Source organism: Lycorma delicatula, chromosome 10 (assembly GCF_047948215.1).
Source record: "Lycorma delicatula isolate Av1 chromosome 10, ASM4794821v1, whole genome shotgun sequence".
Lineage (NCBI taxonomy): Eukaryota > Metazoa > Arthropoda > Insecta > Hemiptera > Fulgoridae > Lycorma > Lycorma delicatula.
In genome coordinates, this window is record NC_134464.1 from 28,336,966 (window position 1) to 28,481,144 (window position 144,179).

The following is a 144,179-nucleotide window of genomic DNA, read 5'->3' on the forward strand; positions in this document are numbered from 1 at the left end:
AATTAACAACACTTAAGAAAAGGAAACCACTTCCTAACCCTTCAAAACAAGTTTTTAAAACTAAGGGAAGCAGTAAATCGGACTTATACAAACACTTAGAAAACAAAAAGAAACTTTATAAAAAATACTTAAGAAACAACCTTAAAGTATTTCATAAATAAAAGCAAGGCAACGATTTAAAAAAAAATTAAAGAAGAAACTAAAAGCCAAAGGAGGAAAGTAAAAAAATTTAAAAAAGTTGACACTACTATAAAATAAGGAAAAAGGTATTTAAATTAACATAATATAAATAAAAGAAAAGTAGTGGTGGGGCCCCTCCACACCACCACACTTACCAGTGGATAAGTGTGGTGGGGTGGAGGGCCCCCATCACTAAAATTATCATATGTTTTTAATTTTATATTTATTTACATTTTGTAAATAAAGAACTTTTCTTCAAATTAAATAAAAAAACAAAAACAAAGCAAAAGCCTTAAATAAGGAAAAGGCCTACGTAGATAATTAATATATCAAAGTCTAGTAAACAAGATACAAAACTAATCGAAAAAGGTTTAATCACTTAATTAGCAACATTTAAGAAAGAGAAGAAAGTTCTTTACCGTTCAGATCAAGGTTTTAAATTCAACAGATAAGAAAACGGATTTACAAATAGTAAATAAATATTTAAAGAACCAAAAAGAATTTATGAAAAGAGAACTAAGAAACATAATATAAGTAACAGAAAAGTAAAACAGAAATGATAGAACCATAACGATAGCGGAGGGGTGGAATTAAGCGAGATGGAGTCTTGGGCCCCTATGCCAAAAATTCCAGACCTTAATTAAATATTCAAAAAAAAATAATAACTAATGAAATTGAATCATTTTTTGAACTGGTATTGAAAATATTTTACCTTTTAATCAAACTTTTAATATGATTAAATTTTGTACAACATTTATTAGTAAGTAATTTTATAATTTAGTCGATTTGCGTTTAAAAACCAAGATAATAAAAAAAAGAAAAATATTTTTAAATGTTTATAGAAATTTGGTTTAGTTTGTCATTACAAAGTTTAAAATTAAATTACTATAATTAAAATCCTTTAACATAGAAATAGATTTTAATAAATCTTTATACAGTTATTTTTTTAAATAAAATTTGTAAAAAGTAGTCAACATTGGGATGATAAATTATTCATCTTAGTTTTATAAAATATTTGATATGGGCACCACATATCTTCCTTGTGCGCCTATTAAATTACATATACACATCTTTTAAAAATGAAAAGTATATAAAATTTTGTTTCATTATTAACTTATTTTTTTTTTTTTGAATTATTATTCATCGTAAAACAATTTTTTTTACAATCAGAGGTTAATAATCATTAATAAATCTATATATTTAAATTAAAAAACAGAGAAAGGAGATTCCTTCCTTTTGTAAAATCTAAATATTTCATTAATTAAATTTTTATTTGGCTATAAGTCTGGAACAATGAAAATAAGTACCACTTACAATATATCGTTGAAAAGCTCTCAATAAAGGCTTATTACTACAGTTAAGAAAAAGTCCAAAATCCAAATTGTTGGGGATTTTTGGCCTTTTCTGGACACTTTTGGTTTAATCAATTGCAATCAAAAAGGGAAGTGCACAACTAGATGTTGCACAACAGTTCTAAATCCAAAATTTCAACATCCTACGGCTAATCGTTTTTGAGTTATACGATATACATAAAACGTACTTACATACATACATACATACTCAGGCATGTGACAACCTCGTCCAGGAGGGGTGGGACGTTCGACGTCTCATCGCCGATGATTGGACGGGAACTCCTTGCGGCGCCAGTAGGAGGGTAAGTAAGACCGAAGTTCCGGTAAAGGGATCCGTTCGCGGGTCCCCTCATTAGAGGCATGGTACAAGAAGACCGAGTCCCAGCTACGTGGGTAGAGGAGACCTTGGAAATGGCATAGACGGGTTACTGTCCAGGTGGTTTGAGGCAGTGGCACCTCCCGGTAAGCATAAACTTTGTTTATGCTTAAGTGTGGGTCCGGATCTGTTGGGGGGGGGGGGGAGCGGAGCAATTAAAGAAGAAAATAAAATAACCGAAAATAGAACAAAAATAATTATGTTATCTACAACAAACCGGATCATCATAACTGTTCATTAACAGATCAAGCTTTCTAGCTTCCTAACGTTCTCACTGTTGTCGAGTAAATTCAAAGCTAGATGATTAACAGGGGTCTCCAAGTTGGACACACACCTCGAACTAAACGATCAACTTCTTGTCGAAAGTATGGAATGCCTATAATCGTAGATCTCAGTATTCCTCGCGAAACACTGCGCTTGGTAAATATGTTTTATAAATACAATTTTATATTGAAAAATAAATTTAATAGGAATTATGTGGATAACAAATTATTGTTTTCGCTAGTTTCGCTGAACTAAATTTATTACAAAAATTTGAAATTTGATAAGATAATTTTCATTTATAAGATATCAATAATCAATATCATGATATTTAAAGAAAAATTTATGTAGGAGTAGGGAGATGCAGAAGTAGTAATTGTGTCATACATTAATAAAACTATCTGAAAACGAATGTTTTTATTACCTGTTGATTAAATCTTCATTGTAAGCCAGCGTTTCTCAACCTGGGGTTGCGAGCCCAGTGGGGGTAGCAACCCCCGATGATATAAAAGGGGATCGCGAAATTAGTTTATAACTTTACAAGTAAACTATAATGAAATCATTTTATGAGAAAAACAATCGTTTCTTGTAAACGTCTAATTTATAATTTACACATGTAAAGAAAATTAATTAACGAGATGGTTGCGTTTGTTTTTCATTTAAAAGTTTTTCCATACGTTAAAAACATTCAAAAGCAAATTGTTTTCAAGTGATAAAAGACGATTCCTGTAGTATTTAGCCCAATCAGAGCCCAAAACAGAGGTAAGAAGTAGCAAAAGGGATTAACATTTTCAATGCTTCAAGTTTGGATCTTACAAGGGGAAGGCACAACATTTCGAATCAGACTTCATCTCCTTTTTTTTAACTTCTTTTTTTAAATTTAAATATATTGATTTATTAATAATTTATTAACCTCTGATTGTAAAAAAAATTACATAATTAAATTTTCATATTGTTAAATTTCCATATTCATTTTAACGAGCAAGCCAAACGTATCTAAAACTTCAGATGTGAATTGTAGTTGTAACGTTTTATCGGTAGATATTTCGATGAGATGGTCGTTATATGTCATTTTCTTTCAAAAAATTCCAAGGATTTGCTTTTATGATCCGAATGATTAATTTCCAAGTTTTGAATTAATTTTGTCGGCTTCATGATTTCATCAAAGAGGACTTAAAAGCAAACAACGCACTGTGGCTTTTCATCCAATGAGGTAAAACCATAATATAAATAATTATCATTGTACAAATTTGTCTTTTTACCGGTCAATTCACTGGGCGTAAATGGCTCAATTTTTTTACAAATTTATCCATTTTGCATAAGAATCTAATTGAAAAATAAAAAATAAATACATTTACACCATTTGACCGCACACTAATAATCCGAAACCTCAATTATTATTATCAATGAAATTAGAATTTTACGCTTAAATAAAGGCACCAGATGCACGCTTTGCTTCGAGAATAAATTCACATACTGTAATCCCTTACTCTCTTTTTTACTACTGAGAGCACGACGTGTTGAAATATATCATATACATGTTCGAATCATGGGCAATCATGTCCAATCATGGGCAATTTACAAATTGCCCATGATTGTAATCTTCGTATAGTACAAATGTACATACCCGTCGCTATCAACGCAGCTAAATAGTTTTAACTAGATTCATTAGGTTGAGGAGTCGCGAAATATTCAGTGTATATATTTTTTTTACTTTTTGGGGTTGTGGAGCTATACAGATTGAGAATCTTTGTTGTACGCAATATCCGGGGATTTTTTTCTTCGAAAATCCACCCCAATTACGTTATAAATTAATAGTTAATCTTTCACTTTTCCTTCTAGATAGCGTTGTAGCAGAGCTATAGATTTAGAAGAGAAACTATTGTAATCGGTTCATTTTGGGCATATACGGTTTTCACCGGATCTCAACGTTTTGGCATTTAAGGAACCTAAAAGAACCAAAAAAACCAAAAAATGTTCGTGTGTGTGTTCTGTGTTGGCCTCTAAAACACTTTATATTTTTATAACTACTGGACCGATTTTAATTAAAATTTGTTAGATTACTTCTATATATGGAGCATTGATGCTATTAAATTACTGAAAGGTCAACTTAACTTAAAAAAAGATCAGGTATTAACTTAAAAGGTCAAGGGAGTGAGGTTGTACAACAAAGTCATCCTCATTATCTCGAGATTTTACCTAATTAAGGTCATATTTTTCTTAATCACTTTGTTAAAAATTAAAAAATAACAATATTTGCAAAAAAAAAGTTTTTCAAAATCGCATACCATCCCAAAAAATGCTGTTTAGTTGTCTGTTATGTTGTGGCGTCACAGGTGAGCAGTAGAATTAAATTAATGAATAATATTTAAAGTGTAAAAAAGTAACTCGGTTTGGCTGCGTCTCGAACTCGATCACACGGTTAACTCGGTACCTGGTGCGTTAAGCTTAGCAGCTACACTAGTCTGCCCTGTCAGTGAAATTTTCTACGTAAGTTGTGAAAGTACATTAATTTAATTAGTGCCAACCGTCGCTGCTAGTACCGCCACATCCGCGAGAATTAAATACGGTATGCGCGCGCGTTTTAGTTAAAATCATTGAATAAAATATACGAATAAATTTTATATTTAAATAAAATTATAAATATTTTTAATTGAGTTGTGTGTGTAACCGGGCATCAAAAACAACCCATAGTTGTAGGATTTTACCGGAACTTGGCTTTAGCCGTGACGGGAAAGTCCTACAACTGTGTTGTCAGCTTTTTTTTATTGTTTGTTTTATGTCAATTAAATTTTCAATATAAGTAATACGCCTGAATTTGTTTTTCAAAAACCACCCCATTTCCGTTACAAGGCTACTAATTATTATTTTTTTTTTAATGTTTTAGGGATGGTTAAATATTTTGATCAATATTTAAAAAAAAGACGTGAATGAATTCAAATTGTTGTTTATAAACTGGAACTTTGATTTAAAAAATAAAGAATAGTGATTTTTTAAATTACTTTTATTTATAGTTACATCAACAATTAAATTCATTAGCGACATCAGTGCCTTATTATTAGTGACTTATCAGTGGGTACTGGTAAATGTGTAGTCTAGTACAAACTCAGGTCGACTACTCCTGAGACGTTTGGTTAATTTAAACAAACCACCAAAAGAACACCGGTATTCAGGATGTAGTATTGTAATCCGAATAAAAGTAGCTACCTTTATTAGGATTTGAACCTGAGAACAACGAATTCGAAATCAACTGATTTAGAACAATGTCTTTACCTCTAGACCAATCCGGTCGGTAGATTAAATTTAATAAGCGGGGAAAATTATGCAACTTGATATAACGTTTTTGTTTTTTTGTTTTATCCATGAAAAAAAATAATATTCTCATTTACAGTTTCTATTTAAAAAATTAATATATACAGCTTACCTCACGTTTTACGATTTTTTTTTAATGATTTTTTTACATTTAAGGATTAAAATTTGAAAACTTCTCTAAGAAAATATTAAAATTTTTTTACATTAATTCAAAATATTATTCATGAATATTTAAGAATATATATATATATATATATATATATATATATATGTATTTATACTCCCACTATATGAATTTTTTCATTTAATTAATTTATTATGATTGAATTTTTTGTGATTTATGATTGAATATTCAAGCTTTTTAACTCTAAACAAAAATATTTTTTCCTATCAATTATGGAAAATATATGAATATCTTTATGTCTTCTTCAGTAGCTAAATTAACGTTGAAATGTATTTATAAATATAATATAAACAGGCACACACGTACACATAAAAAAAGTTTTTGTAAATATGCATAACCGCATTAATGTTGTATGTATTACAATGTTATTTATGCAAATTGTATTTTATGTATGATGATATACTGCAACATTTAGTGTATTTCACAACACACAACGTACTGTACCAAACCGATGGTGGAAGATAACGTCTATTAAAATTGCATAATTAATATAGGAAATTGTTGAATTGTATTTTTTTATTATTGTAAGTTTAACTCGGTAATAAATATAGTATATATTGTATATAATTCATTAGCATAGCATAGTGAGGAATAATAATAATAAAAATAAAAATAATAATTATTATTAGTATTATAATCATGTATAACCGTTAGGTTGTGAACATTTAGTTTTTTGTATAAAAAGGCATAACCTTCCGATGTTTCACTCAGTCAGTTACTAGGTTTCAGACACGCAGCTAAATAATAATATTGCAGTCAAGTAAACAAGTGAATTACCGTATTACTAAGTGATTAGTACATTGCTTTCCCTCGCTTCTCTGCACTCACACTTTTATTCAAATCAAGATGTACTCTGTAAGTATAAACACACCTTAATCTTTTAAAGATTAAATAAAAATAATTTTTTTGAAATTTTATTTTAATAAAAAGGGCTGAATGGAAAACAGTAAATATTCAGGTTGTATTTTTTTTTTTTTTTTTTTTTTTTTTTTAGAAAAGGTGTCACAGCAGTATTATTTAATTTTGTATTGAAATTATATCTTCTATTTTTTTCTAATTTTATTTTAAAAGCTAAATAAATAGTTTTAAATAATTCTAAAAAAAAATTACCTACAGGGATGAAAGAATTATCCCTTATTATAGGTGTAATAAAATGAAATTTCTTTTAAGTAAAACATATAAGGGAATAAATATTTTTAAAGAGTCTCTTATAATTAATTCATTACAGGAAGCTTTTAGGTATATTATATAAAATTTTCAATAAATAAAAAATTGTTATGCATGTTTTGGGTTGGAGAATAAAATCAACCAGTTATAAATTAAATCGAGCAAAAAGATCTTTCTCTATTATTCACCATGAAGGTCGTTAATTTTAATATATGAATTATTAAGTCATATTTTATTTATAAATAATTTTATTTAGAAAAAAAACCAACCCTACAGTTTACTATATATGTATATATATAAGGATTCCATATAATTCAAGTTTTTTTTCAAATTCTTAAATATGTTTTAAGTTATTCAACTTTTTTAAATAAGTTTGTTGGACTACATGACACATACTCAATAAAATAAAATTATAAATTGATAAGTCCAGGAAAATCAATTTTTTTTATTATTTTTATTTTTATAAATATATATATATATATATATATATATTTAAAAAAATAGTTAAGTTTTATTATTTATTAACAAAAATTCAACAGCTGCTCTAAATGCTTACTGAAATATAATATATTTATATATAAATAGTATATAATAAATATTATAAATATAATATTGTAACAAGAAAATGCTCGAAAAAAAAAACTAAATCTCAAAATCTAGATAACAATTTCATTTGTTAAATAATTTTTATAGGTATTGATAAAAAAATAAAATATTTAAAAATAAATTTAAATCAAATAAAAAATTAATAATGAGATAATAAAAATACATATTATTAAAAAATTAACAATATTTGTTAACTAAACAAACGTTAGCTTTTTCTTAAATATCGATTAATGATAATTGTTTAACAAACGAAATCACCATCTAAGTTTAGATTTTAAGTAAACATTTTTGTAAAAAGTTTTTGTGTGTTTTCTTGTACTACAATTTATTTCTGATGATCAAATTGGTCTATTAGGGGAAAACTAATTTGATAGCATTTATAATTAATGTTATTAAGACAAAACGTTACTTTTATTACTATTATCCTTTTATTTTTTAAATGAATGTAATCAAAATGGGAAGTTGGAAAAAAATATTTTTAAATAAATTAAATTTTGCAAAAAAAAATGTATTTTTATAAATTATTCTTTAAGTTGTTAAAATGCATCAATAAATTGAATTTTTTATAGACAACAATATATATGTAAAAGGAATTTTACTATGAAATTTATCGTACACCATAAAATATAATTAAATTTTTTGTAAAAATTTTTCTGTATTCCAATTTATTTTTAATAATTTATAAGAGAAAACAAATTTTATATACATTTAAAAATAAACGCTACAGGAACTAAAATCTTTTTTTTATTAAAGATTTGCAGATATGGTTCGATATTTAGCACCTAATAGTGACGTTTAATTCGATTTTTTATTATTAAAATTTCAATTAATAAAGAGGTAATTTATTATTGAGAAAAATGAGATAATTTATACTATTATCTATATACGTTTTGAACTGATATGATACTGTCTAACTCGATCTAAAAATGGAAAGATTAATTGGTAAAATGTAACTGGACTTTCAGTCCGTTGGAAAGATCTAAAATTGTAGTACTGAAATTATAAGTTTAGATAAAATACAAATATTTATATACATAAGCATAAAAAATGCTAATTATGCTGTTTTTGTAAAGAGTAATAAAATATTTAACACATTAGGAATATGTAAATGTGTAAATTTGACTTGTCATCGACTACTTAAGAAAACAAAGCACCAATTTTAAAGAGTATCAAAATTCACTATCAGGCTTACTACGAAATGCGAGGAGTGAAGTGGTTTTCTATTGTCTTCTCCATTGAGCTAAATATACTGTTATATATCGACATGCCAAACCAAATACTATTCACATTCTCACTCTACTACATGGAATGGTTTTAAAATAACATATTATTCTCAGAAAAAGCAGTTATGATTAATGCCGCTTGATTTACTGAGATATACATAGTGTAAAGTAACAGATTAATATACATCTTTCAGTATGAAATAATTGTTTATGAACGTATAGTATAAACAATTAAATATAATAATCTTTATACGCTTAATTATAATCTTTGTAAATAAATAATTTATTTCTATTTAACAATAGTTAATTTTTATTTTGACAGGTAATATTTGCTGCGTTAATCCTTGGAGTCTCAGTAGTTGTTATTGAGGCAGCCCCTCAGGCACCGGCTGGTGACTATGCACGTTCACAAGTGGTATCTGAGTATAACGAAGTCAGTCCTGATGGAGGCTACAAATACGGGTATAAAAACTTAAATATAAATTGTTTTTCTTATCAATGAATCAAACTAATTGTTACTTTTACTTTTTTTATAGTTACTTAAAACATTTATACATGTATATACGGTTTATTAATTTTTATAAATTTTATATAATTTGGCTAATAAGGTAATCAGTAGCCTATTATTTTTAATTATTAGAGGGGAAAGGAACTGAACAATTTTTTATAGTTATTGATCTTTAGTGGATTTAGGCTTTAAATCGCAACTTAAAAACTATGAGCTGATTAGTTATATTTATTTATACGGATTTATAAAATTATTAAAAATATAAATTAATTAAAAATGAATAATATTTGGGATTGTTGATGGTTCCAAATATTACGTAAACAAAGATAATGGGGTTTTAGTCTTTATTTTTTTATATATATATATATATATATATATATATATATATATATATATATATTATATGTTGAATTTTTTATTTATTGATAATCCTGCATTTTTGAGTTTTAATTTGTTTTATTCATATTAATCGATCAGTATAATTGTAAACTTCAAAACATTCTAAAAGCCTATAAATATATATATTTTTTTAATAAAAATATTTTATTCTAAACGTTTAACGTTACTCTCATAATTCATCAATAAGCGGGAAAAATATTAGCATTAATAATCGTTAGCTTTTAAAATAATGTTTTATAAATGTAGTTCAAAATTAATTTATTCTCATCAATAATATTTAACAGTTAATGATGTTGGTAATGAATCAATTTTTGAAAGGTTGGAATTTTAAATCGGAAATTTAGTTGTACAAACTTACGTTGTACAACTAAATTTCCGATAAATGTGAATCATAAATGTGAATCATGTGACAAAATCATGGTAAAAATTGTTTTCTTTTTTTTTAATTTATATTTTTCTATATATTTTTTTAGTATGAAAATTAACAGGAATATTCATAATTTCTATTATCAGACAGGTTCCTAAAACTATATAAAAATAATAAACACTCTTATTTGATTATATAATTAATAACCAGTGTGAAGGGCCTTCCGATATTTTTTGAATTTTTCTACTAGGTTGGAATTTATGTAGCCACAACAAGCTTTTAATTAAATAATTATGCAACATTATAGAATTCATATATTCTCACTAAATTTATTCATATTAGAACATTTAATTAATTACATAATATTGTAAATGTATTTCTACCTTTTAAATAACAAAAATTAAAAAAAACAAAGTAAATGTAAAACGTTAATTTTATTAAAAAAAAAGGACAAATATAATTAAAAATTAAACAATAATTTAACGAAATTATTATTTTTATTATTATTATTAAACTTTGTACGACGCTTACCTTGAAATATTCCTTTACTAAAATGAGTGCTTATACTTTATTTTATTTTATTACGAAAAAATTTTAATTTTTTTTTTCTACTTTGCACGTAGTATTTTTGATTTTAAGACTGAAAATTATCATTCATATTAATGGCATCCTCATTTTCATAATTTCATTTTATTTTTTCTACTCCTAATGTGTACGTTACAATTCTCTTTAATTTGCGAACAATGAGCAACCCTATGGCCAAACGAGATGTGGATGGTTCATTTAACCATTCCTAAGATATATTTCAATGAACCCTAAAGTATACCAGTATCCATTGCCTAGTATTCAAATCCGTGTAAAATCAGTAAAAAATAACTTCCTTTTACTAGGATTTGAATCTCAGAACCTTCTACTTCGAAAATCAGGTATTAAAAACCTTTAAAAACTTTATAAAAAATCTTTACCGTTAGCGGGTTGGTCTAGATCAACCCGCTGGCTTTATATAAAAATTTATTAATTTTTTTAAACGTATCAGTTTTTGATTTGTAATTACTCTTTTTTATTCAATTGGTTCGTACAAATCTGATAATATGAAATAATATCTTTTACATCATAGGAAAATTAATATTTTCCTTGATCCTTCAAGCTAAATCACGAAATATTTAATTTGGTTAATTTTAGAATAGAACACCTAATCGTTTCTGATGATGTATATCGTAGTACAAAAAATATATACTAATTTTATATGATACAACTACAAGATAACAAGCAAAAAAAATCACAATTCGTTTGAAAATAATATTTATTTGATTAATATAATATTTATCTTTTTCAAAAATAAGAGTTGTTTGAGATAAGTGTAGAAACAGTTGTAGGTGATAATATCTCTTGTTAATACCTTTCATCCGGAAGGTTCAGCGTTTGAACACTATTTAAATCCGGTATTTTTTATACGTTACAAAGATCATATTTCATATAAGCAACTCAAACTGGATGACAACCGGTTCCTATTTGATAAATTAAATTGGTTAAAATATTTATTGTTTTTAAATGCTCGAATTATTGGGAGCGGATTTATTTTTTTTTTTAATATCAGATGAATTAATTACAAGTTAAGATTTAATCAAATTTGTTTTTTCAGATGGTATATAAGCATGAATATCATTAATTAATATACGTGTATATATATATATATAATATAAAAATTATATCATGAAAGTTTCCAATTGCCATATTATCTTATATTGAAGATTAATGTTATTATCCAGTATAAGTTGAACGATCGGTTAAATTAAAGAGTCTTTTAAAAATATAATCTTGTAATACCAAAGTCAACTGAAAAGATGGTAGTCAGTACACAGTACTAATATTTCAAAAGGCTATTTTTTGCGAAAAAGGGTTTTTTAATCCATTTATCCTTGATTTTATAAAAGTATTCATCAATAAAATATTAAAAAAATCTTAAATTTTTTAACAAAGTAAACGTTTTTGACGGATTTCTTGTTTATTTAAAGAGAGAAAGACTAATTAATAGCTCCGAATTTTTTTTTTTTATTTTGTAGTTTTAAAAAAATTATTTTATGTAAAAACTACCATATTACTTCTTATGTTACTTCACATTGCCCACCGGGGCTGATCTAGTAGTTAACTTGTCGTCGCAAATCAGACGTTTAACGACTGATTTTCGAAGCCGAAATTTCTGAAGTTCAAATCCTATTAAAAATTAGTTACTTTAATACGCCGGCCTCCATAGCGCAAATGGTAGCGTCTCGGCCTTTCATCCGGAGATCCCGGGTTCGAATCTCAGTTGGGCATGGCATTTTTACACACGCTACGAATCATTGATCTCATTTTCTGAAGCAATATTTTAACGGTAACATGAAAAAAAAGTTACTTTTATACGGATTTGAATACTAGATAGTGAATACTGATGTAATTTGGTGGTTGGGGTTCAAATAACCATAGGAATTGTCGGCCTAAGTCTGTATCACATTTTTACATGTCATCCTCATCTCATTAAGTTAGGGGGAGGAGTTGCTTTATTATTCGATAGATTAACGGATTACAACGTGCACGTAATGAAAAAAAATACAGAAATATAGCAACCACAAAACGTTTATTCTTTCCTTTTTTTTTGTCTTCAGTCATTTGACTGGTTTGATGCAGCTCTCCAAGATTACCTATCTAGTGCTAGTCGTTTCATTTCAGTATACCCTCTACATCCTACATCCCTAACAATTTGTTTTACATATTCCAAACGTGGCCTGCGTACACAATTTTTTCCTTCTACCTGTCCTTCTAATATTAAAGCGACTATTACAGGATGCCTTAGTATGTGGCCTATAAGTCTGTCTTTTCTTTTAACTATATTTTTCCAAATGCTTCTTTCTTCATCTATTTGTCGCAATACCTCTTCATTTGTCACTTTATCCACCCATCTGATTTTTAACATTCTCCTATAGCACCACATTTCAAAAGCTTCCAATCTTTTCTTATAATCTTTCCTTTTATATTTATTAATTTCAGTTTTTTTTTTTATTGGGAAAAGAAAATGTTTCTCATACATAGGAAAAATATTTTAAAAATTAGGGAAATAAAAATTTGTAATATTCATATCATTATTTTAATGTTTAAATTTACTATCGCATGTTTCAAGTTTCTCGCGTAAGTTTAGCCAGTAATATTAAATAAGCATTACATATATTTACTCAGAAGATAGACGAGATTTTAATTGATATACTATGCTTCTATGAGGAAAGGTAACTAATTATAGATCCTACCTAATAACTCTTTGTCGAGTACAATTTACTTAATAATGCTCTCAAGGCTTTTTATTTTACTTCTCTCTAATAACAGAGAATTTGTAGCAGCGTTATAATTGATGACCACACACGTATGAGCTTATACGTTGTATTTATAAGAATTTTATTTCTTCTATTGATCTCTTAATGAAAGAAAAATTATAAAGAATATCGAATTCATTGTGTTGTTTTGATTAGATTTTTCTATATAAATAATAAAGGAAATATGTTAATGTTCAACTCATTAATTTTTCATTAAAATTACCCTAAGATATTATTAATGGTTTTAATAAAATAATTTTACATTTTTTACTAATTCAAAGTTAATAAGTGTCGTAATAAAAAATAAAAATAAATGGTTGATAAAAAAAGCTATTTTATAACTAGTATAGTTACTGTAATAAATTTTGTGGTTATTTCGACGACGCGACTGCTGTTATTATTCAAAATTTGTAGAAGAAAAAAATATTAAAATAATTTTATAAATTATATTATGATATTACGTCATACAAACTGAGGATTCTTAATAGTCACTGAAATAAATAATTATAATTTGATATTATGTTAAGTGAAATTTAAAGGAAACTAATCCTGATTAAATTATTATTAACAAAAAAAAAAAATGCTGTCAAATTATATTAAATAAATAGTGTTTTCAAAATTACTTTAACATTTTAATGATGTGAGGGATAAATCGTTAATATTTTTATTTTGCACAATATAATTATCAGTTATAGCACTGAACTGTCAGTTAATTATTTACACATGGAAGTAGTGTTGAATTAACAAAATTTTACTTTATTTTAAGTGCAGGAATCATCAAAAACATCCTTACATAAGACTTTTGTAGATAAATTTGTAGAAAACGTTTATTCTCAATTAAATTATTATAATTATATTTTATTTACAAAGATATATAATTTACAGAAACTTTATTTATTAAATAAAAAATTTTTTTTTTTTTAATTTAAGGAAGGCGGAGGTAGATTTCATCGATGTTACGTAAGGGATAAAAAATATTTTCCCCTTAAAATTAAGAAAAACTTTAAATTTACTTAATACGATAATGGTTGCATGAAAAATGGTTTACCGTACGGGTTGTCATGTCAAAAATTGTTTCAGACAAAATTTTAGGTAATGTTTAGAGGATTAACGACCACCTTAAACCGATTCGATACTGTGCCTATTAAGGGGAGTATGATTTTTTCCTCGAAACCCCGTTTATTTCACCCCCTTGGCTAATGGTTGGTGATATCAAAAAACTTAGATAAGTTTCAGGCCCTTATCCAAAGAATAGTAGGAACTTTAAACGAATTCGATATTTTACTTTAAAAGAAAGAGCGATTTTTTTCGAAAAAGACCCCCCATTTCCACCCCATGGTTTGATTTTGTTCATTAACAAACTCCACCTTGATATTGGATCGTTATATTTTATGTATCAATTTGAAAGTGACTAGTGCAAAATTACAACAGTTGTCGTGTCCATAAGAAAGTGAAATATATATATAAATGTATATATAAACTTTTAAACTGACGGTGGTTTTGGGGGTCTGGGGGATGTAAAACGTGAAGATATGTCATAATTTTCCGCAAGTCGAATCATGGTACCCATTACAATAGATAAGCTTTCTTATGAAATCTACTTAATTGAATCAGAATGATTTGTAAATAATCGAATTCATCGAAAAATTCTAATTAAAAAAGTATTTAAAATGTATAAATAGCAAAAAATACTTTAAAAATCAATTATTTTAATTCGTTTTTTATATATAAAAAGTGAATACTGTACCAGGGATGTATAAAAAACACTGAATTTTTTAAAATCTTTTTTAGCTACCAGAGCTAAAAAAATGAAATAAAAAGTCTTGTAGATTATTTGAATTTTGATTCAAAAGTCTGAAAAGAACAATTAGGGACATTTTAATAAAAAATATATATATATATATATATATATATATATATATTACATTATAACTTTATTTACATTAACTTAAACATTATAAAAATGTAGTACAGCCAGAAGTCACCTACGGAAGCGAGACCCTTTTCAAAATCACTCAAAAATACCGAATTGGAAAAAATTCTGAAAATAGAGAGGAGAATTGTCAGAACGTGTATCAATAAAAAACACCAAAAAGAAGGCCAATGGTGGATTGTGCCAAATGAGGTGGTGCATCGAAAAATAGAGCCTGTTACTGATACTATGCGGAAAAAAAGAATCTCTTTCTTTGGTCATCTCATAAGGACACCGGAAACAAGACTGTCAAGAAATATCATTGAAAACCTCTGGTTCCAAAAGCTAGAAGTAGGATGGATCAAAGAAATTAGAGAAGATATGAAAGAATTAAGAATTTCCCTGACTGACCTACAGAATAAAACTGTAAAAATTACAAAGCTAAAAGACAAAAGCATTAGATTTAAACAAAAGACCGACAAACGACAAAGTACAACGAAGAGGGTGTTTACGGATGAAGAAAAGAAAGCAAGATCTGAACGGATGAAGAAATACTGGGCAGCTCGGAAGAGTAAAATAACACGCTTTTCTCAGAAAAGATCCAATAAAATTGACTTAAGTGGTCCCATGTTGGCCGTAAAAGCATAATAATAAAATAATAATAATAATAAATATATATATATATATATATATATATATATATATATCATATTTTTAAGCCTGATTCTTTTTCATAGTGATTTGTTAAAAATTATAAAAAAAGACATTAAACAATAAACTAATAGTTTTTTGTTTGAGGTAAACAAAAGAAGGTTTTTACTTATGACTATCGAAGGTAAACAATTATGTTTTATATTAAAAAAAAAAAATATGTATTTAGTGACACTTCTTTTTCTACTTTACATTTTCCTATTTTAATAAATAGGAATGATAAATGAATAAACAAAACGTAAATTTTCCACATTTTCAATTATTGTTTAAGAATTATTGGAAAAGATTAATTTATAAATTATCTTATATTTAATAATAGATAATAAATTATTGGTGAATTATTGTAAACGGTAAAGAGTAGAAAATCTTAAAATATTTTTTTTTTGGGGAGTAAATATTTCTGTTTTTTTTTCTTTTAGGTAGATTTCATAAAAATGCTACCTATTGTAATGGGTACCATGATTAGACTTCCGGAAAACTTCCACATGTCTTCGCGTGTCACATCCCCCAGACCCCAAAACCACAAACAGTTCAGAAGTTTATATTTACATTTATATATATATATTTCACTTTTTTGTGGACACGATAACTACCGTAATTTTGCGCCAATCACTTTCAAATTGTTCCTTAAAAATAACTCGTACCAAAATCTTGGTCGAGTTTGTTAACGGTCAAAATCGGACCATGGGGGTGGAAATGGGAAGGCTTTTTCGAAAAAAAATATCGTTATAACTTTCTTATTAAGTAAATTATCGAATTCGTTTAAAGTTCCTACCATTCTTTGAATAAAGGACTAAAACTTATATAAGGAAAATTTTTTGATATCATCAGCCATTGGCCCAGAGGGTTGAAAAAATGAGATTTCAAAGAAAAAAAAAATCATACCTCCCTTAATAGGCACAGTATCGAATCGGTTTAAGGTGGTTGTTAGTCCTCTAAAATTGCATGAAACTTTTTTCTGAAACAAGTTTTGATATGACCAACCCGTACGGCAAGGGATTACCAAAATATTGCTGGAAATGTAAGAAGATGGGGCTTGTATGCTAAACATGCAACCGTTGTCGTACTGAGTAAATTTGAAGTTTTTCTTAACTTTAAGGTGAAAATCTTTTTTATTCCCTACTTATCACCGGTGAAATCTACCTCCGTCTTCCGGCGAGTCGAAAGGGATTTTTTAAATTATATGTTTAAACTAAATATTTCATAAGAGATTATGAGAGAGACTTCTCAAGGAATCTAGCATGAGAGGAGGAGCAATCTGAAATCCAAACTTTTCGCATACATAATTTACGAACAGCTCCCAGTTGAATTAGGATAATACATTTTAGTTATTTTTTTTACCTGTTATGAAAGAGAGTGTATCAACAGCTACGGAGGTTGGCTAGTTAATTTTGGTTTGTTTTTTATGAAAGCAAAAAATAAATATATAATTTCAGTATGGTTTATTTGGATGTAAACATTATAAAATTTGTCGCTGTTATTCATAACAACGTTCGAACGGTTTGAGTATCATGTTATTTGTTAATTTAAGGAAGGAAAGTTAAAATATCAAGGGAAAATGGGATTTGAAAATTTCTAATGTCATTAATATTTATTGATCTCCAAATTATCAGAACAGCTTTTGAAAATTAATATTTTGAATATTTTATTAACACTATTTCTTTTAAGCGAAGGGGCTTATGGAACAAATGAACTTAGAAGTAGAGGGGTTCTATATCATTTAAATACATCCATCCTGACTCCTTAAGGGAAGACATCTTGTGACGACCTAGGTCGCCACATCACTCCCTCCGTTCCTAGACCTGATGACTTTATCGGAGGTCATCTTCTAGACTCTCAATACCTGATTGCATATTTCAGTCATCAGTACGGCCTCTATCAGGATGGCACCAATGCAAATGCCTCGAAAGACATTTCGATCGGTGTTGAAACCCTTCAACTACCAAAAAATATTTTTTTAAATCACCTAAATCGAATCAAAAAACTGATAGACAATAAAAATTTACAAAATATTAATCTCATACCCTCAAAAATTGTTTACTACATCACAATTTTGAATAACCATACCAAAGCACCCAAAATTACCTATAAATCAACCCACGAACATACCAAACAACAACCGGCATAATTGTTGAATACGCCTACTCTGGCGAAAGCACTCAAACGGGTCCTTAACCACTTAGGTTACTACTCTACACTAAACACCCTTTGCATTCCTTTCGAGCGACATAAACCTTAAAAATCTTTCAAAAATGCCCCATTCATCTCTAACTTTTCAGTTAGCCTGCAGATCCAGACTCGAACCTATATCTTCAAGCTCCCTGACAACCTCTACACGTCAGACCACCTCTCTTAAATACAATATTTTTTTTTCTTTAAGGTATTACACGTTTTAATAAGATTGGATCAGTTATAAGGATATATAAATTTTCTCCCATGCTGTCAAAACACTTTGGTGTGGTAAAAATATTGCACTCTGATCGTGCCAAATTTCTTTCTAAATAAAAAGAACCACCAGAATTAGAGTGATCAACATTAAACAATTTTCTTATAAATATGTTGTATTATTACTTATTATTTCTAATGTTTATTATTTTCTTTTTACTTTTCATATTTTAATAAAAAGGATATTAACGGGTTAATAAAGAATAAACCAAAATTTCTTCATTGTTTAAGCTTATTTTATCCTTAATAACATTATATTACATGGAAAAAAATAAAGTTTTAAAGAATGAAGAAAATTTTCATATTATTTCCCCTTCCTTTCAAATTATTCTGGATATAAAAAAATCCTAGAAATAGTTTTAATTAATCTTCAGGTATCTGAAGTGACACAATACATTATTAAAAAAAAACCATTTCAAAAATGTTTTTTAATTATTTAAAGAAAATCGATCATTCAACTAATTTAAAAAAAAAAACCTCCACAACCCAATAACAAAAAATAAATAACGGGGTATCTTCCCCGTTTTTTCATAATTAAAAACCTGCCCATTTGTTAGTGTAGTAGTTAAAATTGGTTGTTAGTAACTTGAGATATTAGATTCCTGATTATTAATGTAAGTATAAGTATTCTTTGTAAAAAAAAAAAAAAAAATTTTGAACAAAATATGTACGTAATTGGATTGTTGGTTATCCTTAATACTTACGTAAATCATTATAATATAAAATAAGGGGTCTTTCAAATTGAGCGCAAAAATTGACAGATTATGGTGGTGAAATTGATTTTTTTCTTTTTTAATTTTTCAAGCATTTTTTCCAGTAGTTTATGAAAAATTATTATGGAACGCTACACGCCTTAACAATGTTTACAAATCATAAAAAATTATTATCGAAATATGAAATCTGTTACAATTACTTATCGTGCACTTCGCGATATTTATGATGAACATATTCGGCCAAACAATATCATAATTCACCGTTTGGATAAAAAATTCGAAAAAAGTTTCCCCTACTTGATATTAAAACAATTCACAAAAGAAATTCAAGGAGTCAAAAAAATATTGTGCTGTAAATGTAAGTATTATTAAAATCGAAATTTATCAATTTCATATCGTTACAAGAATTTACTTAGACGGTTTGCTGATTGGATTCTAGATTTTCTCGAAGTGGAACCAAATTCTTTAAAAAAATCATTTTTTTCAGATGAGGCACAATTTTTGGCTTGATGGCTTTGTAAATAAGCAAAATTGCCGTATTTTTGATGATTCCAATACACGAATGATTCAACAGAAACCATTACATCGTAAAAAAATCCCTATTTAGTCTGAATTATAGCCTGGTGGTATCAGTGGGAACTTTTCTCAAAATTTTCTGTTGTTACAGTAAATGGTGAACGCTATCAATATATGATTCTTAATTCTTTGTTTGTAAATTTGAAAAATTTAGATTTGTATGAGATATGGTTTCATCAGTATTCTACCACATGCCACCCAGCTGCTAAAACAGCTGGGTGGCATGTGTGTGCTGGGTGGTTATTAGTTGTTACGTCAAAAGTTTTGTGGTCCGATAATTTCACGAAATGATATTGTCAATTGGCCACCAAAATTGTGTAATTTGATTCCCTTAGACTTTTTTCTCTGGGTTATGTTAAGACACAAGTTTATAATAATAAATCACTAACAGTTGGTGACTTAAAAGCAAATATTCGAAGCGTTATTAGTGGAATTGAAGCTGATTTGTGCGAAAGAGTCTCGCAAAATGTTTTTGATAGACTTAGCTATATCAAGCAAACTCGCGGGGCCATATATATGAATGATATTGTTTTTGGAACATAATGTAATGTTAAAAGCCTGAAAAATAAACGTTGGTAGACATTACTACATACCGTTTGTTTTACTGCAATTTTACTTTTTGCGCTAAAAATGAAAGGACGCTTCAGAATCATAGTATAAAAGTAGTATTTGAATTATGTAAAATTTCAAAAAGGTGATATTGGTGTTAAAAATAAATATTTCACATACGAAATGAATGCAGTTAATGTATGTAAATTACACGGATCTTAAAAATAAACATCAATGCTAATCAATTAACCAACAAAAGGCTAAAATTAAAAAAAAATTATTATGATCCTTAATAGGAAATTACATCTTCATTTAATTTGTTTAACCTTTTAATTTCATGTATAATTGAAATGGAGGGGTAAATTGCGACATGTAAACTCTGACCCTAAGTCAAAGTTTTATACATACATATATATATAATATACATATATACAGATATATGTAAATATATATAAAAAATCCTTCATCTTTAGCCCTTTGACCTGTTATAAGGTTAAGGTCAAGATAAGAAAAAAAAACTTGAGAATTCGTGCGCGATTATAAATAATTAAGAGAGTGTTTGTAATTGATTTGTTTTCAAATAAAAACAAATATAAAAAAAAAATAATGTAATTTAATATAAGCTTAATCAAACATGTTTTTATGCAACAAAATTATGAAATTCTATTCGAATTTACTTTTACTATCACCGATATTAGAAAATATCTATATTCATTATTTAATTATTTTCAATTTGAACAAAATAATTTTATATTTCTAAAAAAAAAAAATCTTTGTTATTGAATTTAAGTTTAATAAATTAGCTTCATAAGTACATTTTTAAGCTGACTTCAGTGGCGAAGTGATATAACATTTTAGGCATTTATTAGGAGAATTTGTATTCAAATGGCAGTCAGGATTGAAATTTTTTAATAGGATTTATCTTTTATGATTTTTTACCGTAAAATTAATCTAATGGTAAAATCACATTTACCTTATTTGCTAAATTCAATATCTAAAAACAAGAAAATTCATTTTAAGAGTGGGAAAAATTGGGGACGGTATTTTTTTCTCAATAAATTGTTTTTTTTTTAATTAATCTTTCAGTGTCATTTATAGCAGAAATATTTCCCTAAAAAGAAAATTAAAGAAAAAGTATCTTCATTTGATTCATTTTTAATTTAAATTTGCTTCACACACCTATTTGAAAGATTCAAAACAATTTGGTAGCATCTCGGCTTTTCATCCGCGGGTTCAAATCCCGGTCAGGCCTAGCATTTTTCATACGTTACAAAGTTCCATTTCCAGAAGCGTCTGTAATGAATAAAAAGCAAAAAAATAAATAAATAAACACGGTATACGGATTTTCCATTTTCCTATTATTTTTTCATGAAGAATAATCTTATTTAGAAAAAAGTTATATTCGTTTTGATAAACTAAATAATAAAATAAATACAAAAATTAAGATTATTCATTATTACAACTAGAATTGGCAGATATTTGATAAAATAATTCTTTTACACTGATCAATTATTATTACTTGTACAATTTTGTAGAAAAAATTCCTGTCGTTTGTGCTAACCGATGCAAAAACATTCCTCGATACCGACCTCTCTGTATTCAGTTGTTGGATTCAAATTAATAACCAATATCTGCCTTTTTTATTCACAATTGTAGCAAATTAAAGCTACAGTTATTGAATGAGAAATGAAAGCGTAGTCCATAGGCCTCGAATCTATAAAGGTGTATTTTATATCTGGAGTTTACATGAATTAATAAAAACCGAAAATTTGTATGAAATATTAAATTAAATCCTAATTTAAAAATATCACTTCATCCAAGTAATGATAATGGTATTTATTTTTAATAATTATACATATTTTTTAAATTCAGCTTATCAAACGAAAATAAAAGTTTTTATAATTAAAAAAAAAAACTGATAATTAAAAATTGCTTATCTTTACCGAAATCGTATAAAGTAGTAAAACATATGAATTCACTTTCATAAATAAATAAATTATGCATCTGGGAAGTTATTGTCTTTTATTATTTCACAAAATTACGTATGACTTCGACCTGCTATATAAAAAAAAGCTGTTACAAAAATATTTAATGAATTTAGGGTAAACAAGGAAAAATAAATAAAAAAAATAATTTTAAATAATTAAATAAAGAACAACAAAACAGTTTATTACAAAACGAAACAAAAAAAAGTAATTACTTTCGTAATTAGAGAATTACATAAGTGATTATGCAAAGCGAAAAATTGTCTGACAATTCTGTAACAAAAATAAAATTCCATATACTAAGATAATACATCATCATAAAAATAAAAACAAGAATTTAAGTACAATTAATATGTAATCAGCGAGTGCCTTTAAACATCATTACGTTCAGAAAAAATAATGAATAATTATTTATATATCTCTTACATATCTATATATCTATATAGATATAGATATAGATATGGCTATATATAGATATCTATACATCTCTTACCTTGGGTGTTTTACTTAGAACTTATTAATAATACAGGTTATGAAAGACTCGTTAATAATTTTATTTGACCACGAGAAAAAGAAAATGATGAAAATTAGAATTCTTTGAAAGTAAGGATGCATGATTTATATTTGTTTGGCTGAAATATGAATCTAGAAAGAAAATCTTTAATCCTAACTATTCAAACTTAATAATATATACACACTTTTACCGTTATTAATAATCGAAAATACTTCAGTAACAAAAATTTATAGAAAATACATATTTTTAAATACAAAGTCAAAACAACCCTCAACAACTTTAAAACCGTTCTAGATAGAATACTGTAACTTTCAGGGTAAGGTATTGGTCAACTACTTTACCTTTTAACGAGAAATAGAATTTCAACCCCTTCTTGAGGGGCGGCCCAGAGGTTATAAGTCAAATATTTTAAATGGTAATACCCTGAAAGTGACAGTATTCTATCTTTTTTTTTTTTTTGTGTATATTTGTTCTTCTGCTTCTGGGTCGGCTCAACAACCAAGTATTACTTAGCCTAGGGGAGTCTCCTTGCGACTGTAATGAGCCTCCCCAGCTGGGGAAGTGGATTACTATTATAAGAGAGAATACATCTTTCTTATTATAAAATTTTAAGAAGAATTCTTAAAAGAGGAAAATTACAAAAACTCGAAACCTAATTGATCTTCTGGGGCGGCAATGGCTTAAAACGCTCAAAAATCAAGTCACACTTAATCATCATTAAGTGTGACTTAACCCAAAACCTTACCCAAAATGTTTCCTGAACTCTGAGTCGAGATACAAGCGAACATTACTTCTCTCTACATTATAATACGGCAGAAAAATGTATATATAATATATATATATATATATATATATATATTATAACAAAACGTTTATATATTATATATATATATATAATTACGTAAGAGTTACGATTATCTTTAATTTTTTTTTTTAAATAGTACTCATTGTCAGTTTAGCAGATTTATAGTTCTTGTAGGGATTTGTGATACGAAGAATGGAAAATTCGTAATTCTTCTAAGAAGGACAGATCTTCGGGTTTAAATGATATAATTGCTTTGAAAATTATATATAAATTAAATAAAAATTTATGAATAAAATAATATTACATCCATAACGAACGATTACCAGAGAAAAACTACAAAACATATTTTAAGATAAAAAATGTTTTGCCTAAAAGAGAATTGTTCAATAATAAAAATTAAGTTTACTAAAAAAGTTTAAAACTGTACTAGTTTGTTGCTGTTTTTGTAATATTAAAATTTAATAGAAATTTAAAAAAAATCTAAACCTCATATTTATTCTGCTCAAGTTTTATGAGATGTAAACCAATATAATGTAGATTATGTTTTTTGAAAAAATTGAATTTCTATGTTTTTAAAATGTTATTTTATTAAATACACACACACGCGCACGCATACACACACATAAATATAACTATAATTAGTTATATAACTTTAAAAATATAAGTACAAATCGTATAATTCAAAAATCTCATTTCGCACGCTGAAAGGCGAATGGAGATTTCACCGGTGCTAAGTAGGGGATAAAAAAGATTTCCACCTTAAAGTTAAGAAAAACTTCAAGTATTAAGTAAATTGAAGTTATTTACGTATTAAGTGTTTATTATTCGTGTTTTTTTAAACACGCAACCAATTTACTTAATCCGAAAAAAAAAATTTCACGTTTTTCGAATATGGCAAGCCCCATCTTCTTAAAATTCTAGCAAAATTTTGGTCATCCCTTGCCGTAAGGGTTGGTCATATCAAAAATTGTTTTAGACAAAAGTTTTAGGTAATGTTTAGAGGACTAAAGACCACTTTACACCGATTCGATACTGTGCCTATTAAGAAAAATATGATTTTTTTATCTTCGAAATCCCATTTTTTCCACCCCGTGAGCTAATGGGGTTATCAAAAAACTTTACGTAATTTACGTAAGTTTTAGGCCCTTATCCGATAAACAGTATGAACTTTAAACGAATTAATATTTTATTTAATAAGAAAGTTATACCGATTTATTGTTCTTTTTTCGGAAAAACCCTCCCATTTCTATCCCCATGGTCCGATTTTGCTCATTAACGAACTCGATCGAGATTTTGGGTCGTTATATTTTATATATGAATTTGAAAGTGATTGGCGCAAAATTACTGCAGTTATTGTGTCCACAAGAAAGTGAAATATATATATATATATATTTATAAATTTTTGAACTGACGGTGGTTTTAGTGTCTGGGGGATGTAAAATGCAAAGATATGTCGAAATTTTCAGGGAGTCGAACCATGGTACCATTACAATAGGTAGCTTTCTTATGAAATCTACCTAAAAAGATTTGATTCGGGAAGAAACTTCAATTTTTTATAAGTATAATTTTTCTTTTTAATAAATTTGATCAATTCTTGTTAAAAAACATATTATTTTTTTTAATAATTAAATGTAAAAAATACTTTTATTAATTTTACTATACTTTTATTTATTTCTATTTTTTATTTATTTTTTGTTACAGTTTTGAAACAGACTTAGGAATAAAAAAAGATGAAGTTGGTACATTGAAAGCTGTACCAGGTGAAGGTAATGCTCCTGCTGAACCAGCAATTGTAGCGCAGGGTTCATATTCTTATAGAGGAGCAGACGGTAAACTGTACAAAGTAGAATATACAGCTGACGAAAATGGATTTAACCCAAAATTTACCTCATCACGATAGTAATTTTCAATTTAAAAACAATTATCATTATTATCCATGACACATTATTTGATGTGATTACCACCTTAAACCGCAAAATATATATAATGCTAAATTATTAACAATTATATTTTTTGTTACGTATACATGTCTTGTATTAAAATATAAAAAAATAATAAAAAAAGAAACGTAAATATATTTTGTATGTACTTTAAAGAAAATAATTTTTTTATTTATTTTACTTTAAAACCTCTTCCTCTGACTTTGAAAAACAACTTAAGTATGGTTAATTAAAGTAATTGGTTTAATAATAATTGGTTTTCCTTTTCAGTTTTAAAATATTTGCTATCTGTTGTCAAATAAAAGCTATAGAAAAGAGATGTAGACCATTTAAAATGAAGCAAAGTTCATTCTTAAAAAGTGGTACAGTCATCCTAAAGAATAAAAATCTGAGTGAACACCACATGATTTCCTTGTACGCCTATTGAATTACACATTTTTAGAAGTACGTAAAATTTTGTTTCACTATTAACTTCTGATTATTTTTCATATTTTTTTTTTTATTGTTATTGAATTTATTGTATTTTTTTTTACAATTAGAGGTTAATAAATATTAGTAAATCGATGTATTTAAATTTAAAAAAAAACACAGTTTAAAAAAAAAGGAAATTAAGTCAGATTTGAAACCGATGTGCCTTCTCTATGTAGGATTTAAATATTTCGTTAATAAAAATTTCATTTGGCTAAAAATGTGGAACCAGTGAAAATAAGTACCACATACAATCCATTTTGGATTTGACCCTTTTTTTTGGGATTTTGACATTTTTTAGAAACTATTGGTCCAGTCGACTGCAGTCAAAAGGGGAGATGCACTTCTAGATGTTACAACAGTCCTAAATCCAAAATTTCAACATTCTACGGCTAATCGTTTTTGAATTATGCGAGATACATACGAAAATACGTAATACGTACATACGCACAGACGTCACGCCGAAACTAGTCAAAATGAAATCAGGGATGAGCAAAATGGTTGATATGGTTTCCATAAAAAAAATCAGGTATAATTTCCATAAAAAAAAGAGAAAAAAGGAAATTAAGTCGGATTAAAACTGACTTGCCGATGGTAAGACGAAAGATCTTGAGTTTATGTCAATGTGCTTATAGGTGGATTACATTAATTGTTAATATTATTTATTTAACTTATCAGCAGTACCATAATCTAGAAATTAATGGATATTTCCACTGAAATCTGAAAAACGAAATTTTTCGCGATTACAATATTTCCTTGTACTTTGCCTTTAATGGTAATAATTATGGGATCAATATATTTAAGAAGCCGGCCAGAGTTGCGCAACTTTCCCGGCGATGCTGGGAAAACTATACTATACTAGGGCTTCGTCCTCGGCATACTGTTTTTTAGGATTAATTTTATAACATAATTTTTCTTTTATACTCGCTGATTTTTTTTGCAAAAAAATATTTTAATCGATTATTATAACTCCGCTAAAGGAATACTTATTTTTTTAATGATACTACTAATTTTTTGTGTGATTAAGATCTAGCTGTTTGGGTTACCTGTTTCAAAAACTTTTTATGATTAACCGTTATCTAGATATTTAATTATTCCTAAGTATAGATTTACCCCACCGCATCTAATTCAATTGATTTCAGCATAAAATCTCCTACATTTTTTACATATTTGAATAATTTTATAATTATATTTTTACGGTACATGAAAAATCTGATGTGGACACCACATAACTTCCTTGTACGTCTATTAAATTACGTATATACATTTTTTTTTTTTTTTTTTACATGAAAAGTACATAAAATTTTATTTCATAAATAACTCTTGATTTTTTTTTATTGTTATTACTGAATTATTATTTTTCAAATTTTTTTACAGAGGTTAATTATTAATAAATCAATGTATTTAAATAGGAAAAAATGTTAAAAAAAAGGAGATGAAATCGGATTCGAACCGATGTGCCATTCATTCCCTTGTAAGATCCAAATATTTCATTAATTAAAATTTTATTTGGCTATAATTCTAGAACCAATGAAAATAAGTATCTCTTCTGATATATCGTTGAAAACCTCTCAGTGAGGGCTTATTACTGCAGTTGTCCAAAATCCAATTGTTTTGGATTTTGGGCTTGTTTTGGACGCTTTTGATAAAGTCGATTGCAATCAAAAGGAGAGGTGTCCAACTAGATGTTACAACAGTCCTAAATCCAAAATTCCAACATCCTATAAGTAATCAGTTTTGAGTTATGCGAGATACGTACAGACATCATGTCGAAACTAGTCAAAATGGATATTTTCGTTGAAATTTGAAAACCCAAATTTTTCATGATCACAATACTTCCTTTACTTCGTACAATGAAGTAAAAAAGTAAAACAATTTTTTCCCTTCATTCTTTTAACTTTGAATCTGTTGAGACAGTACACGAAATAAAACTATATAAACTTCCTATGTAGAAAATTATTTTACTCTGAGTAAAATTTTTAGATAGGGATTAATTGTGACAAGGGTTGGGATCTCCCCCATTCTTTGGCCAATTATAGCCAAAATCGAGTGATATCAATGATTTATATTCAGAAGTCATACAAACTTTCATAAAAATTGGTTCATCCAGCCTACAGATATCAATAAAAAAAAATAACTGATAAAAAAGCAACAAAAAAATTAGCCTGTCATTAGCAATAAATTTAAGAAATATTAAATTATGTGAAAAGATCTACTTACACAATCAATAAAATTGTGAGATACAGAACCATAAAATTGTGATCAAAATGAAGTAGCATAATTTCCCATGTATAAGAGTCACATCGTACCAAATTTCATCCAAATCCGGTCCATACAATCTGGAAATATCAAGAAAAAAGCAGGCCAATATACTTATATACGAATTTTTTTCTCAATTTTGCAATAGTAAAAGTGTATATTTTTGGTAAGAAGGAGATGAAGAATTATCAACATCTACAAAAACCCCTCATGCAAAATAGCATACTTTCCCTTATATCGTAGTATACTTATGTATATAGCGAGAAATAAATCTCGTCCGACGTTTTATAAAACTTTTCTCTCCTCTCCTTAATTATCTTTTGAATTAATAACAGATTATGTTTTAATTATGGCAAGCATCAGTTAAAAAATGTTATTAAAAAAATATGTTTCACTAATTTTTTTTTTAATGCTTTTATTTACAGTCGCATCAACAATTATAGTTAATAACAATTATTATTTTATATAATAAATGATAATTTATTATATAAAATAACAAAAATCATACATAAATACATAAATCACAATAAATACAAAATAAGACACATAAATCAGACAAAAATCACTAAATCGTATTCTTCATTCCACTGTAGGAGAGGACCGCAACAGACGTTTTACACCTTCGTTCTGCTTTAATAGATTTTTCATATCTGAACCCAGGTCTAAGTTTTGTCAGATGGTTCAAAAGATTGGGCAATCAAAGAGCCACTAAATTAATTAGTTTTCACTAATTAATTAAGATTAACTAAATCAATTAATTAATTTTAGCAATTAAAAACCGAATTTATAATCAAGCTTAAGTGTATGTCATTAAAAAAAGGAATAATTATTGAAAAATAAATAATTAATGAAATCTTCTTTTTTTTCTCTTTTTTTTCTCCTCTACTCCCCTGGGCCAGACTGACTTGATGGTATTACGCCACCCAGGGGAGTATCCGTTACTCTAATTAGCCCTCCCCACCTACCGGCATGGCAGGTCGGGCTAACCGGTGGCTCTTTTGAGGTTTCTTTCATTTTTGTCCTTTATGGCACCAAACCATACCTCAATGCCGTGGTGTGGCCCATGGATAATTAATGAAATCTATATAAATAAAAGACAATCTTCATTTTATGTGTGCCCTAATAACTTCAAAAACTACTTAACCATTTCGCTGAAAATTTCACAGTTTTTTATTATTATTTTTCCCGGGGTGTTTACATGTTATTAGTTCCATATGTTAAGTCCATTTAAAAGAGATAGATTGAACATTTAAAAACACAGAATATTCAGCGAAATCGGTTAAGTAGTTTTTGAGTTATTAGGGCACACACAAAATGCAGATTGACTTTTATTTATGTAGATTATTATTCTCATAAGCATGAGTAAAATGAACATAGTGAAGTCTAATGGGAGAGCCCTCTGGCTAAACGGGGAGCGAAACGAGCCATGACCGGCTAAATATCTAATATACCTGACCGAGACGGGAAACGTAACTAACCATATAATGCGGGTGAAGCAGTGATGGGGATGCTAATAATAAATAAATAAATAATGAGTATTAAATAAAAGATTAAATATATATGATTATTAATGAAAACTTTTGTCTCGGCCTTTCATCTGGAGGCCCTGTATTCGAGTCCCAGTCAGGCATGCCATTTTTCATACGCTAAAAATTTCTATATTCATATTTCTACGTACGAACATTCTTATAATCTTCTGCGGTGAATTAATTCATCAGTCAAAAAAAAAATTGTATTTGATTTAATGAAAAAAAAAAAAAAATAGATGTATGCAACCTGAATTACATCCGGTACAAGGTATTTATTACGGCCGGGAATCGTCAGGTAAAATTCTAAAAAAATATTTCGTAGAAACTTGTTTGAGACTTAATTTTTACCTTGAAACTTTTTACTAAGATTCATTCACTGCTTGAAAATGATAAAAACCTATCCGTGCAATATTAACGATGGAAAAACCGTTTGAAATTTCAAAAAAAGTTGAATTCAACTCTACTTGTTTAATATCTTGAAAGTTTTGATAAATTAAAAAAAAAAAAAAATACAACACATGATAATTTCCTTGTACGCCAGTTAAATTAAATTTACACATTTTTTTAAAATTAAAAATACGTAAAATTTTATTTCATTAATAACTTTGATATTTTTTTTTGTTGTTATTATTGAATTATTATTTATGGTAAAAATTTTTTTTACAGAGGTTAATAATTATTAATAAATCAATATATTTAAATTAAAAAAAAAAAAGTGAAAAAAAGGAGATAAAATCGGATTTGAACCGATGTGCCATCCCCTTATAAGATCCAAATATTTCATTAATTAAAATTTTATTTGGCTGTAACTCTGGAATCAATGAAAATAAGTACAACTTATGATATATCATTTAAAACCTCTCGATGATGGCTTATTACGGCAATTAAAAAAAAAAAATCCATTTTTTTTTTGTTTTGGGGTTTTTTTAGACACTTTTGGTTCTGTCTGTTGCAATCAAAATGGGAGGTGCACAACTAGATGTTACAGCAGTCCTAAATCCAAAATTTTAACATCCTACGACTAATCGTTTTTGAGTTATGCGAGACACATACCCACATTCATACGTACGTACAAACGTCAAGCCGAAACTAGTCATTTTCATAGCTTTTCAACGATATATCAAAGTAGTTCTTATTTTAATTGCTTCCAGAGGTATAGCCAAATAAATTTTTTATTAATGAAATATTTGGATCTTACAAGAGGAAGACACATCGGTTTAAATCCGACTTCATCTCCTTTTTTTAACGTTTTTTCCAATTTAAATATATTGATTTATTAATAATTATTAACCTCTGATTGTAAAAAAAAAATTACAATAAATAATTCAATAATAACAATAAAAATAAATATATATTAAAAAATTTCTGAAGTTATTAATGAAATAAAATTTTATGTAATTCTTATTTTAAAAAAATGTGTTTATGTAATTTAATAGGCGTACAAGGAATTCATGTGGTGTACACATTAGGTTTTTTGTAAGCACTACTCACTGAAAAATCCGAAGTTTCAAGTTATTTTTAAAGATTATTTATTTTCCTTTGGCACTAGCCAAAGGATAGTTATTATGAAAGAGAAATTTAGTGTTTTTATAGTGAAATTTTGTCAATTTAGGTTAAATTTGAAATTTTGTTCATATTTAGAAGTGGATGGGCTCACGATTGCCAAACCTCCGCTGAGACTTGAAGAATATTTTGTTAGAAGATGGTAAAAAAATTTCAGGAAAGGCATTGAACTGACAGGTAAACCTTTTTTTTCCTGCTTAGTCTCCGCGAATTACCGTTCAGGCAATACATCAGTGGATGAATGGGGATGACATGTATGAGTGTAAATTAAGTGTAGTCTTGCACAGTCTGAGGTCGACCATTCCTGAGTTATGTGGTTAATTGAAACCCAACCACCAAAAAACACCGGTATTCAAATCCGTATAAAGTAACTGCCTTTACTAGGACTTGAACGTTGGAAATCTCAACTTCCAAATCTTCTGATTTGGGAAGACGCGTTCACCACTAGACTGTATGACATACTGGGACAGTATGTCATATGGTACTGACACTAGGTGTGTTTGACAGATAAAACTATCAATTAAAATCAGGGCTATTATGGTTTTGCTATAAAAAAATATAGATAGTATAAAAGACATGAAGTCTGCAGTTTGGGCTATTTATTTTCATAAAATCACGAGAGAAATTTTATTTTGTATAAGGGATGAAAACCCTTCACATAGACTTTATCCATGTGAATTGTTTTGATCAGCTATGTTGTATTTACGTGGCTTTAAATATAACCTAGCTAAAATAAATAGAAAACAATATTCACATCACCTACCGATTGCTACAATAATAAAACCAATCTTTCAAAGTCTTGCTGACATTAATCTTCTAATAAAATGTTTGCATAGCCTCACAAAGAACCCCGCAATGAATCTTAAAACAATTCTGTCTGGTCCAGAGTACCAAAATATGTTTTTGTATGGTTGAAACCTTTAAATCGTGTGCTTATGATGCTGTTCTAACACACAGTGATTATATTATCAAATAAAAAGTGCTAATAATGAAGCAAAAATAGTTTATTAACATGGAACTGAGAAAAACAGAAAAAGTACTTCACTATAATTTAAGGATGATGAGGAAGAAGACCCAGACAATCCAGAATATGGTGCTAGGATACATTGACCTGCAGTAAATGATGTTTTTAATCGTTTTCTGAAAATGGCATCTTTTTTTAAGCAGAAGACCCGTTTGAAGCGAAACACTCTTCAAACTAAGATCCAACATTTCCTACTCAGCAGAGATGCAAAGAATAGAAAGAAGAATTCTAAGAATATGAATAAATAAAAGACGACTTACTGATAGGAGAGAATGGAGACTCATACCAAACCAAGAGGTACATAAAGACGTAGAACCATCTCTATACTACTTTAGAAAGAAAAGAATCTCCTTCTTTGGATACATAATAAGAACAGAACCGAACAGGCTCGTCAAGAAACTGGTCGAGAAATACTGGAAAATGTTCAAAAGACCGACCTGGACAACCGAAATTAAACAAGATATGCAAGAACTAGAAATCACAATAGAAGATTTACGAAAGAAAACTGACAAAATAAAAATATTAAAAGAAGCAAACTTCAGATTTAAAATTAAAGAAAAGAAAACAACAACGAGGGTTTGTTCAGAAGAACTCAAAAGTGCAAGATCTGACAGAATGAAGAAATATATTGGGAAGCCATCAAGAAGAAAAAGAAAAAGAATAGACGAACCAGAGTTGACTAAAGGGAACCAATATGACCACAAAATCCTCAAAAAAAGTCCCGTTATATCAAAGGAAAATGAGATTTTTACGGCGTGTTAGTGTACGCAAGACACAGCTACTGAATTTTTTTAAAACCTAATGATCTGCGCGAGTGGTAGCGGCTCGGCCTTTCATCCGGAGGTCGCAAATTCGAATCCCGGTCAGACATGGCATTTTCACACACGCTACAAATCATTATTCAACTCATTCTCTGAAGCAATATCTAACGTTGGTTCCGGAGGTTAAAAGAAGAAATAAAGACCTAATGATCTGTATTTTCTAAGGTACATAACTTCTTGGGCAAAAAAATTAGTTTCAAAAATAGGAAAATTGAATAAAAATTCCGTGACCGAATAGAATTCGTCTCGACATTTCGTGCAGAGGTTCCGGGTTCGAATCCCGGTCATGCATGACATCTTTTATACCGTACCAATTTTCACGCTAATGACTGTAGCTGTTGATGTCCGCTCTTTCATAACAAAAAATAATTAAAAAACAATTTTATAATAATATTCTTTATATTTAAAATATGTTACATAATAATAATAATAATAATAATAATACTAATAATAATTTATTATTATTATTTTATATTTTAAAAATATTTTATATAATATTTTTAACAATTTTTGTAACATCTTTTTATTTTCATAAGGTGTAAGTTGCAATCTGTTCTACTAGTAAAAATAAGCAATCTCCCCATGGCCCAATGAGATGAGGATGATGTGTATGACATGTAAATGAGATGTAGTCTTTCGCAGACTGAAGCCGACCATTCCTGAGACGTGTGGTTAATTGAACCCCAACCATCAAACCATATTGTATGTATTGTACAAATAAACAAAGCCAAGCACTACACCATACTGTATGTATTGTGCTGAACAGGACTAGGTGGAGTACACCCTCTTAAAATGTGAGGAATGGATTGAACAACGTATCCTGGCTGGTATTGCAAATCTGGAGCTGGAGGATGTAGTCCCGTATATGCTGACGTCGCAGAGTAACTGGAAGAAAGTGAAGGAATACTCGAGGGAAGTACTTCGATGCAAAGATACGGAAGGTAGAAGAAGAGGGTTTTAGTATAGGGTTGGGTGGACAGCCCCAATCGGGAGAGCCGGCATGCCGAGTGTGCCGGTTCCGATGATCGATTGAGGACTCCAAGGGAGACTAGGTTAGGAGATACAAACGAAAAGACCCAATACCGTGGGGGGGGGGATCCAATAATGGAGTATTCTCATTAGAGTGGGCAATAAAGAATTAAAAGATCCAACCGGGGAACGGACCTACCATGCCGGTAGGTAGGGAGGCCCCTTAGAGTAAAGGACACTCCCCTGGGCAGATAAAAAAAAACCACCGAAGTACTGTAGTAAGTAGTAAGTACTGTACTGTAGTAAGTACAGTAGTAAGTAGTACTGGTATCCAGTATCTACTATTCAAATCCGTATAAAATCAACTAGCTTTAACTAGGATTGAAACTTAAGACCTTCGACTTCGAAAATCAGCTGTAAAACAACTGATTTGGAACGACGAGTTAACCACAAGACCAGCTCGGTGGGTTTATAATAATTAATAATTTAAAGATTGTGGATGTCATAAATATGGAAAACTTGTAGTGGCGCCCGAATAATAGAGAAGCACCATTTTTATTCTTTTCATTTGTATTTAGATAAATATATCGAAAACTATTGATTTATCTATCTATCCTTATTTAGATATATTGATTTAATAGAAAATAAAAATAAGTAATTATAAATGAATTAAGGTAAAAAAATAATAATGGTAATATTATTAAAGAAGAGTGGTAGCGTCTCAGCCTTTCATATGGAGGTCCAGGATTCGAATCCCGGCAGGCATGTCATTTTTCATACACATCCCAACCCCGTAGGGGGAAGACACCCACCTTGGGAGATTACTGGTCGCCACACCACCTCCTCCGTTTCGAGCCCTGAGGGGCTTTACCGGAGGTCGTCTTTAGACCCTGTAACTGATCTCACAGTCATCAGCCAAGCTACCGATGTAAATGCCTCGGAAGACATTTGCATCAGTAAAATACATATTATACTTCGCCTTGATATAGGCCTCAAACGGACATCTTCACATCCAACCTAACATGATTCCCTCAAACTAACTAACCGAAAACAGCCCCAGATCGAATCACAAACAATACCAATATAACCGTGGCACGATACCAATGTGCCTACTTCCAACCAATCCAATGTCTAAGCCGGAATCCTAGCCACCCAGGATCCTACCACGATCGAGTACCTCGATTAAACTCCCTCTGCAGACCTACACACCGCAAGGGCGCGAAGAAAACCAGCCACTATAGACCACTCCTCACGGATCATCCAGTTAATGCGGTGATCCAGAAAGGAATTCATTCTCTCAAGTTTCCTAACAGGTTGTGAACTTCGACCTCGTACACAACAAACTTTTTTCATGCACAACTTTTTATACACAACAAAATTCCATTTTCACACCCCACATAAAAGCTTGCAGCTTATGTGGCGATATCATAAAGCAAAAAGAAAAAAAGTCAACTTTGACAAAAGAAAGCCGTACTAAACGAAAACAATAGTAATACTAATAAGATCAAAGTTTCTTTTTTAGTTTTCGATCTTTTTAAAATTGTCGCCAAATTATGATAAATTAATTGATTTTTAAAAGTTTAACTTCCAAAAATCAATGAATTTACTTTTAACTGATACAGATTTAAAAAAATGTAAGCTTTATTTTACAAATAATTAAAAGAAATGAAAATTACAGGTGTACAAACAAAAGAAGGTAGCATGAATATGTAAAATACATTATTAAAGATAAAATTTATATATTCATTAGTATCAGATTTTTTTTTCTATTATTATTACTTTTTATAAATAAAATGTCTAATATTTAATTCTAAATATTGTATGCGTCAATAAAATTATGTAAAAAAAAAAAATTCTAACTCATAAATAGTATTCTTTATTAACTAACTATTATTCAAGTAATATTTTATTACTTGTATGATAATATAATAGTATACATTATAAAAAATAATTTCTATTATTTTATGATTTTTTTTGTAATTTTTTTACTATTAAGACATCGATGATAAAAAATATATTTATTTAATTACTTTCTAACGGTTAAAATAATATACTTGAATACGCAACATTATTTTGCATAAAAAGGCTTAAACACTTACTGATTAGTCAGTCTGTAATCGAACTGCAAATCAAGAGTATATTATCACTATATGTTAGTGAATTAGACTCAGGAGTAGTAAGTTATTTCAGTTTAAATACTCTTTGAACGATTTAAATCATCATGTATTATGTAAGTATTTTAATTTTTAAAAACGATTTTAATTAAATTCTTTTTTTTCTTATAAAATATTTGTCGTGTACTCTAGGCTAATTTAGTTGTACAGAATTTTAACGGATGCTAGTAATTTTCTATGGATTTTACGATATTGTAATTATACGTAAATTCAAAATACAGGAAGAACTGTGATTGATTTTTAAAAAAACAATCAATATTAATTAACTTTATTCTTTATCTGTTTCAAAATATAATGATTATAAAGAAAATGGGTAAATTTGTTTAAACATCGAGTTTTCTAGAAACGCTATTATTTCGAAACAAAATTTAATCTTACTGTTGACTCCAAAGTCTTTTTTAAAAAAAGAAGAAAATCAAACTTGGCCCTGATCTAATAAATCTAAATATTAAATCTAACATTTTGTCGTCCATCCAAGAAGATATAATCCAACATTTCAATGAGACCTATTTTTATACGTTTAGGTAGTACTTTGACGTCAAGGGTCAGAGAATATCAGGAAATTTTTAGATAAATCCTACGCTTGCATTTTAGGATTTGTATGATCCTGATGTACATTTTACTTAATAATGTACCCGTATTTTGAAGGAATGCTGTAAAAAAATATTAGTTGAGAAATAATGCAAGTTTTTTATACATATTTTTTTGGAAATAAAAATTTAATTCTTTATTATAATTGGGATTAAAATATTGTTAGAGCCTTATAAATTATATTGTCCAAAAATTTATTCTTTATTTATTAGACGACTCTTTTCGTCATCTGTATTAGTTTCAGAATAATATCTGTGTTAGTCTCTACATTACTTTTCATAAGTATCTTTACATCTTGTAATGTGGTTTTGACTTGTAAGACAAATCTTGCTTTTATAAATATAAAACTAATGACTTCTGTACTCGATATTTTATCTATTAAATAAAATAAATAAATAATAACAGTCGTCTTCATTGAGCAGAAACAAATATTAGAAAACAGTCTTAATAAGTAAAAGGTTCTAAAAATTATAAATACCTTAAGCTAGAACTGCGATTTCATCGGATTGTACCACCAACCAACCATTATCATCTGCTATCGAGGAGGGAGCAAATTTGAATTTACTAACACGAAACTACCATACACTATATCCCTGCTATTATATTAGACTCTTTTAAATACAATAGTGTTATACGAAAAAAAGTAAACATTAAATTTTGAATAACAATTAACGGAAAAAAATTCAAGTTGAAATACTATTAAAGTAGACTAAAGTACTAAAATGGACAAACTTAAAATTTAAAAAGAAAATTATTAATGAGTGTATTGAGAATAAACCATACCCTTATCACTAATATGACTATTATTTATTCCCCTTATCACTAATATTGTCAAATTTTAAATTACAAAGATTACACTCAAGGCCAATGGCCGTCAGAAATGTAACATTACTGACAAAAAATGAAAAAAATAATAACAAAAGCATATATCTATCTATACTATAATGACATAACTTAATTAAATGAAATATTGTAATTCCTTAATTTTCCTAGCTTTAACTGGAAACATAGTCAAAATACAAATTCATCATAAATTGCTCACAAAAGAAAAAATCTGATGTGTATACCACATGACTTCCTTGTACGTCTATTAAATTACATATTTACACATTTTTGCTGCACTTTATTTAAACTTATTTCATTTGAAAGTGAGATACGATCGTCCAATTCTTTAATAAAAGTGGACGATTACACAATTGATAAAATATTAGATTTTATTAACATCAAATATTTATACAATTATTAATTCGATAATCTTACCTGAAATATTAAGGTCCCTTTATTACACTTTAAATAAAAGTTACTTTTATATCTATTTAATACTAAATTTTTAAATTCTTATGATGTAACCATCAACAAAATGAAAAAAAACGAAACAGAAGAAGGTTATTAAATTTTATAACGTTATTTAATAAGTAGACTGAAACAAATGCATAAATATTTCACCAAATCTGATGTGGACACCATATGACTTCCTTGTACGCCTATTAAATTACATATACACATTTTTAAAAGTACAGAAAATTTTACTTTACTAATAACTTCTGATTTTATATATATATATATATATATATATATATATATATATTTTAATTATTGTTATATTGAATAATTATTTATTGTAATTTTTTTTACAATCAGAGATAAATAATTATTAATAAATCAATATATTTAAATTTAAAAAAAAAGGAAATGAAGACGCATTTGAACCGATGTGCCTTCCCCTTATAAGATCCACACATTTAATAATTAAAATTTTATTTGGCTATAACTCTGAAACCAATAAAAATAAGTATCACTTATGATACATCGTTGAAAAGCTCTCAATGAGAAGGTTGATTACTACAGTTAAAAAAAGTCCAAAATCCAAATTTTCTTGGATTTTGAGCTTTTTTGGACACTTTTGATCCAATCGATTGCAATCTAAAGGAGAGGTACGCAACTAGATGTTACAACAGTCCTAAATCCAAAATTTCAACATTCAATGGCTACTCATTTTTGAGTTATACGAGATACATACGTACGTACGTATAAACATCACGCCGAAATTAGTAAAAATGAATACAGGGATGGTCAAAATGTATATTTTCGTTGAAATCTGAAAACCGAAATTTTTCGTGATCGCAATACTTCTTTTACTTTGTACAAGGAAGTAAAAAGGAATTTTAAACAAACCGGAATAAAACATAATTTCTATACAGTTATAAAAATTATTAAAATACGTATCACGTGCATATTTAATCCTTGATTAAAGGAATATTACATGAAAAACCAGCTAAAAAAAATAATAAGCCGATTTATTGCAAGACAATGAAATCATACTTTATATCATAAATTTTTTAATGTCATAATTAATTTTAATAAGATCTTTGATTTTATTGCAGAGAAACAAATTAATTGGTAATAAATTAAGAATAATATAATTCAATAAATTTAGAATAAAAAACTACTAAAACTATTATTAACTTAGATATTAATATTTTTTAGAGGCCAGGAAAAAAAACTAACATTAAACTTAAAATGTAATAACATTAAATTAACATTTAATTTTAATGTTAATATTTAAAATTTTTAAAAACATTTTGCTGATAATAATCTATGCTTCAGGTCTATCCAGCAGTAAATCGGTAAACATATTTTAGCCACATTACTAAACAAAATCCCCCTACAATAAGAAAATTGATTTATAACAACACCCTTTTTATGAATCGAAAATATGATAGAGCTTTTAAAATTAGTTGGTACACATCCTCAAAAATTCGATTATAAAGTTTAAAAAATTTTTTTTAAAAAATTGTCCGGTTTATATTTGAAAATTTCGTACAATAGCTTATCATCGCCGGCGACTTTAGCGTATTTAACTTTTAGCGAATATCTTAACCTATGCTATTCAACACAAATTACTCATTTTGATATACCCTCCACCAATAAGATTCAATGAATATTATTCTTTCAAAGGTTTGGATTCAGTAGTTGCCTAAAATATTTGATCATTATTATAAAAAAATCTGTTCTCACGTAAAAGTTTTTCTTCTTAAAATGGGAAAACTCTTCCAGAAACCCTTGGAATCTTTAATGATCTTGAATAAACTTTTCCAACAGTTCTTTCGCTTATTTTCACATAGATGTTATTATTTTTTTTTTTGTCTTCAGTCATTTGACTGGTTTGATGCAGCTCTCCAAGATTCCCTATCTAGTGCTAGTCGTTTCATTTCAGTATGCCCTCTACATCCTACATCCCTAACAATTTGTTTTACATATTCCAAACGTGGCCTGCCTACACAATTTTTCCCTTCTACCTGTCCTTCCGATAATAAAGCGACTATTCCAGGATGCCTTAGTATGTGGCCTATAAGTCTGTCTCTTCTTTTAACTGTATTTTTCCAAATGCTTCTTTCTTCATCTATTTGCCGCAATACATCTTCATTTGTCACGTTATCCTCCCATCTGATTTTTAACATTCTCCTATAGCACCACATTTCAAAAGCTTCTAATCTTTTCTTCTCAGATACTCGGATTGTCCAAGTTTCACTTCCATATAAAGCGACACTCCAAACATACACATTCAAAAATCTTTTCATGACATTTAAATTAATTTTTGATGTAAACAAATTATATTTCTTACTGAAGGCTCGTTTAGCTTGTGCTATTCGGCATTTTATATCGCTCCTGCTTCATCCATCTTTAGTAATTCTACTTCCCAAATAACAAAATTCTTCTAGCTCCATAATCTTTTCTCCTCCTATTTTCACATTCAGTGGTCCATCTTTGTTATTTCTACTACATTTCAATACTTTTGTTTTGTTCTTGTTTATTTTCACGCGATAGTTCTTGCGTAGGACTTCATCTATGCCGTTCATTGTTTCTTCTAAATCCTTTTTATTCTCGGCTAGAATTACTATATCATCAGCAAATCGTAGCATGTTTATCTTTTCACCTTGTACTGTTACTCCGAATCTAAATTGTTCTTTAACATCATTAACTGCTAGTTCCATGTAAAGATTAAAAAGTAACGGAGATAGGGAACATCCTTGTCGGACTCCCTTTCTTGATGTTATTTTTAGTGAAACCAATTTAAAACATAATTTTTTTCTATTCAGCATTCATATTAAGCCATTTCTGCCGTGTGGATTACTCTTACTTTCTAAAGAAAAATTTTAAGCTATATAAATTAAATATTTAAAACTTTCTTCCAAATCATTATTCGAAATTATATCCTCTTATACCTCGTGTTATATAATACGTTTAACAGTTTTTGTAATCATTTAACCAAATCTATGTGAAATTTTTTTGATCATTGTACATGCAAATTATGAATTAATTATACAAGATGCGTATCGCTCTTTGAAGCCTAATAATATTTAAATTAAAATAGGTAATTGAAAAAGTAATTTCTCTATAGATGAACTAAGTTCCATTTTGGAAATTTAAATCTGTAATTCAGTGAAAAAACTATTAAATAATAAAAACAATTACAAAAATTTTAAAAAAACATGACTGCCAAAAAATATAAATAAATAAATTGAATTAAAAAACGGCAATAAATCAAACTAAAAAAAAGAAACAAGGTATGGAAATAAAGGACTGTAAACATCGTTATGCGGTATTTAATTAAATAAAATAATGGGTGACCAATTAACTTTCAGATAATTTTAATTTGTTTAAGCATACTTTTCGTGTTGTAGAAATAGCAGGCATTTAAGATTGTCTAATGTTTTAAGTTTTCACCAGATCTTACATCGATAAGAAAATTTTGTCCTTCAACGGAAATATTTAAATGTAGTCGGGGGGGGGGGGGCTCTTTAATATAAGACAATTATTATTCAGAGCCCATTGACCGCTAATTTTTAAAAATATATATATATATTTCATGTTGCAGAAATAACAGGCATTTAAGATTGTCTAATGGTTAAGTTCTCACCAGGTCTTACATCGATAAGAAAATTTTGTCCTTCAACAAAAATATTTAAATACAATCAGAAAGCTCTTTAACATAATATAATAACCTTTCAGAGCCCCTCGACTGTTGATTGATCACCCATTATTTTACTTAATTAAATACTCCTTAACGATGTGTTTTTTTTTTTTTGACCTTCGGATCCACTGTTAGGCATTCTTCAGAGTATGAGATGAATGATTTGTAATGTTTCTGAAAATGCCATGCCTGACCGGGATTCGAACCCGGGACCTCCGGATGAAAGGCCGAGACACTACCACTCGCGCCACGGAGGCTGGCACGCTTAACGATGTTCTTTTTCCCATTCCCTGTTCTCTTTTGTTTAGTTCGATTTATTGTCGATTTTTTAGTTCAATTATTTTATTTTTTTAATTTTTTGGCAGTTGTGTTTCTTAATTTTTATAACTTTTTACATCCTTGCACGAAGTAAAGGAAGTATTGTGTTCACGAAAAATTTCGGTTTTCAGATTTCAACAGAAATATCCATTTTGACCATCCCTGAATCCATTTTGACTGGTTTCGGCGTGACATCTGTACGTATGAACGTATGTATCTCGCATAATACAAAAAACGATTAGCTGCATGATGTTGAAATTTTGGATTTAGGACTGTTGTAATATCTAATTGTTCACCTCCCCTTTTGATTGCAATCGACTGAACCAAAAGTGTCCAAAAAAGCCCAAAACCAAAAAAAAATGGATTTTGGACTTTTATTAACTGCAGTAATAAGCCCTCACTAAGGGCTTTTCAACGCTATATCGTAAGTGGTACTTATTTTCATTGGTTCCAGAGTTATAGCCAAATTAAATTTTAACTAATGAAATATTTGAATCTTATAAGGGGAAGGCAAGTCGGTTCGAATCAGATTTCATTGTCTTTTTTTTAACTTTTTTTTTTAATTTAAATGTATTCATTTATTAATAATTATTAACTCGTGATTGTAAAAAACTTTTACAATAAATAATTATTCAATAATAACAATAAAAAAAATATATATGTAATAAAATCCGAAGTTATTAGTGAAATAAAATTTTATGCACTTTTAAAAGTGTGTGCATGTAATTTAATAGGCGTTATTACGTATGTCTGTATGTAATAGATTTGTAATTACGCGTATTTAATATTAATTGAAAATTATGATTTAGAATCGTATTATTTCTGGAGTTTCTGTTTAATTTTATAGACATTAAAGTTAACTACAAGCAACTGAACAATAACAACATATACACTGAAGCATACATGCCCGATTTGTAATAAATTGCAAAAAATTCTTATCTTTTAATTCATTACTCCTCTGATATTGTCGGACAACATTCTCCCTAAGTCGAAGTTGATCATCATTTCGTTTATTTGTTTTTTGTTGCCAATCATTTAATTGCTCTTTGGTTGATATAATTCTTCTGATCTTAATTTGTGTACACGTTCTCTAGTTTTCAAATTCTCTCTCTTTATATTCATCATCCTCTCTTAATCTTTTTATTCTTTCTTTAGTTTTAACATTTTCTTCCTCTTCATATTCATTTTCTTGTCGTTTTTTTGAGATATATTTTTTCATTTTATCTTTCTTTTTTCCTGTATGATTGTTTCTTTCTCATTTTTGATAATTCACCAAATAATCTAATAATAAAATTGAATATTTTACACCGTTAGGTCGAAATTAGCATTTGTAACCAGTATACAGGAGTTCATTAAACGGAATAGTTTAATTACGTGTATTATTAAATTTTATTTATACGACACACCAGACATCTGAAACATTTGTTAATCAGAAACTCACGAAGATACGAATAATACTGATCTAGTATAAGGAGTAATAAAGGGACTTTTACTCTATCGTAATATTTTATGTAAGATTGTTGAATCAATAATTGTATAAAAATTTGATATTAATAAAAACTAATATTTCAGCAATTGTGTAACTGTCCACTTTATTAAACAATTGGAGAAGGATGGTATCTCACTTTCAAATGAAATAAGTTTGAATGAAATTCAGCAAAAAATGTGTATACGTAATTTAATAGGCGTACAAGGAAGTAATGTGGTGCCCACATCAGATTTTTTTTATTATTTTTATAATAATATTCATTCGATTGAATCATTAAGTTCAAACCCAGCAAACACAGTGTTCAAGGATCACAGTTCACAGTTCATTAAAGCTTCTGTTTCAACCGGCAAATCTCCACTATTACACGTTTTTTTTTTGTCTTCAGTCATTTAACTGGTTTGATGCAGCTCTACAAGATTCCCTATCAAGTGCTAGTCGTTTCATTTCGGAAACAATTTTTTTACATGTATATATATATATATATATATATATATATATATATATACATATTTATATGGCGTTCGACAGTCCCGGAAACGTAAAGATTCCAACGCGGGATAATATATCTAAATCGGTTTGGCCGTTGAGCTGCTTCGGTGGAACAAACATAAATACATCCTAAATACATTACATACCTTTTCGGCCAGTCGTGTAATAAAATGGATATAATAATTACATAACAACTAAATTATAGGTAAACACAGTAAATAAAAAAACTTAACTTAGATGAAAGTCTTTAAAGTAAATAAAACTTATACAACAAATTCGTGAAAAAAATTAATTGCTAATATTAAATAATTGCTAATATTAAATAATAAGAAAATATAATTAAATGAACGAATTAATTAATTACCACAAAGAAAATCTATTCATGAATTTTAATTAACAATGATGAGATTAGAGAATTATTAAATATTACTTAATACATACTTTTCTTGCAATATTTAATCAAACTAGTTGCGTGTTTTTAAAGGTATTTTATTTTTAATTAAATTAAAATAATAAACCTTTTAAAAATGTAATTTTAATATTTTATAAAGAAATTTTTATTTAAGTCGTACAAATAGTGATGATATAATAATAATGCAGTAATTAAAATTATTATTTGTGTTTCGTGACTTTGCATAAAATTAATTTGTTAGTTTCATTGACCATATATTCAAACATGTAAGTATTTTTATGAGTTATGTTATCATTTGTTCATATATAAATATTTTATTTTCATTTCTACCTTTATTTTATGAATTTCAACACGACAATTATCTTGGTTGGCATAACACGAATATTATATTTTCGCAACGAAAATTTGTTTAGGCTAAAACTTTTGAAATTAGTTTTTTTTTTAATATTTTTATTTATAGTCGCATCAACAATTATAGTCATTAGCGACTTAAATGTAACTACATGATAGTAAATAATAAACAATAAATAACAAAAACCAAAAACAAGATACAATAAACACAACTTAAATTACACAAACTAAGCAAAACCGCTAAATTACGTTCTTCATCCCATTATCATAGAGAAACCACAGCAGTCTTTTTATGAATTCCTTCCGGTGTAGTAATCACTTCACATCTGAACCCAGGTCTAATTTTTGTTGAATAGATCCGAACATTAACCCACCGGGTTGGTCAAGTGGTGAACACGTCTCCCAAATCAGCTGATTTGGAAATCGAGAGTTCCAGCGTTCTAGTCCTAGTAAAGGCAGTTACTTTTATACGGATTTGAATACTAGATCGTGGATACCGGTGTTCTTTGGTGGTTGGGTTTCAATTAACCACACATCTCAGGAATGGTCGAACTGAGACTGTACAAGACTATACTTCATTTACACTCATACGCATCATCCTCTGAAGTAATATCTGAACGGTAATTCCAGGATGCTAAACAAGAAAAGAAAAGAAAGATTCAAAGAGTTGCCCACTCTTTGAATCTTTCTATGAACAAGTGATGTACGGACCAGTTTATATTTCACGCCTCATAGTTCTGCTGAGGAGAGTCAAATAGGTGGGCGTGGGTACACTAATGGTCCAATCCTCAGCCGGGTTAGGATGAATGTATATTACGTAACAGAAAATTGAACCTAATAAATTAAATAAATACTTTACAAATGTTGAAAAAAATATGCAAATGCGATATTAAAAATACAAATAACTTTAATCTGCCTCTTTCGTTACTTCCATCCTCTAATAAATAACCTGTTTCTTAAACCGGAAAATATTACTGAAATATGAAATGTAATAAAAAATTAAAAAAATAACTTGTCTGGAATCGGTAGTTTTAATGCTTCTTGCTTAAAAAAAAATAAGTAACTATTAGTACATAGCAAAACCACTTGAACATATAATAAATAGATGTTTTATTGAAGGATATTTCCCTATCAAATTTAAAAAAAGTCTTACGGACTTTTTTTGTTACGGTCAACTATAGAACACAATTAATATTCCTTATTCCAGCGTTTTCTCTTCTATAATATTCTAATTCTCAAAACTTTTTTCTATGATTCTTTTCCATCTATTTTTTTATTTCTTTTTTCTTTTCTCTTTTTCTTTCTTTGCGTTTTCCAGAATTCAAATTAACTTTTTCCTAAATAAGTCAATCATCAACGGAAATATATTCTTTTACAAGTTTTTTTTCTGTTTTCATGAACCAATTTGGTTTATTATTTTCTGCAGTAAAAGTAAAAAGAAAACTTGTAAAATTAATCCATTATTATTCATTCGGAAAATGAATCCATAAAATCTAATCTTTGCTTATTAATACTTTATAAAATATTTTTTTGTTTTTTGTAAATTTCATCATTAGATTTTAGTAATTGAATCCCATTTTGATTTTTGGGTGAAGTATTTTTTCTTTTTTTCATAATATTTTATGATTGTTTCCCTTTATGTAAATATTCAGATGTACACAAATTTAATTATTTTCCTTAAAAATTTCTTAACCCATCGGGCTGGTCTAGTGGTTAACTCGTCGACGTAAATCAGTGGTTTAACAGCTGATTTTCGAAGTCGAAAGTTTGAGGTTCAAATTCTAGTAAAAATTAGTTTCTTTAATATGGATCTCAGCACTAGGCAGTAGATATCGGGGAAATTTGGTGGTTGAGGTTCAATTAAGTACTCGTCTCAGAAATGGTTGACTTGAGTCTGTACAAGACTCCCTTTTTCTGTTTAGACTCCAGAACTACATTAAGATATTACTTCGGAGGTTGATACGTATCAACCTCCGAAGTATATGGCCCCGGTATTGGGAAATGCAATAAATATACAGAGAAATAAAACTAAACTAAAAAGTGTTCATAGACTCGCTCTGCTTAGGGTGGCTGCAGGCTACAGAACAGTGTCGTATGATGCGTTGTGTATAATAACAGAAGTTCCCCCTATAGATTTGCAAATTAGTGAGAGGACATTAAGAGCCACGGGACTTCCCAGAGCTGAGACCATAGAGCTAATACAGCAAGAGTGGCAGAGTGCGTGGGCGCACTCAAGAGTTGGGGATTGGACGAGAAGGCTAATCCCCAACATAAATACATGGGTTGGCAAGAGACTGGGTGACGTGAACTTCTACAGCACGCAACTATTGACAGGCCATGGTTGTTTTGGTCAATATTTATTCAGAATTGGGAAGAGGGCCACCCAACAATGCGTTTATTGTCAGGAGATCGACAATGTAGAACACACCATCTTCGCATGTCCCAGATGGGCTGATAATAGACGGGACATTTTAATTAATAGACTGACCCCTGACAATTTAATTAATTGGATGGTGTATAGTCAGGAAAATTGGGACTGGTTCAAGAAGTTCGTGGGGGAAATTCTCCGTATTAAATTCAAGACGAAGACAGAAGACGGGGGTCGTAGTTAAAGTAGGGAAGGGAGGATAGTCCCTCCGTGGAGGGCCCGCATGCTGAGGTGTGCGGGTTCCTGAGAAGGGAGGGAACTCCTGGGGAAAACTCCTCCTGGGGAAAACTTCCTCCTGGGGAGGGAACTCCTGTGGGGTAAAGTTAAGACCGAGTCCCGGCCGGCGGTGTCGGCCCTGTGGGTGCCTTGGTGCTTAGTGGGGTCGGTGCCGCCGGTTTGAGGCATGGAAAAAGATAAAGACCGAGACCCGGTTCCCTGCCGAGCGGCTGAGGGACGGCGTTGCCGGACCTTAGCCATGAGGTGGGGAATTGGAGGCATGGCCAATGGAAAATAAAAGATCCGAGACCGGTGAGGCTAACCTGCTGTGCCGGACGTGCTGCCGGTTGGTGGGGGACGCCTCCTTTGAGTATATGGACACTCTCCCCGACTGCGTATACTTAAATGGATATCCGGTCGGGGCGAGAAGGAGAAAAAAAAAAAAAAAGGTTGATATGCATGAATGTAAATGAAGTGTAGTCTTGTACAGTCTCAGGTCGACCATTCCTGAGATGTGTGATTAATTGAAACCCAACCACCAAAGAATATCGGTATTTAGGATCTAGTATTCAAATCCGTATAAAAGCAACTGGCATTCCAAAGATTGGAACCTTAGTACTGTCGACTTCAAAATCAGCGGATTTGTGATGACGAGTTCACCACTAGACCAACCCAGTGGGTTGAATCTTTACAAGACCACACTTCATTTATATGTCATACATATCATCCTCATCTCATTGGGCAGTGGGATTTGCTTTTTATTCATTGGTTGAACAGATTGCAACATAAACAGAAAAAAATAAATATCTGTTCACTTTCTTTTACATTTATTTTGTTGATCATTGTCAAAAATTCTGTAGCGTACAAACTTCTAGATGAATCATCGTATTCATTTGAATACAGATACAAATGCAAATCCAAAGTGAAGGCATCGAATGGCTTCATTTTGCATTTACGATACATTTTTTGTTGTCCATCTTTCGTGTTATATGATTAGCCAATTCTATTTTGTTAGCCCGATTTCTTAGAACTATTTTTTCATGGCCATTCCATTGTGCACTTTTTCGAAGTATATAAACTGCTTTACTTCTTTTTATTTTTCCATACCTGGTTTTTAAAAAACTAGGGGCATTCTTAATACTTGTCATACGTTATGTTATTTCGAAAGATATTATTAGACCTGCTGTTTCTTATAATATGAGCTTTTGTTATGTTGATATTTTGGAATTTTCTGACAAGATAACCGAATCATTTTCGAAGACAAATCATGCGGCGTCTTCCTATGCTAATTTTAAAAGGAATACTATTTTCTCTTCAAATTTATTTTTTTCACTTTGTTTCTAATACAAATATTTATTTATATGGATTTTTATTTTCATATATTGATTTCAGATGTTCATCTTGTAATAAAGAAAAACAATTTGAGGATAAATGTTTCAGATACAATTTATATTATATTGAAAGTAAAAGAGAACGGTAGTATTAATTTTCGATCTGGAGAACGCTTAGTGAGGGATTTTTTTTATTAAGTTGATAATTTTAAAGTAGAGAATACCAAAAGCACGCATCCTCATTAAAATACTATTAATAAAACGTATTTTGTTGTTATTAAATAATAATTATTATTATATTTTCTGCTAAGAACAATATGATTTCTATGTTGAGTATTGTTTACGTTTCTTAGCTTCTTTCTTTTATTATATTTGACGCGTTTCGGAATAATTCCATTGTCAAAACTTATTGTACTAGTACTTTTAATTTTTTTTTTAATCTGTATATAACGTTTAGTCAACGCTCCCCCTTTATTTGATGTCATGCCTTATCTGTCCTTCTTCTTGTTTATTTCTAATTAATAGTTATATTTATTTATTAATTTTATTTACCTATTTCCTCTTTTTAGTAAATGGAGGTTCTTGAAAAGGACATTTGCTTAATTGTTGATCTGCTCATTTATGATCGCTTTATTTTTACTTTTTAATTGAAGATTTATAAATTTTCTAAAATGTTCTTCATTCTTCTTCCTTCAATACAATTGTGAATTAGTTTCAATAATTCTTTTATTTTCATTGGGGTACATCGTTTTATTAAATCTTGTTTTTTTTTTATTTTTAAAAGATCTTATGTGTTCGCTGTATCTTAATTTTAATGTTCTTCCTGTTTGTCCAGTGCATGTTGCATTGGATTTACATTTTATTTTGTATATACATTGTTATTATCTTTTTTTTTTACATTACTACTAAAAGTCTTTTTTAGTATATTATTTGTATTTATAACCATTTTTGTATTTACTAAGGAATTGTTTAATTAGGTAAATATATTTTTCTGTACGTGCTGATTTACTCATTTAAAGGTTTCTTTATCATTTGTTGTTTTAATTTTTTTTATTTCTATTTTTCTTCATTTTTCTGATCATTTCTTTTTTTTATACCAATTATTTTTTGCTGTATGAAAATTAGTGTTTAACTCTTTTTTATATGCTGGATTTCTTTAATAGTAATTTATATAGTCTTTCCATCATTTATCTAAAAGCTGGTAATTTATGCTCCATTGGGTGATTCAAATCGTATGCTTGATGTTACTATATAGTTCCTTTTCTGTTTATTTCAAAATCTAAATTAGTATTATTTCCTTTTATTGTTAGGTCTAAAAAATTAATAGTTTCATCTCTTTCTTTTTCCATCATATATTAAATGTTTGGTGAAATTTGTTCGTTTCTTCGAGAAACTTTTTTTCATTATTATTTATTCCTTTTTTAATTACTAATAGTGTCATCCATGTTCCTAATATATTCTAAGTAACTGTACTGTGATATAAAAGTACCAGTACAATAAATTTTGACTTTTTTTTTTTGTCTTCAGTCATTTGACTGGTTTGATGCAGCTCTCCAAGATTTCCTATCTAGTGCTAGTCGTTTCATTTCAGTATACGCTCTACATCCTACATCCCTAACAATTTGTTTTACATATTCCAAACGTGGCCTGCCTACACAAATTTTCCCTTCTACCTGTCCTTCCAATATTAAAGCGACTATTCCAAGATGCCTTAGTATGTGGCCTATAAGTCTGTCTCTTCTTAAATTTTGACAATGGAGCTAATCTGAAACGCGTCAACATATAATAAAAGAATGAAGCTTAGAAAGGTAAATAGTACTCAACATAGAAAATGTAGTTTATTTAATAACAATATGGATTAGGTGCATACAGATACATATATACATATACATATACATTTTTACATATATATATTTTTTGAATCCTTATATCTCTGTATTTTCTGAAAAAAAAAAACTTAAAAGTAAAAACTGAATTTGATTTCCTTTCTTAAAAACATCCAATTGTAATATAAAATACGGAAATAATATTACCTGCAAAGGGAGTTCCTGACTACAGATATGAATAATTTATATTTAAAGAGAAAAATAATGATGCACAAGAAAAGTAAAATCTCTTATAAATAATTCTAATAAAATATAAAACTTTTTGTAAATAAAAAGGAAAATATAATTTGTTCTTATAAGTAATAAATAAACAAATAAAAATCTTATAGAGAGTGTAAATATAACTTCCAAACGCATAGGATAATTTTCATGAATTACATAAAGTGACAATTTATGAATACAGGTAACCAACACTAAATCTATAAATAAAATGCCAGAAATAACATCCAGAATAAATCATTTTTCAAAATTTAATGTTAGATCAAAATACTAATTTTGAAAATTGACACTGTTTATTTGAATTATAATCATTAATTCTGATTACATTCTCAATTAACTTTATTATCAACTTAGGTATTAATTAGTTTTTTTTAGAAATTTAAAAAGTAAATAATTACTTATCAAATATTTATAATTACATAAATTACATAATTATTAAAGTATTTACAAAATTGTCTCGAAAACATTACAAGACATGATTCATTGGTCCATAATTTTAATGAGTTTTCTTAAAATTAAAATGACTGTAATCAAATTGAATCAGAACGAAAATTAATAACTTTGTAGACGTGCATATAAAATCTCTTCTGAGACATTTGTTCGAAATGTTTTAAAAGTAAAATTAGGCAGACGTAAACTGTAAGTTGATTCATAAACACCAAAAAACATTTGAAGGGCACAGGGGAAAAAGGATGAATGTCCAGCCGGGTCGTTTTTGAGAAAATGCAATTTTAAGTTCAACTAAAAATATCTCATTTAATATTTATTATCCGTTATTGCTTCAAGAACATTATTTTATGGAACCTAACAGAGTAGTATATCAATAGATGTACACAAAATTTAACATAATCAAAAGGGATACAAAAAATTTTAACTTTATACAAAATTTTCACGTTAAAAAAGATGAACATTCTTTCCTAGTTCGTATTATCTTCAAGAACTGTGAATTATTTAATTATGATAATTTCTTGCTATTTTAAATATTTTATCAATTTTTACAGAAAAATTATTTTTTGAAATAAACACTAAAAATACTCGCACTCATGTATACATGCACACAAACACACACATCTGTCGTACCTCACCCACTCACTCACATGCACAACTTAAAATAAATAAATAAAATGTACCAATCGTTAGAATTTTATTTTATTAATGAAATTATACATTTTTATAAATGAGATTTTTATTTTAAAACAAAACGATTTCCAAAGAAGCTTTTTAACCTACATAGAAAAATTATTGATCACCACCATCATCTTCATGTAATTTTTCATCAAAATTAAGTTTGTCATAGAATTTTTGGGCTTCACTGTGAAAAAACTTTTTTAAAACTTGTAAATCCTCAAATTTTGGTTTTTACACAGGAATTCGCCTTGAATACAAAGGCTCTGGCTGTTCAAATTCCTTATAAGTTATAAAAATCCGCACTGTTCATGATCTGGTAGGGTAATTACACCAGACAGCCAAGTACCACAGAAAGTGTTTCTATAAAAAACCAGTTGAGGAAATTCCTTTCTGACTAACAATTCTCTAATAGGTCTTATGGGAAAACTGCATGTGTTTTTGAAGAGTCCCGTAAAAAAAGAATTCCAGGTCCTAAACAGTAGTTGGTCACATTCTTTAACTATAAATGTAAAAGAAGACTGCCTTATAATTTTTATATGATCAGCCCAGCCTTTGGGAGTCTCAGCTCAAGTGTTTTGATTAATAAATGCTGTGTTACGGTCACATTCCATATAGCTATGGCCTCTTATGGGAAAAACCATTTTCAATACTGTTTAATCATTTGCAAAAATTGTACAATGTAATAAACAAACTGTATAACAGAATAATTCTTATTTTGCTCACCACAAAAGTTACAAAAAAATAATCAGTTCATTTATAGGAGGAGATAGTTGATTAAAAATAAGGTCATACATTAAAGAACACACATCTTGAGCACCTTTCTGAGCTAAAGATTCATCATATAAAAAAAAACCTGATGTTTAATCATATAAAATGTGTTCATTAAAAAGGTAATATGACAGTTTACGACAGTAATACATGTCAGTAGATATATTTGGTACATGCAAATTTCTCTGATAATCCATGCATATGGCCTCGAACAATACAAGCTTTAAATTTCCGACTTTCCAGTTTAACTTTTCTTTTTATTGCAAAAAATTTATCTGCTTTTCTTTTGAATAATTCATGTTCCATTTTCATTTTATGGATTTGTGGTTCAATATTATTTTTGTCTTCAACTGTGACTGCACTTGCTGTCTTCAGGGCATCTATTTTAATAACAAACTTATCACAAGTGCTACAAGTATCACTTCTTGGATAGCCAAATGCAAATTGTAATCACAAACAAATATAGTATGATAAGACTCATAAGATGTCTGGATTTATTTCCATGTACATTTCGTTCAATTTGAAAACATTCAATTCAAATGGCAAATATAGGCTTTTACCATCTTTAAGGCTGTAGTGACTAGTGTGTGACTTCAAAGATTTAATGTGGCTGTAAATTTTTCAAATGTTTCTGCAGGCACTTTCTTGGGTCTGTTCTGATGTTGACCTCTACCATCTTCTTTAACTGTACCAATTGCTTTTAGATGACTGTATAGTCTGAAGCTGCTTGCAGAAATTCCGTGCAATGATAGAAATGATTTATCACATACTGGAACTTCCAAAATAGTTTCATCTCTAAGAACTCCTACCTTGTACGAGTAATTGCAAGTATGAAAATCAGAATCATCATTATTTTCCCTCCTCAGTCACTTTTATATTATTTGTTTACAGGTTATTAATTGTTGGTAAGGTTGAATTTCATTTATTTGTATATAATTAATTTCTTTTGTTTTATTCTGATTTATTTTCAAATTGAATTTCTCTCTTGGTCATTCAAATTCTTTTTTTTTAGCTTATAGTTAATTATATCAAAAGAATAGTATCATAGGCAAATCTTAAAATATTATTTTTCCTTCTTGATAATTACCTCATTCTTAAAATTTAATTTTTAATTCTTATGTAGGTTATGTTTTTTTTTGCCTACATAAAAATTCAAAAGTAATGAAGAAAAGTTACATCCAATTTATTTCTAAATAAATTAACTTCTAGATTTACTGGTTTTAAATGTGATTCACATAAAGATCTGCATTTTTTCACCATTATTTCATTCATCTTATCTTTTTTGTTAAAATATTAGTACTTACACATTCTGGTCCATAATAATAAAAAATAGAAATGGTTTAGTTACATGAAAAAAAGGTTTTAATAAAGGGGAATGTTTAATCTAGGCTTTCTTCATGTAAATTTTTAATAAAATGCTAATTTAAAAAAAAAAGATTATTTACAGAATGTACTGTATTATGTAGATATATTACAACATGAAATGGTCTCAAAAAATATAATCCGATGTCCTAGTGTTAGGGTACATAATTGGGTTAAAGTTTAATTTCCTAATAATAAATTAAATTTTTGATATAGCTAATTCATAATTAAAAATAGTAGAGCTTAATTCTGAAAAATAAATACATAAACTAAGAAAAGAGATTTACCATTCATTTGATTTTCAGGTGGGGTTGTTGTGTCCAATCTCCTCTGTATCATCTTCACATACTAATTTTTTATATTGAAATGTTGATCCGTGTATATTAATACAAAGAATTAATTCATATAAAGATTTCTTTAACCCCATATGATTATGTGTATAGAATAAATATAAAATATATGTACTATAGAAATTATGTAATGAAATTTTTTATTTTTTAATGTAGATTACATTTTTTTGTATTTATAATATAATCAATAAATTAATTGTATTAATAATTTATAATAATTTTATTCCAGGGACGTTTTTGTATTCAATACTAAAAAATTCATACAGTGATTTATAATCAGAGCTTATTTAAGATTATGTCTGACGTCAGACAGGTTAAACTCAACAAAAATGATTTTTTAAAAGCTATTAAATAAATAATATAACTTTTATACTACCTCATAATGACAAAATCACCATACAAAATAAGAAACAAAATTATTTTAAAATTCTACAAGTGTTTAACTTTACGTTAATTTAAAGTACATAAAACCTATTTTATGATATAAAAAAAAAATCCTTTTCTTTCTTTTCTTCATAACTTACATCCATTGTTTAACGACTTCCACCTCATTTAATCTTAGTTGTTTTTTCCTTCTTTACTTAGAAGTGGTTTATAAATATAATATTTATTTATTTCTAATATATTAAATTATGGCTTTCATAAATCTACAATTCATAAATATTTATATCTTTATTCTGTATTTTTCTTTGACAGATATTATTTATAACTTTATTATTCAGTGTTTACATATCAGTAATCGATGCAGCTCCACAATCACCTCAAGATTTTCCACATTCCGAAATTATATCTCAATATAATGAGCTTAATCCTGATGGAACTTATAAGTATGGGTAAGGAAAATAAAAAACAAATTAGTCATTTTATTTCTTATAAGCACTGTAAATAATCTAACTTTATAGAATAGTTTATAAATTAGTCTACTGGACTGATGTGTTAGTTAACTCATCGTAATAAATCAATTGTTTAACAGCTGATTTTTCAAGTCGAAGGTTCTGAGGTTTAAATCCTAGTAAAAGCTGGTTGCTTTTATATGTAATTGATTAGTAAACATGGATACCGGTGTAGCTTGGTGTTTGGGGCTCAATTAATCATGCTTCTCAGGAATGGTTGGCCTGAATTTGTACAAAATTACACGTCATTAGCATGTCATACATATCATCTTTATCTCATTGGGTTGTACAGGGTTGCTTCACCAGTTGAATAGATTGCAACATATACATTAGGAAAGTAAATATATAAATTAGGAATAATGTTATTACAAATTTCTGAATATTTAAAAAAAAGATGTGTGTACTTCTTAATACTCACATTTTTACATATTTTTTTTAAAAATATACACCTTCTACATTCCCTATTAGAAAGTTCTTCATCAGAAAATATGTGTGCTTCTAAATACATTATTTAGAAAACAGTTTGTATAAGGAAAGTATTTTTTATTTTTAAATAAAAATTGATTCTAGGAGATTCTAAAGTTGATTCTAGGAGATTTGTTTTATTTTGCTGGCCTTATTATCTATGAGTTGTTTCAATTATAAGACATACATATAATTGTGTTCAGTTAAGTGTAACACATTGTATGTTGTATTATGTATGTTATTTAATGTTTTTAAATACTATAATCTGATGATAATGGATCGAAAGGCTGCAATATCCTAATTAGTAACACATATACAAGTAAACAATAGCATCATAAAAATGCTATAAATTATAATGTGTAACAGTATAATTACATAGTAATATAGGATGCAATTCTCAGTGTTATTGTTATGTATTGTTTTATTAAATTAGCTGAAATCTTTATAAATTTAAATCAAATTTTTATTTACTATGACAAATAAAGTCAATCAGTTTTACTATTACAAGGACATGAAGCTATAGGAACTTTGGGAATATTATACTTTAAAGATGAAGGATTCATCAATTTTGTTTAATACTTAAAATTATTTTAAATTACTTTAAATTATTTTGTAAAATACTTAAAATTTGTATAAATTTCAGATAAAATTAACTTATATGATATTTATGTATGTGAATATACTTTATCAGACATTCTTATTTTAAAAACAAATGTCTATTAAATACAAAGATATATCAAAAGAAGTTGTAGAATCAACACTGTATAACAACTATATAAGAAAACGGTTTATAATTTAATAAAGAAAATCCTAAAGTTTTTAAAGAACCATAGAACCATATTATAGCTTATTAGTCAAAAGTAAAAATACCTGATTTGTATGAGAAAAGGAAGTAACCATTTCTATTTTTAGAAGCTTTTATACTGTTTAGAATTTTTTATAACATTTTATCACTTTTATATGATGATAGCTTTTGAAGTAATTTTATTTTATATAAACTACCTCACAATTATAAGCATGTTACTATATATGATTTACAAAGAGGAATACGTTTTGATAGTACAATAGGTTTTGCCAAAAGGTATCTAAAGTCTTTTTAAAATGTTATTCTAATTTAGAATAGCTTTTATAAAAAAAAAAAAGTTAGTTTAAATATTTAATAAAATTGTCTTTAGAATATAAGAAAGAGAAAATATTATTTTCAAGAGAACCAGATAAGATAAATGATATCATTTAAATATAAATATTATTCTATAATAAATGTATAGTCTTTATTAAATATCATATAATCTATTTCATAACTTACAAAGTACTTTTAATAAGAATATTATTAAAATAAATTAATTCTTTTTATTTATACAACTGGAAAATTTAACAGAATTATGAAGAAAGACAAATGTTCATAGTCAAAACTAACAACTCTAACCTAACGTAACCTACACAAATTTCCAACCCTAATCTAATCGAGGTTGAAATATGTATTAAGTTTAAAAACTGAGGGTTAAGTCAAAATTATATTCTATGATATTAAGTGCTTTATTTACTGTAATTCTCTGAAAATATAGTAAAGGATCTCACTCCTCTTTCATTAGCCTTCTAATGATAGTTTTCAGGGTCTTCAGGCCTTAAGCCTGATGTGGTTAATAAATTGAATTATTGTCTAAAACAATAGATACTACCTGGATTCTTTATGAGAACATATTTAATACAAATCAAATCCCTCTATTGACATCAAAGAGGCCTGCCATATAATAACAATTTCTGTTGAACTTTAACTTGTTAAGTAAACTATAGTTGCTGAATTTTCACTGTTAGGTTAATAGCTATCATATATCTCAACTCACTTTGTAATATAAACTTTAATGCCTAAATCAACCTTAACCTGAAAGGTCATAAAGAAAGGCCAGTAAAACATAAATTAATCTAACCTAACATCTAGGAAAAAATAATTAAAAAAAATTCTTTATCATATAAATTAATATATATAGTAAGGTGATTAATTTATCATATAGTAAATAATAATTAGAATAATGATAAATTTCATTTCATGATATACCAAAGGTCAGATACTGCAGATAGTGCCTAATATATAAGAAAGGAAATTAATTAATTAATGTCTAGAATTACAAATACTAAATACCATATAGATAGGAGAACTCAAAATGATAGAATACCTAGCTAACACAAATAGATATAACTGTATTTTTTTTACTCACTCTGTAACAGAATAAATTAAATTAAAAAATAAATAAAAATACATTACCCAAAGGTGTATGTATATACAATGCTTCAAAGAAAGCACATTAAAAATGTTTGGGTATATTGTATGCTTCAGAAGAAAAAGTACAAATTATTTATTATGTGCAAAACGTAATAATCAAATATAATGATTCTAAAGAAAATAAACTCTAAACAGTCTTTCAAATTATTCAAATAGGAAACAGCTTCAAATAAAGCTTTAATGAAATACTTGTAAGTCCTTTATAGCAACATACAGTCAGTATTTACCAATCATCTCAAAAATGCAAATCACACAGGCACCCATATTAATAATAATTTTTATTTTTTCACATATAGTTTAAATAGGAAACGGACCACATCTTAACACACCAAAATGTTATGAAATAACATATATGTTTGTGAAATAAACGAACACAATTCAAATCCAGCATATTTTTTTCACATATTCTACATTTGTTTGTCTAACTCAAAACAAACAAAAAAACTGCCAACACTAATGCCAACATAAAAGCCATAAAAACAATTGAAAGCATTTTGATGTGAGTTTTGAAAATCTTATATACTGAATGAATTTAGTTCAGTTTATTATTAAAAAGTTCAATTTTCTTTATAATTTTCATTGGTAATTGTCAATGATATTTTTATAGCAATGTTAAGTGTGCTAAATGAGAAATGTTTTGCCCTGAAATCATATCCAACATTAAGTGAATCTTTCTTGCAATTTTTTTTTTTTTTTTTTTTTTTTTTTTTTTATACACAATGAAAGCAGTTGCAATAGTTAAGTGCATATATCATTTTTTATTAATTTACATATATATGTAAGAAAATACAAAAGAATATTTCCTGCAAAAACTAGAAAATCAAAATTGAATAATATATGATTTTAAACAAGAGAAACATTATCTTAATCTCTATTTCATGATGATTAATGATTTCAAAAAGAATAAATAGTAATTAAGAGTTTTTTTAATCAAAACAATCAGAATTATTTCCAACTGAAAAAAAAAAACAGATAATTTATTATTTGTTATATATGTGCAACAAATTTTAAAATCAGAGATGGCTGAAGGTAGTGTTAGCGCTGGATTCTCATAGACTTTTACAGTAATACATCAGAACACATGAAGTGAGACACTTCATTTTCTATTCTTCAAAATGAGGCAAAACCCTCCTTCATAAAAATATACTATTAATAATTACTAATTGCTAGTAAAAATTTGAAATAGGATTTACTCACTTTCCTGGATCACTTGTTAACTGCTTCCACATATGTCTACTTCCTCAGTCTTCCCCATAATTCTCAGGTCTTTTCTTACACCATCATGATTTCTTTGATTTTTCCAAGGGTCTTTAATCTCCACTCATCATTAATTACTGCTTTAATCAATTTCTCTTCCCTTGTCTAAGAAGAAGACCAGACAACCCTATATTTTACTTTTTATTGCAGCAAATCTGGGTCTTTAAACAACTCTTTTAGATTCTTGTATCTCCAATACTCTATATATCATCTTTCTAACAGAATGTTAGATTTTTCATTATCACTTCATTTTTAAAGCATTTCAACCTAAATTCCATTCTGTTTGTGGAAATTCTTGTTTATAATTAATTAAAAAATCATTATTATTATTTACTTTATCCTAGTTTGGAGCTTTTTGACATGACAAAGAGTAGAATATAATGTAAAGTACAGGTTACAAAAAATTTTAATGTACAAAGTATTCCATGAAATACTAAATTCACATTATATAGGATGAGTAGAAAATGGAATATGGATTGGGTTAACTGAGAAGATTCTTTCAAGTAGATGATATAAGATCCTGACTGTCATAAGTCAGGACTGTCATAAGATCCTTTCAAGTAGATGATATAATGTGCAATAAGGACTACAACAGCAATTGGCAATGATGTAAAATAAAGTAAAGGCTGACTGGAAAAAAAAAAAAACAGACAGTTGGTGTTATGCAAAGAACTACCATAGACTATTAATGAACAATAGTTAAGTACACAATATCTGATGGTTCTGCAGTATCTAGAACTTAAAAAGTAGCATTCAAGTGATTGAAAGTGTTAAAATGGAACTGGCTTAAGACCCATTTAATGAACTGATTTCAATAGATCACCAAAGATGAACAATATTTGGTGCAACAAACTGCTGATACTTATTAGAGGCTAATAATTCATAATAAATGCCATTTTAAGAAATTAAAAAAAGTAACAAAAATAATTTTATTATTATTATTTCCTGACAGTTTTTCTTGCAATTCACAATTTTATGGAAGTATAGTGATATATACTTTAGAACAATTTCTGAGAAGGTACTTTACTTTATAAGAATATGTGCTAATTTATTAAGGATCTTCTTCTTCTTTTTCTATACAGCCTCTGGAGCCACCATAAGGTATCCTTCAGTGAGGATGATATGTATGAATGTAAATGAATTGCAGTCTTGTACAGTCTCAGGTTGACCATTCCTGAGATGTATGGTTAATTGAAACCCACTGATATCGACGATAAAGAACACTGGTATCCACGATTTAGTATTCAAATCCATATAACAGTAATTAACTGTCTTTATAAGGATTTGAACCTTAGAACTCTCGACTTCGAAACCAGATGATTTGTGATGATGATCCTTAATTTATTAAGGATTTAGATTATAAAATAATACTCAAGAAACAGCTTCTTGAGTAAACATTTTATTCTAGTTTCTTTACTGGGCCAAAATGTACCTACTTCATATGTAATGAGAGATTGTGTAAAACAAAGTTATAAAGAAAACCATTGTTACATTTAAAAAAAATAATTAAAATAGAAAATATCTTTTATTGAAATTTAAAATAAAGTGATTTCAAAGTAATTATAAAATTATAAATTTTCATTTTATTATTTAGGACTGTGTGATGGATTGGATGTCCATATTATTATTTCAGAGGAAATATTAGTGGATAACTTGACCTTCATTATCTATGAGGGATGAGGAAGAGAGAATTGTAAATAATCTAAGATTGAAATGACAAGAATGTATATTTACTTGTTAATTCATCATCCATAAAATAATTTTTAATTAACATTTATATATAAATGATTGATATTGATTTTTTTCCAGCTTTGAAACTAACTTGGGTATAAAAAAGGATGAGACAGGACAATTAAAAGATGTTCCAAATGAAGATAATACAGCTAAAGAGCCAGCTATTGTATCACAAGGTTCATTTTCATACATAGGATCTGATGGAAAAACACATAAAGTTGATTATGTGGCTGACGAAAATGGTTTCAGTCCAAAAATTACTACAACTTAATAATTAATTAAAATATAGTCTTACTTATAATTACTGACAACTGGGCAAGTTAGACATTTATGCCTTGTATTAAATAATCTCTGTATAAATTTTATTATATTCATTTTTTACTATATTAAAAATATCATAAATAAATTTTTATTTATTTATTTATATCAGATCATATCTTCAAATATATATATATATATATATATATATATATATATATATGAACCAATTAGGTAGGTAAGACAGCATTATCAGTAGGATAATAAATTATGATTCATTAACTGAAAAAAGAGAAAACAAGCCCTGATAGGAAAGTCTCTCTCATGAACAGAAATATTTGTATAAATGGTATACAAATATTCAAATACATAAAATTTAGTGTTTTATAATAATTATATTGCATCCAACCTGTATTTACAAATTAAAACTGGAAACTAGTCTCTTCTGATTCAAGTTGACTAATTTTCAGATAGCAATATTAACAGAACTTCCAAGACCACCACACCTTAATTGGTAATATAGTGTTTAAATCTATCTAAAATAACTTCACTTGTAATTGAACTTAGGTCCTGCAACATCATAGAATATTTATTGTTAATAAAAGACAACTATCAACAATAACTTAATACTTAATTGTACATTGTAAAAATCTAACTGAACAGTTATGTAGTTCAGCCTCTTCTCAAGGGCTGCTCTCAGTATATGGAGGAAAATCAATTTGCTCACAGAATATATATGCACAAAGAGTGGTATTCATGTCAGCTTAAAAAAGCCCCCAACACTCATTAGTTTATATTAAATGGATATATATATATTTTTTTTAAATGCGCATATTGGTGTGAGACGGGTAAAATAATGTGGAAGATGTTGGTATGACTGGAACTGAAGCGAGGACTGTTTATTGCCCACACATCTGAATATTATCAGTCTGTATCGAGTACTGGTTATTGAATAAGGTTGCATAATCGTGTGTTGTTTGTTAAAGTGCAGTTAACCGTTGAAGAACATGTATTCATGATGGAGGCTTATTTAAAAACGAAATCTCAAGTTGTGTGTCAGTGAAAGTTCAGGGAGATATTTGAAAAGGAAACACCTCTGAAAATTGTTATTCAGAAGTTAAAGAATTTTAATAACACAGGTCATTTATAACAATGCAGTTCTACAGACATTAAAGCAGCAGTTCAAGATTTGCTCATAAATCTTTGAGTGACTAAGCTGGGAAAAGAACATTTCACTAGGTTCAGCCCAGACTGCAGTGAAGAAAGTGCTGAAATGTTATTCGTATTGAATTAAGGTTTTCCATGAGCTAACTAATGCTGATTATGCTAAAAGGGTTCACTATTGTTAATGGTTTAAAGACTTCATTAGAGGCAACATTGGCATTTTAGATAAGTACTTTTTTTGCAGATGTGTGGTTTCACCTTGGTGGGTATGTTAATATTCACAACTCTCTGACCTCTCTCTTTTTCTGTTTAGGCTTCGGAACCATCATAAGGTATACTTTAGAGAATGAATGAGGATGTGTATGAATGTAAATGAAGTGTAGTCTTGTCTGAGGTCAAACAAGCTTGAGATGTGTGGTTAATTGAAATCTCAACCACCAAAGAACAACAATATCCATGATCTAGTATTCAAATCAATATAAAAGTAACTGCCTTTACTAGCATTTGAACCTTAAAACTCTCAACTTCAGAATCAGCTGATTTGCGATGATGAGTTAACCATTGAACTACCTTACCTGGGTTACTGAAAATCCATACACTTTCTTTGCATTTCACCTACACCCACAGAAAATATGGTGAAATATATGGTTTGCAATTTCAAGACAACAAATAATAGCATCCATGTTTTTCTTAAAAATTGTGGATGTTACCACCTACCAAAAAATTATCCAACAGTTCATAGTCTTATTTGAAGAGGACGAATGTGACTGCGGGTTGCAACATGACAGCACCACTTGCCATACAGCTTTCTCTACTATGGAAATTCTACAGGATTTCTTTGGTTAAAGAATAATTCCTAACGGATTGTGGTACCAAGATCCCCTGATCTGACTAATCCAGACTTCTTTCTGTGGGATTACTTAAAAGAAATTGTTTATAGGAGAAATCTACACATACTGCTTGAATTGAAGACAAACATTACCAATGCCATCCAGGAAATAGACAGGGCAAGTTAACAAGAGTATTCAGGAACATAGTAAAACATGTTGACAAGTTTATAAAAGTGGATGGACATCATTTTCAACACTTTCTGTAAATTATTATTTAAGTGTTTGTCAATAAACTTGTTTATAGACTAAACTAAGTGATAAGGCCTATTTATTTTTCTCTCTCTCTCTCTCTATATATAAATATATATATATATATATATATATACAGATCTCTCTCTCTATAGAGTGGGAGAGAGAGAGAGAGAGAGAGAGTGAGTGAGTGAGTGAGAAAGAAAGAGAGAGCTGGTCATATTGAAATCATTCATCAGTAATTAGCTGCTTAGTCTTGGATAAAGATATCAATTTTTCAAAGAACATGATTAGGATAATTGACCACAGTAGAAGGTTGAAAATAAACTTCTATGCTTTGGGTCTGGTTATTTGTTTTTTTTCGTGATCCTTCTGTAGATAATTTGCTCCTGTACCAAATTTTGCCTACTCCCATTGTCCTTTCCACCACTGAAATATTGTGCAGTTGTTTGCTAGTGCTAATTTTATAAGTGCTAAGAATGTGAGGACCCTTATTGTTACTACATCCTTGGTATTTGTGTAGTTTTGAGGTGGTCTGAGACAAAAATAGCCATCTGATTTATGATTCCTAACGTTAGAAACCTGATAAGAATAACATGTTCTCATGCTGGGATTAGTAGGCAAAATTAGGCCCAAAGTTGTTTTCTGTTGCCTTCTCCATCAACCAAATACATTGTTGCTTATCAACATACTTACTGAAATTCAATTGATATGATATCCAGCCCTATAAAAAATACCTTTATTCTGTTTTTCACAAGGGTTAGTTATATAATCAACACTCTCAGAGAAAGAAACTCTGAATAGTGCCACTCATACTCAGATGCTATCATGTATCAAAGCTCAAGAAAAACTGGGACAGATAGTGTAAAAAAATAATACTGTTACAGTAGATAATACAAAACTAAAAATACTACAGATGTATTGACAGAATTAAAAAATTATATTGGGAAAAATATTAGGAATCTTATGTATTAGTTAAAAATTTATGTTACTGAAACATAATTTTTAACCATTCAGTAATTACTTAATTTCTAAAATAAAAGGAAATTGTTTAGTATACATCTGTACAAATATTAGAATATAAATTGCAGCCAATAAATGAAAATGTGAAATGTAGCAAATATATTAAATAAAATATATAAGAAAATAATAATTATATATTAACAAGTATTGGAATGTTAACCAAAGTGAAAAAAAAAAAAAAAATAGAAAGTTAAATATAATTGATGTTAAAGAAATCATCAGCCCTGTGGTAAGGTTATGATTAAGTTAGAATTTCTAGGTTAGTTTCTGATGAGAGGTATTGAGTTCAAACATATTTTTATACAGGTGCTAAAATGGTGTTGAGAAGTTATTTTTGTAAATTATCACTAAGCATTATGTAAAATTAACTATATAATATAAAGAGTAAACAATGCATGTTGTATATAACTTTACTAAAAAACAGCTTTGAAATTTATTTTTATCTTCTTCTTCAGTAATCTTTATAAATACAGTAAATATTTTGACATACAAAGGTCACCTGACCAGGTCATAATGAAAGGTCATTAGGTAAAATTATTACTTCATTGTAATTACTTGATGAGTTATTAACAAAAAAATACCAGCTGTTGAAATGTAAACTGATTCTTAGTAATTAGTTATGAAATATTATGCATATTTTACTGTATACACAATTATTCATTAAATACTTTTTTTAATTAAAAATTTAAATAAGCAATTTCTACATACACATACCTGTTATTTTATTCATTCATTTTTTTTTTTTTTTTTTTTTTTGGTTGACTAATGACCAAATGAAGAAACATTTTCCATTCATCTCTCTTTCTTCTTGGCATTTTCTTTCTTGATATTCTAGTAATTCTTCATTTTTCACTTTTTTGCCTTTTATTTATTGTTATTAAATTAATATTTTTTGTATTATTTGATTTCATTATAATATACTCATTGCTCATTACAATATATTTCTATTTCTACTAAAAATACATTTTTTTATGCATTGCATGTATGTATTTATGGAATAAGTGCTAACTAGAAAAATGAGATTAATGATGATATTTTTCAATACAAAATGAATACTTTTTTACAAGTAAAACCAGTGACACAAATCCTAAGTAGGTTCAGCTCTACCTAGGTCATCATATGTTCCAACCTAACTTCTTGAACATGTCCTCTACCTTACATTTTCTCAATAGACCAGACCTGGATTTCCATATCGTAAAGCAATTGCTCACTTGAGTCAGGTCTGTGTGGTTAATTATTTTTCATAAGAGGTTGTAAAATATGAATTGAAATAATTTAAGCAAGGTCCTTCAAAGGGATAGAATTGGCTATTTATGAAACATAGTGAAACTTATAATAATAATACTGAGTTCAACTGAATTTGAGGAGAGTTTGTTTTGTAGTCCAAGGCAACATGTGAATACTAGGAATATAACCCGAAGCTTAAGAAGGTGTTAGTTAACAGTGCATACATCAGGTTTTGGACTGCAGGGAGTAGAAGTAATTGGAATAAATGGTAGGCAGATGATTGGGGTGTTGTATCAAGATTTAGGGGAAGCACATCTGGTAGATCCCAGCAAGAACAGATTTGGGTGTCTTCTGCACATTTCAACATGTAAATATTCTAGATGTCCAATAAATGAAATGGAATGATTAACTTAATTACACTCTGGAGAATTTGGTGTTCTGATTAGAATAATTTTTTTATAAGTATATTTCCAAAATATGTAGTGTGGTTGTAAAGAATCAGTTACATTATTTATAATTTCTGTTATAGTATTAACTAGAAGATTATAAATTAATCATAAATCTATCTGTAGTATGAGTATTTTATAATTTATTTAATAATCAAATTATGGGCCAAGGATAGTAGTGTGAACTTTCTTTTGAATTAGTCAGTTTAAACTATTTTTAAATGGTCTCAGTAAAAGCAGGAAGAAATATGTTCAAGCCTTACTCTTTATAAAACAGTGACTAGTCAAAGAAGATTTTATTAGAGCGAATCTTTCCTCTAGAGGTTCCATTTTATATTTTTGTTTGATAACTTAATTGGATCATTTTGTTAACAAATGACTGCATGTATTACATACATGATTTGAAGATATTTTTCATTTTATTGTCATTATTGCTTAGTATTGAATTTCTATAATATCAGTATCAAATAACGCGCTGTATTATATATACATATGTCCTAATATAAATATACCACAGATATATATATATATATATATATATATATATATATATATACCTAATATCACATTGATATTCAATATACATAGGGTATAAAATAACGTACATTTCCATATTCCTGAAATATTTCACTCTCAATAGCTTAGTGACCTTTAATTAACATTCAATATTCTTTTTATATCATTTATTTGTATTCTGTTTTTATTTTTATTTAATATTAAAATTCTATGTTTCTTATAAAAGTCTGTTCTTTATATAAGCAGCATTTTTATTGACATCCATATTTTAAACAAAAATAAAATTAAAAAGTAAATTTATTTTATCTAAAAAAAAAAGTCTTCAAAATTTTCATGACAGTGTTAATTTAATGACTAAATTATTATTTTTAAAGTAAATCTTAGACTATAAAACACACATACACATACACACACACATACACACACACACACACACACACACACACACACACACACACACACACACACACACACACACACACACACACACACACACACACACACACACACACACACACACACACACACACACACACACACACACACACACATGGAGAAACTACAAGATAAAATTAACATGTAAATGTGCAGTTATTTTATTTCATTCTATATAAGCTTATTTTTAAGTAAACAGTTTATATCTGTTGAATGTATTAAATTCAAGAGTAAAATTGCCTTCAATAAAATTTTAATTTGACTTTCATTAAAATAATTTATTATAATAATACAAAAATCAAGGTAGATAGGTTTGTCTTCTGTTTTAATTTTTCAAATTGAAATTGCAAATTTCAACATGGAAAACAGACAGAAAAACATATATACATAAATATAAAAATATTTCTTAATTATTGCATTTAAATTTATTTTTATAACACCAGAAACTATTTCATTGATCTGTCAATAAAACCACAAAGAAATAAAAATACCAGTCTATTCTAATTAATTATATTTATTCCATTGTTTTAGTGTCGTTTAAAAATTCTAATTGAATATACAACATGAGGAAAACTCTTAGTGCATTATTTTGTGGTGTATTTTGGCAGTATTTTTTTATCTACTTTTATTGTGATGCTTCATGGAAAGGAAATTTGTATTATATAAAAAATTCTATATCTATCCGGGATTTAAACTTGACTGATGAAAACAATAATTATCTTGTACCATAACTTATTAAAGATTAGTTAATGTGTGTATGTGTGTATGTGTGCAATATTATAATTTATTCAATGACTGGTAGTCTAACAAACTACGAAGCTTGATTATTTAGGTTCAACCCCAGAAGCATTTCTAAGGTATCATATCTAGCTTCGTCATATTTTATGACAATTTTTATCTTGTAATGAATGTTAGGTATTATAACTGAAGAAGTTATTCGCTTAACTCATCATAAGTCACTTCCAAAAATGGCATACCAAACAAAAAAATAGAAATGCTACTCAAATTAGGAAAACTAGTAAAGTGGTTTCCTATTAATTTCTTCTGCAATTTGAAATTTTTTGTAATAGTATGCTTCAGCATGCTAAGTTCACTGAAAAAAAAAAAAAAAAAAAAAAACATTACTCGTTCAGTCTTACAGAACACATCTCTGCTTTGTTCACTACAGAAAAGCATTCTTAATAGTGAACATTATTAGCAATGTAAAAAGCTATTTTGTTAAAAATACGGTTTGTGTAATGTGAAGTTAATATAACTTTTTCTGTCATGAAAAGTATGCATAATGTATCTACATACATTTCAATTGTCCTGTAAATGGTAGCCGATTAATTATTGATGGCTCATTGAAATTAATAAGTTATATTTTCTACAAACTAAAATGTTTGTTGTTTGTTGCATAATATAATATACTATACAAACTGGACTAATACAGGGAAATACCATAAATGAAGCAATAATTTGAATGATGTCATATGATGTAATATACACAAAAAATTAACATGTATCAGTGTTGTTTCACAATTATGTTTAAAATATTATAGTTGATGCTAATAGTTATTATAATATATTCACACATGCACACACACATACACACACACACACACACACACATACACACATATATATATATATATATATATATATATATATGTGTGCACAGACACACACAAAGAATATAGAACTTGGTGGGAAATAGTTCATATTACAAAACTGAGCTATTTTATAAATTAACTTGATAATTAAATACTTTTGTTTTTACAAAATTTAAAGATTTGATTCAATTAAAAATAAGTGTAAAATTAGATATGAGCTGAATGCGCCGAAAAAAACCCAGAAATCATTATTTCAGAAACAATAAGTTGACCATAATTTTTTCATATTTAATATTCAGAAAAAATAATGAGGAAAATGTATGAAAATAAAAGCTTAATCTGAACAATTCAAAATAAAAAAGTAAGAGGTGGTTGCATACCATGATAGGACAAGGATTGACTAAAATGTTAACATCCTAAATATTTAGCTAGAAATGGTGTAAGAGAATGGGTGACTAAATGTAGATATTAGGATCCAAAATTTTTAGCTGGGAATGGAGAAAATGGAGATTGACATAGTGCAAAGGACCTGCCTCAGGGCAATGTACGTTTATGATAATGTTATAAATGATATATAGTCATAACAATTAATATCATGTCATGTTGAATGCTGGGTTCATGTGATTGCTGAGTCATGTCACAACATAAGCTGAACGCAAAGAAGAGAATAATTAATATTGTTAAAAAGTAACATCAAAACAATGTTTAGCAATTGATTTTCTATTTAAATTTATAAATGTTGTTTAAAATAAATAGTATCAGTTGATTTTCAGCAATATGTTAATTAATTTTGTAATAATGTTATGAATTAAGCACATTTATTATTAAGTTATTAACTAATTTTTATATTGTTTGATTTATTTTGTAAAAGTTATTCTTATAAACATGTTATAAAGGTGGAATGTAATAATAAAATCCTGTAATACATTATCTTCTTTCATGCTAATTTTGTGTTTTTTAGTTGGTAATATGTAAACAAGATCAGTTAATTACATATACAAAAGTAGTTAATAACAATGTGGTTAACATTAATAACTATTACTGTAAGGGTTATACATTTTTTTATTTCTGTTGGCCTTGTGCTACACTTTATGAAGGAGTTATTGTTCTGTTGTACTCCATAACTTCAGCTAGGTATTTTATTGTTTGTAACCCTTTCAATTGGTAGGTTTTCAGAAAAAGAGCTAGTTTAATGGCTCTGTAAGCTTAATGGTTCAGTTGTAGCGGGCTCTGTAGGTTATGGTTATGTTATAAACAAAATTATTTTGGTTAATATATTAAGTTGAATGCAGTTTTCTGCACTGAAGGAATAGAAAATAAGAAAAAACCTTTAACTTTTTTTTTAGCATTTTATTATGAAATTATAAGTAAATTCAGTAGAAAAAAATGATTGCAAATTGATCAAACATTTTACAAAAACAAAAAAAAAAAAATATAAAAAATATTGCAATGGAAATACAGAAGACTAGTAATTATAAAGGTAATAATAATAATAGCAATTAAGGTATTTCATTTTTATTATTAAATAAACATTTTATTTAATATTGGAAATTATTTTCATTTTCTTTGTAATTCATCATCCTTTGATGGTGGTAATGAACGTAAATATTCCAAGCTCCTTGCAATTGCTGGAGGAATTGCTGGGGGAACAGGCAAATGAGCTCCTTCAGGATGGAATCCTGTTTCATCAGCAACAAATCTTACTTCAATTGGTGTACCATCAGGTGCTATGTACGCATAACCTCCTTGAATTACTTGGGCTTCATCTGGTGTTCCTGGATTTTTCAGTTGTCCTGATACAGATGATTTGATTCCATTTTCTGTTTCATATCTGTAAAAATTATCAAAAATTTTAAGTTTTATTAATGTATGAATGTGAATATTTAAAAAATGAAAGAATAATTTATTAAATTCATATTCTAGTAACAGGCTAACATATTAGTATCACTTTACTGCTTTTGATTATGTTTCTTACAAGGTTTTTTGCAGTGTCAATCAGATGAAATTACAACGTTTAAAATAATACTTAATTATATTATTTTTATTTTACAACTTTGTTTCTTGGTTTAAAAATAACCACTTCTTTTTTTTTTAACCTCCGGGACCACTGTTAGATACTGCTTCAGAGGATGAGATGAATGATAAGTAGCATGTGAAAATGCCATGCCTGACAGATTCAAACCCGGGACCTCCAGATGAAAGGTCAGGACGCTACTACTCGCGCCATGAAAGCCGGCAACAGCAACTTCTACAGGTTATAAGGTTGGAAAGCTATCACTATTCATGGCAAAATGTACCATTCTTGCCTTTTATTCTGAAGGCTTGGATTCAAATCCTAGTCAGGGATGGCATTTTTCACACACTATAAAGTACTTGTCTTATTTCATCATACAAAAAATAATGTAATCGTAATAGTAAATTAATCTTTAGTCAATAAGTGAATAAATAAATAAATAAATATATTTTTAGCAAGAAAAATTTTACAGCCTAAATGAAAGGAAATAAATTTCTTTCAAAGTAGAAACTAATGGATCTATTTAAAATAGAAATGAAGGATACTGGAGTAAATTTCGATTAAAGTGGACTAAGAATAACATAATCCATCATGTTTTGTAAGAGAGAGAGAGAGAGAGAGAGAGAGAGAATGAAAAAGAATAAAGCGATAAATAAATAAAAACTACCTAATAACTGCCAAACTGCCATATACAATAAAATTATTTAAATTTTTATTTAAAAAATAAATTTTAATTTATTTTTACGAATTTAAGTAAATCAAATAAAAAATTCCAACAAAAATTCCTAAAATTTTTTTGTTTTACATTTTTAATGGAGTTTTATGTGTAGCGGGATCTTGGACAAGTTAATTACAAAAAAGAGTAGTTTTTAAACATCCATTTCTCCACTTTCAAGAATTTTTCATATTCCATACTTGGAATATGAAAATGTTGGTTTATTATTGTATTTTTTATAAATTTTAGGTCTTAAATCTCTTTTAGGGAGAAAGAAGCTTTCTTCAGTAAGTAATGATTTTGAATATATTATGTAATATTCAATTTAGTCGTATAACCTATATTGTAATAAATACAAAATTCTGGTTTTATACTTTCTAACTGATTATGTCATAGAAGCATCTGTCGGAGTAAATGAAACAATGGATGTACACTCTTTTAAAGTAGTAAAATTAATATAAACTTGTCATAACATTACATTTGCGTAAAGTTAGAATGGCAGTCAATAAAAAAAAAAAAAAAGATTAAAAGTACCAAAAATATGTTATCAGTAGTTATAGTAAAGTCCTGGTTAGAAATTACAAAATGTAATTACAACAGAAATGTTATATAAATGTTTAATATAATAGATTTTTTCTGAAGACAACTCACAAATATTTTAAATTGAGACTTAAAATAAATTTTAATTAGGGTAAATATAGATTTATCTTGGAATTATCAATCAGTTCAGATATACTTTCGTAAATGAAGTCCCTTCAAAATATTTTTTCTTCCAGGCAAGTACTTGGTCTGAGTCATAACTTATCAGATAATGTGATAGTCCTAATTCATAGATAGTACTAATTCAGTAACAACCAATAAATTAAAATTATTACTGTTTAGTATTAATACTAAATAGAGTAGGGTAGCTCTTGAAAGAAAGACAAGACAAATATCACAAAACTAATTGTTCAGTACACCTTTTTAGCATTACAAAGCTTTATATAACACCTTATATTATTAGTGTAGGTATCAAGTACCTTTCAGATATAATAGATGTAATTATTAGATTATAAGAATAAAGCTCATTGACATTTACCTCCTTTTAATTACATTATTTGATTTCAAATCTTTTTGTAGATTTTTTAAATAGTTCAAAATGTGAATTTAGGTCAGTCCTCAGTGATTATAAAAATAAATTAACAAGAAGCAGACATATTATTTTAATTTAGATGCAACTGTTGTTTGCTTATTTTTCATGATTAATTATCCCATAAAGTTAAATCTTGTGCCGTGGAAATGTGAAATGGAAATTTTGTAGTGTAGAAATAATGGCATACATGACCAGGATTTGAACTGGGATCCTATAGATGAAACACCAAAACACTACCTCACCACCAATGGATTCGACTGTGTAATTATTATAAAAATCATTGAAATAAAAACATTTTTTCAGTTGTTTTCAGTGAAAATCATAAGAGCAAATAAAGTATTATTTTTTCCTTCAATAAACCGTTTTTGAGAATTTAAAAATACTAATTTTTATACTATTTTATTATTATTTTTTTAATTTTCCAAATCTTGAATCACTATAATATATATATACATTAAAATCCACTATTTGATGAAAAATACGGCCACACAGAGATATGTGTTGATTTTGAGAACGAAAAAATCGAAAATTAGGGCGTAAATGGTTCTTTTTATAGAAAGTAAATCAAAAATATCTCTAATACGATAAAAAATCAAATAAGTTTCTTCAATTTAATATAAACATTGCTATCTTTAAACAAAATTATTATAGTTAAAAAACAATTAAAATCAGAATATTCAATATTTAAATTATTAGTAATCATTTGTTACGTCTTATCTATTTTGAAACTGAATACATGTAAAATAAAAATACCATTTAATAAAAGTATAAAATAAATCTAAAACAGATAAAATGATTATAAATTATTGATGGAGAAATAAATAGTTTTACTTAGTCGGATAGTCTAATGTTGTATAATTTTTTTATATACCAATAGTTCGGTTAAATAGTATTCTGTACGTGTATATCAAACGCTTGTTTTTTTTGTAACAAAATTTTGCTACTGTAGTAGTCTGATATACGCATAAACTACGTGCTCGGTGATGTTTATTGTTATTCTGTTCATAGGGTTGTGCGCTTAATTAAGAACAACGAACTAAACGATCACACACGGAAACATCCGATTGATTTAGATCATAACCTTTAGTGGATAGGATAGGTTAGTGAACTCGAGTGCGTTAAATAAACCAATTTTAATGATGCAAAATGTTTCAACAGTAACCAGAAAATAATCAGTAAAAGGTAATATACAAATATATATAATTAGTTTATGAGATAGCATTAAAATAATAATTTTCTTTTTGTAATTATCAGAAATAATGTGTGTTGTCATAAACCTACCAACTACGAGTGTAACAAAAAACAAGTAGCCATTATACAATTAGCAAAGAATTTCTAATCGTGCCTATTTTTGTTTTTAGAATTGTTTCGTATGATAGTTATTGTTGTAAAATAATCATTTTTAAATTAAATTCTTTAAAATTTAAACTACATTATTTTTCATTAAAAAGTAATATGCCATAATTAGATGATTAGGCAGTAGAATACATTTAATATACAATTGTAATAATTTGGGCATCTTAACACATTATCTTCTTATGTTTGAAAAGTGAAAGAAATCGTACCAAAAATAATATACCTGTAACCTCCCCCGGACCCCAACCAGTAATTTAAAATAAATATTACAATATTTAACAATTTTTTTGTCTTCAAAATATAACCTGTCATCCGAAAAAAATAAGCAATATAATAACGTTTAAGAAATTGTGACCTCTTATTCCCCAATCATCTAGCTTTCGTAAATTAACAAAAACTGAAATATTACGATATTCAAACCATTGTAGTTTTCAAAAATTTGTTCTACCCTTAAAAAAAATAAAATTTATCATTTTTTTGTAAATTTTCACTTTGGAGGCTGGTGGTTTCTGCTAAGACCCTCCAGCCCCTAACCTCCAAATTAATAAAGACTGATATACAATGATATAAAAAAACATTTTTTTCTTTAAATATGTCCTCCCTCTAGAAAAAAATAACAACATAGGATCAAAAAGTTTGCAACTTAAATCCCTAAAGGTCTTTAATCTGATTTTAATCCCCTCGATTAAGAAAATATTCTATGATATTAGAACCATTTTGTAAAATGTTTTCTAAGTTTATAAAGCGGTAAAAAAACATAATTTTGAATAAGATGTAAAGGGTTTCATGGACCTCCAGCTTTCTATTCCCAACAATTAACAAAAAATGAAATACTATGATATTTTTCCTATTATTTTTCAAAATGTGTTTACTTTCAGAAAAAAATTAAAAAATGATAATTTTATTCTAGGGGTTCAGGCTTTTATTTAGTGTTTTAACTTTAAAAGGCCTCCGTCAACTAAAAGAAATTGAAGTATTATCATATCCTAACTGTTTTTGACGATGTATTTTATATTATGGCATTATCCAGTGTTGTTTGTTTTCAGAAGAAATTAAAAATATAGGTTTCCAGTACAGAAGGCTCCCTTTAACTTTCATGAGCTCTAATGTAACTGCCTAACCCCCATCCTGATAAAAAATTGAAATTCTGTAATATTTGATCGTTCATTTTCAATATTTGTTCTAGTCAGAAAAATAAAAATTAAAGAACGTAATTATATCTAAGAAATACAGATCTCCTGGAGCCTATACACTTCTACCCCGTCAAAAAAAAAAAAAAAAATGTAATATTTAGACCGTAGTTTTTCAAAACATATTTCACTAACAAATAAGTTTAATGATACATCTTTTTTCAATTTTTATTAAAATTAAAAACAGGTAGATATTAAATATGATCTGGCCCTCTTGCAGCCCGATACCGGTTCCTCTCTCCTTCCCTCAAGTAATCAAAATTGAGAAACTACTGTATTCGAACCGTTTATTTTAAAAATATATTTCAGTATTTAAAAAAAAAGTTGTTTCTGAGTTTCGCGCAATATAAGATCGATAACACAAACATAACCTCAATTCGACACAACATAACCTCAATTTGAGTTATTACTTCGGTGCCGTGATGGGATTGGGGGATGAGAATGAATTTTCTTTACGTTTTAAAGTATGAAGAGTACGAAAATATCATTCATGTATAAACTTTTGTGGCTCGAAAATCTCCAAATCTATTTGATCAATCTTATTAAAATTTAAATATACTGTACCAGTATATCTTAAAATTTGATGAAGATTGGTTGAGTCTTTCTTGAGTTACGCTCAATTTAAGGAAAATAACCGTAGATTGAAGTTATGTTAACTGTGTAGTAATGTATTTTTTATATGAGCTTATGAAGCGAGTCGTAATGATGAGCGAGTTGAAAATTGATGCTTGTATGTTAATTTAATTATTTCATCAATTTATGTTTATAATAATTTAATTTTTTTCGTTAATCGAACTTATTTACTGCATTGTACTCTGAAAAATCAGTGTGACTACGAAATAGTTAGGACATCGGAAACGAAACGTCCGGTCCTGTTGCGCTGAACTGCGAAAGAGATTTTTTTCATATGTTCTTCCTCCGGAAAAATTAAAATGCAAAATGTTAAATTAAAAGTTCATGCCCATTTTTCCCCTTTGGCCTCCAATCTTTTAGATATTGAAACTTGAAAAGAATTTGTTAAAATAATAATTATTCTTTTAAAACTGGGTTCTTATCGGTTAACTGCTCCAACGTATTTTTCTGTTTCAACGATTCAAACAATAATTGTAATCATTTTACATGTTAGCTATATATTATTTACTTAAATGTCATTATATTTTAAAATTATTGAAACAATTATTACGATTTCATATTTTTTCTCTGTTGACAGCAGCGCTTATCATTTTCAACTAATATCTTTTGAATACTTCTTGTTTTTATTCTAGTTAGTGTTTCAATTCAATTAAATCGGTTCAGAGTTTTTTGCTTCTAATTTACATTGTACGAAATGAACATTTGGCAGTTACCAAATACGGAACAGAACGCCGTGCAGTTCTTTATTGAGGCCGGGGTTTTACCAAAGCATCGCCTATGCCCAAAAGGTCATAACAGACGTCTGTAAGCGCTAGAGCTAGATGGCGTTGCAACCGTCGTGAATATCGGTTAGGTCAGCTCAATCCACCGGGTTTGTGTAGTGGTGAACGCATCTTCGCAAATCAGTTGATTTCGAAGTCGAAAGTTCTAAGGTTCAAATCCTAGTAAAGGCAACTGCCTTTACGAATTTGAATACTGGTTTGTGGATACCGGTGTTCTTTGGTGGTCTTTTCCCCTTCTTCTCCACGCGGACCGAATCCTGCAGTTAAGTATTATACAGCCCAGGGGAGTATCCTTTACTCTAACGGGCCTCTACGTCTCGGCCCGCCGGTCGGATCTCACTTTGAGCCCGCCTCAAACCCCCCCAGTGTAGGTTCCACCAGGCCCGACTATGCCGTCCCTGGGTCACCACTCCGGAAGCCGGGACTCGATCTTTTTCGCTCGGGGTTGCGAGAGTCCCCGTATTTCATCGCTACCGTCCATTCGTGTGAGCACGTGCAAACGAAAGCTCTGCATAGGGTTGTCCCTTATCCCCGAGCCTCCCGATCTTTCTCCTGAAAAACTCTCGTCACGAAAACCCTCTTTGGTGGTTGGGTTTCAATTAACCACACATCTCAGGAACGGTCGACCTAAGACTGTACAAGACATTTACATTCACACATATCATCCTCATTCATCTTCTGAACCACCTTAAGGTGGTTCCGGAGGCTAAACAGAAATAGAAAGAAAGAAAGGCTAGGTTAGGTTAAAATATTGATTTAAACAACGATTGTATGTGGCGAGTAGATAACCGATTAGTACTTATTTATTTAGTTTTTATACCAAAGACAGGATGACGCCCTATAAAATACTTCATTTCTTTTAGTCGTGCAAAATGTTATGCTTGTTCGAGGCTCGATCTCGGAACCGGATAGTTTTAATATTAAAACTGTGATATTTATAGATTTTTTATTATAATTTTATATTTGTATAATTATAAAATAATTTCTTCCTATTTCCTAATCTTAAAAACATAGCAGGATAGCGAATTACGTTACATCACGTATTAGCTGAAGAATACGATATATATATTTATTTATAAATTTTTATTTAAAATTTGCTTTGAGTAGATGTTATGTAATAAAGTGTAAAGGAAGGGAAACTCCTAGGTCTTATTAATGCATTTTTTATTTTTTTTGATAAAAAAATAAATTGTATTCTTTGAATACGCGTACAGAATATAAAATTTTAAGTCAAACAAAATATGACGTTTTTAAATATTTATGTATGCAATAGGTCTTATATATATTCCCGCAAGTTATTCAAATGTGGGATGTAAAGTATATATATATATATATATATATATATATATATATATATATATATATATATATAACCTTACTTCACAATAAAAGACAATGTTATTCTTGCAATAAATGTTTTAAATATTATTACTTATTACCATCAGACAATACATTGTTACTGAAGAAGCTTCATGTTTTATTATCATAACAATATGCTTATATTATAAAACCGGATTTTGAATGGAATAACATTTATTTAATGGCTAACTGTCTTTCTTGCTTTTTTCCTAGCTAAGATATTTTTAAATCACAATGAAAACAGTTTAAACTAATGAAAGTAAATATTTTCTTTCTTTCTTTTTACAAGTATAATATTAAGAAATATCCATACAATTATTTTTAAAAAGAACAGGTTTTTTTGTATTTATATTATATATTTTATGGGTTTTTTCTGACTAGAAATGTAATATGATTGGCCTCATATAAATATTCGTAATGAAAAGTTCATAATGGTTTTTATTTTATTTAAAATCACTTTTTAATTAATATATGTAATTAATTTTATTTGGAAATTTTTGTTAAAAAAAAAAATGCTGTGAAGAAAAGAGTTAAGAAGTATATTTTTGAAACTTCATTTCGTTTTTTGTCCGACTGAAACGCGCAATTCTTTGATTTTTTTATCGTCCTAGTAACTGTTTAATAACAAATATTTTTCCTCATTATCCTCATCAAATTTAGGGATATTTTTCGGTAAGCGGGTACAACTTTCTTGACATTAAATTATTATAAAATAAGACAAAAATAGGTGGACTTGGAAATGTAGTAGAAATTGATGAGTCTGTTTTCTAAAAGAAAATATGGTGGAGGACAACTTAGGTGAACGCGTCTTTCCAAATCAGCTGATTTGGAAGTCGAGAGTTCCAGCGTTTAAATCCTAGTAAAGGCAGTGATTTTATACGGATTTGCATACTAGATCGAGGATACCGGTGTTCTTTGCTGGTTGGGTTTCAATTAATCACACATCTCAGGAGTAGTCGAACTGAGACTGTACAAGACTATATTTTACATTCATCCTCTGAAGTAATACCTGAACGGTATTTCCCGGAGGCTAAACAGGAAAAAGAGAGAGAGGTTATTTGGTTAATTTTTGAAAAAAAAAGGAAAAAAGTGGTACCAGCATACCGAAAAAGTAAAAATTTAGATATTTTTCGACGAAAGTTGTACACAGCTATAATATATGTTTTTAAAGTAATATCTGTTGCAGTTAGAAATTGTTATTTTGCAGATTAAAAATAAACTGGTGGGTTCGGCTTGATTTTTATCCTGAAGAATGATTTTTAGAAATAAATAATTTCTCTTATTTTTCGTTTATTTATTGAAATAATTTTTTGCTTGATAATATCACAACATATGGTTGAAGTTTGTACTTGGAATATGAAAATGGATTTTTATAGCGCTTGAAAAATGTCATGCCTATATATATTTAATGCGATTCATTAATCATTAACAAAATTTTTTATACTATTTTATTATAATCTTTATAATACATGTTGCTTTTCTTAAAGTTATTAAAAATAAAACAAAATTAAACATTTTTTGACTTCTAGTAAATAGTACCTTTAATATCATTATTCACATTTTATGAATTACTGTATCGGAAAGATACCACAATTTTTACATCCCTTGCCTGTAGCTCTTTGGCTACTGTGTAGCAATTATGAATATATAGAGAAAGTATATAGATCGGTCCAAAATTTAGAAGTGAAAAGTTTCGCGAATTTGACGTAAGCTCAAATACTTAAAAAAAAAAAAAAATAATTTCCGGTAGAGGTATGTACGTACATACGTGTGTTGACGTGTATTTTAATTAATATTTCCAAGCTATCTCAACATAAACTCTTCGAAAATTGCTGAAAGAAAGTTTTTTACGTAAGATATTGATGACATTAAATTTAGGCCAAAATTAAAAAAGGAGGATGGTTAGTTTCTACCATTTTGAATTTTTGACTTTTTGTATTGTAGAGGTACTAATAAATTGAGTTTAACATTAAGTTACTAAAAATTCCAAAGTTTTAAGTCAATCGGATTTATCGGGGGAGGGGATATTCAACATTATTTCTAAACAGTTTTTGCCCCATATCTCGAAAATCCGTTTACCAATGAAACTGAAATTTGGCACAGTTATTGATTCCAACTTTGACCTGAGTTTCGACTCCAATGGACAAGAGAGCATCACGGTAATCATATCCCCCCCTTAATAGCTCTCTTTCTCTTTAGCATCCGGAAACACCATAAGATATTACTTCAGAGGATTATATGTATGAATGTAAATGAAGTGTAGTCTTGTACAGTCTTAGGTCGATCATTCCTGTAATATATGGTTAATTGAAACCCACCGCCAAACAACACCGGTATTGACGATCTAGTATTCAAATCCTAGCCTTTACTAGGATTAGAAAATAACAACAGTGATGTTTTCCTTTTATGCCTGTTTATAAACCGTTTAATGTTATGAAGAAATAACTTTACTAAGATATAACTTACTAAGAAATAGCGTCTTCTCAAATCAGCTGATTTGGAACTCCAGAGTTCCAGCGTTTAAGTCTTAGTAAAGTAAGTTATTTTTACACGGATTTGAATACTAGATCGTGGACACCGGTGTTCTTTGGTGGTTGGGTTTCAATTAACCGCACATCTCAGGAATAGTCGAACTGAGACTGTACAAGACTACACTTCATTTACACTCATACATGTCATCCTCTGAAGTATTTTCTGAATTGTAATTACTGGAGGTTAAACAGGAAAAAGAAAGAAAGAAAGATCGTGAATACTGGTGTTCTTTGGTGATTGGGTTTCAATAAACCACATATCTCAAGAATGGTCGACTTGATACTTCACAAGCTATACTTCAATTATATTCATACATATCATCTTTGAAATAATACCTTACTTTGGTTCCGGAGGCTAAACAGAAAAAGAAAAGAAAATGACTGCAATACTGAACAAGTATAATGTTGCATATTAGAATACTAAGTCCTCCGGAATAACGAATCGGTATTTATTTTTTCGTACCTAAGATGCTTTTCATGCGCCTCGGCCATAAAAAGACTGAAATAAATAATTTAAAGCCACAAATTAAGCATAAAATTCTCTACCTTAATTCCTAAGCATAAAAATAATAGCCCTCATTTTGTTACTGTGGCAACATAGATTTAATGTTGTAATTTTTTGCATTAAATTTTTTAATTTTTTCAGTCTTTGTAATTCTTTACATTAATGATATCATTATAATACTAAAAGCGTAAAAAAAATGTTTAATACAAAATACTTACTCATAGTTGAAAGAGCCATCATAATTTACTTCTGAAGCTTGTTTAACAATAACGAAATAGGCGTTTGGTGATTCCTTGACGGCGGGCAATGGTTTGTAAATTCCCGGTGTTGGCGATGGTACAATAGGGGCTGGTGATGCAAAAACCGGTGGTGATGGGGAAGCAAATATCGGTGCAGGAGTAGATCCTCTGAACGGTTGCGGCCTAAAAGGTTGTGGTTGACTGAATGGTCTCAAAGGTGGAGCCGCTGAAGATGGAAATTGTGGTGCTGCAATAGAGCTACCCACAAGGGCTACAACCATTACCTGTAAAAAAAAAAAAAAAAAAAAAAAAAAATAGAAAATTGTACTATTGTTTTTTATACATAAAAAAAGGAAATTTTTAGGAATACTTGAAAAAGAGAACTTTTGAATCGCAAATTAATTAAAAATATCTATCGTTTTATGTAAATATAATATATATATATTTCTTTAATTCAATGATTCTAACTAAAGTCGGCGTGCATACCGTGTTTAATTCGTGCTGGAATGTCGATAATAGTGGAGGTGGTCGATACTAACTCAACTAGTTTCATTTCACAACTTACGTAGAACAAGTTTCGCTTGATACGGTTAACAGACTGGTAAAGCTGTAAAGCTTAACGCACCAGATACCTAGTCAACCGGGCGATAGTGTTCGAGACCCAGACAGACCGGCTTACGTTTTTCATTTTAAATATTACTCATTTATTTAATTTTACCGCTCACCTGTGACGTCACAACATAGTAGTCGACTACAAGAGCATTTTTTGGGGTAGGGGTACGATTTTGCAAAAAACGTTTTTGACAAATATTGTTATTTTTTAATTGTTAACAAATGTGCCTAAGAAAAATATGACTTTAATTAGGTGAAATCTCTAGATACTGAGGGGTGATGTTGGTGTGTAGCCTCACCCTCTTGACCTTTTAAGTTGAAATTTTAATGGCATCAATGCCCTATATATAGATGCAATTTGACCAACCTTGGTCAAAATCGATCCAGTAGTTCTGGTGATGTAAGGTGATTTAGAGGCCAACACCGAACATACCCACGTATACGAACATTAACTTCCGGAAATTTTTCAACCGGCTGTCTGGTTTTTGGGTTCCTTAGGTGGTAGAACGTCAAGATCCGGTGAAACCGGTGTATGTCCAAATTGGACCGATTACAAAACCGGTACTTTACCTCCTAGAGCTATAACTCTATCTAGACGGGAAAGTAAAAGACGATTATTTATATGAATATGATTTTAGAAGATATTTACATGACTATTTTTATCGTCACAAGATTTATCAATTGTGTTTGTGATAAAATGTTAATAAACCCTTTACAATACGGGTGAATAATATATTTGGTTTGCTTTACGTCTTTTAACTTATTATCTTACTTTTTCTAAATCTGTAGATTGTAAAAATTCCATTTTTTTCGTGTAAGTTGAGATTGTGGTTTTTTCATTTAATATTTTGAAAGTTGATATTTTTTGTATTCGTGTCCACTTTCTATGAGAAATTTGCGTATATTCTGATATTTTTGTGTATATATTTTTTATATCTGTGTGAAAATGGACGTTCTGTTTGTCCTATGTAGTATATACTGCAGTTATCACTGACACTGCAGCAACATACAGGACCAAGCGTCATCTGTAACGTCACTTTAAAGGTGCTGTGCAGTAGTTACACAAAGATTTTCTAGAAGCATTACATAAATTTCACGCGTTTTCAAAATATCATGCATTTATAAAACGAAATTTATTTTTTTTTAAATTGAATTTTTTTGAATAGCTAATCATACTATTCCCCGAATATGAAAATTAAGTTATGCATTTTAAACCTTTTATGATTTCGTTACTGTAGTTATTTTTAACGAATATTAAAACACGAACATATTTTTAAAAAATTCTTCATAACCATATTAAAAAAAAGTTCAAGAAACATTTACCGCTTTGTATTGTTAAGAAAAATAAAATTTACAAATCAGTATGTCGGAATTTATTGATGACTAAAAGAGATTCTATATTTATTACATCATGTGATATTTATATTTGTCGTGATGGATTACGTAAAATTTGTCTTATGGCAGTTTAAAGGTGTGCCTTGATAGACTGTATTTTTATTCTTCTAACGATTATGATACGAACATGATGAGTCACATTTTAATAATAAATAAACTTTATTATTATTTTTTATTCTAAAGCAATATATAAATCTAATATTTTTTTTATTTTAATTTAATTTCGTTAAAAAAAAAAACTGTATTAAGAATAATTAACAATGATAAAAAAGATATCGAAATAAACTATCGAAAGGAAATGCTCAAAAATCTTAACTAGTTACGCATTTCGATTGTTAAACAAACATTATCCGTATTTAAAAAACGATTGTTAAAAGAATAAATTTGAAGGAAAACAAAAAAAAACCAACACTGAAATGTTTACAAATTTAGTTAAATTCTACAGTTAAGTTGTCATTAAATAACAGTGTAGTACAGAATTTGTATTTTTATTTGAAAATTCTTACCTACCGATTGATGTTTTTTCCATATGTTAGGGGTGATGAGGGAAGCTTAACTCCAGATTTTTAACATCCCCCTCCCATAGATTATTGAAAAACTCGAAAAGTTTTTGAAATGCGTTTTTCTCTGAATCTATGTATTTTAGAGAAAAGTTTTTCAACCAAAAAATGTAGAGGACATTCTCCTCTACAATTTGAAGTTATGCCGTATAATTTGAAATTGAAATACTAGATGGCGCTACATTTGTAAAAAAACGTGTTTTTTCGGTTATTTCACCGGAAAAAATTGTTTTTCGTTTGTATTGCATTTGGAAAAGTTGTTAATATCAAAAAAACAGACAACTTTTATTTAAACAATTTTCTTGTACGACTTACCGTTTTGGAGCTGTAGCTTGTGAAAGTATGAAAATGTTGTGAATTGGGCACGTGTTCGAAACCGGTCTAATGGCTGAACAATGCCGATCTCCTCGGCTACAGTAACAATAGGACCGCTGCGTTGCTATTGTACCGCTATAACTCTGGAATGCTAAGTCTATGGAACGTTTGTGGTTATAACCACCTTTAGTGGTTATACATAAGTGAAAATTGTGGTATTTATAAAAAAAAATAAATACTGTAAAATATTACTGAAATTACTTGTTTCAGAAAATAAACTTTAAATAGATTGTGATACCTATCGTGAAAAATTAATACCTTTTTCATTCTATTGACAATGTAGGTAATAGTTTATCAAATTTTCACGATAATAGATATAATATTAAAATATAATTAAATGGAAGGGGGTTTTCAAATTGAGCGCATTAATCCGACAGGTTGTGGTGGCGAAGTTTATATATTTTTCAATTTTTCAAGCGTCTTGTTTTCAGTAGCTTATAACAAATCATCATGAAATGCTACACGCCTCAACTATGTTTACAAATCATAAAGATTTATTATCGAAATATGGAATCGGTTACAGCTGTGCATCGTGTGCTGAGCGGTATTTATGATGTGCACAAACAAAAGCACAATTCGTAGTTTGATTAAAAATTTCGAAGAAAAGTATTTAATTTTGAAACACCAATTCACATAAGAAATGTAAAAATCATGAAAATATTGGTGTTGTAAGCACAAATGTTCGTGAAAATCAAAACTTATCGATGTTACACCGTTCATAAGAATTGGGCCTTTCTTCAACAACATTATGGCGAAATTTTGCGCAAATATTTTCTTTTAAAACCGAATAAGATTCAACTAACTCAAGAATTAAAGCTACGGAATCATTCTTTGCATCAACGGTTTTCTGATTGAACTCTAGAGCATCTCGAAGTGGATCCAAATTAAAAAAAAAAAAAAAAATCATCTTTCAGATGAGGCAAAATTTTAGCTTGATGGCTTTGTAAATAATCAAAATTGCCATATTTGAGATGATTCCAAAACACAAATGATTTAACAGCGACCATTATATCCAACAAAAAATCACTCTTTGTTGCGGATTATAGGCTGGTGGCAGCATTGAGCAAATTTTTTTCGAACATGTGCAAGGAGATGTTGTTGCAATAGATGATGAACGTTGTCGAGTTATGATTAGTGAATTTTTTTTTTTTGCAAGTTGGAGAATTTGGATTTGAATGAAATATGGTTTTAATAGGATCGTGCCATACAAATGAATGTAAGATGCGCGTGATCTGTTACCGTAATTATTTATTAATTTTATAGAGAACGTTTCTCTGGATGTCCAGTGATGTTTTTTAAGTGGAAAATATTTAAATAACCGATTTAAAGCTAATTAAATTTTTTGTAATCATTGCTTGGGTATATAACAGAACAATATATATTATCATCACATTCTGGTATTATAAATACTTTGGAGAAAAAAAATTAAGAAAAATAAGCTAGTATAAAAAATAACACTGCATATTCTTGCATTCCAGAAATCCTTCTTAGTAGTGTTATTATATAGTTTCTTTTTATTAGGTTTTTGTTTTTTAAAAAGTGATTTCTTTTCTAAACGGGTAACGGTTTTCGTATAACTGTTCATATAAAAAAAAATAAAAATAATAAATAAACCAAACTAAAACTATTAAAAAAAAAAAAAATTAAAATGATAGTAATTTAAAAAATTTTGACTTTTTGAAATCGGTACTAAATAAAGAATTAAAATATTTTGTTGTTCTTAATCTGAAATCGACATTGAAAATGGAAATTTAAAGAATAATTGAAAAACTATTATTTATATCGTATTATATATTTTTATGTGGTGTATTCTAAAAGTCGGGATTTTTTATTATTTTTAATGTTTGTTTCGTTTACGGTGGTATTTATAAACATTAACCCACCGGCTTGGTCTAGCGGTGAATGCGTCTTCCCAAATGAGCTGAACTGGAAGTCGAGAGTTCCAGTTCAAGTCCCAGTAAAGTCAGTTATTTTTACACGGATTTGAATACTAGATCGTGGATAACGGTGTTCTTTGGTGGTTGTTTTTCAATTAACGACACATCTCAAGAATGGTCGAACTGAGACTGTACAAGACTACACTTCATTTACACAAATACATATCATCCTCTAAAGTATTATCTGAAAGGTAATTACCAAAGGCTAAACAGGAAAAAGAAAAGTACATTAAATATATGATTAATAAGTAATTATCATTAGATAAAGTTACGATTTATAACATTAATCATTTTTAATATTTAATTTACCTTTCATTTTAATCTTTTTGTTTCTTTTTTTAAATTGTTATAAAACAATATTTTATAAGTATTAACAATCAAAATATTATATTTTGATTTTTGTAAATGGTAAAACTAGCTTTTCTACAGATTTATTTTAGTATCTAGTAATAATTCTTATTTTGTTGACAGCGACATTTAAAATTTTGTGATCAGATGTTTAAATAACTTTTCCCTGAACGGGTCAGTTAACCTTTTTTTAACTTGTCATCAAAATATCTGCTGGTTTACGCGTAATTTTTAAAATTTGTATACAGAGGATTACGTAAATATTAGTTGTAGTTAACATTTGTTTGTTTATTTATTATTATCAGGTTTTTTCTTTCAATTTTAAAAAATTTATTTACCCATCTATTTATTTGTGCGAAGTTGTTTGTTGTTTGTTTACATTAAAGTAACGTCTGTAGTACCTATATATAGCATACATAAATTTTAGTCATTAGTATTTCTAAATTGCTTATGTCATTTTTTCACTTTCAGTAATATTTGAGTAACATATATTTTATTTTTATATATACGGTTACGTATTAACCTGTATTATGTAAATTTATGTATAAATTCTAAATATTATTTTACAGATACATTTAAATGTCTATAAAAATAACTTCCTATTAAGTTATATTTAGTATATGCTAAATGTTTTGGGGTTATTATTTTATTAAACTATTTAAGAAAGAAAAAGATAGTTATATTTATATTTAATTTATTTAAAGGAGTATAATTTTTGGTGCTTGCCACACAATAGTATGTAACACCAAGAGTACACAAAATTATGGATAATCTTGGGTTGTTAACAACAATTTCACTTCGATAAGTTGTAATATTTATTATGAGATTTTTAAAATAAAGGTTTAAAGTTAGAGAATTGATTTTTCAACTACTACCTTGCCCCTAAATCTAGAATGAGAAAAATTAGTTGATTTTTTTTTGGTTTTAAAAAGTGAAACAATTTTTGTTATTTTCAGGACTCAAAGAATAATCTGAGTTAATAGTTTATCTATATATATAAAAATGAATGTTTGTCTGTCTGTATGTCTTTTATGCCTTCCTAAACCGTTCATCCGATTGCGATGAAACTTTGGTAAGTTGTTGTGCGCACGCCCCGGCGAAGGTTTCTGAATTAGTTTGGACCTGCTAGGGGGCGCTGGGGTTGAGATATATTCGAAAAATTGTATTTATTGTCCGATTTGGCTCATATTCAAAATATATATTAGTTACGTAAAAAGGAATATTTTGCAAAAATGGACCCAATAGGTGGCCCTGGGGACGAGAAATTTCGAAAAATTGTACTTATGGTCCGATTTGGTCCATATTCAAAATATGTGTTACATGGAAACAAATATCCCTGCAAAAAATGGACCTGCTAGATACCGCTGGTGTTGAGATATTTTGAAAAATTGTATTTATGGTCGATTTGGCTCATATTCAGTATATATATTAGTTACGTGAAAAGAAAAAGTTTTGCAAAAATTATACCCGCTATGTGGAGACGGTGTAGAGATATTTACGAAATAAACAAAGAAACAAATATACAAACAGACTTTCTTATTTATATAATATATATATGGGTATATAGAAAATATAGGGTTACCCGTGCGGGTAAGAAAATTTAAAATTAAAATTTTTTAAATTCGTCCGGAAGATCTCGCAAGCAAAACTGTACCTAAGCAAAAAGAAAAAACCCTGAAGATCTAGCAGGAAAAATATCTAAGCTCTGACACTTTCCTAAGTGGTCAGAAAACGATTGCGAAAAGTGAACTAGTGAATAAAGAGAAAAAAAAATAAAAATAATTGTTTAACAAACTTGCATAATTAAGATAATAAAATTTTATTAAAAATTTGTGAGTTGTGCGCACGTCCGCGAAGGTGCCTGAATTAGTTTGAACCCGCTAAGTGGCGCTGGGGGTCGAGATATTTCGAAAAATTGTATTTATGGTCTGATTTGGCTCATATTTTTCTAAAACGACAAAATACTGGTCAGCACACAATTAATCATATGTAACCATATAGCAAGGGCGAAGCCGCGTCGAGGATGCTAGTTATTCATAAATGAAGGTTAACAAATTCAAATTTTCGATTGGAACAATTCATCTCTTTCATTTAGTCTGTATTCGGGGGTAACATAATTGTTGTAATAATTCTGCAAATATAATTTTGCCAGTGATATAATTTCAACTTATTTAAAAACATACTAATTAATATATCTTATGACACAGAAATATCATAAATAAATAAATTTATTGGTTCTTTATTTGTTTATTAACGAATTTAAAAAATAAATTTTAAACATTAATTAAAAGAAAAATGGAAACAAAAATATTAAATATATTTATATAATTCACATAATTTTACAAATTTGAAAACTTTTTTATTCCTTCAAATTGGAGAACAAATTTTTTTTTGCTTGAGTGTTTTATGCAGTAGGTATGCTCCATCAAAAAAAATCTTAATTTATTAAAAAAGATTAAAATTTAAAAAAAAAATTACTTGGATTAGAATTGTTAATTTCATATAAGTTATATTAATTATTTGGCAAGTTTTGGAGTGGAGCGGATAGTTAGCAGTAATCAATCTTCCCATACTGGAAGTCGATAGTTTGAGGTCTGATCAAACCAGTAATAATTTCTTACGAACGTTCCTCAATATTTTCCTAGGCTATTCTTCTATTTGTTAATTTAAAAAAATATTTTGGCGTGGCGATCCATGGATGTAATAAGATACGGTTTCGGCCTGCGTGGCGCGAGTGGCAGCGTCTCGGCCTTTCATCCCCGAAGGCCCCGGGTTCGAATCCCGGTCAGGCATTCATTTAATTTTCTGAAGCAATACCTAACGGTGGACATGGAAATTAAAAAAAAAAAAAAAACTACGGTATACTTTATACTGGAACAAAAAAACGCGGTTGTGTACGGATCCTAAAACAAGAAAATTGTTCTGTAAATATATTTGGAGATTTCTTGAACATCTTTTGAATGTATAAAAAACAAATAATCATTAATTGGATGAAAAATTGTCAAATAAAATAAATTTGTTGTCAAATAAAAAAAAACATTACCTAATCTATTTTGAAAGAATTAATATTTCAAATAAGGAAAAATGTTCAAACAAATAATATTTATATTCATTTTTCCAGAATTATAAATTTAATAGAATTTAGTTTAAAAATAGAAGTTTTTAGTACCAGATCCCTAAAAGGAAAGTACTTAGTAAGCGGTAACTGTTATAATCTTTCCCTGATTGAACTATCTATGGTTTATTATCACCTATAAACCAAACAGTAACTTTAATCTACTTAACTGATCGTAATATTCAAAACAATCATTAAATTGTAAAACCCAAAACTCGGTTACTGTTTCTGTATATTCTTTAAATGAGCGTAGTTAATTAATTTAAAAAAAAAATAAACTTTTAGGACAAGTATTTTGTTTTAAACATAAGAAGTAATTCCTACAGAAAAATTAATATTTTCAGTTAAATAATATTTTTGTTTTTTTATAAAGAGAATTTTTTAACGAAAGATACACTTTTTTCTATTATTAAAAGAAAAATGAAATAATTAGTTAATGGTTGATATTTATTTAATCCGTCCGTTTACATCGTGAGCATTCTGTTTATCGATAAGTATAAGTAGTTAAGTATAAGTATAAGATATATTATAATCCGTGTGCTGTGGATGTTCAAACACAATGTCATAAAAAAATAATCTCTATGTAATTAAACAATTAATAATACTATATTCACGTATTTTTTAGTAAGATAATTTAATTAATAAATTTAAAGAAATGAAATAAATGTATAACATAAAATTTCGGAGAAAAATATTTAATCACGATTTTCACAGATTTTAAATATCAACTTCTCGAAACATATGAACGAATTATTTAAAATCTTCACTAGTTTTTTGTTTAAAAAAGATAAATAATATGTAATTTATTAAACCAATTTCTTTTTTCCACAAATAAACCACTTATCCTATAAAAATCCTTTTTCATTTTACGCACTGTTTTACGAACACAAATAAAATCGATTATATTCACTCATTTAAATCGATATGTATACATATATATATATATATAATTATATCGATTAAAATTAAACGTAAAATAGTAAAAGATAAATAAAATTACGAAAAAGTTTTGAAAATGTACAAAAAAACATACTCACCAAGGTATACATGATGAGTGTTGTGGTTTACAGAAGAAGTGTAAAATTTGCCGGATAAAAATTCCTTATATACTAAACGGTCGTTTGTATTTGGTGTATGTATCAACTATCGGGGGGGATCTTCCTAATGTACTACGATATCGATAAAAAAACAAAGTTTAAAGAAGTGGGGGGAAGCGTAGTATAAACTAATGGTGACATAAATGTTTAATCCTCCTTAAAAAAAAAAAAAAAAATATGTATGATCACTACTAGCAATCTCACGGATCCCACCACCGGGTCGGGAAGGAGTCATATAATAATAATTTTAATATTTCAAAAATAAAAGAAAGGTCAAACAGTTAAACAATATTTACATATATATCTGTTATGTTAAGGGGGGTTGAGTGTGTTAAAAGTAAAACCTTCCTCCCCCACTTTACAGGTCATGTCTTTACTTTCCGCCGCCTCGCCGCTCTTCTTAGATCAATGAGGGCCAATATTATTTTAAATAGTAGAGGGGGGAATTAAGGATCATTCGTATAACGTAACAAAGATTCTTCTTTCGTACCTGATCCAACTTATATATTGATCAAGCTGGCCGTAGATTATTATTTTAATAGAATAAAAGAACTTTTGTCGTATTACATTATTAAACACGTGTGTGCGTATATGTATTACTATACATTGTAGTATGTGTACTCGCGTACACGAGTGTACATTTCAATGAACAACCTGAAGACTGTTTAGTTTTTACATTTTTTTTATTAACCATAATCCTTGAACTATTGCGAACTTTTAATCCCTTAAAGATAGTCAACTATTAAAATTTATATTTATGTATGTTATATATAAATATATATTTCATCTTACGTGGTCAGTAGGATATGTTTTTTACCTGTTTTCTCTCAGTGACTAATAGGTTTTTCTTTTTTTCTAATTTCTTCTTTTTTAAAATTTAATTATAGCAAATAACATGTGCATCCTTATTGCTTATATTACATATTACATTGAAAAAAAGGAAAAAAGCAACGGTATTACTGAAGTATCTCTACAATTTTTTTTTCTTCCTTTTTAGTTAGAAACTAGCTACAGGGCATGCCTATGGTACGCCTCCGTAGCTAGGCTCTCCGGGCGGGTTGGCCTAGCGGCCGGCGTCTCGGAATGAGATTATTAAATGTCCAAAATTGATTACCTCTTGTGTAAAAATATTTATTTTTTTGAATGATGAAAATTTACGTAACGATAATTTCTAGAGTTAAATTAGAAATTTAACTCTAGAAATGGATAATAACGAATCGAGATTTTCCGCTAGTGATCAGTACATTTCGGTGCCTACTTTTTGGTTACAGTGCATTATTTTATGAAAAAAAAAACAATCGCATAAATGAATAAAAAAAAAAAAATGTAAAAAAATTGTTTAAATACTACTCTTAAATTAAACGCACTAAAAGGTAAAAAATAGTTTTGAACGGTATTTCAGAATGAATTTGACAAGTTTTGATGGTGATATGTAAGGTTATGTGAAAGTCATTGCTATAAACTAAACATTTGATGTTTTTGCCAATTTTTTTCATATGCTGGATTAATGGGGCCTAAAGAGTGAGGTGCTGCAGCACCCCACTTTTTAATTTGAAAATATTACTTTCACATAGTCTTACATATCACCATCAAAGCTTGCTGTCAAATCCATGAGATCCGTCCTAAAAATATTTTTTTACCTTTTACTGCGTTTAATTTAAAAATGCCGTTTTAAACATTTTTTTACATATTTTTTATTTTCTACTTTTTAGTCTTCATAAGTTTATACTTTACAGATGCGCTAGTGCACAGGTTTGAGCGTATTTAGCGAAAGATCGGATCGGTATGTTTTAGAGCGGGTGAGTGCAATCAAAAGATACGGTTTAACGATTTAATTTCTGGGTAACCAAGATCCGGTCGATCATGAGGTACCCGGTGCGTTGAATCTAGAAACGGCTGAAAATTTTGAATAAAACAATTGTTTTCAAATTGTAATCCTTAGACAACATTTTGTCAGAAAAAATTCTAGTTTTAGTTTTTTAAAAATGTAAAAAAAAAACATAAAAAGTAAAAAGAGAAATAAAATTATACTACTTTTCTGATATTGGTTGTTTATTCTTGTAGTGGAAAAATAATGATACGTGAAAATAAACCAATAAAATTTTAAAAAATCGATATTTTTTAACTCTGTTAGCTCCTCCACCCCCCAATATTATCCCCAAAATATTTTTTTGAATATCATTACAGTGCCTTGGAAGTCATAAAAAAATCAGGTTAAAAAATAAAAAGATAGCTTTTTCAATTTGTGGGAAGAGAGAGGATTTGGGAGAAATTTTTTTTTTCAAAATTGAAAATAAACATATACGAATGCACTGAGCTTAATATAAAGTGGGATTATGTAGTGAGAAAATTGACCCCAAAAAGCTATTTACCTCCATCCCCGGGTGATATTAGCCCAAAATTTTACCAAAAAATTGCCCCATATACACACGTCTCCGTGTGTATATGTCTCCGTACAATATTTCATCAAAATCATTATATCCAGTCAAAAGTTATTAAGCCTTCAAACTCACCAACACACTTACATAGGAACATTACCTCCCACTTTTTTGGAGTCCCTGAGTTATGAAACGTCCAGAAAAGTAAAAATCTCTAGAGGTTAAAGTATAGCTCTAAAGCTATGATGCCAGGAAATGTAAAAATTTGTACGAGTAAAATTTTAAATTAAGTTTTAAGAAGTAGACTCCTGACTGCTGACTATCTATGTTTTGGAATTGAGATTCCAATTTCGGAGTTTAATAGGATCAATTTTCATATATAGATTCCACCTAACAAAATTTGAAGAAATTTGATCTGACCTACCTCTCCCGATTTATTAACTTCACGGATAATAAAACCAACCAACCGAACTATAAACAAACACACACCATACGCGCACACAAATAAATACATACTTACGAACAGAAAATTTATTCTTTTTTTTGTATTTACTGTTTCAATATTACCTTCTGACTTTAAAAACGTAAAAAAAAAGAATACAGCCGGTATTTCTCACTAGTTTTTTTAAATAATCAGATTATGTATTTAAAATATTTATTGTTTTATCCGATTCTCGCTGGAGGATCTCAATGGATCAGTGATCTTAGTTTCTTTTTTTCTACAGTATGTTTGTGTTTCTTTTCGTAATTCTATATATCAACAAAATAAAAAAAGAAAATTAATAAATACAAATTACGGTAAATAATAATAGTTTACTAATCAGTTAGTATAAATTCTGTTTATTCCGTTAAACATAACATCGCTGTTACAACTAATAGATCAAGTGAATTCTCTATGTCTGTAAAACTAAAAGGAATCTTGGTTTAATTGGAATCTTTGGGCTATACATGAGATCTCCCATATGTATATATTGCGTTTATATATAACAAAAATCCTGAAACGTTCATTCTTGAATATTTTCCCGAAGTTTGGAGTTTGTAAGATAACTTTCACACATACATGAGGTGCAGAAAAAATTAAACTTTATGTCTAATATATCCGAAATTTTTTTGTTTCAATCTTGTGAAAATTGGCGGAGAGAGACTTCGACTCGTCGGTTGACAGACTATCTGAGGATGCCGAGTTTAGGTCTATCCTACCTCCATCACGCGCATCAACGTGCCAAATGGAATAATCATTTTGCGGGGTCCAACATAATTTAGCTTACAATGAAGAAAACGAAATCGATAGCAGCGGAATAAATTTTATATTAAATTACAAGTATTCGAGTTGACCTATGAAAAACTTCAGACCTTAATATATGCAAATGATGTAAATATTTTTTAAATAAAAAAAATTATATTGGCTCCAATAGGTCGTAGAGCAAAAATTTTTTTTTTTAAATTCGTACAAAAATAACAACTATCGATTGGTAATAATGCTATTTCGATGGAATTCCATATTTAAAAAGTAATTAAATTTTTTCCAGCCGAAAAAGAAGTCGTTTTGGTCGATTTTCACATATTTGCAATTTTTTTTTGTAATACGCTTGTAATACTATTTGTAAAGATGAGTGCAAATTTACAGGTTAAAGAAAATTTTAAGCCCCAGATGGGCCATGTAGGTGCATTACAGTATGAGTTATTCGAATTTTAAGAAAACTTTTTTTCGAAAAAACTCAATTTTTGCAAAAACTATCGAATATTTTGCAAAAGTCAAAAAAGGTTTTTATTATTCGCAAAGGAATACATATTCTGGGAGTTTCGTCAAAATTTTTTTTTTTCATTTTAAAGATATTAATAATTGAAGAAAACGTTATTTTTGGCGGTTTTTATACAATAACTAATTAATTTGTTGATCAATTGACATCGGGCAGGGCTTAAAAATTTTATTTCAAAAAAGTTCTATAACTTTTATTTTAAACATTCTTTTATCAAACGTTTAGCCTTTCTTTAAAACGAAAAGAACTGTTTTTCGCCAACTTTGGACGCCATTTTGAAAATGATGGGGAAAAATGAGAGAGTGGAAAAGTAGTTCATTGAATTCTACGGAATTTTTCCTATTTTATACATATCTTACCTAACGGAAGTTAATTTTGGCACGTAAAAATCTAATTTGATTGGCCTACTTCTAGGAAGATGAGGTGTTCAAGAAAGTATGAAACAAGAATTAAGCTTTTTAGAGTTTTTAAAAAAAAATTTATTTTTGTGAGAATGGAATACCAAAAGTGAATACAGGAATATTAAATATTATTACTAACGGAAATTAATTTTCACAAAAAAACGAGGTATCTTCAACAATTTGATTGGCCTAAAACGAATTTCAAAAAGTTAAAATTTTTGTAGTTATTCGCTTCAAAACGTTCAAAATTTACAATTTAAAACTATTTTTTTTTTTATATTTATATTTATGATAAGATCCTTTGCGTCAGTATAATTTTGTTCGATGTTTAAAGGTTATATCACAAATAAAAGAACGTGGAACATGGGAAATATTATTTTTATTATTAAATGCACAATAATTATTCGATTCAAAAGTTATACCGAATTTTATCTCCAAGATATCTAAAATACATGCCAGTTAAAAATTAATAATATATTATTGTAACCTGTTTGGTTTTATAAAAGTTAAATATATAGCGTTATGAAAGCTTCAGTTAGCCAAGGTTTACTACAATTTTATGAAAAAGTAATAAAAAGATTTAAAAATAAACTACTAATAATTATATATTAATGTGTACACTAAATAAAATTATTAAAATTTTCTAAATGTACGTAGACCAAAGAAATCGGTCATGACTTAACAGTGCCTAGAAACTTTTCATAAAATAATGTTATTAGATATAAAATATGTCCATAATCAAAAGGAATTTCGTTGGTAGAGAACTTATAAAAATAATTTATTGTTGATTAACAGCAGGGGACCAATGCTAACATAATTTTTTAGAATTTTACATTGTTTTTTTTTGAGATGACGGGCATCGACTTCTTTGGTCGTTTTTCCCTATGAGAAATGAAGTTTGTAGCGTATGAAAAATGCTATAACTGACCGGGATTCGAACACAGGATCTCCGAATGAAAGGCTGAGACGCTACCACTCCGCCGCGACGGAGATCGGCTATACATTTATAAATCTTCAAGATGAAATTTTTATCTACCAAAAGAATATTAACAGTTTTCTAATCTAAATTTTGTTAATAGTTGTATTTATACGATTAGCTGAAGGATCATGTTAGCTCTGCCTTTCTTACCTCACCCAACCCTTAATAAAGGGCGGTTATAAGGTGTTGCGATTAGTCCATAGTAGGTAGTTGATAGTATAGTCTTTAGAACATTTTTAACCTATTCTCCTACTTTAAAACTTGGACTGCCTTGCAAGCAATTATTAGCAATTAATTAGTTAGCATGCAATTCTGTTTTATAAACGATGGTAGAAATACTCTTTTTGTTATGGTTTTTTTAATAATTTATCATAAAATAGTAATATAGTAATATAGCTTGCAAATACTCTTTCAGATAAAAGTCATTTTCGTATTTTTTGAGTTTTAATATTTTAAGGAGTAAAAAAGAAATTGTTTTTTAAATTTGCCGTTTTACGATACCGCAGTTGAATCAATCTTTATGAGATTTGATAAAATTATGATGTTAATTTACGTTTGTAATTCTGATTATGTATTTTGCGAGCGAAGCCGCGATGGGGAATCTAAAACCAATAATTGAGTGTTATACTGATCAAACTGTTCTGAAGAAATTACAATACCCTGATAGTTTTTATTAATTGAACAGGATTTAATTTAAATTTATTATTATCCTTATAAACATGAGTTTAATTAATACAGAGGGGTCCAGGGTGGAGAGCTCCCTAGCTAGACAGGCTAAACATCCTCTGCCCGCGACGGGAAACGCAATTAACCATTTAGTGGGGGGAAGCCATGACGGGAATGCTAGTATATATACTTTTAGGTTTTTTAAAAATATTATTTTATCTTCACTAATTCTGGGCCTACTGATGATGATTGTTTAAAAATTGAAATGTGTTTTTTATGATTTTTACTTTAAAACGATATTTTGGGTTTTTTATTTACACATTTGTTCCAGTATTCATTTTATATCTAATGTCTGTCAAACTAACATGACATTGTCTGTCAATGTCTGTTAAACTAACATGACATTGGAAAAATTAAATACGTCAAGTGAAAGGAAAAAATAACGAGTTTCCGTATTTGATAGGTAAAGTTTTATTTTTTGTGAATTTTGTTAAAACATTATGATCGCTGGTTCTCATGAAAGACAGCTTAATTTAAATGATAACCGTAATTTTGTTTTATTTTTATTCTCTACTACGAAAGAATTTACATACTACTTAAGAATTTGTTTTATTTTCAAATTTGTGTGTAAATGTATGTGGCACTGGAATTTCAAAACGGTACATAAATTTATCTATTCTATACCTAATTCTTCATTCTAGTTTTATTGGTGAGCTTCTGTAAATGATAATTAAAATGAAACATTGTGAACGCTTTTTCTTCAAATTGAGCTAATCAAAATTGTATTTTTTTTTCTGGACGCACAACGAAGTGTCGTTTTCAGCGTCCGGACACGATATTTATATAATGCATAAATAAATATTAAAAATTAAACCTCAAAAAGTGAAATAAAACCACATTAAAATATTAAATCAATAGTCTAAAATAAAATATTTAAATTACCATTTTCTGTACGCCCAATGGCATAAATAACTGGAAGATACTACAGAATACTCAAATATCTGAATATAACCGACGGCGCTGCGAAATCGTAAAAGATTAGGTAACATTGTTTCATTGTTTCCCAGCGTACTTCGCATGCCAATCCCTAGTTTATACTTGCGAACCAATGACGCATAACAAATACAATCCACAAGGCTGTAGTGCAAACTTAGTTAGCAGTCACGGCGAGCACAAACGGGTGCACCTCTTTGCGCCATCAGATATCTATGAGTGAGCCTAATGTGGCCTATTTGTAAACGGCAGATAATAACCTCCTCTCGACGGTTATTTCTGCATGAAGAGCTCCATGGTACCACAATGTTGTTAACTGGGCGAAGTTTATTGTTGATGGTAGTATTCCATTCACATTGTCACTCATCATGAACCATCCTTCTTAGAAATCAGATAAGATCGCTCGAGACAACGAAGTTGGTGAAAGGAGGCAAAAAACAGGCTTGCTTTGCCGCATCGTCAGCACGTTCATTGATTAAAATTCCAATATGGGTGGGAATCCAGCAGACTGTTGTATTACGTTTTCCCCGAGGCCGGACTGAACTCTGTGGAATGTGATCAGTACGAGGGCAAGAAGATGACCTCCATTAAAGCCACTACTGGCAAGGAACGCAGGGGGTGGTCTAGCGACCGGACACGACACTTCGTTGTGCGTCCAAAAACAAAAACCGTTGGCGGGATCTTCTCCCCTCGGGGGGGGGGGGGGAATTGAGATTTTGTATTACGTTGAGTCATTATTTGAAAAATAACACTGAATCTCATAATTGGATATCTGAAGTACATAATCGCCCCTAAGGCACTCATGAAATCTGAGAAGAGAAGAGCGTGTCGAAATGTTGGACTAATTATATTTAAGGCATTATTAGTAGCATACAGATACCCAACCAAAATACTGACGATGCTGGAAAGGCCAAACATTTATGTTCTGTTCCCAACCACAAAAGTGAAAACTAAGAGAATTAACGTTTATAGAGACGTCCGTATGAACTACAGCGTTAGAATTCACAATATTTATAATATAAAATTTTATATTATTTTACGCCTCCGCAGCTAAGCCGTCCGGGCGGGTTGTCCGGACGGCGTCTCAGAATGGGATTATTAGGAGTTCAAAATTGATTACCTCTTGTGTAAAAATATTTTTTTTTTTTGAATGATGAAAATTGATATAACGAAAGTTAAATTAGAAATGTAACTCTTGAAATTGATACTAACGAATCGGGATTTTCCGCTACTGATCGGTACATTCTGGTGCCTACGTTCTGGTTATATTTCATTATTTTATGAAGAAAAACAGTAGCATAAATAAATAAAAAATATGTAAAAAGAAAATTAAAACACCACTATTAAATTAAACGCACTAAAAGGTACAAGATAATTGTAGGACGGTATCTCAGAATGGATTTGACAACAAGCTTTGATATGTAAGATTATGTGAAAGTCATAGCTTCAGTTTAAAAATTTGATGTTTTTGCCAATTTTTTCTTATGCGTGCTTGCATCCCACTCTTTAGGCCGTTTATCACGTTTAAGAAAAATTTGGCCAAAACATCAAATTTTTAATTTGAAGCTATGACTTTCACATAATCTTACACATCACCATCAAAGCTTGTTGTCAAATCCATTCTCAGATACCGTCCTAAAATTATTTTTTACGTTTTAGTGCATCTAATTAAGAGTGGTGTTTTAAAACTTTTTTTAACTTATTTTTTATTTTCTACTTTTTAGTTCATTTAATATAAGAGCGGTTTTTAACATTTTTTTAATATATATTTATTTTCTACTTTTTAGTCTTTATAAGTTTATACTTTATAGCTGCGTTAGCGCACAAGTTTGAGCGTATTTATCGAAAGATTGGATCGGTACGTTTTACGGTGGGTAGTGCAATCAAAACGTAGGTTATGATTGATGAGGAGAGAGTGGTAGAGTATGACGGAACTCACGACAATACTAATAGAGAGATAATCTGTGAGAGAGAGTCACTATTTCAATCGAAAAATATCACACACACCCGCGCGCACACACACACCTACACACATACACACACATTGATAAAGAGAGAGTGGTAGAGTACGACGAAAAGACGAATAGGGTGATAATGTGTGAGGGAGTCACTATTTCGAGTCACTAAACGTTCTAATTTCCGGATAACCAGGATCCGGTCGATCAAGAGTGTACCCGATGCGTTAAACAGTTAGTGATCGTCCTGATCCATACGCCGTTTCGTGAAAATCAGACGAGCGGTTGCCGAGATATTAACGGTGTCACCCCATCGCACCTCCTCCAATTTCCAAACGGCACCCTAGAGGCAGTTGAAAATACTATTATCCGACGTGTATTACTGGGAGCGAATGAGGATATCACTAGGGGGGCCGAAAAAAAATTTTCAGAGCGCTAGGACCGACCGTTTTCGCGATATTTGAGAATTAACGAGAGAAGGCTGTCAAAGGGGTAATAACATGGAGCAACAGTAAGAACTGGAGGTAATCGTATATTTACAGCTAAGAAAAAGGTGGTGAGCTCTGATACCAAGCGGAGCAGTAGTTCATGGCAGTTCCTGGTATCTATTCCGATGTGGGTTAGAAAAACCCGCATCAAAATTTGGATGATATCGTTGTACTTTAATACGTGCTACGTAAGTGCAGATGGTTTTGTTTCATCAATTGCAAAGGAATGGCACACTACTTTCCACCAGTAGACTTACCATAGAGCTTGAACGAATCTATAGGAAGGCGGATGAATGAATGGTGGACTGCGTCTAGCTTCTAAGAGCGGTGGACTCAGCCGACGAATAAGTCACTCAAGCGTAGTCTAAGGAGAAACGAACTAGAGCTCCGTAGAAGCCCAACATGCATACGAGTATTAGATAAAACGCTCAGCATTTTGATGAATAAGTCGCATTAAACATAATACTTTAAAGGTTATTAAAATCCGAGGTTTTTATCATTATAATTTTCGTTTACGTAAATAACTGACACGGATACAATAATTTTTTTCATAAAATTTATTCTTCCTTTTTGTAAATATTTCATTAAATTCAAAATGTATATAATCAGTTCGTTAATTAAATTGAGGAAAATTATTTACGATTACTATGTGTCATTTATGTAAATAGAAAAGAAAAATACCTTTTTTTTTTTTTTTTTTTTTTTTTTTTTTTAGATTAGAGTAGACTTTTAATTACTACCGGTATTAGATTACAAAAAGATATACGGTTGAAAAATTGTATTGTTAGCTATAGCTTCAAACCAAATTACAGCTTTTAATAAGGATAATTCTTTAATTGAAAGTGAAACGAATATAGTAAAAAGGTAACAAGGGAATTGAAATCTAAGTAAAAACATCTTTAATTGTATTTCAAGCTGGGTCCTGTAGAATTATAAACAGCTAATCAGTTATGACGGTAACCATCTCTCACTGTCAGCCAATATAGCAATTTTTTTTCTTTTTTTTTTTAGTCATGCTCAAGCATATAAGTCTTACTTACAAATGTTATTTTAAACATATTTTACTACATCTCATAAGTAAAATTATTTCGTGTAAACGTTTAACCGACTGTTTACTAGATGTGAAGTTTATAGGGTTACATATAAATCTGACAAACATGTAATAAGTTGTTATTAACATTACGATGCGAAATCATTGAACTTTAAAATTTAAATTCATAAAAATATCATCATCATATTTATTATTAAAATTAATAATAACAAACTAAACGAAATAAATTTAAAAATCATTTATTCGAACCGTACTTTTACCATGATTAAATTCTTACATCAGCATATCCATTTTTTAAAGAAAAGTTATTTTTAGTTTAAATATTTACACCGTTATGATTGACTTATGTAAATATTAACCTATTCATAAAATTATGCTAATTATAATATCTTATTTCTTTCACATTTACAAAATTAATAATTAATGGAGAAATCCTAATATTAATTATTATATTACTTAACTTAATCATACTTAATTTAACATTGTTTTATAATACAATTTAATTTTTATTACTTAACTTAATTAATTATACTTAATTTATATGATTTGTAAAAGATGAAAGATTAGGTGTCCACAAGGGTCTTGCCCGTTTTGTGGCACCATCCCTTTTCTATTAATGTTTTTAGTTAGAGTAAGGGGAAAATCAGTAAACAGTTTTATCTTATATAGGAGAATTAATTATCTTTATTAGTTAATGTTATAAATTTTTTTTTGCTTTCATTGCACATTCATTAAGTGACCGAATAAAAATTTTGTTGTGAGGAAAGTTTAATATATATCATTTATATTAATATCAATTACATTTTAAAATTTAAATATTATTTTAATCAGTTTTTTTTTATCAGCATTTATTCACAGAATTTGGTAAAATTTAACTCGAATACATTATATCCAAATTTCATAATAATTTTAAGACTATTTTACATTTTTATAAAAATTTCCTATTTATTTATGTTAATTAATAAAATAAGTATTAATGTTTTAATACTTTAAAAATTAGTAAAGTAATTAACAAATAAAGATTAATTTTTTCATATGAAACTAGTCTGAATTAATTGTATCCGATTGACTGATTAATAAAAACACTGCTGTGTCATTCGACAGTTTTTTTCCACACAAAGTGTAGGCGTAATAATATTTGTTTCCAGATTTTAATGGATATTGACATTTTTATTTTTATAGGTAAACTCAAAAAAATTTCGAGATTTTGGTCATCTCTTTGTTTTTCAATAATTTACCGAGATTTCTTGATTCAGGACAACAGTAAATTGATTCTTAAATTAAGGTTTTCTTTAAAAATTTAATATTTGAATAATAAATTCTATTGTACGTAGTACTGAGTTTTATTTAAGATTGGGATTTTCAAGCAGCTGATTTTTATACAGTACCCATCTGCTAAATGGGGTTTTGGTATCGATAAGTGGTTTGGTGACGGTCAGGGATGTCTTTAAAGCAAAGAATAAAATATCAGTCAAAGTATATAGTAAAAAGGTAACAAGGGAATTGAAATCTAAGTAAAAACATCTTTAATTGTTTTTCAAGCTGGGTCCTGCAGAATTATAAACAGCTAATCAGTTATGACGGTAACCATCTCTCACTGTCAGCCAATATAGCATTTTTTTTTTTTTTTAATCATGCTCAAGCATATAAGTCTTACTTACAAATGTTATTTTAAACATATTTTACTACATCTCATAAGTAAAATTATTTCGTGTAAACGTTTAACCGACTGTTTACTAGATGTGAAGTTTATAGGGAACTATGGAATGAAAAGTCAAAGTATGGAATGAAATTAAAAAAAAAAAAAAGGCTCGTTTGAAAAGTTTTCTACTTGACAAAGGAAAGAAGATTTTTTCAGACGTACTATCATAATTGAAGAGGATTCTCTTTTTGGTTAGAAGTGGGCATTTAGTTTTAACAGCACTTTTTAATCGGTCCAATAACAAAGCGTAATACTTCCCGGTGATGGTCCTGCCTCTTTCAACTGGTCTACGAGCACCGCACCATGAGAATCCCAAAAACCCGTAGCTGTGACTTTTCCTGCTCATAGAACCGTTTTCGTTTTTGTTGGCGATCTTTCACGTATTCCTACCCAATATTTGGACTGTTGTTTGGATTCTGGCGCGCAGTTGTGAATCCGTGTATTTTCTACTGTAATAACACATCGAAGAAACTAAGCGGAATAGCGTTTAAATAAGTCTAAATACCCTCAAGAAATGTTCAGTAGAATGGGATTTTTGTAGACTGCTAACAAAACTCGAGTAGAAAAAATTTTCATATATAAAATGTCGTGTAAAATGAAAGCGGACTTGGTCTATTCAAATTTTTTCGATAGCACGCTCACGCACCATCAGTCGGCGATAAGTAGCACGTTATCTAAAGGATCAAATTTGACAAATATCATAATTTGGTCATACTTGCGACATTTCTGTGTCAGGCCGAAAACTTTCCTAACAGTCCTGGTGTAAAACAAAATTTTACTACTGGTTAAATACGGCATTTCTGTGCCGAACTAAATCAAGAATAAAAGAAAACTGATGGGCTTCAAATCGAGCTGCCCAAGACGAGTAGATTGAAATCGAATAATGAATGAAGGGAAGAGCGAGTAGAAGGAAGAAGAGCATAAAAATCGCGGAATGTAAAATCGAGTATGTAATATACAATAGGGCTCCAGACCAACATGGAGGCCCAAATATTCAGACTGTAGAATGATCCTAGGAAAAGCATGAGCCAGGAATTTTGTAATTATTGATAGGTCTAGTCATATTAAGAGACAGAAAGAGGAAATGATGGAAAAATTACAAATTATTATTCCATATTACCTTTATTTGTTTTTACAAAATCCTTTGAAACATTTTGAAAACGCCTGAGAAAGTTGTAAATTTTGATAAGTTTGAGAAAAACATTTTTTTTAGTTAAATCAAGGAAACCTTTTAATCTAAACATGACAGAAAATTTCGTTATTAACAAATTGTGAAAAAAATCAGTAAAAAATAGTTATAAAATGAGTGGTAAAATTCTTTGACAGAAGTTACAAATCCAAGTATAGATGGTTTCGGGAAATACATGAAAAACATTAGGATCAACACAGACACAATAAGTGACTGGACACTTTTTAGACAGGTAATTCAGAAAGCACGTTTTCAGGAAATTATAAAACCAAACGCAAAAAGGAAGTAGTGGATAGTAGAAAAAAAAAGAAGAAACTCTCGAAGGATGAAAGAAGTGCGGACACAAAGGAACCATAACAAAAGTTGATTTATCGTACCATCAGGTACGATATATCAGGTACGTATATCGTACCAGGGGTGAGGCTATAGAGCAAGGTCACCTTGCTCGAGTATCTCGAGATTTCGCTTAATTAAGGCTTTATTTTTCTTTGACATATTTGTTAACAATTAAAAAATAACAATATAAGAAAAAAAATCTTTTTGCAAAATTGCCCCCCACCAAAAAACTAATGCTACGTAGTGATGTCACAGGTGAGCGGTAGAATTAAAGAAACGAATAATATTTAAAGTGTAAAAAATTACTCGGTCTGGCTGAGTCTAGAATTCGATTGCACGTTTGACTCGGTATCTGGTGCGTTACGCCTTGTGGCTAGACCAATTCGCTGACCGTACAAGCGAAATTTGTTCTATGTGTGAGATTCCGCCACACCCGCGCGAATTAAATACGGTATGCGCACGCGCTTTAGTTAGAATCATTGAATTAAATAAACGAAAATATATTATTTTTAAATAAAATGATAAATATTTTAAATTGTTTGTGTAAGCCGTGCATCAAAAATAAACTACAATGTTGTCAAGTTTTTTTTAAATAACCGTCGTATCTTATTGAAACACCCATTACTTAAAAGATAGCAAGTGGAAAACTATTTGGTCCTAAAACATTCAAATCGGGTGAGGAAAATGAGAAAAAAATTACTTTTTAGGTAATTGACGGGAATAACTTTTGAATTTTTCGTTTCAGAGTGCGTAAAATCGAGTTAAATGGAAAATTAATTAAAAAATGTATATTTTTCTTTACTCTTTTCTTCAGTATTTTGAAGACAAATTCAAATTATAAAAATAAATAAGTATAACAGAAAGATGATTAAGGAATAGAAAAGATGAATTTCTATTTTAAATCTTTATGAAGCGAAGTAAAATTAAAACTTATCAGAAAAGATACTATACCGCTAGTAAAAGGAAAGACAATGATTACGAATTAAGTTAAGGCAAATATTCTTTCATTTAAATATCCGTTTGCCATTCATAAATTAGAGATTTCGATTTTTGAGAATTATAATATTTTATGTCGCTTTTAATAATAAATATTAATATTTACAAGGCAAATAAATATTTTAATTTATGAATTTATTAAAAATATAAGCAGTTAATTTTTATTCGTTCCTCCTTTCTCTAAAAATCTATTATTATTTTTTCCTTTATGGAATTATTATATTGGTCCTGCCGTAAATAATGTGTGGTACAAGTGTATATTGTTGCATTTAAGGTAAATTCGCCCTTGAACTTCTCTTTCTTTTTGTTACTTTACCAGTATTTCATCACTATTAATATTATGTTATATAGTTTTATATTAAGTAAATGATTCAAAATACATTACCCCTGGCTTAACTTATGCAATTTAAAATGTCAAACGCCAATAAACACCAAAAAAAATCTTCATTTGTGATCATCATACCGCGTTGATATATCAATGTATTCAGTGAGTTTTATAATGAATAGCATTATTATTAGGATGACTTTTGAAATTTTTGTACGCTCGGTCTGCCTAATATAAATATTATTATGAAACAAACGAATAATTGATTATTTAATTTTATTATTATTTTGTAAGACAATCATTGTTTAAGCATGATAAAAAAGTATTTCTTTAAATTATATAAACATATCTTCCTGATTATGATTGTATTAAGTATGTATTATTTTTAATATATTTGTTTGGATGTTGTGCTATGCAACGCGTGCTGAATTCTACAGCGCGGGAAAATATCAAGTGTACATACGTCGTATAAGTAATAAATATAATATCCATATTTTTTTATTTATTTTGTTTGTTTATTTTTTATTTTATAATAGATAAATATATATACATGCATTTTTATTATTAAGTGAAGAAAACACAATAATTTTTTTCTTTTTAGAGGTACAATTCATAGTTCAATAAACATTTTATTAATGAAATAAAAACAAAAAAGTAATCTTCCGTAAATTTTACTTTCCTAGTATCATAGCTCTACAGCTATATTGCAAGAAGAAAAGTACGGTAACAGTAAAAAATATAGGGGTACGGCTTTCCATTTCGACTTTTCATGACAGAGGGACCCTACAAATCAAAAGAAAAGTGGGAGAGGGAATGTTCGTACGTACGTATGCCAATGTGTTCGCATGTTTGAAGCTTTTGACTAGATAAACCGATTTTGATGAAATTTTGTACGGAGACTCGTTATACGGGACTATTTATTGGTAAAACTTTGGATTCAGTAACCGTAGGAGGTGGACCAGATAGTTTTTTTGGTCAATTTACTAAAACTTTGCAAAAATAGCTCCGACTTTATATTAATTTCAGTACATTCATACATACTTTTCGTAGCATTTTTTTTTTAAACATTTGCTCCCAAATTCTCCCCTTCCCTAAAAAACGAAAAAATCTTTAATTTATTCTTTATTTTTTAACAGATGTTTTTGTTTGTTTGCCTTTCTAGGGATAGTAGTAGTGCAAGTGATCCCCTCCAAAAATAACCTTTGGAGTAATATTACGGGTGGGGGATTTATTCATATTATTCTACCATTAGGGTAGGTCTTAACACGGCTGTTGGTTTCCACCTGTTCTATCCTTTGCTAACCTCTTTGTTTCCGCATGTTTTCCCTTTTCCATAATCCCATCCATCATTTGAAATCTCTTCCTTTCCTTCCATTCACCAAGTCTTCCATCGCATCCACAAGTAAACTCCTTCTTCAGTTGCGAGGGAGCTGATAAAAATTTTAAGATATAGGTTTTTTTGAAATTTTTTATAAACTTTTTTTTGTTTTATTTAAATTTTTTTAATAATATTACAATAAAATTTCATCATAATTCACTCCCCATCCCCGGAAAAGAAATCTTACTTAATTTTTTATTGGTTGAACAGTGTTTAGAGACATTTTTTGATTTTTTTCCATTTAACATAGTAAAAGTAGAAGAATTAAAACGTTTTCTTAGAGGCGATTTTTGACGTAGTGAAGCGGAAAAAGTAAAAAAAAATATCGATTCTTTGTATTATTAAAACTTTGTTTTGGTTTATTTGAAAATATAATGATAATTTTACAATAAAACTTTTTCATAAATTATCCCCACCCAAAAAAATTAAATTTAAATAACATTTTTTTGTATAATTATTTTTCTGCTACATAAAACTAAATAACCAATGCCAAGGAAGTATTACAACTTTGTTGTCAGCTTTTTTTTTATACAAATCACAGTAATATAAAAATAAAATATAATTCTTTTACTAAAATAATTTATATAAAAATTTTAGAATGCTTTATAATAAAGACCATAAGATTGTTTAACATTTAAAAAAAATATTTATTCGGTAAAACATCAAATCATTTTCAGCTAATATAAATTATATTATTGCATTAAAATACGAAGTAATCTTAAGGAGCCAATAGTTAATTCGTTTAACTATTGTAGTATTTATCTATGGAAAAAAAAATATCTTGTAGAGAGGAAGAAAATTATGTCTGTTAGAATTTTAAATACATAGTTCCATTTGTTAATGTTATCTTAAAATCTATTTTTGTTTCGATTTGGCAAATTTTTAAATTACGATTTTGTAGAGTAGCATTAAAAGATTTAAATGGCAGAAAGGCTCCTGGAATAGACGGAATACCTGTAGAATTACTGCGCAGTGCAGGTGAGGAAGCGATTGATAGATTATACAAACTGGTGTGTAATATTTATGAAAATGGGGAATTTCCATCAGACTTCAAAAAAAGTGTTATAGTTATGATACCAAAGAAAGCAGGGGCAGATAAATGTGAAGAATACAGAACAATTAGTTTAACTAGTCATGCATCAAAAATCTTAACTAGAATTTTATACAGAAGAATTGAGAGGAGAGTGGAAGAAGTGTTAGGAGAAGACCAATTTGGTTTCAGGAAAAGTATAGGGACAAGGGAAGCAATTTTAGGCCTCAGATTAATAGTAGAAGGAAGATTAAAGAAAAACAAACCAACATACTTGGCGTTTATAGACCTAGAAAAGGCTTTCGATAACGTAGACTGGAATAAAATGTTCAGCATTTTAAAAAAATTAGGGTTCAAATACAGAGATAGAAGAACAATTGCTAACATGTACAGGAACCAAACAGCAACAATAACAATTGAAGAACATAAGAAAGAAGCCCTAATAAGAAAGGGAGTCCGACAAGGATGTTCCCTATCTCCGTTACTTTTTAATCTTTACATGGAACTAGCAGTTAATGATGTTAAAGAACAATTTAGATTCGGAGTAACAGTACAAGGTGAAAAGATAAAGATGCTACGATTTGCTGATGATATAGTAATTCTAGCCGAGAGTAAAAAGGATTTAGAAGAAACAATGAACGGCATAGATGAAGTCCTACGCAAGAACTATCTCATGAAAATAAACAAGAAGAAAACAAAAGTAATGAAATGTAGTAGAAATAACAAAGATGGACCGCTGAATGTGAAAATAGGAGGAGAAAAGATTATGGAGGTAGAAGAATTTTGTTATTTGGGAAGTAAAATTACTAAAGATGGACGAAGCAGGAGCGATATAAAATGCCGAATAGCACAAGCTAAACTAGCCTTCAGTAAGAAATATAATTTGTTTACATCAAAAATTAATTTAAATGTCAGGAAAAGATTTTTGAAAGTGTATGTTTGGAGTGTCGCTTTATATGGAAGTGAAACTTGGACGATCGGAGTATCTGAGAAGAAAAGATTAGAAGCTTTTGAAATGTGGTGCTATAGGAGAATGTTAAAAATCAGATGGGTGGATAAAGTGACAAATGAAGAGGTATTGCGGCAAATAGATGAAGAAAGAAGCATTTGGAAAAATATAGTTAAAAGAAGAGACAGACTTATAGGCCACATACTAAGGCATCCTGGAATAGTCGCTTTAATATTAGAAGGACAGGTAGAAGGAAAAAATTGTGTAGGCAGGCCACGTTTGGAGTATGTAAAACAAATTGTTGGGGATGTAGGATGTAGAGGGTATACTGAAATGAAACGACTAGCACTAGATAGGGAATCTTGGAGAGCTGCATCAAACCAGTCAAATGACTGAAGACAAAAAAAAAAAAAGTAGAGTAATAAAAATTCCGGTTTCATATAAAAAAAAAAAAAATTGTTAACTATTATTGTTACAAGACTGCCTGTAAGAAAAGGTGAAATTTTCTAGTTTACTTAACTGATATTGTCCCCCTTAAAAAATAAAAAATAAATAAATAAAAAAAGTAAAAAATTGAATTAATTAATATGAATTTTCATTTGTTCAGTATAACCGTTTATTCACAATTAGTGTGGTTAATATTTAAGTAGACATCAAAAATTTTTCTTAAAAGAAACATTTCAGTTGTAAAAAATGTTTTTATATATTATATTGATGAAATATTATTAAGTATATGCTATTATTTCATGTGAAAGAATACAGTAGTTGAAATCTGGTATTCGGGACACAAAACGAGTTTACGAGTATGTAAATGTCAGTTTTGATAAATTGTACTACGTGAGTGAAGCAATACCGGCTGATTCTTCTGTTCTCACAGTATATTTGATTTTTTATAGCGTTTCGTGTACAATATGACTTGGTTTTTCTAGTTTTGTGGTTTATTTCATTTCATCTTTTAGATAATTTAAAATAAAAAGAAATGCTCAGGATTATCTTCAGTAGGATATTTATCTTGGACTGGAGCGGGTTTGGGCTGGGTAGGATGAAAGGAATTTTTTATTCCTTTTAATTTAAATGCCTTTAATTTAAAATAAATTATTTTTTTTGTTAAAAAGAAAAATTGTATAACGATATATAAATTTAATCAATATTAGTTGCTGCAACCTTACATTTAAAGGCAACATGAGCCGAGAAATTCTCAGAAATTATATAGGGAATAAATTAACAACCATTCACTGTTAGTCATCAATATTGTAGCCCGCCGGGCTGGTCTAGTGGTTAACTCGACGTCGCAAATCAATTTTTTAACAGCTGATTTTCGAAGACAAAGGTTCTGAGACTCAAATCCTAGTAAATGTTAGTTGCTCTTATGCGGATTTGTATACTAAACAGTGGATACCGGGATACTTAAGTGGTCGGGGTTCAATTAACCACACGTCTCAGGAATGGATGGCGTGAGTCTGTACAAGACTACACCTAATTACTTAATTATCTAATTAGTTCATTATTTTGTATAACATGTAACACATATAATCTCGCCTCGATGGGCTGTGGGGGATTGCTTATTGTTCACTTTCCTTTCTTTTTCCTGTTTAGCCTCCGGTAATTACTATTCAGATAATACTTCCAGAGGATGAATGAGTTTAATATGTAAATGAAGTGTAGTCTTGTACAGTCTCAGTTCAACCATTCCTGAGATGTGTGGTTAATTAAACTCAATAACCAAAGAACATCGGTTTCTACGATCTAGTATTCAAATCCGTGAAAAATTAACTGACTTTACTATGACTTAAACGCTGGAACTCTCGACTTCTAAATCAGCAGATATGGGAAGACGCGTTCACCACTAGACCAAACCGGTGGGTTTGCTTATTGTTCACTGGTTGCACAAATTGGAACATAAACATTAGAAAAATAAAATATTAAATAAGAGATAAATATTAAAAAACACAACTGTAAAAAAAAAAACCCTTTCGGCACACGCTGGAAGGCGGAGGTAGATTTCACCGGTGCTAGGTACGGAGTAAAAAAAAAATGTACACCTTAAAGTTAAAAAAAACTTCAAATTTACTCAATACGACAATGGCTGCTTGGGAAAAAGAGTTTCACCTGTTTAGCATACGACAAGCTCCATCCATCTACTTACAATTCCAGCAATATTTTGGTCATCCCTGCCGTAAGGGTTGGTCAATAAAAAATTGTTATAGACAAATGTTTTAGGTTATGTTTAGAGGGCTAACGATCACTTTAAACCGATTCGATACTGTGCCTCTTAATGGAGGCATGATTCTTTTTTGTCTTCAAAATCCCAGTTTTTCCATCCCCTGGACCAATGGTTGGTGTTATCAAAAAACTTTACTCATATAAGTTTCAGGCCCTTATCCACAGAATAGTAGGAACTTTAAACGAATTCGATATATTACTTAATAAGAAAGTTATAACGATATTTTGTTGTTTTTTTTTTTGAAAACCCCCCCGCCATTACCATTTCCGTGGTCCGATTTTGGCCGTTAACGAAATCGACCGAGATTATGGGTCGAGTTTTTTTTTTTGAAAGTGATTGGCGCAAAATTACGGCAGTTCTGTCCAGTCCACAAGAAAATGAAATATATATATACAAAGTCGACATTTTCTGGAAATCGAATCATGGTATCCTTTAATAGGTAGCTGTCTTATGAAATTTACCTAAAACATTAGTGTGTCCAAAAATATAATGGTTTATGAAATATAATAAACTATTAGGTATAATAAACTATTTTGTAATTCGGGGGTGTTTTACCTATTTACAACCCCTTAAAATTGGATAATTCATTCGGTTTGAAAAATAGTTATTTTACATAATAATAAAAACCATAATTTATTTTTAATTATTAATTATCTTTTACTGATTTTTGAATAAAAGTCCATTTAAAACCATGACCTCGTTTATAATAAACATTGGACCTTTAATTATTAAATCACCTCATTATTTTCAAGTCATAGTTTCAGAATTATAGCCAAATAAAATTTTAATTAATGAAATATTTTGTTCTTACAAGGGGAACGCACATCGGTTCGAATCAAACTTAATTTCTTTTTTTTTAATTTAAATATATTATTTATTAATAATAATTATTAACCTCTGATTGTAAAAAAAAATAAAATAAATAATAATTCAATAATAACAATAAGAAAAAAAAGAAAAAATATGTAATAAAAAATATATGTAATTTAGTAGGCGCACAAGAAGTCAGGTGATTTCCACATCAGATTTTTTTTTAAATTGTAAATGTTTCTTGTTTGAAACATTCATTATATTAAAACATTCCAGGTTTATCTGATTAATTAAATCTGTAGAAACATTTATATTTTTGCCTTTTTATTTTTATTATAAACGAATTATGTAGCTAAAGATGTAGCGTAATTAGTAGTTTAATTTCTTAAATACTACTATTATTTCGCTACAAAAGTATTATTAAACCTGTGTAACGGCTCGAATAAAGAATTGATTTATTGAAACAACGCATCGTAGTTCGATTTAATGTAAAACTTAAACGTATTTATTAATTACAGATGCACCCGTAACATCTATTATTAATAATTTAATTCATAATCATTAAAAAGTAATGAAAAGTATTAATATTATGTATTATTAATACCTAGTCTTCAATCATTTATTCGTATTTAATTAATCTATGATATTTACAAGCTATGAAACTAATTTAGATGTTTCATGATTTCATATTGCAAATAACACATTTACATTTTTATTAGGATTTTGCATGTCTCTTATTCACATCAATTTACATGTGCGTGTACCCCCCACACGCACGAACACAGACACAGAGAAAGAGAGAGAGAGAGCGAGAGAGAGTGAGTGAGTGAGTGAGAGAGTGATTGATCAATTTATTTTATTTACAATAAGAAATCCAACAGAGGTTTCATGTATTCACAATGTAACTGATGGTTAATAACTGCAATAAAAAACACTGGAATCACTATACAGGTATACAGTGAGAAGTAAAATATACAATATATACATTCTTCATGTTCTTCACAATTAGCATTGTTCTAATTGGTTTATATCCTGAAAAAAAAAAAATTAAAAATATCCATTAGAAAACTAATTTTCTAAATTTTTTATTGTTTTTTTTTTTTTTTTTTTTTTTTTTTTTTTTGCCTTTACTTATCCCAAGTTACTGTTTTCATAACTTTTATATTAGTTTATAGTGTCCTTTTGTTTCTAAATTCTCTATTTCGAAGTATTCACCTCCATGTAGTTTCTTCTTTCCGTTTTGTGTTGTTTTCCTTAATTCATATTCAAATTTTTGAATAGCCTCTTATCTTTGCTATTCTTTCTGTTCTTGTTTTTCAATTGACTTTCTAGTAACCAATGGCTTCTTTATTCTTCTTCCTTTAATGAAGCCATATGTTTTTTCTGTTGCCGTATAACGGCTTGCTGTATAAACTCGCACATACGACGATTCCCTATCGCTATGTCAGATTGATACGGTCTTATTTACTAGATCGACAATTTGTTGTACGCGTAGGGGGAACAATCTCCTACACCAGAGACGTAGCCGCTGGAGTCCCCTAAGGAGCAGTGCCTTCGCCGTTCTTGTACACGGCCTACGTCAATGATATACCGCTGTTGGAAGGAGTCAAAACAGCTCTATACGCAGACGATACGGCATATTATTATGAATTCGGAAGTGTAGATTACGCGATCGAGAGACTCCAACGGCAACTGGATCTATTAGAGCCGTGGCTCGATATGTGGAGAATCGAGTTCAACGGTGAAAAACTGGTGGCACTGATGTTCACATACAAGACACGTGCTCCAACCAGGCAGCTGGAAATCTCAGGAGAGAAAATCCCCTTTCGGAAAACAGTCAAGTACCTGGGAGTAGTCCTGGACAAACGGCTTACCTTAGGAGAACATGTTCAATATGTGATCCAAAGGGCAAAGGCCGTCTGACCTTCACTATACCCAGTACTGAACAGTGCCAGCCCATATCCACTGGCGACCAAATTGCTCATTTTTCGGCTATACGTCCTGCCGATTCTAACATATTCTTACCCGAAATGGGGAGCTTTGTTGAACTCCACGCTTCAAAAGAAATTAGAAGCCGTCCAAAACATAGCGTTGCGGACGATATTTGGAGCACCGTGGTTCGTCAGTCTTCGCTACGATGCGGGACTACACATCGTATCCGAACTGGGAGTGGCGCAGGCACGCAGACTGTTCGGGAGAGCGGCCGTGTCCGAACACGGCCATCTCCGGGATATCTGCCGAGAGGACCGTACTCCACAGGGTATAAGAAAACGGCCTCATGCCGTATTAAACGAACCACCGTGAAGAGGTGGTACGAAAGTCAAAAAATGACAAACCAGGCTTAGGAGCCTCTATATCGCGCAACCTATAAATGGAAACCGCACGAAAATTCCGGCCGCGACAGTGACCGTTTTCGCAATTAGATTTCGTTAAAACTATAAAAAGCTAGACAAAACCCCCACACTTTCCCACGAAGAGATCACAATTTTATTTAGTCAGCATATGTGACTCCCTCCGGAGAACGGGCCGCATTTCTCCCTCCAAATAACTAGAGCTCCGGTAGGCGCACTCCTGCTAGCCTATAGGTGCTGGTACCGAAGGTTCTTCAGCGGATGGACTGAAAGGGAATCACGCCGGGATTACTAGGCTCTTTCTTTTTTTCCTGTTTAGCCTCCGGTAACTACCGTTTAGATAATTCTTCAGAGGATGATATGTATGAGTGTGAATGAAGTGTAGTCTTGTACATTCTCAGTTCGACCGTTCCTGAGATGTGTGGTTAATTGAAACCCAACCACCAAAGAACACCGGTATCCACGATCTAGTATTCAAGTCCGTGTAAAAGTAGCTGGCTTTACTAGGACTTGAACGCTGGAACTCTCGACTTCCAAATCTGCTGATTTGGGAAGACGCGTTCACCACTAGACCAACCCGGTGGGTCGGGATTACTAGGCTCAAAAGCTTAGTCTATCACGGCCAGAACCAGTAAATAAATTACACCATGGTGCATACGGATAAGAGCGCAAATTACCAAATCCGTCCACAAATAAAACTTAAAATTTATAACTGCCACTAAATAACCGATGAAATCCGCCCGATAATAGAAAGATACAGCAGCAAGGGACATTGTCCCTTGAAATCATATTAAGTAAATGAAATCATATTCGAACCGATGTGCCTTCCCTTTGTAGATCCAAATAGTTCATTAATTAAGATTTTATTTAGCTATAACTCTGGAACCAATGAAAATATGTATAATATATCGTTGAAAAGCTCTCAATGAGGGCTTATTACTGCAGTTAAGAAAAAGTCCAAAATCCAAATTTTTGTATTTTGGACATTTTTGGTCAGTCAATTGCAATCAAAAGAGGAGGTGAACAACTAGATGTTACAACAGTCCTAAATCCAAAATTTCAACATTCAACAGGTAATCGTTTTTTAGTTATGCAAGACACATGCATATGTGTGTACAGATGTAAAAAATAGTAAAAATGGATTCGCGGAGATCAAGCCACGTACAGCTGCCCATGCGAGACAAGTTAAGACTCTGCAAGTCAAGATTCGCGATTTGAAGCGTCTGCCTTTTATTTGTCATTAAAATAACATCATTAAGTGGAAACTTTGGCTTTTGAAACTGAAAGTCAAGTTTAAAGAAATGTACACCGTCCCACTTTTAAAGGTACTTTTCTCGGTAACTGAAAGAAATATCGAATAAGACAAACGCGACGTTTTTTTTTGTAGAAAATTTATTTTAAAATATTAAGTTGTTTCTGAATTCGGCTCTAGTGAAGCCGTAAACCTGTAATCGGCAGATAACATATGACTGTTACCGCAAAACCATTAAAACCGCTACCATCTCTAATCGGTGATAAACTTCGTAACGACAACGGTCCTATGTTCTTTCCAGGTATAAAATGTATAACCCACCGTGGTTGGTCTAGTGATGAACACGTCTTCCCAAATCAGCTGATTTGAAATTCGAGAGTTCCAGCGTTCAAGTCCTAGTAAAGTCAGTTATTTTTACACGGATTTGAATACTAGATCGTGGATACCGGTGTTCTTTGGTGGTTGGGTTTCAATTAACCACACATCTCAGGAACGGTCGAACTGAGAATGTACAAGACTACACTTCATTCACACTCATACATATCATCCTCATTCATCCTCTGAAGTATTATCTAAACGGTAGTTACCGGAGGCTAAACAGGAAAAAGAAAGAAAGGTATAAAATGTATGTTTTTCCAGAATTTCAGCTCAATTGGTTTAGTAGTTTTTGCATCAAATAGAAACAGACCAACAGATACTATTAGATTTTTATATGTATATAATAGATTAACCACACCAAACTACCAAATTGAAGTATTAAAATGGGTCTTCTATACAAATATAAACATTTTCTATCCACTTATAAAAACAAAATTTCAACATATTTGAACACTATAAAATTTAAAATACTCAGAATTTGACAAAAACAACACAACTGAAATATTATTCCAATTCAGACTAACGAATTTCTTAACCACTTTTACGTGGTTGCCATTAAACAACAATGCCATGTTTAACACAAGTGAAGAAGATGCTATTAATTAGTTTCATAAGTTTTTTTTTTTTTTTAAAGAAAGACAAGCCTTAAATTTTTAATAAGTACTAACTTGTTTCTTCATTTTGATCAATGGTTATCCTATTTATTAATATTTTGGTGAAAGTTATCTGAAATTTGTTTTTTAAAGGTTAATCTTTCTGTTTTATAAACAAAACTAAAAATCACAAAATAAAAAATTAGTTTTAAAATTATTATTATAAAAAATCAAATTATTATGGTATTGCCATTCTAAGTTTATTGGTTACTACAATAAATAGATCAATATATATATGTATTATGTGAATAAATCTTAATAAATCATAGAATACATACTCATAAATCATAAATGCACGCGTGGATAATCAGGAAAAAGAGAGAGATCATATATGAACGATTATAAATTATGGAAATCAAATCCATGATCTTTTGATTTATGAATATAAATGTAAATTTGTTTTCAAATGTGTTTGCTAGCGTGTTTCATAATACAGTAGTTAAAATATAAATTATTACTACTATACGTTGTTTGATCGGCAAATTTGTTTTTACCATCAGTATTTTTTACTTTCTTTTGTTAAAAATAAAACGATTCGAAGAGCTTTTAATCGTAAAAATTAGAATTAACTAGCTGCAGTCGTTTTTATAGTTAATTCTTTTTCCGTATCCTTTCTATTGCATAAGATACATGTTTACTTCTATGTGTCACATAAATCTATTCATTATGTGACAAAAGATATTTGGTAACACTTTTGTGTAAGAATTAATTAGCATAAATGTGGACGAAAAGCAAGACTGAACATCCTCTATACTGGTCTAACTAATAGATAATTTTCTTCCCAAATTATTCTTTCAAAATTACTGTACATCCAAGTTTTAATACTTAGCATGCTTTAGAATTTTTTTTAAATTTATTTGCTGTAGTTTAAAAGTAAATATTAGGTAAACATTAAAGAAAATAAATAAATGATGTGGGCACCAAATGACTTCCTTGTACGCCTATTAAATCACATATACACTTTCTTTTTTAAAATGAAAATTACATAAAATTCTATTTCGTTAATAACTTCTGATATTTATTTTTTTTTTTTATTGTTCTTATTGATTTATTGTTTATTGTATTTTTTTTTTACAATCAGAGGTTAATAATTATTAATAAATCAATATATTTAAATTAAAAAAAAAGAGATGATGTCTTATTCGAACCGATGTGCCTTCTCCTTGTAATATCCAAATATTTTATTTGGCTATAATTCTGGAACCGATAAAAATATGTACCACTTATGATATATCGTTGAAAAGCTCTCAATGAGAGTTTATTACTGCAGTTAAGAAAAAATCCATAAAAAATTAGATATTGTGAAAGGAAAACAAATAATCTTTAAAAATATCTTCACACTTCAGATTTTTCAGTGAGTAGTGCGTAGTGCTTAACAAAAAAATCTGATGTGGACACCACATGACTTCCTTGTACGCCTATTAAATTACATATACACAATTTATAAAATTAAAATTATATAAAATTTTATTTTATTAATAACTTCTGATATTTTTTTATTGTTATTATTGAATTATTTATAGTAATTTTTTTTTAAATCAGAGGTTAATTGAGAATTATTAATAAATAAATAAACATATTTAAATTAAAAAAAAAAAAAAGTTAATAAGAGGAGATGAAGTTGGATTTGAACCAATGTGCCTTCCGGTAAGATCCAAATATTTTTATTTATTAAAATTTTATTTGGCTATAACTCTGGAACTGATGAAAGTAAGTACCACTTATAATACATCGTTAGAAAGCTCTCAATGAAGACTTATTACTGCAGCTAAGAAAAAATCCATTTTTTTGGATTTTGGACTTTTTGGAAGTAGTCAAAATTGATTTAGGGATGTTAAAAATGGTTATATCCGTTTAAATCTAAAAAACCGAAATTTTTCGCGATCCCAATACTTCCTTTACTTCGTACAAGGAAATAAAAAAATGAATTTGGAGTGATATTTTTACCTCCTTGTACGAAGTTAAGGAAGTATTGGGTTGCGAAAAATATCGGTTTCCAAATTTCAACGGAAATATCAATTTTCACCATCCCTGAATCCATTTTGACTAGTTTCAGCGTGATTTATGTATTTCGCATAACTCAAAAACGATCTGCCGTAGGATGTTGAAATTTTGGATTTAGGACTGTTATAACATCTAATTGTGCACCTTTCCTTTTGATTGGAGTCGACTGGACCAAAAGTGTCCCAAAAAGGCCAAAATCTCATACAATTCGGATTTTGGACGTTTCTTAGTTGCAGCAATAAGTCCTCATTGAGAGATTTTCAACGGTATATCATAAGTGGTACTTATTTTCACTGGTTCCTGTGTTATAGCCAAGATAAATTTTAATTAATGAAATATTTGGATCTTACAAGGGGAATATACACATCGGTTCGAATTAGACTTTTTTTTTACCTTTTTCTTTTTAATATAAATGTTTTGATTTATTAATAATTATTAACCTCTCGTTATAAAAGAACTTTTACGATGAATAATAATTTATTAACAAAAAAAAAGTATGAAAATATATCAGAAATTTTTACTGAGATAAAAATTTATGTACTTTTCATTTGAAGGTGGAAATGTAATTTAATAGTCATGCAAGGAAGTCATGTGTTGTCCACATTAGATTTTTTAATCGTTAACAAATGTGCCTAAGAAAAATTAGGCGAAATCTCGAGATACTGAGGGTGATTTTGTTCTTCAGCTTGACCCCCTTTACTTTTTTACTTGAAAATTGAATGGCATCAATGCCTCATATATAGAGGTAATCTGACCAAGTTCGGTCAAAATCGATCCAGTAGTTCTGGTTGTATAGTGATTTACTGGCCAACACCGATCACTCACACCTACAAACATTAACATCTGGATTAACATCTGGAAAATTTCCATCCGGTATTTTGGGTTCCTTAGGTATCAAAAGGTCAAGATCCTGTGAAAACCGCATATGCCCAAACTGGACCGACTACAATACTTTCCCTTCTAGAGCTATAGCTCTGCTATAGCACTATTTAGACGGGATCGTAGAAATAAGATAAATGATACTAATTGGAAGTAATTTACTGCAACCATTCCAAAATTTCCTTTTCGGTTAAATAAAATGTTTACCGAAATTTAATGTTTAATAAGTGAATTTGACAGAGGATAAAAGCAACAAATTATATTTCAATTGACGAAAATATTGTTAACACAAGGTAATTAAGTTAGTACTATTTCTGTTGAATAAAATATTATATTATAGAAAAGCACTAGAAAAGAACTAACACCGCTATCTGTCGCACATATAAACGAGTCACTGTCACGCATTCATCCGGCTTTTACAAAAGAACGATCTGCTAGCAGAAGGCGGTACCCTCCGCGTTTCTCAGATTTGCCTACTTCCAGTTTTTTCAAAATAATTGTAAATGATTTCACATGGAGTTCAAATCACTTCGAAACTGGCTAGGTATTCTGAAGCTAACAAACAACTCATTCAAAGCTTATTACGAAAAGTGAGGAATATTTGAAGTGATTTGGAGTTATTTTAAGAATTGAGTTTATGAATCAAATCTCCACATTATCTATTAAATGAAAACGAACATTCCACAAGAAATCGATGGCATTGCCAACAATATTTTGCGTCAGGTGACTCTCAATATGATCACTCGAGCAAAAAAGTACATTGCTTTGCAGGGCACTCGCCTTGAGCTTATAAAAATATGAAAAATATGCAAATTTTTGCTAATGTAAAAACCAGATTTACGAGAGTTTATCTCCAAAGCAATGACTGTTTCATTGTAAAAAAAAATTATTCTGAAAACTTTATAAATATTTTTTATTTCTCTTAAATTACGTACCTTATACTACTTCTCTATATAATCGCCACATGAATTAAGACATTTATCGTAGCGATACACCAGCTTCAATATATCCTCGTATTCTTCTGCCAACAGTTTACCCAATGTACAAAAATCTTTCTTAAGCCTAAATGGTCATGAACAGTGCGACCGATAAAAACTCTTGAAACATCAGGAAAAAGAAGGGCCAGGTCGGAAATCGTTGACCAACGATCTTTACTGATTTCATCATCGACGCGTTTCAACAAGTCCTCGGTGATTATCGAGGGCTTCATCAAGCACATTAATTCTTTTATTTTTAAACTTCTCACACCATTTTCGGACGTTTCTTTCATTCATTTTGTTATCACCGGTCACAACAACCAACTGCCTATGAATTTCAGCCGGCTTAACTTGTTGATGATTTAAAAAAGGTATGATTCCACGATTTCACAGTCGGTGACAACATGGATTTTCCTATTCATTTTGTAATATAATAACTCACACATAATCAAAGATACTACCACGCGACAACTTACAAACAACAATGCAGTGTATACATTACTAGCATGGCCATGAACGACACAGGTTCGCCAAACTTAAGGAGAGAAATTTCCCAGAAGACATTATTTTAGAGATATACCTCGTAATTTAATTAAACTTTTCATCTCATTCATAAAATGTTACATGTCGCCTCTGTGTTTATTCTGTAGTGGTTTGATTTTAAGTTACTTACTCGATATAATGCGATTAAGAAAACAATTGTTAGAGGTAATGCAATATTTTTGTATTAAAATTATTTTAGTAATAATAAACCAACTGAAGAAATATCATTACAGAATTTAATTATCGTGAAATTACTATTAATGAAAGATTTTAAACATTTAATTTTAGAAGTTCCTAGATCGATTCGGAATCTTAGCTTACTTTTAATTGTTTTCTTGCTGTTGTGCTGAAACACAATAATTTTCAGACATTTTTTTTGTTTATAAAATATTAGGAAGGGAAATAATGTATTACAAAATATTTGTAATAGATACATTATAAATATTTTAAATTTTATCAAAGTGAGAAGAATGTTTGACGATAAAATGCTTGACGACGCCGCAATCAAGGGGATTTTAATTTATTTTATTTTTTATTTATTTATTTTTTTATTGTTTTGTTTTATTGGAGACGTAGGGTGAGGTGCAGTCACATATGTGTGACGGAATGTTATAATTTAAAAAATGATTCGAAGCGTGGCGACGTTCAGAGCCAGGGAGGTAGTATTTTTGCCTAGGATGTTCGGGTCCGCCCACATTCAACAGTGGGGGGGGGGGGGGTCGTGACTCCCCGATGATGGTCTAAAGAACCCTCAAGGTATGAGTGGGTCGCGAAGTGAAGGATATACGAAATGCACATCTGGAACTGTTAGATTAGGGATGGGTAGCTCCTTAGCGGAAGGGCATATCAGCTATCCGGAAGAGGATGGTCGATGTGTCCTAGTGAAGTTGGGGAAACCCCGTTGGGAAAGCCTCAGAAGGGGACTAACTAGGGTGGACAGAGACTGCTACTACGACACTCCGAGGTGATTGTGTTTTGCTTAACGGCAAGGACCGGTTGCGTTGCGGGTGTTTCAAGGAAAAAAGTGAGAAGAATGCATTGCTTTTTTTCACAGATAGGTAAGTGTATTAATCTGTTCTACTGTTTCATGTAGGTATGATGCATTTAAAGAACCTGATCTTTGCCCTAAGAAATATTAATTAGAGCTGTTTTCTCTGAAAATAATGATTGAATGCAAAATCGATATCTATATGCAAAATTGTGTGTGTGTTTTTAAAGAAGACGATCCAAAAACTGCTTCATTCCTCACCTTCCGTAATAAGCTTTGAATGAGTTTTTCGTTAGCTTGAGGATGCCTACGCCAGTCTCGAACTGATTTTTATGCCATATGAAATCGTTTACAATTTTTTTTAAGGAACCGAATATTTTACTGTAAAATTTAAATCTGTGTAACTTATTTTATCAAATATTAAGCTAGTTAATTAGACTTTCATTGATACAAACGCGCCTTTGCGTGACCATTAATTTTTTATAAATTTATTCCTCTGTACAGCTCAGTCAAGTGTATACAATCGTTTACATTCATAACCGTGCGGACTACCTTGAAGTTAATTATTAGTTAATCAAATTAGTTATGTAAATTTAGGTAACAATATATTTTTGTATAGCAGACTAGACAGTACTAAGTTGTTTTTTACGAAGAAATTAGTAATTAGACTCTTAACCTTTTGATTTTGTATATAATTAGCATATTACTGTGAATAATCATTAAATAATTTAGTTTTAATCGTTAATATTTATTTTATCGGATCTTTTAATGTTGTTTTCTTGTTATCCCCTAGATCATAAGCGGTTGGACCGGTATTAATAAATCAAATATTAAAATTCAACTCTTGTTTTTGAAATAATATTGTGAAGACAGCACATAAAAAATTAGCAAATTTCGACTAAAATTTAATATTAAAAAAAGTAGGCGAAAGCTTCTTGCATAACTTTTCAGGTTTTGTCCTTGACAAATTTTTATTTTATGTACGTCATTGCGATTTCATATATTAATAACTTATTATTACTTAAAATCGATTTTAGATATCGGTTATGTAATACAGAGAAAAATACATAGTTTTAAAGTAATGAAATTCCAGAAAAAAATAAATTGGATCCCGTTTTACTCTTTCTGCACAACATACAGGTGAATTTCTACTGGATCTCTAGCCGTATGGGAACCCTGGGTAACGAACGACCGGATTCCGCTGCTAAAGATACATGTAGCCGACCCTCTTTCTCCACTCGAGGTACAACTACAGATTTTATCAATTCCATTAAACATACACTTCGAAGAAGGTGGCTGGACTGCTACAGCAGATAATAAACCCCGACAAATAAAAGACACGTTATTACCATAAGACTCTTCATGCAGAAAAATTCGCCGAGAAAAAGTGGTCCTTTGTCGATTGTGATTAGGACACCCCAGAGCTACTCACGGACATCTGATGTCAGCGGAGAAGCCACGACTTTGCGTCCGATGCGATTGTCGCTGACTGTGCACCACATCCTTGTAGACTGCGTATGCTATGCGGCCTGTCGTTGCAAATTTTTATTGCTGAGGGACATACGGCGCATCCTAGGAAATGACAAGAATGTACTAGACCGGATATTGTTAATTCTAAAAAGATTTAATATACTTAATAAGATTTAACCCGTCAAAATTTTGATACTATTTTGTTATTCACTATTCATGTATTATCCTAATTGTTACGTTTCTTTTACTATTTCAGTTGTATTCTTATTATATCTTAGTTTTCGTCGTAGATTTAAACCATGTTTTACTAATATTTTATTATCCGAGAAGAAGGCTCTTGTTATTATTTTGACCCAGGCGATGATAACGCGAAAGCGTTTTTCGCCCCTCCTTCAAAAAAATCCCTTTCGGCATACCGGAAGGCGGAGGTAGATTTCACCAGTGCTAAGTAAGAGTTAAAAAAGATTTCCGCAATAAAGTTAAGAAAAACTTCAATTTACTGAATACGATAGTGATTGCGTGTGAAAAAGGTATCACATGTTTCTCATCTTCTTACAATTCCAGCAATATTTTGGTCATCCCTTGCCGTAAGGGTTGGTCATATCAAAAATTGTTTCAGACAAAAGTTTTAGGTAATGTTTAGAGGAATAATTTCTGTCTTTAAAACCCCACTTTTCCCACTCCCTGGGCCAATGGTTGGTGATATTAAAAAAACTTTACTTACATACGTTTAAGGCCCTTTTTGAAAGAATAGTATGAACTTTAAACGAATTCGATATTTTACTTCATAAGAAAGTTATAACGATATTTTTTTTTTTTTGAGCTCCCCATTTCCACCCTCATGGTCCGATTTTGGCCGTTAGCGAGATTTTGGGACAAGTTATTTTTAAGGCACAATCTGAAAGTGATTGGCGCAAAATTACGGCAGTTATCGTGTCCACAAGAAAGTGAAAAAAAAAAAAAATTATTTAAAATTTTTGGGCTAACGGTGGTTTTGGAGGTCTGGGGAATGTGAAACGCATCCCCCAGATATATAAAGCAATGATTGCTTTATAAAGCATAAATATATAAATATATAAAGCAATGATTGCTTTATATAGCAACATTTCAATTAAATTCCTATCTTTAATATATTAGAATTTGTTTAATGATATTAGAAGAAAATTAACAAATTGTAAAATGGATAATTTGTCTAGGAATCTAAAACTTAATACGTTGCAGATCTCATTTTACTTAATTTGGTGCTTAATGTTTTAGCTAGTTTAAAATTATTAACCAAAAAAAAAAAAAAAACCCAATTATTTTCGGTACATTCTTACTCCCGATTTTGTGTTTAACTAAAATTTAACAGAAGTTAAATCTTATGAAGATGAATACTTTTTCAAGTTTCATGTGTTTTTACTAATCTATTTTGAAATATATAAGGTGACCCGGGAGATGTTGACGAAACTTAAGTGATTGATTAAGGATATTAAAATAAACTATCGATTCCTATTCTGTTATTACTAATAATATAAATTATTATTAATTATTTTTAATTCAATTAGTGAAGCAAGTGATAACAAGCACAAAATTACCAGACTGTATAAATTTTGTAATCCATTTTTACAATTTCAGCCATTTCTCGGCTATTTAAACCCATTTGTAGAAATAAAATATTTAAAATAAAAACCTGACCCCCGTAGTGGAAGACACTCGCCTTGTAACGTTCCCGGTCGTTACACGTCCCTCACCGTTTCTAGCCCTGATGGGCTTTACCGGAGGTCGTCTTTTAGACCCTCTAAACTTGATAACACAACATAGTCATCAGTTTGACCTCTGTCAGGATGTCACCGACTAAATGCTTTGGCAGACATTTCCGTCAGCGTATTTATACAACTAACTGTCGCCTTATTGTGGCCTCTTCCAACCACGATCACCTACCATAACTTACAATCCTCAACTATCAAATTAACCGATTCGCGGAAGCACGATCCCCGCGCCTTCCTCTTACACCCAAGGTTTCACACAAAAACTCATATTTAACTTCAGTTTTAGACTATGCTCTCAGATTATTACCTGATTGAGTCTTCAAACACCAAAAATACTATCCTCGTACGAAAAAAACAGTGTTGATCGCAAAAACGACAATTTTGTATTACAATTCAATTTAATCAAAGTCCTCTTTACTTAAACATTAAGAAACATATTCAAAAATTTAATAAGCCTCTAATGAAAATATACCCTTTTTCTCTCTGCTCTGGTCCGCTTTCGGGAGCGATTTCAATGCCTACACCCTCCTATACCGCAGCTGTATCGCAGAGTTCTCCACACATCCATTCTCATCCTAACAGTGAATATCTAAGCTAACCGGGACTCGATGCCAAAACGCCTATCTTGTCGAAGTAAGTACCGGGTTGCTACTTCTATCTATATATCTACTACAGCATCATTCTCCCTCAACCATCTTCGCCAGGGTTAAGAATCTGACGAAGCCGGTTGGATTCGAAAGGAAAACGAAAGAAACATGGCTATGTTTCTTTCCTTTTTTGGTTTTCTAACTAAGTTGTAGATCAAGACGAGAATTCATCCTTGCAAGCTCTAACTACTATGGTACGTTCAGCTTCGTACCTGGGACAGACATATAAGACATGGCGCACATCATCAGTGATCCTACATTTCGGACACAAGCCTGAATTAATCAAACCAAATCTGGCCAACCTATCTCGAAAAGCATCATGTGAAGAAAGAAACTGTAATATGCCGATTAAGGGAACTCCACTTAACTACCTGCATATTTCTCACATCAGGAAAAATATCATGTGTGTAATGGCCACCGGGCGATTCAGTCCACCTTACCTGCCATAAATGGAAACCTTAGTCGTCTATTTCTTTTATGCGCCCAGATTTAAGTTGGCTTATCTTCTTAGTATCATAACGTAATTGGCGCTAAGTCGCAAGGATATCAGTGGGCTTTGATACCATAAATAACAAGCACCGCCTCCTACAGGCACCAATTACAGATAACAATAGGACGCGATGGGCTCTCAACAAAATATTCCTATAACAGTTGTATCTAATTTGATGAGCCCAGACTGGTGCAGAGTACAGCATTGCTTCGCATACACCTTTATATAGAACAACCATAGTTCTGAAATTAAGCCTCCAATCCTACTTTTCTATTAAAAACGTTTAAGCTGCTTCTTATTGGAGGATTTGGAGTATTTTGACTTCATAAAATTATCGATTTAAACTTAATTCTGGATAATTCAAATTTATTAATAATAGTTATTGCCTTATATTTAAATCTAAAATATTTCCCGAATCAGCACATAATTACCTAAATAATTATTAATTTGCCAATCTCTGTGGTGGAACGGTTGAGTCTCTGCCTTTCATTCGAAGCTTTTGGGTTCGAGTTCCAATTTGGCACAAGATTTGCATGCACTATATAATTCATTGGATAACGGAGGGGTGTGGAAAGAATTTCCAAATGGGAAAAGAAACGATTCATGAATTTATGTATCTGGAGGTTAACGGTAACATAGACGGAAGAGAAAAGATCGATTTTTTTAAACATAATCAAGAAAGGAAAATCTATTACTTGGCAACTGCATTCTGTTCTCTCAAACTTCAGTATATCTAAAAAAACGAAAAAAATTGTTATTCGCTAGATATATATAGAATGACGGTACATGTAGTGGTAAGTTTTGGACACTACCAGGAAAACCTGAAACAAAGAACAGGTAGATATTTTAGAGATGTTCTCAAAGGATTCTGATAAATCGTGTAAGTAACCGTAGGATTAAAGAAGGAAATGGGTTTAGATTCATTGTTAGAGAGCATAACAATGAAATAAAATAATTTCTACGGCATTGCCACAAGAGCTGAATAGATAATGATCGACGGTCATAGAAGATTTAGGGGTGGATCCCTCAGTGTAGAAGGAATAGGGAAACGAAGAACTAAGATAACAAGGGATGTGGATGAAGTAATACAAAAACGACAATCAAATGATGAGGACATTTCTGATTAAAATAAATGGAGATCGGGATGCGGTGAATGACTGCAGAAACTATATATCATCGTAGGATAAGTAATTAAGCATAAAATTCATTGTCATCAAGGATATTAACTATTATGCTCTTGAGAAGTTTCTTATTCCTTCCTTGTACGAAGAAAAGGAAGGATTGTGATAACCGAAAATTTCGGTTTTCTGATTTCAATGGAAATATCCAACCATCCTTGAATCAATTTTGACTAGTTTCGGCGTGACGTCTGTACGTACTTACGTTTGTATGTATTTCACATAACTGAAAACGATTAGTCGTAGTATGTTGAAATTTTGAATTTAGGACTGTTGTAACATCTTGTTGTGCAACTCTCCTTTTGATTGCAATTGACTGGACCAATAGTATCCAAAAAAGCCCAAATTCCAAAAAAAAAATTTAGATTTTGGACATATTCTTAACTGCAGCAATAAGCCCTCATTGAGATCTTTTTAACGATATATCATAAGTGGTACTTGTTTTCATTGGTTTCAAAGTTATAGCCAAATAAAATTCTTATTAATAAAATATTTGGATTTTATAAGGGGAAGAAACATAGGTTCGAATCCGACTTCATCTCCTTTTTTTAAATTTAAATATATTGATTTATTAATAATTATTAATCCCTGATTGTAAAAAAAAAACTTTTACAATAAATAATAATTTCATAATAACAATAAATAAAAAAATAAACTAAAAAAAATATCAGAAGTTATTAATAAAATAAAATTTTGTGTACTTTTCATTTTAAAAATATGTGTATGTGTAATTTAATTGGTCTACAAGGATGTCATGTCGTATTACATGAGACTTTATCTATTGTATGAATAAATAAATCGTAACTCTAGTAACTTGATTTCAATTGTAAGAAAGATTTTAAAAAAGTGAATTATAGCATTCAAGTAAAAATGTATGTTTGGTTTTTTATTGTGTTAATAATTTTACTGAAATACTAATTTTGGGTCAAGATATCATGTATCACGATTAGTTAATTTTTAATTTCCTTTACATTATTTTTAAAAACAAAACCGGTATGTAACATATGTGTTGAAAAATTCTCTTATGATATTTTGAATTATTGCGTGTATACATTATTTATTATATGATGATCCGGCCAGATCTAAAACTTGATGACGAGGCGGTGTGTTTTAACCTTTTTCATAGCTAGATTTAAAATACATATCATCCATCTAAATCTTAAAAAAAAAAAAAAAAATCATTAATTATACATATAACACATCTTAAAAATGCTATTTTAAAATGAAGTACAAACCTATGCATATTATCTCTTTGAATTATCGTTAATTTTATATTAATAAATTTACATGTCATTTCATACAAAACTTTTAAATTTAAATTGTCGGTAGTTATTCTAACATTCCAAAGAAATAACATTTATTTATAATATATAAATATATTATCTTAACTATTAACAAAAATAAAACATATTATCTGCAATATAATAATTATAATAGCGTGTACAGACATGCCATTAGCTAAGTAGTAATTTGATATAATATTTACCAATCAAAAATTAGTTTTTTTATTCCGTTGTAAAATATTATTACTAAATTTAAAGGTAATATAATAATAATAATAATAATTTCATAATAAATTTAATTTATTAAAAAAAAAAAATTATTTATTTGTTGATATTGCATCTGTTGTTTTGAGTTATCTTCGTGTGGATTTCTACTGGTCATGAATTGCATTTTTATTTAACAGCTGATTATATCTTTTACGGTTCTTATAATGATTATTATCTTGTTATTAAAATAATAAGATGAAGTCATATGTTCATAATTTGAAAATATTTTCGCTTATTTTTTTGTCTCTGGGCTTTAGAGTATTTTTTCATTCCAAAAGCTAATCAATAATTTTTCTCATATTTTTTCCCTCCTTGGTATTATATTGACATTTTTTTTCCTTTTGAACAGTTTTCTTTCTTGGTTCGTTAAAATAAGATTACGAACAAGCTTGAATGACATAATAGATGACGACTTATCATTTCTACAAAAGAACGTTGAATTAATATTTTTTTAATGTATTTATTCCTTTTAATATCTCTTCATTCTTCAGTCAGTTCGTTCACGAGATCTTTGGCAATATTTCTCAAAAGCTTCAATTTTATTTTCCGCTTTTTTAATGGTAAATGCGACTCTGATTTACAGATAAAATATTTCATATGTTGCATTTTAATAAATTGATTCTTCCTTTCTAAATCATCATTTCTTTTCATTATTCTCTTTGTAATAACTTAAATAGACTACATCTGGGCAGAATTATTTTTTTTTCCTTCTAGATAACACTATAGTAGAAGTATAGGTCTAAAAGGGAAAGTATTGTAATCGCTCCAATTTGGGTATATGGGGTTTTCATAGGATTTTGACGTTTTGACACTTAAGGAACCCAAAAAACCGGATGAAAATTTTTCCGGATGTTAATATTTCGATGTACTTGTGTGTGTTCACTGTTGGCCTAAATCGCGTTATATCTCCAGAACTACTGGACCGATTTTGACCAAACTTGGTCAGATTACTTCTATTTATGGGCTCTTGATGACATTAAATTTTCTACTTAAAAAATCAAGGGGGTGAGACTGTAGAGCAAGGTCACCTCGAGATTTCGCATAATTAGGGTCATAATTTACTTAGAAACATTTTTATTAACAATCAAAAAATGACAATATCTGCAAAAAAAAAATCATTTGAAAAATCGTACTCCCACCCCAAAAAATGTTGTTGTCTGCTATGTTGTGTCGTTACAAGTGAGCGGTAGAATTACATAAATAAATAATATTTAAAGTGTAAAAAAGCTCGGTCTGGTTGGGTCTCAAACTAGATCGTCCGATTGACTCGGTATCTGGTGCGTTAAGCCTGGCGGCTAAACCGGTCTGGTGACCGTACAAGTGAAATTTGTTCTATGTAAGTTGTGAAATTACATTAGTTTAGTTAGTGCCAACCGTAACCCACCGGGTTGGTCTAGTGGTTAACGCGACTTCCCAAATCAGCTGACTTGGAAGTCGAGAGTTACAGCGTTCAAGTCCTAGTAAAGCCAGATATTTTTACACGGATTTGAATACTAGATCGTGGTTACCGGTGTTCTTTGGTGGTTGGGTTTCAATTAACCACACATCTCAGGAATGGTCGAACTGAGAATGTACAAGACTGTACGTCATTTACACTCATTCATATCATCCTCATTCATCCTCTGAAGAATTATCTAAACGGTAGTTACCGGAGGCTAAACAGGAAAAAGAAAAAGTTAGTGCCGACCGTGGCCAATAGTACCGTTACACCAGCGAGAATTAAATTCGGTATGTGCGCGCGCTTTAGTTACAATAATTGAATTAAATATACGAAAATATATTATATTTAAATAAAATGATAAATATTTTTAATTAAGTTGTGTGTATATGTGTGTGTAAAACAGTGGCGGTTCGTACCTGAAATTAGTGGGGATGCTGCTCCAGAAACCTTTTTCAGGGTCTTTTCAAGGTCATGGTTAAAGTTTTCTGTAAAATAAAAGAATAAAAAAAAATTGAATCAAATAGAATAGCTGAAAGCTGGATAATAATCATGTTCTACTCTTTATCACATTCAAGTTGTGCTTAAAAGCCGTATTCGGTTTAACCGAATAAATAGTAAAATGATAATGCAGATAATACTTTTTATTATTATTAGATAATAAATTAATAAAATGTCCGCTTAAAAACTCTATAATCCAACGGGGCTTAATTTAAATTTCTATGTACATAGAAACAAATACATAATTAGGTTTTACTAATTACCTTCTTTTTCGCCCTTCCAGCGCGTTTTGGACAGATTTAGCAATCAAAGAGCCCTTGCTTTCTGTCATCTTCTGATCATTACAGAAAAAAGAGCTAAATCACTTTCATTCTCCTTCCACCGACTAAACTACAAAAGGGAACGAACAAGGAACGTTCCATACATATACGCGGAGTAAAAAAAAACTACCTTCCATCAGCACGCCAGGGTGGGCACTGCGGGAATGACAGTGCTCTCTTTCCCTTGCAGGCTCGCGTGTAGTTTCCTATGTGCGCATGTGCACAACACCACGTCGCTGGAACTGTGAAGCCCACAGTTCCATACAAAGACTACTGACATTAAGCTTAAGGATGATATATTGCAACAGTATAAAGAAAGATTTAAAGAAAAAAGGACTTATATTAAATTTTATCAGTAATATCAAGAAGAAAGAGGCGGTGCTGCAGTTCCACAGTGCCTATACGCGAGCTGCCACTGGTGTAAATCGTGGATTATAAATAATCCACAGCTGTCGGGACTGTCCTACAAATGTGTTGAAGCTTTTTTTATCAGTACCTATGAACCAAGGCTGAAATGCGTGGAGTGTAAGTTGCATGTATGTTGAGAGTATCATAACTATGACGTTTGTAGATGACTTGAAATGCAACAAAAAAATGTAGCAATTATAAAGAATATAAGAAGCATTCAGTGTCAGATATGATGAAGAAGACGGAAGTGAATTAATTGGTTTCCCATTAATTTATTTGTTAAGCTAATTATGGTATGGAATATTATCATGTAAAGGGCAACAAAAATTTAAGTGATATTCTGGCCTAAAATTGACATATTCGCTGTGTATAATTAACATCAATACTCTCAGAGAAATCAATATTAATTGGTTTCTCTTACATTTCGGGCGATTTAAATGTTTAACAAACATAAGAAAGATCCAGAAAGATGTAGAGCAATAAATGAATATATAGCTTCTTTTGTAATAAAATGTGTTATATTTTTCTTCAATTTAGAAACCTGATATGAGTAATCATTTTTACTACCATCAATTTTTAAATCTTCTTTAATAATTATGGTGCCATAGTTACAGCTATAAGCCAGAGATAAAAAAAATAGTTAAAAAGTAAATAGACAAACATGTAGGAGTTCATAGTTAATTTTTTTATTTTAGTTCTTTGTTTGTTGTTTTGAATTAATTTTTGCAATGTTGAAGTTATGTATCAGTTAGTTTGTTTTTTGTGCTATTGTATTTTTCCGAGTATATCTTATATATTTTATTGTTATTATTAGTTTTATTTTATTTTTAACTTTAATTTTATTATATTATATTATATTACAGAATATTCTTAATGTAAATTTTTGTAACTTATACCTGCGCTCAAATTTTACTATGTATTTAAAAAGAGAAAATAAAATTGAATTGTACATAATTTTATGCAACAACAGAATATTTTCCGTGTAAAAAACGTTATTCCAATTTGTGTAAGTCAGTTTACATAATTTAATATTTTTATTAAAAACAGTCGTTTAATTATTACGTAGAAAATAACTTTGTCTTTCGCATATATATATGATAATTGTGTCGCAAAAGAATCGTTTTATTATATTTTTATTAGTAATATACTACTGTTATTGTAACATTTCTTAAATGGCGTTCAGCTGAAATTGTCAGTTAAATTATAGCATTTTATTTAATGTTACAAGAGTTGTAATGAAATATCAGTGTTTTACCTAACGGGTTTTATTCTAATATTATCAAATTTTTAAACCCATTTTATTTTTAAATTATGAAATGAAATTGCCAGATATAAAATTATATTAGTTTATATTTATTATAATGAGCACAAAAATAATATACCTATCTCAATTTTAGTTATAATTCTGAATAAATAATAATTAGCCTCAATGAAGTCAATAAAATTCTTAACATTTAATATAAAATAAATATTCTGTTATTGAAATAAAAAGTAACATAAGTAAATAAATATAAATAAAATATGTAAAAATAAATTAATGTTTTGATAAAATTTCCTTTAGTTTAGTTTTGAAAAGGTTTATTACCTTGATATTGCTTCATTTAGAAAAAAAAAATTAAGAGAAGATTGAAATAGTCAAAAACTAAAATAAAAAAATTAGACAAATTGGTTGCAAAAATTTATTGGCTACATTCAATCATATTTTGTATTTCATATTTTTGCTTCCTATTTTTATATAATATTTTTGAAAAATGTAGTATAATATTTAAAAATAATGACGAGAATGATTAAGGAAAGGAACAGCATTTTTTTATTAAAAATAAAATTTTATTTATTTTTTTATTAAAAATCAAAAAACACGACTGTCAAAAAAAAGCATTGCTCTTTAATGTAGGATAATTAAAGAGGGTGTGGGTGACAATTGTTTTAATATTATTTGTATATAGTATAATTTTATTTCCAAATGTTTTAAATATATATATATATATAAAATAAAATAAAGTGATTCAGGTGAATCAAGTGAAGGAATTCAGGAGGATAAGGCAATACTTTGACAACTCATTCTAGAGGCTAAAAATAAGAAAAAAGTTTATATAAACATAGGTCCGAAAACGTTTTGTTAGCGAGTTATACAGAGTGAAAGATTTCGCCCGAGTTTCAGTTCCTCCGGGTAAATTAAGGCTTTCTGAAATTCTGGGAAGTTCAATTAAAGGGCAAATTCAATTGTTTCTTATGTTTTTTGAGCTGGGAAATTGAAAAAAGTAGGTCCCAGAACTGTATCTTTCTTAGTTTCTAAGATAACTCATGTAAAACGGCAAAAATAGGGTCAAAAACACATTTTTTTACGTTTGACGTACAATAACGTTGTTAAATTGGCAATAAATCATACATTTTTTAAACATAAATTGTAGAGAATTTAATTATAAGAAGATTTATGTAAATAAATAATGTCAACAGAAAACAAGTAAAATTAAAAATTTTAAGTTAAATTAAGGAGAATCTTGGTCAATTTAAGTTAAATTTGTATTACAATATTATATAGCCTACGACAACTCCCGGTAATGTAAGGATTCCAACGCGGTATCATATATCTAAATCAGTTCAGCCGTTGAGCTTCTACGATGAAACAAATAAACAACATACATACATCCTAAATATATTTCACTCCTTTTTGGACAGTCGTGTAAATAAAGTCCGTTTTTGAGAACATAAGTTAATTTTTGTTCTGGCTTGGTTCCATCGTGATTTTGTATTACACTACCTCGTTTGAATTTTGAAATTCGGACGATTGTTTGCAGAAATATTATCCATTGCACCCGTTATCCAAAACGGCGCCCCAGGGGCACCCCATTTTTTACCGGTTGGTGGTGATGATTGGTTTAGCCTCATGATGAGCACGAGGTGCTCGCATCATCTCACCACTCTAGCCTCACACGCAGTCCCCACCGAAAGCCCGTTATTATTAAATAGGAATTTTTTTAATTAATTTATTATTATTATTTTATTTAATTTAAATTTAATCCTATTATTTCATATAATATTATATAAAATATTATTCATTATTTTGATATTATCCATTTATTCGATTGATTCGAATCACTCAGTTCAAACACAGTTTATTAATACTGAATTCATTAAAGTGTGTGCTTCAACCGGAAAACCTCCACTGCTACATATATATATATACAGAGTGTTTCTAAAATAGCGGGCTGGGTATAATATTTCGGATTCTACTTTTAAAACTAAACAAAAAATTACTTAGGAAAAATGACAATTTCTCCTTCGTTCTCTCGCTGTTTGCCATTTTATTATTTTTATTTAAAAATTTATACTTCAAGTTCGGATAGACGAATCACATTAATATTTGGTAAGCGTCTTGGTAATAAAGTTTTAAAATTATCAAAAAATCAGAACTTAAATACCTTCGCAAATTACAAAATGGCGGCCATGTATATTTTTCAATCTGTTATATCTCCATCAATATCAGTTTTATCAAAATTTGTTCTGCTAAAATATTAAGCCTTTTATTTTGAACAAAATTGAATTTTATTTCTTAAAATCGTCTAACAGATAGCTGAAAATTTATGTAACTGTAATGTAATTGATGTAACTGTAATGGCAGAAAATTGATGTAACTTTACCACTTAACAATTAATCAAATTGAACTTACGTTCAATTCGATTAAATATTTAATCGCTTTTATTTATTGTTAATTTTTGTATTGTAAATTAGTACTAAATAAAATAACAATTTTCTTACAATAATAGAACTAATAATTATGATACAAAATTACAACATAAATTTTCTGCCATAACTCGGGTAACTTAACCAATTTTAAAAAGTAAAATGCCATTTTGTTCAAAATAAAATGCTTACTATTTCAGTATATAATATAAATTTTGTTAAAACTAATATTTATGGAGACATAACAGATTGAAAAATATACATGGCCACCATTTTGTAATTTGCGAATTTATTTAAGTCCTGATTTTTTTCTAATTTTAAAACTTTATTACCAAGACGCTTACCAAATATTAATACGATTCATCTATCCGAACTTGAGATATAAATTTTTAAATAGAAATAATAAAATGGCGGACAGGGAGAGAACGAAGGAGAAATTGTCATTTTTGCTTAATATATTTTTTGTTTAGTTTCCAAGTAGAATCTGAAATAGTGTAGCCAGCCCACCATTTTAGAAACACTCTGTATATTTATATAGCCTGACACTCCCGGTAACGTAAGGATTCTAACGCGGGGTCATGTAACTAGATCGGTTCAGCCGTTGAGCTGCTATGGTAGTATATACATACACGCTAAATACATAACACTCCTTTTTGGGCAGTCGTGTAAAAAATAGCTCTCTTCCTTCCAAGGACTCAAGATGCGAAATATATAAATTCCTATTTCCAAACCATTGTTTATATGAATATGTACTTTTAACACTGAAAAATATAAAATCATCATCCCCATCATTGTCTTTTAAATTTACTTTTTTTTTAACTTTTTTTTTTAGATTTTAGGGAGTTCTAAGAAGTGTTTTTTCGTTACTCTACAAATAATCTAGTTCTCAGGTAAATGTCTTACACTAAAACAACTATCTTAAAATAGAACTTATGGATTAAAGTCTCAATCCCTTTCCCGATTTTGATAATTTGATAAAAACGTAACGGTATCAATGCCCATTGTACAAATATTTATTATCGAATATCATATTATACGTGTTTTATACGTTTTTTTTATACTTTTTTTTTTTAAATCAGGAAAAGCAAAGAACTTTTTTATATCCTTCACTAAGTGATTTGATATTTTTAAAATATATGAACACTCCTAATTTATATGTTTTATGATTACCAAGTTTTATGATTACAAAAAAGAATGAACCGTTTTTTAAGATGTAAAGAATATTAACTTATATACCAGATCATAATACTACGCATGTATTTGCATGTAATTTATAATTAAAATATATTTTTTCGGCGAGTATAAATGGTATAGCTATATTAAAAGGAAATGTATGGTAATCATGTCAAAAATGCGGTATCAGGTTCTTTGCAAATCTTCACGTTTTAGGGTTCAACTAAGGGTCATCTAGACCGAAGAAAAGTCAAACGCACTGTTTTTTTGCCTTATATCTCAAGATTGACGAAACCGATTTTCTTCAAAATTTTCTCAAATATTTCTATATGTGGGGTATTGATCTTAATTTTTTTTTCAAAATTCATTCAATTGGTGGTGGGATATCGCGAAAAAAAACAATTTCAGTTTTCTTCAGAGGTATTTTAGATAAAACTTTATTAAAGGAAATTTGTTACCTACAATGCATATATATATAAATAATCCAAAAAAAACGTTTTTCAAAAAATGAACCTGTACAACTTAAATTGAAATATATATTTTGTATTCTTTTTTCTATCTACTCTGGTTTTAATATTTTTCAATAATTTTTTAAAGTTTAATTATTATTAACAGCTGGGAAAGTCGTACAAACTTTGGTAGCTTTTTTTAACTTAAGTGGTAATTTTTTTAATATGTTTTATTCAAAGCTTTCAGAAATAAAAAAAAAACCTGTGAGGGATATTTTTCTACCAGTTAAAATAAATTATCTTTCTCCTTCTGTATCCTATAACAGATAGGAAATAATCTGACCATCTATAGCGTGGCGGATGAGTGGAGGGAACGGCTTCGATTTATTTATTTAGCGTATGGCACTAAAACATAACACCAATTACAGTAAAAATGATAAACAATGATTTTTACAAACTAATACATGCTATCGATTCTGGAGTCGCCACCAGGAAATCTTCAGGGTTCTCTTCATAAGCTGTCCGAGGGCAAACCTCTGTGATGTGTCTGATAGTTTGATTTTTCACCACACTCACAAAGGGACGACGGTGTTTTACTCCAATTATACAGGAAATAGGCGCACCTACCATGCTGAGTCCGTATTTTGTTTAGCGTTGACCATGTCTTACGTGGCAAGTCAAACCCGGCGGCCTTTGAGTAATACGTGGGATTTTGTTATAACGGCTTCGATGAGATTTGATTATATTTATCACGAAGCTTTAGGGAGGGGGAAAAGTGGACTTTGTTAGATTAACTACGTACCTAGTAATTTTTTGAATAAAAATAGATTTCCACCTTTAACCAGAAGACATCATTATTATTATCATCAAATAATATAAAGAAACATTTAAAAAAAATTATTTTTGTGCACTTTGGTACTCATAATAAAAGGCTTCAAATAACTTGGTATAATTTACATACGTATAACAGGTTCTAAAAATGTACTTATTTTGGGGAATCGTTTTGAAAGTAGAAAAAAAATTAGGAAAGTAACGGGGTTGTTTGAATAGTAAATTTATTGATTTAAAAAATATAAAGGTTATGAATAAATAATGAGGTAATAATAATAACGTATAAATAATAAAATAACGAACAAAATATAGGTTTGAATTAACTGTTTATTCAGATGAGGATGATACAAAACGATTTACTATGAAATAAATTTACTATGATTTAATTATATGTAAATTAATACAGTAATTCAAATAAACATTAATTGCTATGGTCTTCAAAGAGGAATATTTATTAATTTAGTTGTTTACTGTTTTGACATATACTTAGCTAAAAACTTTATAAAAGTTCGAGATTTCTTAGATAATGATCAATGTTTTTATTACGTAACAATTTTATTAACTCGAAAAATTATTTATTTTTGGCATTAATCTTATAGTAATTCAACGTAGTAATTTCAAAGCGTTTGTCCGAAAAGATAAAAGTATAACATTTTAGTAATAATCGATTTTATCAAGAGTTAAAGAAATTTTTAGATCAACTTTATGTTTACTTCGTAATGCTTGTCTTTTTTTATACGATTTTTTTTAATGCCTTTATATGTTTTGTAAGAAATATCTGCCCAGAAATAATGCAAACTTTTACCAGTTTTTATTTTTAAGTTTGTTTTTTTTTTGTCTTCAGTCATTTGATTGGTTTGATGCAGCTCTCCAAGATTCCCTATCTAGTGCCAGTCGTTTCATTTCACTATACCCTCTACATCCTACATCCCTAACAATTTGTTTTACATATTCCAAACGTGGCCTGCCTACACAATTTTTTCCTTCTACCTGTCCTTCCAATATTAAAGCGACTATTCCAGGATGCCTTAGTATGTGGCCTATAAGTCTGTCTCTTCTTTTAACTATATTTTTCCAAATGCTTCTTTCTTCATCTATTTGCCGCAATACCTCTTCATTTGTCACTTTATCCACCCATCTGATTTTTAACATTCTCCTATAGCACCGCATTTCAAAAGCTTCTAATCTTTTCTTCTCAGATACTCCGATTGTCCAAGTTTCACTTCCATATAAAGCGACACTCCAAACATATACTTTCAAAAATCTTTTCCTGACATTTAAATTAATTTTTGATGTAAACAAATTATATTTCTTACTGAAGGCTCGTTTCGCTTGTGCTATTTTTAAGTATTAAAACTTAAATCGATATTTTGTTTGTGTTGAAATCTGTTAGATCATAAATGTATTTTCACCATTCACTGGTAGGTTTCTGTATAAATAACCATGGAAAGTTTAAGCAGTTGGAAAAATAATTATGTCAATTCAAGTATAATGTTTTTCATCCCACTGAAGTTCGTTAATAAAAAGTTTTTAATTAATAATTTATTTTTTATTTATTTTCTCTTCACGAAAAAAAAGATTTCAAGAATTTAAAGTGTCCAAGAAGATTCTAAACAATGTTTTTATTTAGGATTTCATCCATTTTCAAACCCCCTAAAGATTAATAATAGTCAGAATAATTTAAGAATAACGTATCAGTTAAATTTTTCACGACCGTGAAAAACCTTCAGGTTTCAACTCAGCAAGTAGCGTTATTTACCCCTAGTGTCCAGAGCTTTGTGGGAACTAGTTGATTCCGAGTCAGATTGTCGACGGTTAAGGCTGTACATAAAAATAAACGAGCTCAAAATTTTGATGTCGTAAAGTAAAAGTCGTTTTTACAAATTCTAATGGCGTTTGGGGAAAAAGTACTTTGTATTTTATCGGTAGATGGCTTTAAGATCAAATAACTCTGGTAATAATGATTAAATCTGACAAAACGTTCATGCTTTTGAAATATGATATCATTAAGTATTTTTAGAAATTTTTATTAATTCATTTATTTAAAAGTTATTGCGTCGAAAACGATTGAAAATAAAGAAAAAAATTCGATACTTCAAAATTTTAATACAAAAAAGAGTCTACGATTCAACGCTGCTAAAAAAATCACTGATGTTTATGAACATGATGCAGTATCAGTACGCGTAGCAAAACAACCGGTTTAAGAGATTATAATCTCGATACTTTGTTGTCAATGATGCGCCTCGCTCTGGTAGTCCAATGTTTGGAAAATTCGATGAAATCATGGAAAAATTGAGCCAACACCGGCATATAAGCATTCATGATGCAAGTAAAAAACTAAAAATTGATTATAAACAGTGTTCACCCGATTGAAGGATACAAATAATTTTGATTTTGGGTACCATATTATCCAACATAAAATTTAATTAATCAAATTTCCATTTCTAAATTTTATAAAAACAGAATGTAATCAAATTATTTTTGAAACAGCTTATTACGGGCGACCAAAAATGGACCTTCTATGACAACAATGTTATACCGGGGCTCGATGCCAAAACGCATAGCTGGGCGAAGTAATTTTCTAGATGGGCCCCTAGCCACACGGGTTTCTATTCTTTCTATATATTTATAACAGCATTAGACCCGCTCAGCGATCCTCTGCACGGCTAAGAATCTAAGGAAGCCAGCATCTAAGTTCCAATCTCTTTCGGTTTTCCAATGAACTTATAGATCAAAAACCATAATTGACCCTCGCAAGCTTTCTAGTTACTTTGGTACGTTCAGCTTCGTACCTTGGGCAAACATACAAGGCATGGCACATATTATCAATATGCGCCATGTCACACTACACTACGGACACAAGCCTGAATTAATCAAACCAAATCTTGCCAACCTATGTCAAAAGCGCAATATTCAGAAAGAAACTGTGTAATTTGCCGAATGGAAGAAATCCACCTGAGTACTTGCATACTTCTCATCAGGAAAAATATCATACTCGTAACGGCCGTCGGACTATTCAATCCACCTGACCTGCCATCGAAACCTTAGTCGTCTATTTCTTTTATGCGCCCAGAGGTAAGTTGGTTCGCCTTCTTAGCATCATAACGTAATTGGCGCTCAGTCGAAAGGATATCAATGGACTTAATACAAGAAACAACAGGGCATATCTTGAAAGACATTCCCATAGGCATCAATCATAGATAAAAATAAGAGATGATAGGCTCTCAACAAAATATTCCTATAAAATTTTCGATAACTGGAAAGATTACGCTAAGCAATTGAGTTAAAGCGACCAGAATTGATCGATAGGAAAGGTATCGTCCTTCACGACAACGCCAGATCCCACATATCTTTGGTGACCCGTAGAAAATTGAGGAAGCTTGGCCGTAAGTTTTGATTTGTTCATCGTATAACCTTAACTTTGCGCGTGTTTCAGTCCCTACAGAACCATCTTAACGATGTAAAATTAGCTTTAAAACAGTTAATATCGCTCATCGCAAATTTTTTGTTCAGAGAACACAATAGTACTATATTGACGGTATTATGAACTTACCTACAGTGGAAAATGTTGGTCAATCAAAAAACTGCAGATATTTGGTTTAATAAACCTTATTTGAAATGTAAAAATACGTGTATTATTTTTACTTGTATTATTTTATGACAGTTTTCCCCAACACGTTTTAATGTTGATCTTCATATATAAGTATGTGAAGCAAGCTTCAAGATCTAAGAAGTTTATATTACTTATATTATTTAATATTAATATCATATTTTTATATTATTCAATGAGTAGGGTTGTTTTAGATTTGTTACGATAATAATATCGTGGATATGTCACGCCGTATACTTAAATAAAAGGATATCCAGACGTTTTTTGCAGTAAGAAAAAGAATAAAAAACAGATAAAAATAGTTTCACTTCAGTATGAACGGCTCATACTCTACACTTTGCATGTTGTGAGTATACGTGCGCATATATGCGCGCGAGAGTATTTTTCTTTGTGTATATTTATAATTATGTAAAAATTATAATAATTTAGTGGAAATCCTTCACATCAAAAGATGTTCATTATAACTTAACAAATAATGAATTTAACTTTTAACGGTAAATAGAAATAACTACTGTAACATCATCTCTGTTTAAAAGTGGAAATAACCTCCATTTATAGTCAGTCGTTAACGCCCTTGGCTTTTAGTTAGCGGTCGTTGTTGACTTTTGACCTCCTTCATCTTAGTTTACAATTTATTATTCAAAACCATTAGTTGATACAAGTAATGAATAGGTTTATGACATTACTACATTATATTATCTACTGTAACGAATTGAATATTAAAAAAAAATAAGCCTTATTCACACTTGTTCACCTCCGTATAATCTTATAATTTTATAACTGTGTTTTACGCGATTATCGTAAAATGATTTAAAATTAATTTGGAGATATTGTAAGTAGAAATTCGATTTTTAATACGTTATATTAAAATCCTGTGCATTAAGTGGAATCGTAATGAATAAATTAATGTATAATTAACCAATTATAAAACCTTGTTGTTTCAACTATAACTATACACAGTTACAATAATATATAAATAACTATATAAGTAACAGTAATAACGTTACTTATATAGTTAAATACGTAATAACGATTGCATAGGTAATCACGATTACCTATGTAATCGTAGCAATATATACGTAATAACGATTCTAAAATAGAAGTAAAAGAAGAATTTTAACAATTAAAAAGAGTCACCTGATCAGCAATTAATGTATCCGATATAGCCGATTGGGAATTACATTTTTATGTGATTTAAAAATTTATTCAGATTTATGTATTTTAAAATTTAAACCAACATAAAAAACTTAGAAACAATTGAAGAACTATTACGAATTAAATATCGAAGATCAATTTAAAACAAACGAAACACAGTTGTGACATGTTATACCGGTGATTCAAAAACGATTTCATAACTTTAAAGCATGTATAAATTTATTAAGATAACTTTTAGATTCGGTTGAGGTCTCATTTTGTAACGAAACACATCAAGATTTGACCCATGTAGTTGAATTAGTATAGAATTTGGTTACCAGCGTTGTCATCAGTGTTATTAAAAATGGATACATTTACTGGTGCGGAACGTACTTGTTTTGTGTTTTAGTTTTACGATTTGCAATCAGAAATTGAAGTTCAACGTATTTTTGTAGCGAGTACAGTAGGGAATCTCGTAGTAGGCTATCAATTTACTCTTAGCACCAAACCTTCGTTGAGACAGGTTATTCTGTTAAACATTTATTACCAGGACACCCACGCATTCCTGAAGCTGTTATGAAAAAACTCGGAGAAAGCTTTGCAAGTAGACCGAAGAAATCAACTAGACGTGAGTTACGTGAGACTGGAAATTTTACAATCGACTGTTTGACACAAATTACGTAAACGATTGCACTTGAAGCCAATCAATCTAACCGTGGTTTGACATATTACAGATCACGACAACGTTTCTCGACTGCAGTTTTGTATGGAAAGGATGGATCGAATTGCAGATAATGATATATTTTTAGACAATGTAATTTTTAGTGATGAGTCAACGTTTCACAACAGTAGCAATGTGAATACATATAACTGTCAAATAGGGTTAGCAAAAACCCTCGTGAAACTTTACAAAACATTCGTGATAGCTACGGTCAATGTTTTTTGCGCCCTAAGCAAACTGTATGGCTCGTTCTTCCAGAAGGCAACCGTAAATGATATCGTTTATCTGGACATGCTTCAAAATTTTCAAATTTCTCAGTTAGACAGTGTTGACTAAGGTGAACGCCTTTATTATCAACAAGATGGGGGACCACCT

General features: G+C 29.4%; 3 protein-coding genes across 3 annotated transcripts; 2 read left to right on the forward strand and 1 right to left on the reverse strand.

The window, feature by feature from the left end:
• Positions 1-6,364: 6,364 nt before the first annotated feature.
• LOC142331084 (endocuticle structural glycoprotein SgAbd-5-like) lies at positions 6,365-25,592 on the forward strand. The gene is made up of 3 exons (XM_075376750.1): positions 6,365-6,520; positions 8,984-9,123; positions 25,191-25,592. Exons 1-3 carry the CDS (start codon positions 6,512-6,514, stop codon positions 25,387-25,389), a joined length of 348 nt encoding a protein of 115 aa, XP_075232865.1. The 5' UTR covers positions 6,365-6,511; the 3' UTR covers positions 25,390-25,592.
• Positions 25,593-36,156: 10,564 nt separating this feature from the next.
• On the forward strand, positions 36,157-61,575 carry LOC142331307 (endocuticle structural glycoprotein SgAbd-5-like). The gene is made up of 3 exons (XM_075377106.1): positions 36,157-36,292; positions 55,246-55,382; positions 61,255-61,575. The coding sequence occupies exons 1-3, from the start codon at positions 36,284-36,286 to the stop codon at positions 61,448-61,450; spliced, it is 342 nt and encodes a 113-aa protein (XP_075233221.1). The 5' UTR covers positions 36,157-36,283; the 3' UTR covers positions 61,451-61,575.
• Positions 61,576-70,349: 8,774 nt separating this feature from the next.
• LOC142331236 (endocuticle structural glycoprotein SgAbd-2-like) lies at positions 70,350-90,835 on the reverse strand. The gene is made up of 3 exons (XM_075376987.1): positions 90,755-90,835; positions 81,355-81,659; positions 70,350-70,750 (listed from the first exon to the last, which is right to left on the reverse strand). The coding sequence occupies exons 1-3, from the start codon at positions 90,764-90,766 to the stop codon at positions 70,477-70,479; spliced, it is 591 nt and encodes a 196-aa protein (XP_075233102.1). The 5' UTR covers positions 90,767-90,835; the 3' UTR covers positions 70,350-70,476.
• Between the last annotated feature and the right edge of the window lie 53,344 nt (positions 90,836-144,179).

Bases quoted from the DNA above. Each gene is read 5' to 3' on its own strand.
- LOC142331084 (XM_075376750.1), top strand. The intron at 9,124-25,190 runs GTATAAAAACTT...TTTTTGTTACAG, and splicing joins GATGGAGGCTACAAATACGG to TTTTGAAACAGACTTAGGAA.
- LOC142331236 (XM_075376987.1), bottom strand. The intron at 70,751-81,354 runs GTAAGTATTTTG...TAATTTTTACAG, and splicing joins GATGGCTCTTTCAACTATGA to ATATGAAACAGAAAATGGAA.
- LOC142331307 (XM_075377106.1), top strand. The intron at 55,383-61,254 runs GTAAGGAAAATA...ATTTTTTTCCAG, and splicing joins GATGGAACTTATAAGTATGG to CTTTGAAACTAACTTGGGTA.